At 37.9% G+C, this 114,831-nt stretch overlaps 4 protein-coding genes across 4 annotated transcripts; 2 read left to right on the forward strand and 2 right to left on the reverse strand.

The window, feature by feature from the left end:
• The first annotated feature begins 5,448 nt into the window (after positions 1-5,448).
• On the forward strand, positions 5,449-24,829 carry RPF1 (ribosome production factor 1 homolog). The gene is made up of 9 exons (XM_055401484.2): positions 5,449-5,697; positions 7,111-7,167; positions 9,218-9,298; positions 16,743-16,838; positions 17,408-17,561; positions 21,799-21,881; positions 22,535-22,716; positions 22,901-23,027; positions 23,575-24,829. The coding sequence occupies exons 1-9, from the start codon at positions 5,470-5,472 to the stop codon at positions 23,614-23,616; spliced, it is 1,050 nt and encodes a 349-aa protein (XP_055257459.2). The 5' UTR covers positions 5,449-5,469; the 3' UTR covers positions 23,617-24,829.
• Positions 24,436-32,156, reverse strand: GNG5 (G protein subunit gamma 5). The gene is made up of 3 exons (XM_088835433.1): positions 31,925-32,156; positions 27,844-27,988; positions 24,436-24,653 (listed from the first exon to the last, which is right to left on the reverse strand). Exons 1-2 carry the CDS (start codon positions 32,003-32,005, stop codon positions 27,863-27,865), a joined length of 207 nt encoding a protein of 68 aa, XP_088691559.1. The 5' UTR covers positions 32,006-32,156; the 3' UTR covers positions 24,436-24,653; positions 27,844-27,862.
• Positions 32,157-32,224: 68 nt separating this feature from the next.
• SPATA1 (spermatogenesis associated 1) lies at positions 32,225-90,428 on the forward strand. Its single transcript, XM_088835434.1, is given in 14 exon segments — positions 32,225-32,356; positions 34,756-34,806; positions 37,065-37,243; positions 43,274-43,380; positions 45,797-45,914; positions 54,603-54,656; positions 54,747-54,975; positions 65,969-66,083; positions 66,840-66,900; positions 76,783-76,894; positions 83,879-84,057; positions 87,473-87,571; positions 89,878-89,936; positions 89,938-90,428. Coding segments are annotated over 12 exon segments (1,197 nt in total). The 5' UTR covers positions 32,225-32,356; positions 34,756-34,806; positions 37,065-37,207; the 3' UTR covers positions 89,966-90,428.
• Positions 90,429-91,094: 666 nt separating this feature from the next.
• Positions 91,095-103,603, reverse strand: CTBS (chitobiase). The gene is made up of 7 exons (XM_055401483.2): positions 103,378-103,603; positions 102,347-102,485; positions 101,651-101,859; positions 98,642-98,813; positions 96,249-96,346; positions 95,738-95,884; positions 91,095-91,874 (listed from the first exon to the last, which is right to left on the reverse strand). The coding sequence occupies exons 1-7, from the start codon at positions 103,552-103,554 to the stop codon at positions 91,683-91,685; spliced, it is 1,134 nt and encodes a 377-aa protein (XP_055257458.1). The 5' UTR covers positions 103,555-103,603; the 3' UTR covers positions 91,095-91,682.
• Between the last annotated feature and the right edge of the window lie 11,228 nt (positions 103,604-114,831).

Raw genomic sequence — 114,831 nt, forward strand, 5'->3', positions numbered from 1 at the left:
ATAAATACATATATTAAAAAAGCCAGAGGATCTGGCATTTAGTTTAGTTCAGTCGCTCAGTCGTGTCTCTTTGCGACCCCATGAATCACAGCATGCCAGCCCTCCCTGTCCATCACCAACTCCCAGAGTTCACTCAAACTCATGTCCATTGAGTCGGTGATGCCATCCAGCCATCTCATTCTCTGTCGTCCCCTTCTCCTCCCGCCCTCAATCCTTCCCAGCATCAGAGTCTTTTCCAGTGAGTCAACTCGTCGCATGAGGTGGCCAAAGTATTACAGTTTCAGCTTTAGCATCAGTCCTTCCAATGAACACCCAGGATTGATCTCCTTTAGAGTGGACTGGTTGGATCTCCTTGCAGTCCAAGGGACTCTCAAGACTCTTCTCCAGCACCACAGTTCAAAAGCATCAATTCTTTGGTGATCAGCTTTCTTCACAGTCCAACTCTCACATCCATACATGACCACTGGAAAAACCACAGCCTTGACTAGACGGACATTAAGTATGACTTAATAAATATTTGCTGAATGAATGAATCAACAGAATACTAAATACTTAGATATACGAAAGTCATGCAAGGCTGATTTTTAAATTATATTTATGCTTGCTTCATAGTCAGAAATATCATCCAGAGGCACTTGAATACCTTACAAAAATATAAATAAAAGCTTTTGTGATGAACTCAAACAAGAAATCACTTTAGGAGATATTTTAGTGAAACTGTATTTTTATTGTGGTGTTACTTTTCCTGGTAAGGATCAGAAATGTGTATCAACATTTCTGATGTGGTGGAACTACATGCACTCTGCAAATATTAGCAGGCAGAAAAAAGAAAAAAAAAAAAACGCTGTTTATGCAAACAGCCCACCCTAATGCTAAGGATGAGACTACTCAGAAAATAAAGTGAAGACTGTCCTTACATCCAACACCATCATGGCAAGCTTAGTGTCTACCGAAAAAACGTTAAAAGTCTCAAGGAAATTATGACAATCTATAAAGACTTACTTCTGGAAGAAAACTGTTGGTTTCCTAATATATTTCTGGTTTCTGGAAAGGCCAGGATATGCATTATGTCTAGTTCATAGTGAGGAGTACACAGAGATGACAGTATTTACCATACAATTAATCTCCAGGTTTCCAGTATTTGAGAAGTTCTCGTATTTAATCATTCTAATTTAGTTTTGGGTAGGAGTGTGTGTGGCTCTAGTATCGCCTCACAAAATTGTATTCATTCTACTCATTGACTTTTTTAACTTCTTTCAAAGGAGAGCTGACATTCTGAGAGTTGGATTGACACTGTGAATCCTTGTAATAACTTCTCTACCATCTTCATTACTCACTAAGACAATTTAAGGTATACAATAAACAAAAAAGAGGCTTCTCAAACTTCTATGAGATAAATAATTCAACTGCCAAAAACAGGTTTTGGATACCAGGGAAATATTCACAGATGAGACACTAGCTCTGTAATAGTTCTATTGTCCTGTTAAAAGAAAATCTGGAGAGCTTTACCTGATATAAGCATTTTATTGAGCAAGAAACACTGCTCAAAAACAGGGCAATTTTGAGCTGAAACGTGGTTAGAAGCTCAGCATGCAGCAGTGACAGCTGAGTTTAAAAAGCATGAATGAGGGAGCACATTTGTGTGTGTGTGTGTGTGTTGTATGTGTGACTGGTTACTAGAAACTTAGTCTTTTTATGGCAGCAGGATTGTGTAAGCTTAACTGTCTATAGCAATTAGCTGGGAAGCTATAAGGTCATACTGACCTGAAAAAAGCTGTTTTAGTTTTAGGTCAGTCAGACTTTGGGCAAATGGACAGTTTAAAAGTTTTAGTTATATGAGTGTTTGGTCTAAAAGTATATTCAAAATGAGGCCTCTATTTTGGTTTTTCTTTAACCATTAACAAAAACTGAATGGCATAATTCAAGCTCAGAGAGCATTGATTACTATGTGTTTCTTAAAGAGTTATAGATCATTGTAAACAAAAATTTTTATCCCTAAACCTGGTATTTCTTTTTCCTCATTCAGTGGACTAATATTTTGTACTTTTGGAATGGTTTCTGTTATGTAAAGAGTTTAAGTCATATTGTAAACACAGATCAAATTTTCTCAGCAGAATCTTAGGGTATATTTGTTTGGATCACTGAACTCATCTGGTGTTAATGTGTTGTATTCCAGGGTATTCTGGAATATCATGTATATTTGTATTCTCAAATATCAAGTAAAAAAGTTATTAACTATCAAAATTAAATGTGTTATTTTAAAATAATGTATACTCTATTAGGAGTAGGCCCTGCAAATAATAAACAATAAAGCAGTTACTGAAAAGAAGTGCATGGAAGAAATGGACCTCAAACTAAGGAGCACTCTACATCGAACACTGCTGCTGCTAAGTCACTTCAGTCGTGTCCGACTCTGTGTGACCCCATAGACGGAAGCCCACCAGACTCCCCCGTCCCTGGGATTCTCCAGGCAAGAACACCGGAGTGGGTTGCCATTTCCTTCTCCAATGTGTGAAAGTGGAAAGTGAAAAGTGAAAGTGAAGTCGCTCAGTCGTGTCCGACCCTTAGCGACCCCACGGACTGCAGCCTACCAGGCTCCTCCATCCATGGGATTTTCTAGGCAATAGTACTGGAGTGGCTTGCCATCGAACACTACTGAATACTTACACTAGAGTTGTTTTATCTTCTTCCAAACTGTAAGCTACTCGAGGGCAAGCATGATGTCTTTTTTCCTCAACAATGTTTAGTTTAGCCTCTAGATCTAGAAGTAATAACTAGTTAGCATTTATTGCATGTGTATATTTCTTTAGTGTATGTTATCCGAAGAAACTATGTGGTCATATTAGCCCAGTTAACAGATGAAGAAAAGAGAGATTATTTATTTAATTGAGATTTTATAGCATCTAGGTGACTGAATCAAAATCTAAACACATATCTGAACACAGAGCCCACTGTTTCCATCACACTTGCTCTCCCTATTCATTTGAGTAGTATTAAACATACTTTTGCTGAATTGGTCAACACTTTAGTGATTTCTACCAGATAAGAATTTTATTCTGATCACAGAAATCATTTTATTCAACTCATACAACTATCATTACCAACAAGGAAGGAAGGCAACAGGCAATGAAGGAAGCCTCTATAAACAGCTCTTGGTCTCATTTGTATGGCACCTCTAAATAAATATGACAGTTATCCATTTCAGGATTATTTTATTTTTACAAGGAAAGAATGTACTATATGTAGAGAGACAGAAAATATTAAGACTAGGAGAGACTTCCAAAATATTTCAGTCTGTTTTTTAGATAAAGGTCGGTCTGTCTCCTCCTGCTGCCCCCCCCACCTCAATTACAATTTGATTTTCTTCTTTAAATAAGCCAAGTAATAGTTTTATGACTGTTTGAAGCCAAACCCATAGGCTAGTGACTTTTTAGCTCCACACTATGTCTTCCTTTTTATTGTATTGTATAATTCAAATCCGGTTTTGGATCTAAACAGGCAAGTTTTGTTTTCTAATCACAATTCTAGACTTGTAGCTCGGTAGAAGGTTTTGATGGGGCTTGTATTCTAAAATACAGTTTTGATATCTTTAATATCCTGTTTAAAAGAACTTGAAAAGGTGAAAATGAAGCATGGAAACCAAAATATTAGACTATCAGAACACCCAATGTCAATATTGAAATATATAACTTGAAATTAAGGTAATTTCTGGAAAATCAACTGCTGACAGTAAACCAAAAAGAATTGTTTGGCGGTCATTTTCCTAAAATTAGAATGAGGAATATAGCAAAATTTAATCACTGGGAAAACATTTTCGCTTTCATGACACTCTAGTCTCTTGACTTTCCCTTCTCATTCTTCTTTACTAGGTCCTCCTTTTCTTTCCAGCTCTTCATGTGATACTGCTTCAGGGTTCAGTCCATCATTCTCTTCTCTATTTCAGTTCTTTATCTACACTCACTATAATAGTTTGAATTACTATCCATTAGCTGATGACTCCCAAGTTCTGATCTCCAGCCCATACCTCTCTCTCCAACCTTCCAGTCATTCAGTCAAAAATCTTGGAGTCATCTGTGACTCTTCTCTTTCTCTTATGCCTTTCATTCAACTGTCAGGCATTCTGCCTGCCCAAACAATCTGTTCACTTCTTACCATCTTCACTAGTACCACTGGTTCAAGACATTCATTTCTCCCCTCCTGTCACTTTCCCTCCCCTACAGTCTACTCTCAGAAGAGTCTGAGTGATGCTTTTAAAGTATGTCATCACACCATTCCTTTACTCAAAATCTTCCAAGAAATCTGCATCTCACATAAAAGCCAAAGTCCTTACAAAATGTTACACCATCTGTCACCCTAACCTCCCACGCCCACTCCTGCCCACCTTTACTCTCCTTTCTCATTGACCTCTGGCTTCAGTGAGGTTTTCTGAACAAGCCATGCTCCCTACTGACTGAAGCCTTGGAGCTGAATGTTCCCTTGGCCTGGACAGCTTTTCTCCTAGATAAAAAGCTTAGCTTTTCTCATATTACCAGCTCTTCCCCCAGATAACAGCACTGTATGCTCCATTTGTTGTTACTGTTCAGTCACTAAGTGGTGTTCCACTCTTAGTGTTCCACTTAGTTCCGATCGCATGGACTGTAACGCACCAGGCCCCTCTGTCCATTTGAATTCTGGGGCAAGAATACTGGAGTGGGTTGCCATTTCCTTCTCCAGGGTATCTTCCGGACTCAGGGATGGAACCCAGGTCTCCTGCATTGCAGGCAGGTTCATTACCCCTAAACCACCAGGGAATCCCATATGCCCTTCAAATCTCTGCTCAATAATTAAGACCACTCTCAGAATCCTATTTAAGAGCTGTAACCCATCCCTTTATCCCCTCATCTTCTTTTATCCTGTTCTATTTTTACAACACCATGCATATTTAATAGCTTACCACAGTAATTATTTGGGAGATCATTTTAGTTTCCAGTAGAATGTAAAGTCTATAAAGATTGTTTTGTACTTAGGCCATAGTGGCTCAGTGGTAAAAAATCCGCCAGGAATGCAAGAGACCCAGGTTCTATCCCTGGGTAGGGAAGATCCCCCGGAGAAGGAAATGGCAATCCACTCCGGTATTCTTGCCTGGAGAATTCCATGGATGGGGGGCCTGGCAGGCTACATACAGTCCATGAGATCGCAAAGAGTCCGATAGGACTGAGCAACTAACACTTAGGTTTGAAGGGCTCTCACATGATTAACAGTCAATAACGGATTTCAGCAACTCATTTCACAGCTCACACGCCAGGGCAAGCTCCGTAAACTCTCCCCAAGCCTAAATTTCAGCACCTCCTTAAACTGATAAAAGTCAGCAAACATACACTTTCCTTTAAGAACTTCCCGACCCCGGAAATAAAAGCTTAAGGACGGGGAGGGGGGCGGGAAGAGGAAGCTACTTCCGTTTCCGTACAGGCCACAAGGAGCAAAAATACTATGGCGAAGGCCGGAGCTAAGAGCGGCGGCAGCGGAAAGAAAGGCCTGAAACGCAAAGCCTCTACTGAAGAAGCTCAGGAGACTGCAGTAGGTGACGATGGGCCGACGGAAAGTGGGGTCCAATCCCCAAAGACGGCTGCCTTTCCTCCAGGATTCAGCATTTCGGAAATTAAGAACAAACAGCGGCGACACTTAATGTTCACGCGGTGGAAACAGCAACAGCGGAAGGTATGAGGCGGCGGAGTCGCCAGGGCGCGTGCGCGGTGTTGCTCTAGAGCCAGTGCGGTGAGGCGGGCTGGATGATGCGCATGCGTGGTCACCCCTGCGCGGGTCGCAGACGGCGCTTATTCATCCGGAAGGGGTAGGGGCCAAGCAACCCTTCCCTGGTTCCTGCACCCTCATCTTTACCAGACTCGGCTCAGCTTTACGTTTGAGCAGCAAGGATTGCTTTCCTTATCAGCTATGTTGTCCTCGGTTGCGAAAGAAAGCAAGAAGTCTTGCTCTCCTAGTAGTAAAAATTACTTTCCGGCCCGGCTCCTCTGCCCCCGCCCCCCCCCCCCCGCCGGATTTAGAAGGCAAAAATCTTCGTCTTCGATTTACCCCGTCAACCTAACGTTGGTTAATGCATAAAATCTGCAGTACAGGCAGTACAAACATCCAAAATGATCCTTCTCTGATTGCTGTAGCCGCTCTTAACGAAGTTACACTGTAAAGTCTCTAGAAGTTGGATTTACTCTTTCCCGCGTGGTCCTTAAACCAGTCTAGGAGGTAAACACGTAGAAAGAGATAAAGCCCAAAGTCACGGTGTTCATTTGTGGTTAAATTACGCTTGGAAGCAAGTTGCTTATTGCATATCGCGAAAATTCATACACAATATTCTTTTTACTTGCCTGCTGCCTCTTGCTAGACTTGTTAAGGCCGTGCACAGTGTCTTATTTGTCGTAGGTGACAAAGTGCTATTGGAGTACCTGGAAGGGACAAAAAACCCATTTGGGTGCGCACTTATGGGGAAAGGGTGTCCTAGATTTCTTGGGTCTGTAATTTCTAATGGGAGACCTGGTAGATAGAGGATCAACAGGCACTAGGGAAAAGAAAATTTTTATTTTATATTGTGTGTCAAGCATCCTGTTCAGAAGTCCCCAGAAGTTACAGGTTTACAGTACATCCTGCAGATTCTGAATAATAAAAGCATATTTTGATTATAAAATGTTTGAATAACTAGTAATGAATTTATTGTAAACAATGTGAAAACTTCATTATCATTATTTTTAGCATTTTTCAAGAGAAGCCACCAGAATAGCCATAGTTTTAAGTTGCAACTTGTTAGGAATGCAAAATAACAAAAGCTTGTTAACATCTTTAGTATACATTTTGCACTCTTACTTTATCTGAGGCTTTAGAGTAAAAGATAAAGCTAATGAAATTTTAAATATTCAAACTTGTCAATTTAGATTATTTTGAGGGAGCAAGATCATCTGGTTTACAATAACTTAGGTGTGAAAATCTAAGTCTGGATGTTTATTTTAATACAGTTCTAAGACTGGTCAGTTTAAATATTCATAGCATTAGTAATTTCATTATGTGTTTGCTATGTAACTAGTAGTTTCTCAATATTGTTCTTTTCTTTTTTAAATCCTTTAGGAAAAGTTGGCAGCTAAGAAAAAACTTAAAAAAGAGAGAGAGGCTCTTGGTGATAAGGTAAATAAAATTTTTAGTCCTCTGCTTTATATCTTGTATTAAGGAATGTTCCCAGATATTTACATTGAATCACTTTATTTTAAAATTTATTATGAAATCTTTTGAATGTTTAAAATGATATAAAAACAATACAGCACACCCCTTTCTATCCTTTACTCAAGAAATTATGCATTAGTAAATAGTGTTCAAGTGTCTTGTGTGATATTTTCTGATTGCTTTCCCCTCCAAAGACAGCCACTCATTGGGACATCCCTGTCAGTCCAGTGGTTAAGATTCCACACTTCCCCTGCAGGAGGCAAGGGTTTGATCCTAGATTGATTAGGGAACTAAGATCCCTTTTGTCTCAAAGCAGGGTCAAAAAAAAAGACAGTTACTCATGAAATTGCTTTTTATTATTCCCATGCACTTTCTTTGTTTCCTTTATTATGTTTGTGTGCAAAAACAGTAAATACAGTAGTAGTGGTATTTTGCATGTTTTCAAAATTTCAAAATGGTGTATATACTTCCAGATTGCTTATTTTACTTAACTTCATGTGTTTGAGAGGCAAAGACACATTATCCCTGACTGGGAATGGAGAAGATCCCCACCTTAAGCCTGTAACTGGAGTTCTTCAGACTTGAAGCAAAGGTGTTTTGTTACGCTAGGCTGAAGAAAGGCATGATAGAGCTACTTCTGTTGCAGTGAGAACTGACACAGAGGATATAAACCTGTGAAGAGTGAGAATGGGGGGTAGGAGGAAGGTGAGACACCTGAGTGGATTGTAGCAAAGAAGAGAGCGTCAAGAAAGGATTTAGCTATTTTTGTGATACTGACAAAAAGTGAAATCTTTCCAAAGAATTATTGACTGCGTCTGCATTATTGCACTGCTAAGTTATTTTCATTTTATTTATAGTTCTAGGTTGCGTTTTATACTTGGAAAATCTTAAAAATGTTCAACTCACCCCTCCTCCCATCTCTTACTGAAGATGGAGTACCAAGTAATAATAAGCGTTTTTGAGGAAGGGAAAAATACAGACTATATACATATACTGTATACAAACTAAATACTACTTTTTCATGAATTCTCTTGAATAGCATTAGATTAAATCACAGAAAATTCCAACATTAAGACTGTTTTTACCTGCAAAATCCTATCAAGCAGTGTTAGTCTCTTTTTAACTCAATAATCAGTTAATTACAGCAAATTAATATGCAGATCACCATTTGAAAATACCATCATTCTTGTTTTTGGATTGATAGATGATCTAGAACTGCCTCTTTTAAAATAATTACTTAAAACTTAATATTCATTTCATAAAATAATAAAAAAAGAATTCCTAAATAGTTTGTTAGGTCATATTCATCTCTGTTAGTGTACATATATTTTAGATTAGTTTTAATCAGTGTATGGTTATGGTTTTGTGTTCTTGCTCCTTAAAATTTCATTTACACAATTTCTTGATCTAAGCTGAGTGTATTTGATTGCTGATGCTAATGGTATTCCATTAAGTTGGCAATGCCATAGTCATTATCTTGTTGGACATTTGCCCTATTTACTGTTCATTTCCACTAACCATAGTGATTATACATATTTCTTTGTATAAACTGCTCCCCTTTTCGTTCCTTATCATAAATTTTCTAAACTAGAATTACTAGTGCAACAGAAAGATACAGATTTGTAGCCTTTGTTAGATATTTCTGAATAGCTTTCTGAAAGTATTCGAACAAAGCTACCTAAATATGTACCTTTGTAATTTTTCTGTTATGTTTGATATTTTTCATCGTTGTGAATAATCATCTTGAATTCCGTTTTCTCTTTCTGCTACTTTTGCCTGGTTTTAAGCCATTTTATCCTGTCAGCAATTCTTCCAGTAAGTGCATGTGTGTGCTCAGAGAATTAAAAAGCCTCTTACTCAATATTGTTACTAGGACTGATGTAGCAGTGGGTTGAATGAGGAACAGATTGAGTTTTTGCATTATTTGCAGGTTTTTGTTATTCTTCCCCAAGCATAATGCAAAATTATTAATGTGAAACGCTTCCCAGACTTAACATTTTTTTCTTTTATTTAGGCTCCACCAAAGCCTGTACCCAAGACTATTGACAACCAGCGAGTGTATGATGAAACCATAGTAGATCCTAATGATGAGGAGGTAAATGTTAGAAGTCTTAAATAAATTTGGATAATCACATTTGATAAATTATCTGTTCTTATGCCAATGTTTAATTTAAAGTACTAGTTGGTGAAGTTGTATAATGGGTTGATTTAGCTATAATGCTGGCATATTATCTTATTATTTGTTGAAGATTATTTCATAATTGGGTTTTCCAACAATGCTGTAGAAAAAGGCAATAATTATTTATTTTCTTAAAAGGTATTTTATGCTTAGATAAACTTATTTGTCATTTAATCAATAATACTTCCAGTATTTTTTAATGTCATTTGAAAAGCAGTCCTTGTTTTATAAAACATTCAGAAAACAAAGATCATGACATCTGGTCCCATCACTTCATGGGAAATAGATGGAAAAACAGTGGAAACAGAGTCAGACTTTATTTTTGGGGGCTCCAAAATCACTGCAGATGCTGACTTCAGCCATGAAATTAAAAGACGCTTACTCCTTGGAAGGAAAGTTACGACCAACCTTGATAGTATATTAAAAAGCAGAGACATTACTTTGCCAACCAAGGTCCATCTAGTCAAGGCTATGGTTTTTCCCGTGGTTGTGTATGGATGTGAGAGTTGGACTGTGAAGAAAGCTGATCGCCGAAGAATTGATGCTTTTGAACTGTGGTGTTGGAGAAGACTCTTGAGAGTCCCTTGGACTGCAAGGAGATCCAACCAGTCCATTCTAGAGGAGATCAATCCTGGGTGTTCATTGGAAGGACTGATGCTAAAACTGAAACTCCCATACTTTGGCCACCTCATGCGAAGAGTTGACTCACTGGAAAAGACTCTGATGCTGGGAGGGTTTGGGGGCAGGAGGAGAAGGGGATGACAGAGAATGAGATGGCTGGACGGCATCACCGACTCTGTGGACATGAGTTTGAGTGAACTCCGGGAGTTGGTGATGGACAGGGAGGCCTGGCGTGCTGTGATTCATGGGGTCGCAGAGATTTGGACACGACTGAGCAACTGAACTGAACTATAGATTTTTGTAGTATTTGTTAGACATTTTGATAACTAAGGTAATCTGATGCTATTTTTTGTGTGTGTCCATTTAATGCACTTGGTTTCAAGATAATCTTTCACTTTTCCCTTTAGTTTGCAAAGTACAGTGAAAGAGTCAAGGTTTTAAAACACATTCATGTACTTAATTATCAGAAACGGATTTCTCTTATTAGAGTGAGAAAGGAAATCAGTTTCTTTCTTCCACTCTTCCCTCTTTCTCTCTCTTACATAACCAGTTTCCCAGCACCATGTTTGAAGTAGTAGTCTTTGTCATAGTAAATTGTAGTGCTATGTGGTATAGTAGTTGTCCATATGTGCTGAGTCTTTTTTTTTTTTTTTGGGGTAGCTTGTCACTAGATCGGTTCTTTAGTTTCTTGATTATTTAGCTTCATGGTAAGTTTTGATAGCTGTGAGGGAAAGATGCCCCTCACCATTCCCATCCTCAAATTCCTCTCTTCAAGAGTGTTACCTTCCTGGATCTTTCATCTTCCATATAAAAGTATGAATCATACTAAATAAGATCAGTGTCAGAATCTGGGTAGTATTGAGTTGGCCAAAAAGTTCATGTGGGTTTTTCTGTGCCATCTTACAGAATGTTTTACAGAACGAACTTCTTGGCCAACCCTATATGTGTGTGTGTACATATATCCACCATATATATATAGAGAGAGTATATATGTAGGTAGGTAGGTAGTGAAGTGGCTCAGTTGTGTCCAACTCTTTGAGACCTCATGGACTGTAGCCTACCAGGCTCCATCCATGGGATTTTCCTGGCAAGTGTCACTGGAGAGGGTTGCCATTTCCTTCTCCAGGGGATTTCCCCAATCCAGGGATTGAACCCACATCTCCCACATTGCAGGCAGATGCTTTACCATCTGAGCCACCAGGGGAAGGCTTAGTATATATGTATGTATGTATATATATGTTGGTTCAGTTCAGTTCAGTCACTCAGTCATGTCCGACTCTTTGCGACCCCATGGACTGCAGCATGCCAGGCCTCTCTATCCATCACAAACTCCCGGAGTTTACTCAACTCATGTCCATTAAGTCTGATGCCATCCAACCATCTCATCCTTTGTTGTTCCCTTCTCCTCCCTCCTTCAGTCTTTCCCAGCATCAGGGTCTTTTCAGATGAGTCAGTTCTTCACATCGAGTGACCAAAGTATTGGAGTTTCAGCTTCAGCATCAGTCCTTCCAATGAATATTCAGGACTGATTTCCTTTGGATGGACTGGTTGAATCTCCTTTCTGTCCAAGGGACTCTCCAGAATCTTCTCCAACACCACAGTTCAAAAGTATCAATTCTTAAGTGTTCAGCTTTCCTTATAGTCCAACTCTCAGATCCATACATGACTACTGGAAAAACCATAGCTTTGACTAGACGGACCTTTGTTGGCAGTACTGTAATGTCTCTGCTTTTTAATATGCTATCTAGGTTGGTCATAGCTTTTCTTCCAAGGAGCAAGTGTCTTTTAATTTCATGGCTGCGGTCACCATCTACAGTGATTTTGGAGCCCAAGAAAATAGTCTCTCACTGTTTCCGTCTTTTCCCCATCTATTTGCCATGAAGTGATGGGACCAGATGCCATGGTCTTACCTTTCTGAATGTTGAGTTTTAAGCCAGCTTTTTCACTCTCCTCTTTGACTTTCATCAAGAGGCTCTTTAGTTCTTTTTCGCTTTCTGCCATAAGGGTGGTGTCATCTGCATATCTAAGGTTATTGATATTTCTCCCAGCAATCTTGATTCCAGCTTGTGCTTCATCCAGCCCAGCGTTTCTCATGATGTACTCTGCATATAAGTTAAATAAGCAGGGTGACAATATACAGCCTTGACATACTCCTTTTCCTATTTGGAACTAGTCTGTTGTTCCACATCCAGTTCTAACTGTTGCTTCTTAACCTGCATACAGGTTTCTCAAGAGGCAGATCAGGTGGTCTGGTATTCCCATCTCTTTAAGAATTTTCCACAGTTTGTTGTGATGTACAGTCAAAGGCTTTGGTGTAGTCAATAAAGCAGAAGTAGATGTTTTTCTGGAACTCTCTTGCATTTTAGATGATCCAGTGGATGTTGGCAGTTTGAGCTCTAGTTCCTCTGCCTTTTCTAAATCCATCTTGAACATCTGGAAGTTCATGGTTCATGGACTGTTGAAGCCTGGTTTGGAGAATTTTGAGCATCACTTTGCTAGCGTATGAGATTAGTGCAATTGTGAGGTAGTCTGAGCATTTTTTGGCATTGCCTTTCTTTGGGATTGGAATGAAAACTGACCTTTTCCAGTCCTGTGGCCACTGCTGAGTTTTTCAGATTTGCTGACATATTGAGTGCAGCACTTTGACAGCATCATCTTTTAGGATATGAAATACCTCAACTGGAATTCCATCACCTCTAGTAGTTTTGTTCATAGTGATGCTTCTTAATGCCCACTTGACTATGCATTCCAGGATGTCTGGCTCTAGGTGAGTGATGATACCACTGTGATTATCTGGGTCCTGAAGATCTTTTTTGTATAGTTCTTGTGTGTGTTCTTGCCACCTCTTCTTAATATCTTCTTCATCTGTTAGGTCCATACCATTTCTGTTCTTTATTGTGCCCATCATGGCATGAAATGTTCCCTTGGTATCTCTAATTTTGCTTCACTGGGCCTTTAAATATTGAAAATGTATTTCAGTGTATATCATTGTTTTCTTCATACAAGTTATACACATAAATCTTGTTAGAACTATCCTGGGCATCTTACATTTTCTTCTTGTTGGTATAAATCACATCTCTCTGAAAACTATTTGATTTGCTGATTTACAAAAATGAGATTGATTTTTGAATCATGACCTTTTAATCAGTAGAATTCGCTTCTATAATTTTTCTGAATGTTTTCATTTCATGTTTAGATAATCATTTCTGCAAATATGTTTTTGTTTCTTTCAAACCATTTACATTTTCTTTTGTGCTTACTAGAACTTCACCATAATGTCAAATAAATTTAAAAAGCAGTATTATCCTCTGTGCCATGTTACTAATTTTAAAGAATACTTCCAGTGTATCATGATTAATGTATGTGTCATTAATGGTAGATTTTCCTTATGAGTTATGGGAATTCCATTTTTTTTTTGCTGCTTTGTTTGCTTAGTGAATGAATTAGAAAGTTAGATGTCTTTCCTGTAAATATTAAGATAATTTATGTACTTTTCTGCAAATATTGTGATGAATATCCAGTTTTCTCCTTAATGCAGTAATTTAATAAATGAAATGGACTATCTAGTGTTAAACCTGTTCTGTTCATGGGGTAAATCCAATTTAGTTAAGGTGTTTTATCTTAAAATACTGTTTTGGTTTGTTAAATGCATTGTTTAGAATATGTTCATGAGTGAGACTGAAGTAATACCCTGTTTTCATTACTAATTTTGTATATTTGAGCTTTTCACCAGAGACATAACCTGTTTTGTTATTCTTTTCAAGTTACTATTTTATTTCTCTATTAAATGCTTTCTAATTAACTTATATCTCCTCTTACATTTATTATTTCTTTTATACTCTGAGTTTATTCTATTTTTGTTTACTTGATTAACTCATTTTCACCTTTGTATGATGAGCAACTATGGCCATAAAATTTACATTTGCTATAGCCCGCAAGTTTGAAGATGGCATTTCTTTCATCATTTACATCTGAGTACCTCTTCTAATGAAAGATGATTTCTTCTTGCTTGCTGTATTTTTTTAGTTCATTAGTTTCCCACCCATCCTTATTTTTTCTTTCTGCTTACCTGGGGTTTTAGTTACTCTTCTTTTTCTAGCTTCCTAAGATGGAAGCTTAGATTATTGATTTTATTTTTTCTAATATAAGCATATAAAACTCTGGTGTTTGCCCAAGCACTGCTTTAACCACCTTCCATACATTTTGGTGTGTTTGTGGTGTTTTCATTTTCATTCTGTTGAAGATATTTTCTAATTTCTCTGATAATTTCTTCTTTGGCTTACAATTTTCAAGAAGTATCTTGTTTAATTTCCAAGTATTTGAGTATTTTGCTGATTTCTGCTGTTGATTTCTAATTCAATTTTATTGTGGTCTGGGACATATTTTGTTCTATTTCAGTCCTTTTCAATTGAATAAATGTCCTAGCATAAGATCTATTCTGGAGAATGATTTATCACAATCTGCTTGTAGTAAATACTGACACAATTCTGGTGAAATACAGCAAGTTTGCACCAGGATGGCTTTGTGACCTCCACTCTTACTCATGCTGTTAATTGTCAGCACATGTTATGTATCTGTCTATGTTATAAACCCAGTGTTATAATTACTGCTTTAAACATCCTCATGTCAAAAAAAAAGTTTACACACAAAACACACCCACAAAGTCCTTTATGTTTACCTTCATCATTACCTGTTTATAGTCCTCTTCTTTCCTGCCTCTGGATCATCTAGTATTATTCTCTTTCAGCTTGCAGGATTTTCTTAAGCCTTTATTTTTGTAGTAGGTCTGAGATCTAATTATCTCAGTTTTTGTCTTTTTAAAAGCATTTATTTTGCCTTTATTTTTTAAAAAATTTTATGGGACATAGAATCCTTGGTTGACCTGTTTTCTTCTTTGAACTTTTTCCATTGAATTTTGACCTTCATTGTTTCTTTTGAGAAAGCAGTCATTACATTTTTCCCCTGCACATGATTTATTAAAGTTTTCTGGTTTTTTGGCTTTTATCAGTTTGACACTGGTGTGTTTAGGTATTCTTTTTTTTTAATTCTACTTAATGTTTGCTGAGTTTGGACCTGTCAGTTAAGTTTTTAATCCATTATTTCTTGAAATATTTTTTTTCTGCCCTCTTCTCTCCTTGAGGGACTTCCTAACACTGTTGAAATGGTTAACATCCTAAAAATTTCTGCAGCTTTGCTTTTTTTGTTATGATTGTGTTCTCCATCCTTCAGATTGGATCGTTAGTAATACGTTTTCAAGATTATTGATTCTTCTGCATCTTAGATCTGTTGTAAAGCCTGTATTTTTCCTTAATTCCTTGGATATATCTGTTACGATGGCTTTGAAACTGTCACTAAATTCACCATCTGGACCCATTCAGTTTTTATTGACTTCTCTTTTCCTAATTATGTATGTATGCTGCTGAGTCACTTCAGTTGTGTCCGACTCTGTGCGACCCCTTAGACGGAAGCCCACCAGGCTCCCCCGTCCCTGGGATTCTCCAGGCAAGAACACTGGAGTGGGTTGCCATTTCCTTCTCCAATGTGTGAAGTGAAAAGTGAAAGTGAAGTCGCTCAGTCATGTCTGACTTGTAGCGACCCCATGGACTGCAGCCTACCAGGCTCCTCCATCCATGGGATTTTCTAGGCAAGAGTACTGGAGTGGCTTGCCATTGCCTTCTCCGAATTATGTATGTATACATCATACTTTTTTATACATCATACTCTTTTCCTAATTATGTATGTATACATCATACTTTTCTGTTTCTTTGTATATCTAATATCTTGGTTGAAAATTGGACACTTAGAAAACGTTGCAGTAACTCTGGATTGTTTTTGTTTTTTTTTCTTACAGGTTATTGATTTTTTTGGTGTTGTTTAGTAACTTGTCTGGACTTAAACGGGAATCTCTCTGACAGTAGCATTACACTACTACTCAGTTTGTGTTATTTTTAACCTTCCTCCCTAGAGATTTTTCCTTGTGTTTGTGTGACTTAATGGTCAGCCAGTGATTTGGGTAGAGGTTGCATCGTGAAACCTTGGCCCCCAAGACATACTTGCCCTCTGCCAGCTGAGGGGTGTGTGGACTGAGGACTGCATTCACAGTTGCAGCCCTCTCTCAAGTCTCCCTGTCTTTCACCTGCACTGCATTCTCAGGCCTCTCATGTGCAGCTTAGCTGTCAGTCAAGGATTTGGGGAGACATTATGTCAGTTCGTCTATGATTTTTTCACTTCCGGAGCTCTCATTTAAATTTTTGGCTGATCCACACCTACCCTGAACTAGGCCTGTAACCTTGGACCGGCAAGTCCGAGTCCAGGTCCACCTGCCCGTCCTCGAATCTGATCTACCACCTCTGGATCCAGGATTGCTGGCTCTCGCCTACCATTAGTCCTGAAGTTGATAAAGTTACTGTTTTCATCATCCAGGTTGATATGGGAAATGCTCTAGGCAAGATTCTTGATGTCCTTGCCCACAAATGGATCTATTTTTCAAGAATGAATGCATCTCAATTTCTTGAAATTATTTTGACGGGTTTTTTTTTTTTTCCCAGTTTTATATTAGTTTTCTTCAGCTAGAAAATTATCCAACCTCTTCATGTTGCCATTAACCTGACCCTCCTGGGCCCTCTTTAAATCATGAGTCAGCTAGATACCCAGTGTTATAGAATCTTACTAGAATTGCTTGTAAAATGCTGGCCCAGTAGAGTGTTTGATGTAAAGTTACCTCTCTTTCTGTTTTCAGGTTGCTTATGATGAAGCTACAGATGAATTTGCTTCTTACTTCAATAGACAAACTTCTCCCAAGATTCTCATCACTACATCAGATAGACCTCATGGGGTAAACATATACTATAGTTCTTGAATTCTTAATTTTCTTACATAGGTTATTTAAAATAACTTTGTTCAGAAGAGTTAAATTTTTAGTAATTGCCTTAGGTAACACCTGTAAATAAGCTAAATAAAATGTTTTGGTGATGTGATATAGGTTCACCAAGTGTGATTCTTCATGATAGGCTTTCTCAGCCTCAGCACTGTTTAAACGTTTGGGGCTGGATTTTTTTATTATTCAGATTGTCCTGTTCATTATAGGATGTTTAGCAGCATCTCTGGCCTCTATCCACTAGAAACCCATAGCAGCCAAGTTCTACCACTACCATCAGTCATGACCACCAAAAATGTTTCCAGGTATTTCCAAACATCCCTTGATGACAAAATTGTCCCTAGTTGAGAATGACTGCTTTAGGTCGATCAGCCTTTGATGGAGGATGAAACTGTTTGGATTTCATTCTTCCCTGGCCTTGCTCTCTGTTAATAACAGTATGATGGTTACTTCTTTCTGTATAAATATATGCCACTTAGATTTTTATTCTTTTTCATTTTTGAGGGTTTTGTTATTTTGTTTTATAGAGAACAGTACGGCTCTGTGAACAGCTCTCTACAGTTATACCAAATTCGCATGTTTATTACAGAAGAGGCCTGGCTCTGAAAAAAATTATTCCACAGTGCATCTCAAGAGATTTCACAGACCTGATTGTTATTAATGAAGATCGTAAAATGCCAAGTATCCTTTGTTCTTTTTAAGGAGTTTTCTTGTCTTCCCTTCACCCCCTTTTAAGGTACATTCAAAAAAGAAAATGTTTCCTGTAACTTTTAGAACAAAATTTTTTCAACCAGAGAATTATATATCTCTATTCAAGACTCCAAACTGATTTTTCCTTTTCACTTTGCAAGCATTTGTTAAGCACATGCTATAAGCAAGACATTATTTGTTAGTAAAAAATAAACAAGAGAAAGTCAGCTTCAGGGAATTCATAATCTAATAGGATAAAATAGATACGTAAACAAAGAAAAATATTGTGTAGATAATACGATTACAGAGGGAAATACAGGATACAGCACAAACTTTGGTAAAAATCTGTCCTGGGGACATTAGGGAAGACGTGCTTGACAGAAAAAGATGCCTAAACCCTGTCTAGGTGGATATGGGTGAATGAGGTAGGGCAGAGGAAGAATACCTATTGCAAAAATATAACCGTCTGGAAAGATAGAGGCATGAGGGTGCTCTCCCAGTTCAGGATCTGCAACTATTTTGATATGGCTAGATTTTGTGTTGCCAGAAGTGGTGTCACAAGATTGCATTTTTGAAGTAGGTTTCTGGGCCCAAATTATGTATCAACTAGTGTTTCAGATACCAAGAATAATCTGTCTTTTTACTATGAGTCTCAGATCCAAGGTGAATGTGTTACCTCAACCCTAGGTATTTCTTCCTATTTTGAGATAAGAGATCATCTAAAGGATGCCTAGATTTGTTTTTGTCATTGATGTTGTTTTACTTACTCATTGCCTGTGAAGTCAGTAACTTTAAAGATGGCCAACTGAATGTCAAAATTATTAAAGTTACTAAGGAAGATGACTGAATGGTATCACCGACTCGATGGACATGAGTTTGCGTAAACTCCGGGAGTTGGTGATGGACAGGGAGGCCTGGCGTGCTTCAATTCATGGGGTCGCAAAGAGTCGGACATGATTAAGCTGCTGAACTGAACTGATAAACAATGGGGATACTACTTCCGTGCTGCCAGGATAACATTTTTAAAAATCAGTGAACACTGTAAACCAAAATAATGGTTTACAAGCTGTTTTTTTTCCATCTAAATAACTTTTGTGGCATTTATTGTTTTCAGTATAAGTTAATTAAAGACATCCACTTGCTCAGTCATGTCCAACTCTTTGCAACACCACGGACTGTAGCCCATCAGGCTTCTCTGTCCATGGGATCTCAGGCAAGAATACTGGAGTGGGTAGCCATTTCCTTTATCCCCTTGCACCAGTTGCTTTTCAGAGACTTTTAAGACTAAACTAGCTTTGTATTGTTAGTCATTTTATAATTTGGCTGGATTGTGAGTTTAGAAAAAAAGTCTCTTGAATACTTAATCTATTCCAGAAGAGATCTGCTTTGAAGATAGTAATCCCTGCCTTTTTTTTTAAACGGAGAAGGCAATGGCAAGCCACTCCAGTACTCTTGCCTAGAAAATCCCATGGATGGAGGAGCCTGGTAGGCTGCAGTCCGTGGGGTCGCTAAAGGTCGGACACGACTGAGCGACTTCACTTTCACACGTTGGAGAAGGAAATGGCAACCCACTCCAGTGTTCTTGCCTGGAGAATCCCAGGGACGGGGGAGCCTGGTGGGCTTCCGTCTATGGGGTCACACAGAGTCGGACACGACTGAAGTGACTTAGCAGCAGCAGCAGCAGCCTTTTTAAAACATGTAGTTCCCACCCCCGGTGCCCCCCCTCCCCCTCACAGTGAGGTTTCAAGACCTTTCTTTGTTCCTCTGGGTCAGTACTTCCTCACTTTCGCTTTTTTCCTCTTCCTTATTTCTAAATGGAAATTTGATGTAGGGTAAGTGTGCTCTTGGCAGCTTATATAGGGTGTTTTACATTCCTGGCCTTTGAGTTGGTCCTAACAAAGTAACTTTCACATCAGTGGTAACAAAATGCCTCTGTATATTTCTGACTGCAAATTACCAGCTAACTCTAGGACTCAGGTGTAATCCCACCCCAGTTTAGATATGCCATATAGCACTTGAATAAATCTACCTGATCCTTCTCAAACTCTTCGTCGCTAAAATCATTACTAAAAATCGGGATGAGTCCTATGTGGCATGGTTTGTGTTAGAGATTAGCAATAACATAAGTAGCGCCTTTTGTACAGTGCAGGAATTTAGGAATTGATAACATTTGGATTTTGTAGTTTCTTTTGACACAAATCACAATTTAGTGGAAATTTCTAGAAAAGATTCAAGCTTTGATTTAGGTTAAGTGACTTCTACTTCTCTTAATCCCCTTAAGATTTTGATTTTTTTTTTTTTGTAGTGCAAATGATACAGAAATACTTTTGGCTGTACCTCATGAGTATAGCCAAACCTTGAAGAGAAGGAAAGAATTCAGACTTTTACTGATAATCTGCTGTGTAGTAGGCATAGTATCTGTCAGAAGTAGATCTTAGAGTTAATGGATTCATTGGGAAGAAAGGCATTTGCATAACTATAACTCAAATGACAAGTGCTATAGTAACAGTGAGAGCTGAGAATATTTAGAGCTTAATTTTGACTGTAAAAAGAGATGCCATTTGAAGCAGGCCTCAATGGATGAGTAAAATATTGTAGATACTTGAAATAGCATAAGCAAAAAGCACATGATAGGATTAATGTTTATGGTGTATTAGAGAGGCTGTCAGTGTCTACCAGCTATGAAATAAGATGTAGCCAGGAAGTTATTAATAAAAGGGTAGTGCAGAGCCACAGTATGAGTGCTATGCTGATGTTTTTAATCTACAGATGCGTCTGTGGTGAGAGTAGTTTGAAACTACCTACAGCTGGCAAAACTCTCAAGGCATCTAGTTTTTCACTTAGCACATAAGAAGCTATGAGAAACTACAAATACAATGGCACAGTCGAGTCCCATAGCTTATTACAGAACCAAGGCCTAAATCCAACTTGATTAGTCTATATTAGGAGACAGATGTACTTAAAGTGATGAAAGAAGAGTCAGACCAAGCAGGATACTGTTTTCCTAATCTGGGTGGAAAAATCTCAAGGACCTCAAATAAGACAATAACACCTGGGGTAAAAGAGGCAGCTATAGAAGTGAGGAATTTATGAAGGTAAAAGCAATAAACAGGATCTGGTGCTGGGACAGGAGGAAGTTTAAGATGATAACCACCATAGTTTCTAATTTAATAGATGAATGGGAGAATGTTGATGTCTTTTAAAGATGGCAACATCTGTTTTATAAAACTTATATTGTGTGCAGATACTTAAAAGTCTAGTTCTGACCTCCTTTTAAGGTTAAGTATTTGAAAGAATCAAGTTGTGCTACAAAGACTTGAGCTGCATTCCAAACTTTTAAAGCCCTTGGGCGGCTAGCCTTGATTGTAGGTAGTTGTCTTATATTTCATTTGTAATTTAGAGTGTATAGCCTAATTCTGTTTGTGGTAGGGCCAGTAAGTGGTTAATTAATTGGTTGGTTTTAAACTGTAGTACAGTAATCCCAAGAATTAAGACCTTGTCTCTTGAGAACACTAATAACCTTGATTTCCAGAAGACAGTTTGAGTATCTGGTCTTACGGGATGATATTCAAAACTGCATATCCTGGCCTTACAAATGTATGAAATGTATATACAGACATATGAAAGTGTGCTTTTGAGAGTTATAAAGCATCTTAACATGGAGGTAACTTTATATTCCATTTGTGGTGCTGCAGTTATGCTAGAATCTTATCCTTATTCTTGTATTAGAGTAGTGGATTTTAGCTCTTTCGCTTACTTCAGTGTAATGCTTAACACAATCTGTCTTTCTGAAAGATTCAGGTTGATTTATATCTTTTGAGTTTTGGGTATGGTGTGAAAATCAAGTCAGAGGAATACATGCACCCACCTATTCACCTAATAGGTGAATTACCTACAGATTTTAGGAGCCTTCGGGCATACACAGGACTAGTTATTTAAACAACTTCGACTGAGCGACTGAACTGAACTGAACTGAAGGTTTAGATTGGGCTTCCCTGGTTGCTCAGAGGTAAAGAATCTGCCCTCAGTGTGGGAGACCCAGGTTTGATGCCTGGGTCGGAAAGATCCCCTGGAGAAAGAAACGACACCCCACTCAAGTACTCTCACCTGGAAAAATCCCATGGATGGAGGAGCCTGGTAGGCTGCCGTCCATGGGGTCACGAACAGTTGGACACGACTGAGCGACTTCTGATTCCAGAGTTCAGTGTGTCCTTAGCTTTGTGAACAGATGGACTAATTCTGAGTCACCTGCCCAATGGCCCAACTGCTCACTTTAAAATGAGCAGTGTTCGTCTGCGTAAAGAAATTAAGGTGAGTTTTATGCATTCCTTGACTGGCACTGGTCTCCTCACACTATCTGGTTAGTAAATGCTATAACCTATAGTTATAGACTGATTGAATTTGGGGATGGGGCTGGTTGGTCTTGTGATGCTGTATGGTGAGTGGGGGCTTCTCTCCAGTTGTGGTGCAGTGGCTTCTCTCCTTGTGGAGCATGGGCTCTAGGCACACAGGCTTCAGTAGTTGTGACTCAAGGGCTCTAGAACACAGGCTTTGTAATCGCGCGTGGGCTTAGCCACTCCAGGGCTTCCCTGGTGGCTCAGAGGTTAAAGCATCTGCCTCTAATGCGGGAGACCCAGATTTGATCCCTGGGTTGGGAAGATCCCCTGGAGAAGGAAATGGTAACCCACTCCAGTATTCTATCCTGGAGAATCCCATGGACAGAGAAGCCTGGTAGGCTACAGTCCACGGGGTCGCAAGGGGTCGGACACGACTGGGCGACTTCACTCACTTTAGCCAATCAGCCACTCCATGGCAGGTGGGATCTTCCCAGATCAGAGAGGCTATCTGTAGTAATTTGTCATTAAGATAACTAAAATGTTTCAATGTCATGTAAATTCTAAAACCAGAAACTGCAATGAGATGTATTTTTGCCACTTTGTTGTGATTTTTCATCATTTTTCTAGAGAAGAGGCAAAGACCCAACAGAACACATACCAGAAATAATTTTGAACAATTTTACAACACGACTGGGTCATTCTATTGGACGTATGTTTGCATCTCTCTTCCCCCATAATCCTCAGTTTATTGGAAGGCAGGTTGCCACATTCCACAATCAACGGGATTATATCTTCTTCAGATTTCACAGGTGAGGAAAGTACTTTTTAACTCCTTGGACTTTGACTTCAATTATGAAACACATTTTCTACATAAACCTGTTTCCCAATGTATTCTGACAAATACTGTAGATGAGAAATTAAAACTGACATATTAAAGAAGTAATGGTTGGGTTCATTCAGACTGATTTCCTTAACTCTTTTTTTTTCTTTAAGATACATATTCAAGAGCGAAAAGAAAGTGGGAATTCAGGAACTTGGACCACGGTTTACCTTAAAATTAAGATCTCTTCAGAAAGGAACCTTTGATTCTAAATATGGAGAATATGAATGGGTCCATAAGGTATGTGCTTACTCTATGAAAAGCCATTTAGGCAAGTTTAGAAAGGATGGAATGAGAATAAAACCATGCACGTTAAGCTTTGAGTGTTTATACCTTAAGTTATGCTTGTGCATTTATTCCCATGAGTTAGAACTAATCTCTGCTACAGCATTCTGGTCTAGAGATTAATCTTGGTTCACCTGAAACATCCCTAAAGATCGGTGGTTTGAAAGTGGACCAGCAGCATCACCTGAGAACTTGTTACAAAGGCAAACTGTTAGGCCACAGACCTGCTCAACCACTAGTTTAGGGAGTGGGCCAGCAGTCTGTTTATAAACCTGTGTTATAATGATTCTGCTGCATGCTTGAGAATTATTGCTACAGAGAAGTTTGGAGATCATTTTAAATCATAAATGAAAATAATACTTTAAAATACATAAGCGTGACTTTAAAATTATATATATATACACACAGACACAGACCTGAAGACTTAAATTCAGTCTCAGAGACAAACCAAGAGTGTTTTGCACTATTACCTACAGAATGTTAACTTTTTTTTTTCCCCCAGCCCCGGGAAATGGATACAAGTAGAAGAAAATTCCATTTATAAAGGACTGAGAGGATAGTATGCAACTGTGCTGAACAGGCCTGTCTGGAGTTTATGAAACAAGACTTTTCAAAATGGCAGTTACTGATTTCATAAACCTTCTTTCAAATCTGAACAAAGTATCAAGCGCCATGAATTGCCACTATTTATATAACTAAGGTCATTTTGTTAAGAGTTTGTAAGTTTCCTAAAATCTAATTGTCTTACTAACATTCCCATTTGTACTTTCATGGAACATGTGGGCTGCTGAGAAATAACAGTGCTTGGTAGATACTGTGTAAACTACTGGTTTTCTATCAGACTTATAGTCATAGTTTCAATTCTGTTTCCTGAAAACACATATTTTGGGCCAGGTTTCTAAGATGTTTTAACATTTCTTTAAGCCTTTGAAGAATTGTAAAAAGTTTAAAGCAAGATGGTTTCCTAAGGACTTAGAGCAAAAGTTGCACATTATTGATGCTTACTTTTTTGGCTCCTTTTTCCTTAGTACTTCTTTACCTCATTACATTGTACAATAGTGCTCCATTCAGGAATTAACTCTGGCTCTGAAATTTTTCTCACGTCTTAAAATGGAATTATGTCTAGTCTTGACTATCCTTATTAGGAGAGCCACCTAATATGAAGTAATACCCAACAAAGGAGTTTATTAAAAAGTTAACCATGTAAATAACTCATGAATAGAAACTAGTATCAGCAGTTTTCTCCTGACACTAAAAAAATAACTTTGCAATCTTTAATTCTCTAGTAATCTTGTAAATACATGGCATAAAGTTATGAAAGATGAGTTGTTATAAGTGTTCAAGACAGATTAATACATAAAACTTTTATACTAAGTATTTTATTATATGCTGCCATCAGTGTATATAAAATAATTACCCTTGTGAAACAGAAAATTATGAATATTCAGAGAGGTAGACATTAAGGACTGACAAAAGTAGAAGTTTGTATAGTATGGCACGTTACAAAGAGGCTTTTGTACAGGCTTCAAATTTAGCTTTCCTTTGAATATTCACTGGTTTATGAAAAGTGGTTGGGAAAACCTGAAATGGAAAAAGGGAAAAAGTGAATTAGGGTAAAGTATCGTAAGAACAATAGCTTTTTTTTTATGGGTAGCAGTACATCTTACAGTACATCACTTTTAGGGTATTTCTTTGAATGTCAACTTATACAGTGCTTTCAATTAAACTAACCCTGTTTTGTTATTTTTTTAAAGACATCCCAGTTGGTTTTTTTTTTGGGGGGGGGTAGGGGAAGCGGTGGATAGGAAATGAGAAACTGGATAGAAAATGCCTGAATGAAAGGACCTGAAGAGTAACTTGCCCATACATTTTAAAAAACACACTCTGGGGATTCTAAGTTTTAAAAAGGTTAATATAAAAATCTCTTAGGATGGGAGATATGTGAACACCTCTAGAAACCGAGCAACAACTGAGACCAGCAAGATGCAGCCACTTCTATTTACCCATGCACATCTATGCACAAAGGAAAACATCCACACAGATACTGACTAGAGTAGTGTTTTACTAGCAAAGAACTGCAAACAGCCTAAATGCAACTCAACAGGACAATGAATAAACTAAGGTTTATAAACATGATGGAATATAATACAATTAAAATGACTAAACAATCTATGGATTAACACAAATCTCAAAAATAATGCACTAATAGTTATTCCTTAAAAATAACTGCTGGGTTTTAGAACTATAAAACAATAAATACATGGGCATAACAATGCCAGAGTAAGTTATTTATATAGAAAGGTAGAAAAAGTATCTTTTATTTCTTTATAAAAATTAACAAGGTTGGGAATTCCCTTGTGGTCCAATAGTTAGAACTCTGGTCTTTCACTACCAAGGGACCAGGTTCACTCCCTGGCTGGGGAACTAAGATCCCATAAGCTGCACAGCTCAGAACTAACAAGGTAAACCATTTAATTCAAGATAATTGGTTTTTTATACTGATTTAAAATTTTCTGTTACTTCATTACAAAAAGTTTTACAAAAAGCATAAACAGAATCTGTGGTGAAAATGTTTAGCCTCGAGTTTTGCAAATTACAAAACTGAGACAGGCAGGAAATAGTAGCAAACAATCTGTGATCTCTTTGGCAGGGGCTCAGCCAAAAATACTCTTAAGCTCCAGATAGAACAGCAAAGTTTAATTTGGCAATATTTTCAAGGTTATTAAATTTTAAATGTCATTCCTTACTGAATAACTTTACTTCCAGAAGTTTATTTTAAAGAAATGGGTAGAGTATACTTATAGGTACCAAGATGTTCATCTCAGTGTAACCTCAAATTTGGTAACCTCAATATTGGATGAAGTATAATTTAAGTTATAGTACAACCACAGAAAAATCTCATTTACAAAAACTATTAAATGAGAGCACCAAAGCCTAAGCACCAGACCACCAGGGAATTTACAAAGACTATTAAATGAAACAAGAAAATTCAACTTCAAAAAAACAAAACTGCATACTATAAGCATTTTTCAATGATTTTTTTTGTCTTTAAAGGAAACATCTGTTAACAGTGGTTATTTCTAAGTGTGCAAATCATGGTAACTTCTATTTTAATACTTTGGACTATTTGTTGCTAAAATATCCATGCTTTAAATTACATATATATTTTTAAAAGTTACAAGTGTAAAGGCATAAATACAGATTTAAATATAGATGTTTTGCATCCACGCCACTCAGTGTGCCAAGGACCACCAACATCAGTATAATATCCCAGACCTATTGTTTTAGAATCTCTATTTTAACAAAGTGATTTGTAGCTACATTGATGTTTAAGAAGAAATGCTTTTACATCCAAATACTTTTCCTAGCCAAAAGTGCTTCAAATCATAATATTCATAAACCTGTGGGTTTTATTATACTGCCAGGTTTAACAGCCATTATTTTACTTTAAAATCTGGATTCTTATCCCAACCAGAGCCAAGTTAATTAGGCACTGATCTGTATTCTATGAAACTATGAACAGCCAGTTAAGAAGCCACACTTAGCAGTATTTTAAATGAAAATAAACTTATGAAGAAAATATGGAATTTCTCAAAATTGCCAGAAGCAAAAAACTTTTTAACTATTAAAGATGAAGGTGCTTGAATGTTGAAAAGAATTACTTCCTTAAACTCAAAGGTGGTTTTTTCCCTCTGTGTTTGGAAAACCTTAACCAATTCAACCTATCATGTTATTTACTAGAGACATGTTGTTACTTATACAGACTTCCTGGACACTCCCAAGTCTACTAAATTTAATTAGGGAGGGCACAACTATGTAACATGGTATTTTAGGAAGCAGCTTCCTGCACTGTGAGGAGTCAGAATATTTGCAGAGGGTGTGTAACATATACAGAGTTGTCTTTATAAAGAGTAAATGCTCTGACTAAAGTCCTATGGCTTCATGAAGGCAGTACCGTTAGATTCCATTTTCAATTATCCACACATCATGCTGTCTGGCCAGATTACATTTTCAATTATCCACACATCATGTTGTCTGGCCACCTCTCTTGTGGATTAACATTATATATTTTTGCACACATTGACATCTGTTCTGCAAGGTACTGGTTAACATAGTAGTATGCTTTAAACCCACCCAAATTTTAGTTTCTTAATCCTCTGAAAACCAACCCACTGTCTCCCACCATACACTGATATACTTCATTTCCCTCATGTTATCTTTACCTAAAAAGAATGAAGTTAAAACCTTTTGTCTCCAGCTCCTAATGCCTGCACTATGTCAGCTTTTACAGCTATCTCCTCAATTTGCACTCACTACTTCAATTCTTTCCTATGCTAGTCTAATAGATCATAATTAATCCAAATCCATTGATAGTACTTTAAAAGTCACCCCCACGAACACAGCAGATTTCTTTAAATGTCTAAGTATTTTCTAGGTACAAAGAAATTAGTATTTGGGGACACCAAAGTACACCATTAGGCAATACTATAAAAGGTAACATGGCTTGTCACAATAGTGAATTTTCTAGTAACCCCTATATCCTCTTTATGGTTATTAAATCCTCTACTTAACCCTCTGGTAAAACAGAAACAACTAGTCTTCGTGATTACTAAATCAGCCAATTTCATCAATCTTCACAAAACAAAAAAGACTAGAAAATCCAAGTGCAAAACAAAAGTATGGTAAGACCTTGCTCAACTTATAAAATGCTACAAAGAAACTTGACTAGTTATCCCTACTAATTTTGTTGTTTTAATTTAAGGAAGCTTACCTTGTCAAGATTCCTCTTACTACAAAAAGGAACAGACTTTCTGGGGCCTGAAGGGATTTGTACTTGAAGATACTCCAGTCAGCAGAGGGTCATGTTGAGCATTCTGCAGACAGAATTGTTTCAAATCTGCAGCTGCCTGGGAAACCTGTATATAACAAGTGGTGGGGGAAAGGGGTGGGAGGTGATGACAATGTTTTAATGAAAATTTTCTCAAATCTTTAATAAAAATATCTGCCAATAAACACTTAACTCCAAAAATATATACACTAATTGAAGGTCAACAGTCGTCGTTGTTTAGTGGCTAAACTGTGTCTGACTAAATCATGTCTGACCTTTGCGACCCCATCAACTGTGGCCCACCAGGCTCCTCTGTCCATGTCCAGGCAAGAATACTGGACTGGGTTGTCATTTCCTTCTCCAAGGGATCTTCCCGACCCAGGGATCAAACCTGCATTTCCTGCTTGGCAGATGGATTCTTTGCCACTGAGCCACCAGGAAGCTCATCAACAGTCATATACTGTCAACATATACATGTTTGATATACAGTGAAAACACTCCACGTAAATAAAACAAGCACGAACAGTACAATTCCGTTATCTGCAAAGCATAGCACATCTTGCTAGTTTACTAATAAACAGGATGTTCTAGTGTAACCATGAAGGTACTCAACATTTTTTTTTATTAAAAGCAGTACACAGGATATTATAGGGTGAAGATAAATTAAGATGCTAATAAACTATCACTCTGTCTTGAAAGCAGTACACTGAGAAAATGCTGTGTCTTGGTATTATATACTATCAGCTGTTCTATGTTACAAAATTGGACAATGACAGTTTCTGCTCAGTGACATGTGACTGAAAGGCTGATTATTAGCAAACTTCAGTTTAAGAACTTTACTGAGCAGCCTGCCTTTAAGAAACTGCCTTAAATGTGACTTAATAATTTTCATATATATACAAAGTCATTCAAACAGGACTTACAAAACTTCTGTGGTTTCACAGTTAAAACAACTTTAAACCAACTTCAACATCTACTATTTTTATGTATTCTGTTAAGGCATGGTGCAGGACACCAAAACAATAAACTGAATATGAATAGTTCTGATATATAACATGAATGACTAAAGGATGCCTCATATATAGTATCCTAACTCCTGAATTGTGGTTTAGGAAGATGGGGAAGGCAATCATTTATTTTATTTTGTTTTAACCATCCATAAGAAGGATAAGAACAGGTGTCCAATCTGGCTGGGTAATATTAGCCTCTGAAAGGGAGCTAAGGGCATCACAAGTGCTCTCTATACAAAGAATTTCTGCAGATGACAGCTTCTGATAAATGGATCCATCACCATGAGATGAATCTAAACTCTTCTTGGAATGTACTGATATGTTTGGTTTATACACCAGTCCAGGAAAAAGAGTTTCATGAATTTATTTAGCAACTGTGTAAGTAGTTTTGGGTTCCAAGTACTACAAGAAATGGGCACCCTGCTCCCGCTCAAGGGTGTAGCTACAGTAGGGGAAGGGTGGTGTCATTTTTCACTATCTCATAACATGGTTTTATTCATTCACATTAACCAGCAGTAAAGAATCTACTGCGCTTCTCCTGTGGCTCAGCGGTAAAGAACCAGCATGTCAATGCAGGAGGTATATAAGAGATGTGGGTTTGATCCCTGAATCTGAAAAGATCCCCTGGAGAAGGGCATGGCAACCCACTCAGTATTCTCGCTGGGAAAATCCCATGGACAGAGGAACCTTGCGGGCTATAGTCCATAGGGTCACAAAGAGTTGTGACTTTATGCTCAGGACATGGCTGAGCATATACATGAAAAAAAATCTGTTAATTTTCTGCCGAAAATGTAGGCAGACTCCAACTTAAACTCCCTTTCACAAACTTCTCATCACCTCTATGTGCCAAATATAATTCTAGGCCCTGAGAATATGTAAGGACAACCAGGTCCCTGTTACAGAGCTAACAGCTCAGATGAAAAGAGACAAGATGATCTGCAGAAAAAGAAAAGTTTGTTAGATCAGGACCTGTGGCAAAGTGTTTTCAAGGAGGTGACATTTAAATTGAGATCTCAGTGACAAGATATCCAGCCAAGGAACCATCATTGAGAAAATAACCAGTGAGAATTCCAATCAATGGGGAGAGTGGAGACAAAGGCTTAAAACTCAAAGAAGCTGCTAGCCCCTAAGGCACTATAATAATAACCATCAGAGAGGCTGAAACCCTATAATCCTGGCATAATTATCAGTGCCCTCTTTTACTCTCAAAAGTGCCCTGGGTTGGGAAGCAAGTGTATGGTCACCAACACTGGGGGCGTTTGTCAAGCATCTGTGATAATTTCTATCAACTACTCAAACAAAGGCTTTTAAAAAATAAACTCCTACTAAAAATGTCACTACAAAAGCATCTAGCAAAGTCATGGGTAAAACAGAAGCACAAAATGAAATCTAACTCACCACGTTTTGCAACATGTCCAAAGAAAAGCTCATGTAAATTTCCCCCAAGGTGAGGTGCTTTCCTCCATGCTACACGCAGCCCTGGCGTTTAGACTTGAGATTTCTATAACCAAACCCTGGTGATGGCTTTAATGATTCCGACCAAAACCCTCTTTAGTACTGGAGGAAGGCACCCCGCTGGAGAGTTACTGCAGGGGCTAGGGTGTTTAAGGTAAAGCCCTCAGAGTACACTCACTTTCTTTGGAGACTGGAACTAAATACCCCTACTTAACACTTCTGCTTTCAATCAGCCTTTTTTTTGCCCCCCTTCCCATTTTTTTTCTTTTCTGGGCCACTCCAACGAAGGCACACCTGAATAATAACAATGATTTCAGAGTTAAATCCAGGCAAGGCTAACCATAAATCACTGGGATGAGGTAAGAATCTGGAAATTAGAGAAATGGATTCAACACAGCAGTGGGGTTTATAGCACTTTGAGGACAGGAAGGGAGGGGAATCCCATCCCAAGACTGATGGGAATTTCCCTTCCCTCCTGAGATGACCACAACTGGGTAAACTAGGTTCCTGGCATTTCTACATAAGGAAATAGGTAAAGGGAGAGCGTCTTAAAACACAAAACACTTCAGGGGGAAGTAAAAACTAATGTGATGAGTAAACTATCAAATCATCTTGGAAACTGGCTGTTTCTTTCAACAGAGTGCATGGTTTATATTCTTCCCTGTTTCTTTTCTAATTACAGTGTTTCACATGTAAACTGAGTGCACCAGAAAGAAACCAATCCACGCAGGATTTAAAAAATCAAGAAACTTGGAATAGCACTTAATGTCAGCTTGTCATACCAACACACACACACTACTTTTTCCCCAAAGTAAACACCCCAGGACAAGGTCAATGCTAACCAGACGCCAAAATAAATAACACTGGTCCACCCTAACTACTTTCTCGAGTATGCAGATCAGGAGACATGCCCAAGGTCAGATCACAGCAAAGTGCAAAACAGATATGAAATGCACGCTTTGTCCAAGGTTGCGCAGGGCACCAGTGGTAATCTTAAGACACAGTAAACGTTTCCAAAACAGGCTTCTTTAACCTACAATTAAAGTTAGGCAAGAATGCGTTTTCAAGTGTGTGTTCGGTGAGTAAGTGGAGCGGGAAGTAAGCCTCAACTACTAAAGGGAGTGGATTTGGGAAAGTTCTGACACGAAAAAATACTTCTGAATCAAAAGGCGGATAAAACTCCGTCCGGTGACAAACGGGGGAAACGGTCGCGAGGGCCGGGAAGGGCGCGGGCGGAGGCGCAGCTCTTGGGGAGCCCAGACGCGGAGTCACCGCCGGGCGAGGGAGAGACACAGGGACGAGGGCCGCAATGCGGAAAGCGGCTGTTCAACCCGGGGCCAGCCCGCCTTGGACCGTCCTGGGGCGTAAGGGTGCACTGACCGGCCCCCCAAACCACAGCGCCGACCCGTGCCGCTCCTCCTCCAAGGCTGGCCGAGATCGCGGCCGCCGAGCCGGCGTCCTGCCCGGGGGCGAGTCGCGGCCGCCGCGTCAGCTGGCCCGCAGCGTCCCCCGCCGCCTCCCCGCCTTCCCCTCCCCCGCGGCCGCCCGCCCCCGCTCACCTTCACCCGATTGAGCCCGGCCTCCAGCCGGAGCTGCTGAACCACTTTTTTCATAGCCGCGACGCTGGAGGAACCAGACATGGCGCACTCGAAAGGATGGCAGGTCCGCGGGCCGTCGGCAGCTCTGCGGCGGGTCCGCTGGGCCAGTCGGCGGGGCTGGGGGGTGAGGCTCGGAACTTTGTCTCTTAAGTTTCCGGTCCTCTACCCAGTGGCCCCACCCTCAATGCGCATGCGCGCTCTCCTCCGCCCGCCGTTTCGGCTCCACACCCGAAGGGAGCGCGAACCTCGCAGGGTGAGAAGAGAGTTGGGAGCGGGAAGGGGCGGAGCGGACGGTGGGCGCGGCCGCTGCGGGAGGCCGACTGGAACGGACGCCCCTCCTCTCCGCCCTCCCTCTCCCGAGAGGCAGAGTTAGGAGAGGTAAGGAAAGAGACGGTAAGTATGCTGCGAGACCCGAAAGGGACTCCGAAGAGGGTCGGTGAGGGAAGTCAGTTGTTGAGAGACTTTGTAGCAGTCATGGTGGCGGGACGACGAGGCGGTGCCAGTGTTCCTGGCGGAGTTGGCGGCAGTCATGAGGGAAAGGAGAGCCCCACTGAGGCGTAGGAGCTACAAGTATGGGCTTGAGTCGCTGGCACCTTGTCTCCTTAGGGATGCGTCCCTAAATGACCCGTTTTTGTCCAACGGGCGGCCCTTCCGCAGATTTGTCTTTCTGAATGATATTTTATATGTAAAGAGTATGACAAGTATCTCAATAAATGTCTCTTTTCCCTGTTTCCCAGTACTATTTCAAATTATTTGACTTTTGTGCCTTGTTAACTAATCTCATTCATACTTTATAGGTTTTTACAATTAAATATATTGACTCAAAGAAGGTTTCATTTTCACAGTCAGTCAGTTCAGTTCAGCCAGTCAGTCAGTTCAGTCGCTCAGTCGTGTCCGACTCTTTTCGACCCCATGAATCGCAGCACGCCAGGCCTCCCTGTCCATCACCAACTCCCGGAGTTCACTCAAACTCACCTCCATCGAGTCGGTGATGCCATCCAGCCATCTCATTCTCTGTCGTCCCCTTCTCCTCCTGCCCCCAATCCCTCCCAGCATCAGAAGAGTTGACTCACTGGAAAAGACTCTGATTTTCACAGTAGTTACAGAATACACTTCTAAATTCTGAAGAACCATGAAATGTCAATGCCAGAAGGGATTTCAGGGAATATGTAGTCCAATCCTTTCTTCTTAGTTTTTATCTAGTGTCTATCTAATAAAGAACTTAATTCAGTATAGGAGAGAAAAAAAAAGTTCATTTTAAGTTCATTACCATCTGAAGTGATTACCGATAAATTCAGCTTATGAGTCACCAGTCTCTCCTGAACAAGCTATGTTTGAATTTCCACAATTTAAAGCATTGTTGTAAAATCAGTTTGATAAACCGAGAGAATCCTTATAATAATGTGTGACAAGAAAGCACAACCAAGAAATCTGTCAAACCCAAAGTTCACTAGGTACTCTTTCCTACTGAGGCCCATTATGACCTTGGGATCCTTTTCAGTAATTTACTGTTGTGCACCCAAAACCTGTTGATGGGATTTAATATGTAAGATAAAGCAAATTTTCCATTCCTGGTGGGGGTGGGGATGGATCATAAAGCAAAAGGATGCAATAAATGAAAGATTAGTATTATCATTTCGTTATCCACTGTCTTTTTTTAGCTGGATTGCCATTATTTTGTTCATTAGCTAATTAATAATAGGTAAATAATTTGAAAACCCCAGAGACTATGTTAGGAGTTACTATGTGAACTGTGATTTGGTTAAGATCAACTGCAAATTCTAAGCATACCTAATGAAGCCTTTGATAGAAAACATTTACTCAAGTTGCTTCAAGCAATGAAGAGATAATTGTAAAGATCAACAGAGTAGTGGAGTAGTGGAGACAGTTATACCATAGATATTAAAAAAAAAAAAGAACGAACTGTTGAACTGATAGATCAAACTGGGAGCAGATCAAGCTCGGGACCTCAAAGGCAAAAAAAAATTTGACTCGTCTCTAGAGCTTAGCTATAAACATGAATCACCTATGTATCTCTTCACTGGCATCTCACTACCAGTTCAATTACTCATTGTCTCTAGACTTGATCTCTTTTTCTATTGTGCTTTACAAATAATTACAGCTTTCTCATAACATCGGCTTGCCTCATGAATATGATACTACGTTAGGACTTCCCTTTCTACATTCTTTTTGCTTCAGTATCTACTAACTATATACTTGAATCTTGAGCTCTTCTCCCAGTTCTAATTCCTAAAGGGTTCATTTCATATCAGGTCACTTTTTATCTGGCAGCCAAGATTTGTCTTTAGTATTTATCCAGTCGGAAATGACAGAGGAAATTGTAGCTCAACGCATGACTTGCTTGCAGTTCCTTTAGAAGGGATATTATAGTGGGGCAGTTTACCTTAGGGTAATATTCATAGTAAAGCAGTTCTTGATTGCTCTGTCTTGAGTTCAATTAATCAAAAGTTAGTTCTGAATTAAAATATCAAATTTTTAATGCATCCACTAAAAAAAAATTAAAGTTCTAGTCTCACAGTTGACCTACTAGTGTGCTGTATTTATTATAGATTATTACCATTAATTCTTAACTGATAAATTGCCACATGTGTGTGTATATAATTTAGTCACTAAGTTGTGTCCCACTCGTTTGCAATCCTATAGACTGTAACCTGCCAGGTTCCTCTGTCCATGCGATTTCCCAGGAAAGAATACTGGAGTACTGGGTTGCCATTTCCTTCTCAGGGGATCTTCCCAACCCAGAGATTGAACCTGTGTCTCCTGCATTGCAGGTGGATTCTTTCTTGCTGAGCCACAGGGGAAGCCTCATACACCTATAAACGGTATGGACCTAACAGAAGCAGAAGATACTAAGAAAAGGTGGCAACAATACACAGAAGGACCATACAAAAAAGATCTTAATGACCCAGATAACCATGATGGTGTGATCACTTACCGAGAGCCAGACATCTTGGAATGTGAAGTTAAGTGGACCTTAGGAAGCATCACTACAAACAAAGTTTGTGAAGGTGATGGAATTCCAGCTGAGTTATTTCAAATCCTAAAAGATGATACTGTGAAGCACTCAATATGCCAGCAAATTTGGAAAATTCAACAATTGCCACAGGACTGGAAATGGTCAGTTTTCATTCTAATCCCAAAGAAAGGCAATGCCAAAGAATGTTCAAACTACCACACAGTTGCACTCATCTCACACACTAGCAAAGTAATGCTCAAAGTGCTAAATGCTACAAGCTAAGCTTCAACAGTATGTGAACTGTGAAATTCCAGATGTTCAAACTGGATTTAGAAAAGGCAGAGGAACCAGAGATCAAATTGCCAACATCTGTTGGATCATCGAAAAAGCAAGAGTTCCAGAAAAACATCTGCTTTATTGACTACACCAAAACCTTTGGCTGTGTGGGTCACAACAAAGTGTGGAAAATTCTTAAAGAGATGACAATACCAGACCACTACCTGCCTCCTGAGAAATCTATGTGCAGGTCAAGAAGCAACAGTTACAACCATACATGGAGCAACAGACTGGTTCCATATTGGGAAAGGAATACGCCAAGTAACCCACTCCAGTATTCTTGCGTGGAGAATCCCATGGACAGAGAAGCCTGGTAGGCTACAGTCCACGGGGTCGCAAAGAGTCAGACACGACTGAGCGACGGAACGGAACGTATATTGCCACCCTGCTTATTTAACTTATATGCAGAGTGAAAATGAAAGTGAAAGTCGTTCAGTTGTGTCCGACTCTTTTTGTGACCCCATGGACTATGCAGTTCATGGAATTCTCCAGGCTAGAATACTGGAATGGGTAGCCTTTTCCTTCTCCAAGGGATCTTCCCAATCCAGGGATCAAACCCAGGTCTCCTGCACTGTAGGCGAATTCTTTACTAGCTGAGCTACAAGGGAAGCCCTTATATGCAGAGTACATCATTGGAAATGCTAGGCTGATGAAGCGAAAGCTGGAGTCAAGATTGCCCAGAGAAATATTAATAACCTCAGATATGCAAATGTCACCACCCTTATGGCAGAAAGTGAAGAGGAATTAAATAGCCTATTGATGAAAGAGGAGAGTGAAAAAGCTGGCTTTAAAAAAAAACACTGAGATTATGGCATCCGCTCCCATCACTTCATGGCAAATAGATGGGGAAACAATGGAAACAGTGACAGACTTTATACTGGTGGGCTCCAAAATCGTTGCAGATAGTGACTGCAGCCATGAAATTAAAAGACACTTGCTCCTTGGAAGAAAAGCTATGACAAACCTAGACAGAATATTAAAAAGCAGAGACATTACTTTGCTGACAGAGGTCCATATAGTCAAAGCTTTGGTTTTTCTAGTAGTCATGTATGGATGTGAGAGTTGGACCATGAAGAAAGCTGAGGACCAAAGAATTTATGCTTTTGAACTGTGGTGTTAGAGAAGACTCTTCAGAGTCCCTTGGACTGAAAGGAGATCAAACCAGTCAATCCTCAAGGAAATCAGTCCTAACATTCATTGAAAGAACTGATGCTGAAGCTGAAACTCCAGTTCTTTGGCAAAGAACTTTGGCAAAGAACTGACTCATTAGAAAAGACCCTGATGCTAGGAAAGATTGAAGGCAGGAGAAGGGGATGACAGAGGATGAGATGATTAGATGTCATCACGGACTCAATGGACATGAGTTTGAGAAAGCTCTGGGAGTTGGTGTTGGACATCGAAGCCTAGTGTGCTGTAATCCATGGGGTTGCAGAATCAGACATGACTGAGCGACTGAACAGCAGCAGCCATTTTTATAGTTTTAGTCCTTCTACTTCCAAAAGTGTATTTCTACTTTATGTAAAAAGCTATATATATTTAACCTTAATTTTTGACCAAGAGAAAATGAATTATTTAGTAAGAAGAGTTTTAGTCACAAGTCTACTGTATTAATAATTTACCACTTAGTTGTATGGGATATATGATTTTCTTTGCATTTACCAGCCCTAATTATCAGTAGTATATCATTTTAAATTATTATTATAAGATTGCATACTTATCTAAGTTTTCATTTTGACTCTATTTTAAAGCCTTTTGTTTTTTTCTGTTTACTTTTGGAATGAATCAAAGACCAGAAATGAGTGGAATGCTATAACATAAGCAAGCCAAACCAAAAATCTGTTATAACCTTTATTAAATACTAAATGAAGAAAAGATAAAAAGAACCCTACAAAGTTCCAACTGATAATTACCCTATTCAGACATTGGTGAATATGTCCCTCAATCCAAGTCGACCTTCTTCATCAGAGGTAAGAGAATCTTTTTGTACTAAAATATAAGAAACACCTACCTACCATTGGTTTTAAAAAGTTTTGATAAAGCAAACGTGGATTATATAAAGTATTAGATACTAACTCCACTGTGAACCCAATTGTCTGTATCCCATTATTTGATTATAGATCTTGTATCTCTAAGGACCCCAATTATACTGGTACCTCCAGGGCATTGAGCCTATAATCTTTTTTTGTTTGTTTCTCTTCTCAGGCCTGTCTGGCTATCTTAAATATCATGGAGCATTCTTGATCACTCTCTTGCACATAATTTTGACTCGTTTCCCCCTCTCATTTCATTGTACTCCTTGACAAAGCAAAAACCCTGGTTAATCTTCATCTGTTCCTCATGTACACCTACACTGGCACATGGCTGGAGAAAAATTACCAGCATAAGGACTGAGAATTCACTTTAAATTAATGAGCATGAATCTCGAGTGGACCTTTTTGCTAGAAGGCAACAAGACTACCTCCCACATATTCTCTGTTCCACTATTTTAGACAACTGTTTCCTACATTCTCAAACCCCAGTACCTTCTTCCCATTTTTTTCTTTAAATTAGCTCCAAACAAGTTTTCACTCCTCTACTCTGCCAAAACCGACTGCCCTGTTCGCCTTTACATTACTAAAGCTGTGGTTTAATTCTTATCCCGCATACGCTTGATCTGTATATGCACAGTAGTTGACACCATGATCACTCTCTTCCTTGACATAATTCCTTGTTATTCATTCTCAGTCGTCTTTTAAACAATATTTATAAATTTGGCTGCATCGGGTCTTAGTTGCAGCACTTGGGATCTGTAGTTTAGGCATGCAGGATCTTCAGTTGCAGCATATGGGATCTATTTCCCTGACTACAGATCGAACCTGGGCCCCCTGCATTGGTAGAACAGAGTCTTAGCCACCAGACTACCAAGGAAGTCCCTTGTTCTGTCTTCTCTTTTAGGTGTTTTTCTTCTTCCTGATCTCTTGATACTGGGAAACTTCAGGGGTCAGCTCTTTGTTCTCTTCTCTGTTTGCACTCATTGCGATCTTATCCAATCTAGTACTTTTAAATACCAACATTATGCTACGTATTCACAAATTTATATCCCCATCCCAACCCTCTTTCCCAAACTCCAGACTGATGTTGTCCGACTGCCTACTTGAAATCTCCACTTGGATGACCAATAGACAACAGAAACTCAACATGTTTGAAACTGAACTATACTTCTCCCCGCAACCCAAACCTGTACTAACCATGACCTTACTCATTTCAGTTTATGGCAAATCCATCCTTTTAATATCCAAACACCTTGGATTCATACTTAATGCCTCACTCAAACTTCACTTCTTGGATGCTCAGTTCAGTTCAATCACTCAGTCGTGTCTGACTCTTTGAGACCCCATGGACTGCAGCACGCCAGGCCTCCCTGTCCATCACCAACTCCCAGAGTTTACTCAGACTCATGTCCATTGAGTTGATGATGCCATCCAACCATCTTATCCTCTGTCATCCCCTTCTCCTCCCGCCTTCAATTTTTCCCAGCATCAGGGTCTTTTCAAATGAGTCAGCTTTTCGCATCAGGTGGCCAAAATATTGCAGTTTCATCTTCAACATCAGTCCTTCCAATGAATATTCAGGACTGATTTCCTTAGGATGGACTGGTTGGATCTCCTTGCAGTCCAAAGGACTCTGTAGAGTCTTCTCCAACACCACAGTTCAGCTTTGATTAGACAGACTCTTGTTGGTAAAGTAATGTCTGTGCTTTTTAATATGCTGTCTAGTTTGGTTGTAGCTTTTCTTCCAAGGAGCAAGTGTCTTTTAATTTCATGGCTGCTGTTACCATCTGCAATGATTTTGGAGCCCCCCAAAATAAAGTCTGTCACTGTTTCCATTGTTTCCCCTTCTATTTGCCATGAAGTGATGGGACCAGATGCCATGATCTTAGTTTTCTGAATGTTGAGTTTTAAGCCAACTTTTTCACTCTCCTCTTTGACTTTCATCAAGAGGCTCTTTAGTTCTTCTTTGCTTTCTGCCATAAGAGTGGTGTCATCTGTATATCTGAGATTATTGATATTTCTCCCAGCAGTCTTGATCCCAGCTTGTGCTTCATCAAGCCCAGCATTTCTCATGATGTACTCTGCATATAAGTTAAATAACCAGGGTGACAATATTCAGCCTTGACATACTCCTTTCCCGATTTGGAACCAGTCTGTTGTTCCAGGTTCAGTTCTAACTGTTGCTTCTTGACCTGCATACAGACTTCTCAAGTGGCAAGTCAGGTGGTCTGGTATTCCTATCTCTTTAAGAATTTTCCACAGTTTGTTGTGATCCACACAGTCAAAGGCTTTGGCATAGTCAATAAAGCAGAAGTAGATGTTTTTCTGGAACTCTCTTGCTTTTTCGATGATCCAGCGAATGTTGACAATTTGATCTCTGGTTCCTCTGCCTTTTCTAAATCCAGCTTGAACATCTGGAAGTTCACGGTTCACGTACTGTTGAAGACTGGCTTGGAGAACTTTGAGCATTACTTTGCTAGCGTGTGAGATGAATTTAATCCGAAAGAAAATAGCTGAATCACTTTGCTGTACACCTGAAACTAACACAAAATTATAAATCAACTGTACTTCAATTAAAATTTAAAAGATATGACAACCAAATACATATGTTATCCTTGATTGGATTCTAGATTGAAAGAACATTCTGAGGACAGTTGAACAATGGGGAAATTTGAATATGGACTAGATATCAGTTGACATTAAAGAATTGTTTTCTTAGATGTGTATTTGGATTATTCCATTTAAAACTGAAAATTACTCCCTCTTTTCACTTTTTTTTTGCCCTGCTCTACTTATTCTCTTTGACCAGGTATGCTCACTTTCTAATCACTTTTCTGTATTACTTACCAGTATTTTATATTTAATGTTTATTGTCTGTGTCCCACACAAGGCTGAGACTAGTCTGAGGCAAAGGAGTCAGTTGTCTTTGGTGCAAAACTTAAGAGGCACCCCCAAAATTAAATAATTAAAATAAATAATAAAAGATTTCTAAAATGAAAAATTAATGGAAAAACCAATGATGAACAAGATATCAACATTTTAAATAGAAACAGGATCCAATAATGCTATGCCTAACCTGGAGAATCCCAGGGACGGGGGAGCCTGGTGGGCTGCCGTCTATGGGGTCACACGGAGTCGGACACGACTGAAGTGATTAAGCAGCAGCAGCAGCAACCATTTTGAAGCCAGAGGCAAAAGGCAAAATATATATCCCTCTGTATATCTTTTAATGTATTTTTACTTTATGTATTTATCATGGAATAGTCAATTTTATTTTCACTTATTTTTAAAAATTTTTAGTCATAGTTGATTTACAATATAGTGTAAATTTAAGATGGGCTTCCCAGGTGGCTCAGTGTTAAAGAATCTACCTGCCAGTGCAGGAGATGCAGATTTGATCCCTGGGTCAAGAAGAACCCCTGGAGTAGGAAATGGGAAACCACTCCAGTATTCTTGCCTGGGAAATTTTGTGGACAGAGAAACCTGATAGGCCACACATTCCATGGGGTCCCAAAGAGTCGGACATGACTGAGCGACTAAGCACTCCACAGGTAAGGTTTAGGTATGAATGTGAAAGTCATTCAGCCGTGTCTAACTCTTTTCAACCCCATGTACTATACAGTCCATGGAATTCTCCAGGCCAGAATACTGGAATGGTTAGCCGTTCCTTTCTCCAGGGGATCTTCTGAACCCAGGGATGGAACTTAGGTCTCCCGCATTGCAGGCTTATTCCTTACCCTCTGAGTCATCAGGGAAGCCATAGCACAGCAATTCAGTTATACGTGTGTGTATATATATATTCTTTTTCAGATTCTTTTCCCTTATAAGTTATTACATAATATTCAGTACAGTTTCCTGTGCTATTTAATGTATTTTTAAATAGTTAATAGTTTTAATGAGAATATTATTGATGAGTTTACTTCCATTAAAGCCAGGAAAGTAAAATTACAATAAAGTTTTAATACAGGCTTGCAAAATTTTCAAATATGTTGTTCTGAAAAAAGTTAGCCATTAAGAAATGTATTTTTTAAAAAGCCTGTATATAGCAGTTTGCTTTTTTTTTCTACTCAGACTCTAATAGTACCATTCTATCTTTAAATTTATGATTTTTTGTTCATCATGAATTTTTTGCATTGATTGGATCTTTAGATATTATTTACCTTGATGATTGAGGCTTTGATGCCACTTTAAATTTTGTGCCTGAGGTGAGTGCTTCACTTGCCTCATCCTTCTTGTCCTGATACCTCATTAGAATATCAGCTGCATGCAGGCATGGATCTTTGCTTTACTCACTATATGCTCATAGTGCCTAGAACAGTACTTCCACATAGTAAGTATGTTTGTTGAATGAGTAAATAAATTCAAACTCTCCATAAATTAATTTACTTCACAAAATGTTTCAAAGGCCAGGAAATGTTTTATTATTATAATTACTTTATATTGCCTCCTCATTCAATTATGGAATGAAAGTATATACAAACACTTTGAATTATAATTCTTGAATTGTTATAAAAATATTGAAGTAATTACTTGGTTTATGAAAGTAAAATGGAGTAAAATGTTTATTTCAAGAAATATTTTTCTCCTGTAAAATATTGATATAGTCATATAAATGATAAGGCCATATTTACTTCAGATTTCTGAAAGCTTTATAAATATTTATTATTATAGCTTTAATATTTACTATTGTAGTATTAGTACATGGTATAGCTTTTAGCTATTAACAGGATAGTATAGCCAGAGAGTAATCTTTAAAATGCCCTGATATTCAAAATACAGCATATAGGAAACTTCACTATTCAATCTATGCAGACATCTTAAACTGTTAGTTAATATTCTGACATCAAAATATACAGATAATATGCTTGGTCTATAAAATAACTTGAGCAAATTACTCATTCAAAGAGCCATTTTCATTTCCTATAAGAGTTAGTAATGTTAATGTAAAGTCATATTTACTTCAAAGTTAAAAAACATTTTTTTCAGATACATTATACTGTAGTGTATACTCATTTAAATGCTTTGACTTTTAATATGGATGAGTAGCAAACTTTCCAGAGAAGGCAATGGCACCCCACGCCAGTACTGTTGCCTGGAAAATCCCATGGAGGAGCCTGGTGGGCTGCAGTCCATGGGGTCGCTAAGAGTCGGACACGACTGAGCGACTTCACTTTCACTTTTCACTTTCGTGCATTGGGGAAGAAAATGGCAACCCACTCCAGTGTTCTTGCCTGGAGAATCCCAGGGGCGGGGGAGCCTGGTGGGCTGCCGTCTGTGGGGTCGCACAGAGTCAGACACGACTGAAGCAACTTAGCAGCATCAGCAAACTTTCACTGAAGTAAAAGTCTTTATTTGCTATAACTGTTTTGTAGGAATCTAAATATTCTTCTCAGTGGATGAATTCTAACTGAGGTCATAAAACATTAATAGAAAAGATGATAGTACATATAAGCACAGACAACATATAAACACAGACAATTTAAGCTTACAGACCTGCCCTATGTGGAAACAAACATTCCTTTTCCATCACTGGTGAGGAATAGGTTCTTCCTCAAATTCTGGTATATATATATATGTAAAGAATAAGGATTCCACAAAGTGACACAAATTGAACTGTGTAGGTATGGGTCAGGGAAAGGGGCATTGGTTGGTAATTGGAAATCTGATCTTGGCAATGTAGTATCCTCACTGCAAACCAGAAATGTTTTTTGTGTTATATATATGTTAAGGAAATCTAGCACCACATCTAGGACATTGTTTCCAAGGGAAAATGTGCTCCAGTGCCAAGTAGCCAACTTAGCGTATTTCAGGCTCTTCGTTTTGTTTTTTTGTATGTGTTTGTTCAGAAGGATACATATATACCTTGTTTATTTCAATGATGTTTATTAAACTCAAATTCTAGAGGACATTAATTGATTTTTCTCACTTAAAAATGATTTTAACTGACTTTATTCTCAATTTATTCAGTTGGTGGAACTTCATGTCTTTTATGTCCCTGAAGGATCATGGAATTATAAGTTAAATACCATTTCAATAGAAGTTGTTAACAAATTCATTTCAGCTGGATTTATAAGGCAAGTATTTTGTAGTCACATTACAATGTGTCTGAAAAAGCGATCTTTTTTTTTCTTCAGAGAAAAATGCTTTGTGGAAAATCAAAAATTGTAAGTGAAAAATATCTTGTTCCTGTGATGGATCCAGTCCCTGCCTTAATGAATACTATCAATAAATAGTACTATGTAACTGTTAAAAAGTGCCATAGGAACAGATGTCACTTAGCCGTAGCACTGCCACCTAGAAAACAGAGTATAACTAACCTGTATAGTGACCAGGCTATACACAAAGAGAATTAAGACCGTATTTACCTGAAATTAGAAAACTACTGAAGAGCTGTGAACAGTGGTTAAACCAGTATATGTATAGTGACTTTTTCACTGAACTATTTAAAAATAGAAACACGATATATATATACATATATCATATATATGGGCTTCCCAGGTGGCGCTAGTGGTAAAGAACCCGCCTGCCAATGCAGGAGATGTAAGGCATCGGGTTTGATTACTCGGTTGGGAAGATTCCCTGGAGGAGGGCAGGACAACCCACTCCAGTATTCATGCCTGGAGAATCGCATGGATAGAGGAACCTGATGGGCCGTTGTCCACTGGGATGTAAAGAGTTGGACAGGACTGAAGCAACTGAGCACGTACATAGCATATATATATTTTCACATTCACAGAAACACACATGATAGTATGTATTCTAACTGCCTGTTGTTATTTCTCTTGAGGACACCTCAGTCTTCCTAATCTTCCCCATCATTTTTTTCAAGCACACGAACTTCCTTTCTGTTCTGGAACACATTAGACATAGTCCTACCTCAGAACTCTTGTACTTGCTGTTTCTTTTGTCTGAAATGCTCTCTGTGCCTTTACATATGCTATCTCATCTCCTTCATTCATGTCTTTTCTCCAGTATTACTTTTTTGTTTATATTTTCTCTCATCAGAATACTCATCCTTACCTGTTTTATGGTTCTCTAGTACTGGGCTTCCCTGGTAGCTCAGCGATAAAGAATCTGCCTGCCAATGCAGGAGACGTGGGTTCGATCTCTGCGTTGGAAAGATTCCCTAGAGAAGTAAATGGCAACCCACTCTAGTGTTCTTGCCTAGAGAATCCCATGGACAGAGGAGCCTGGCAGACTACAGTCCATGCTGTCACAAAGAATCAGATAGGACTGAGCGACTAAACAACAAGAACAACAAATAGTACTTAGGCAACCCACTCCAGTGTTCTTGCCTGGAGAATCCCAGGGATGGGGGAGCCTGGTGGGCTGCCGTCTGTGGGGTCGCACAGAGTCGGACACAACTGAAGCAACTTAGCAGCAGCAGCAGTGTCTTATGAATTAAATTTTTTTCTTATTTACTTTGTTGATTTTTCACTTCCACCATTAGATTGTAAGGTCTATAAGGGAAAAAATATTTGTTTTGTTGATTGCCTTATTCTCAACCCTACAACAATGTCTGACACAAAGAGGAGCTCAATATATATTTGTTAATTGAATGAGTTAATTATATAATATTCCCCTAAAAGTCTAGAAAAATAAGAACTCAGAACAAGAGCTTTAAATTTTAGATGTTGAGGAATGAAGTGTTCCCAATAAGCAAAAATGTATAGTCTGATGACATTCAATCATGAAAAAAATGTTTTAAGCACTAGCTAACACAGATTCAGAAGAAGGCAATGGCAAGCCACTCCAGTACTCTTGCCTAGAAAATCCCATGGATGGAGGAGCCTGGTAGGTTGCAGTCCGTGGGGTCGCTAAGGGTTGGACACGACTGAGCGACTTCACTTTCACTTTTCACTTTCACACACTGGAGAAGGAAATGGCAACCCACTCCAGTGTTGCCTGGAGAATCCCAGGGACGGGGGACCCTGGTGGGCTTCTGTCTATGGGGTCACACAGAGTTGGACACGACTGAAGTGATGCAGCAGCAGCAGCAACACGGATTCATGGGGTCACAAAGAGTCAGACACGACTGAACGACTGAACTGAACACTGTCAAAACTTCCAAAACAAATATCTGTGGCTAAACTCTTCTTTAAGATACATATAACATTATATAAATATCATTGCAAGGTTTTATTTTAGTAAAAAATCTGAAGGTAGATGAGAAAAGTGAAACTGAAGGTAGATAAGAAAAGAAAAGAAGTCCTTTTTACTACAGAAAGGACTTTTATAAACTGTACATTTGGAAAATTTAAAATTTTAATGATTTTATTGATTAAGTGACTTTTAACCATTTTGTAAAAAAATATTTACAGCCTTCAAGTCTACAAAGTTCCAAGCAATGTAGAAACACAATATATTAAGTTATATATGATATATTAAATTAGTATTTGGACTTGAGATGAATGACTAAAGCTACTGAATCTTTATTATAGCTGAAACCTATTTTATTTTACATTATAAGGCAATGTCATGATATTTCAGAGTATCTCCTCACCTAACTTTACAAGACCTGAGGGAGCGTCTCAGTGAGTTCCTTGATGAAGAAGCTGTTGCAGAAAAATTTTTATTTCTCAAATGCATTGGAAATAATCTAGCTGTAGTAAGTTTTCTTAATTTTTCTTTTTGATTAAAGAAAAGCACACCTTAACAAATTTTCTTTCTTAGATGCTTATTAACTCCTTAATATACTATGCATTATGTAATCTCAATCATAACAAAATGGAAATATCATTTAGCACACAGGTCATCAAGAAAAGATGGGCCTTTCTGGTATATTATTGTGCACTACAATATGGGGGGATTTGGTGTGTAAATTTCCTTGGGGAGAAAAGAAAGACATTTTAAAATGTGATCATATATTTTTAAATTTAATAGCATTTAAAAGCTTTTTAAATGAGCACTTGTGGGGGAAAAAAAAGATTCTCATTTGTTAGGCCACAACTAGCCTTGTTTGATGTAGAATGACTCTAATATACTGTAATCAATGGGGCAGGAATCAGCTGTTCTCAATTGAACACTCCTATTTGTAGCTTCAGTGGCAGGATTTTCTAAATAGAGTTTTCCTAGCTGAAATCTCCGGAGAAGGCAATGGCAAGCCACTCCAGTACTATTGCCTAGAAAATCCCATGGATGGAGGAGCCTGGTAGGCTGCAGTCCGTGGGTTCGCTAAGGGTCGGACACGACTGAGCGACTTCACTTTCACTTTTCACTTTCACACATTGGAGAAGGAAATGGCAACCCGCTCCAGTGTTCTTGCCTGGAGAATCCCAGGGACTGGGGAGCCTGGTGGGCTTCCATCTATGGGGTCGCACAGAGTCGCACACGACTGAAGTGACTTAGCAGCAGCTGAAATCTCAGTCCAGCAAACCAATAGATCTCAAAGTTTCTGGTTTCTCGTATTTATATAAGGTTTATTTCTCTAATCAAGATTTTCCCTATTTAAACTCTAAGTGGGAAAGAATCCCTTAGAAGAAATGGAGTAGGCCTCACAGTCAACAAAAGAGTCAGGAATGAAGTACTTGGGTGCAATCTCAAAAACAAAAGAATGATCTCTTTTCGTTTTCAAGGAAAACCATTCAATATCACAGCAATCCAAGTCTATACCCCAACCACTAATGCTGAAGGAGCTGAAGTTGGATGGTTCAATGATGACCTACAAAACCTTATTGAACTAACACCCAAAAAAAGAGGTCTCTTTCATCATAGGCAACTGGAGTGAAAAAGTAGGAAGTCAAGAGGTATGTAGAGTAACAAGCAAGTTTGGCTTTGGAGTACAAAATGAAGCAGCGCAAAGGCTGACAGAGTTTTGCCAAGAGAACACACTGATCATAGCAAACACCCTCTTCCAACAGCACATGAGATGATACTACACATGGACATCCCTAGACAGTCAACACCAAAATCAGATTGATTATGTTCTTTGCAGCCAAAGATGGAGAAGCTCTATACAGTCAGCAAAAACAAGACCAGGAGCTATGGCTCAGATCATGAACTCCTTGTTACCAAATTCAGACTGAAATTGAAGAAAGTAGGGAAAACCACTAGACCATTCAGTTATGCCCTAAATCAAATCCCTTATGATTATACAGTGGAAGTGAGAAATGGATTAAAGGAATTAGATCTGATAGAATGCCTGAAGAACTATGGACAGAAGTTTGTAACATTGTAAGAAGGTGGTGATCAGAACCATCCCCAAGAAAAAGAAGTACAAAAAGGTAAGGGTTGTCTGAGGAGGCCTTAAAAATAGCTGAGAAAAGAAGAGAAGGGAAAGCAAAGGATAAAAGGAAAGATATACCCATCTGAATGCAGAGTTCCAAAGAATAGCAAGGAGAGATAAGAAAGCCCTCCTAAGTGATCAGTGCAAAAATATAGAGGAAAACAATAGGATGGGAAAGACTAGAGCTCTCTTCAAGAAAATTAGAGATACCAAGGGAAAATTTCATGCAAAGATGGGCACAATAAAGGACAGAAATGGTATGGGCCTAACAGAAGCAGAAGATATTAAAACGAGGTGGCAAATATACAAAATAACTATACAAAAAAAGATCTTAATGATGCAGATAACCATAATGGTGTGATCACTCACCCAGCGCCAGACATCCTGGAATGTGAAGTCAAGTGGGCCTTAAGAAGCATTACTATGAACAAAGTTAATGGAGGTGATGGAATTTCAGCTGAGTTATTTCAAATCCTAAAAGATGATGCTGTGAAAGTGCTGCACTCAATATACCAGCAAATATGGAAAATTCAGCACTGGCTACATGACTGGAAAAGGTCAGTTTTCATTCCAATCCCAAAGAAAGGCAATGTCAAAGAATGTTAAAACTGCCACACAGTTGCACTTATCTCACATATTAGCAAAGTAATGCTCAAAATGCTCCAAGCTAGGCTTCAACAGTAGGTGAACCAAGAACTTCCAGATGTTCAAGATGGATTTAGAAAAGACAAAGGAACCTGAGATCAAATTGCCAACATACATTGGATAATAGAAAAAGCAAGAGAATTCCAGAAAAACATCTACTTCTGTTTGACTGACTACACTAAAGCCTTTGACTGTGTGGATCACAACAAAGTGTGGAAAATTCTTAAAGACAAGGGAATACCAGACCACCTGACCTGCCTCCTGAGAAATCTGTGTGCAGGTCAAGATGCAACAGTTAGAACCAAACCTCGAAAAACAGACTGGTTCCAAATTGGGAAAGGAGTACATCAAGGCTGTATGTTGTCACCCTGCTTATTTAACTTATATGCTAAGTACTTCATGTGAAATGCAGGGCTGGATGAAGCACAAGTGGGAATCAAGATTGCCTGGAGAAATAGAAATAATCTCAGATACACATATAATACCACCCTTATAGCTGAAAGCAAAGAGGAATTAAAGACCCTCTTGATGAAGGTGAAAGAGGAGAGTGAAAAAGCGGCTTAAAACTCAGCATTCAAAAAATGAAGATCATGGCATCCAGTCCATCACTTCATATCAAGTAGATGGGGAAACAAGAGAAACAGTGATGGACTTTATTTTCTTGGACTCCAAAATCACTGCAGCTGGTGACTGTAGCCATGAAATTAAAAGATGCTTGTTCCTTGGAAGAAAAGTTGTGACCAATCTAGACAGCATATTTAAAAGCAGAGACATTACTTTGCCAACAAAGGTCCATCTGGTCAAAGCTATGGTTTTTCTAGTAGTCATGTATGGATGTGAGAGTTGGACCATAAAGAAAGCTGAGCACTGAAGAATTGATGCTTTTGAACTGTGGTGCTGGAGAAGATTCTTGAGAGTCCCTTAGACCGCAAAGAGATCAAACCAGTCAATCCTAAAGGAAATCAGTCCTGAATATTCATTGGAAGGACTGATGATGAAGTTTAAGCTCCAATACTTTGGCCATTTGTTATGAAGAACTGACTCTAGAAAAGACTCTAATGCTGGGAAAGATTGAAGGCAGTAGGAGAAGGGGATGACAGAGGATGAGATGGTTGGGTGGCATCACCAACGTGATGGACATGAGTTTGAACAAGCTCCAGGAGTTGGTAATGGACATGGAAGCCTAGTGTGCTGCAGTCTATGAGGTCTCAAAGAGTTGGACACAACTAAATGACTGAACTGAACTGAAACTGATTCAGTTTATTCCTATTCTACTCTAGTTTAAACATATCATTATTATGTATTTGCTTATGTGGTTATTTGTTTAACGTCTAATTCTGCCTAGACTGTAGCTCCCTGTGAGCAAAGGCCTTGTTTTATTCACTATTAGAATCCCAGGGAAGGGGAGCCTGGTGGGCTTCCGTCTATGGGGTCACACAGAGTTGGACACGACTGAAGTGACTTAGCAGCAGCAGCAGCAGCAACAAGGCTTTTAGCACTAAGAGGCATTTAAATGTTTATTGAAAAAATTAAACAATGAATGATAATGGAAAAAAATAAACACCCCCCCCATAGTAGTACTGTAGAAGAATTTGCTATTGTAATTCTTGGGCTTATCGACTAGATTTGAACATTTTTTCATAGAGTTCTGTTCCATACACAGAATATTAATTTACCGAGCATTAACTTAGTTTCCCTTAATCTCAGAAGAAAAAGAATTACTCCCATAAATTTTTGTTCTTTTTCATGATATGTAAAATTACTAAATATCAACCACAGTAAAGTGATCTGACAGTAATTAAAATCAAGCTCTAAAATGTTTTTAATAATGTATTGTTTTCCACAAATAGTTATTGATGTTTTTCTATGTACAAAATGAGAGAAAAAAAAGAACTGGACATAGATTTTTCCCTTAAAGAATATTCAATGTAGTGGTGAAGATAAAATATACATATAATTAAAACAGCATATTCTGTATATTTCGATGATCCAATGGATGTTGACAATTTGATCTCTGGTTCCTATGCCTTTTCTAAATCCAGCTTGAACATCTGGAAGTTCACAGTTTATGTACTATTGAGGCCTGGCTTGGAGAATTCTGAGCATTATTTTGCTAGTGTCTGATATAGCATATTAAAAAGCAGAGACATTACTTTGCCAACAAAAATCCATCTAGTCAAGGCTATGGTTTTTCCAGTCATCACATATGGATGTGAGAGTTGGACTGTGAAGAAAGCTGAGCGCCGAAGAATTGATGCTTTTGAACTGTGGTGTTGGAGAAGACTCTTGAGAGTCCCTTGGACTTCAAGGAGATCCAACCAGTCCATTCTAAAGGAGATCAGTCCTGGGTGTTCTTTGGAAGGACTGATGCTAAAGCTGAAACTGCAGTACTTTGGCCACTTCATGCAAAGAGTTGACTCACTGGAAAAGACTCTGATGCTGGGAGGGATTGGGGGCAGGAGGAGAAGGGAACGACAGAGAATGAGATGGCTGGATGGCATTACCTCCTCGATGGATGTGAGTTTGAGTGAACTCCAGGAGTTGGTGATGGACAGGGAGGCCTGGCGTGCTGTGATTCATGGGGTCGCAAAGAGTTGGACACAACTGAGTGACTGAACTGAACTGAGATGAATGCAATTGTGAGGTAGTTTGAGCATTCTCTGGCATTTCCTTTCTTTGGGATTGGAATGAAACTGACCTTTCCTAGTCCTGTGGCCACTGCTGAGTTTTCCACATTTGATGGCATATTGAGTGCAGCACTTTCACAACATCATCTTTTAGGTTTTGAAATAACTCAACTGGAGTTCCATCACCTCCACTAGCTTTGTTCATAGTGATGCTTCCTAAAGCCCACTTGACTTTGCATTCCAGAATGTCTGGCTCTAGATGAGTGATCACACCATCGTGATTACCTGGGTTGTGAAGATCTTTTTTGTATAGTTCTTCTGTGTATTCTTGCCACCTCTTCTTAATACCTTCTGCTTCTGTCAGGTCCATACCATTTCTGTCCTTTATTGTGCCCATCTTTGCATGAAATGTTCCCTTGGTGTCTCTAATTTTCTTGAAGAGCTCTCTAGTCTTTCCCATTCTGTTGTTTTCCTCTATTTGCGTTGATTACTGAGGACAACTTTCTTATCTCTCCTTGCTCTTCTTTGGAACTCTGCATTCAGATGAGTATATCTTTTCTCCTTTGCCTTAACTTCTCTTCTTTTCTCAGCTGTTTGTAAGACCTCCTCAGACAACCATTTTGCCTTTTTACATTTCTTTTTCTTGGGGATGGTCTTGATCCCTGCCTCCATTATAATGTCACGAACCTCTGTCCGTAGATCTTCAGGCTCTCTATCAGATCTAATCCCTTGAATCTATTTCTCACTTCCACTGTATAGTCCTAAGGGATTTGATTTAGGTCATACATGAATGGTCTAGTGGTTTTCCCTACTTTCTCCAATTTCAGTCTGAATTTGGCAATAAGGAGTTCATGATCTGAGCCACAGTCAGCTCCTGGTCTTGTTTTCGCTAACTGTATATAGCTTCTCCATCTTTGGCTGCAAAGAATATAATCAGTCTGATTTCGGTATTGACCATCTGGTGATGTCCATGTGTAGAGTCTTCTCTTGTGTTGTTGTTAGAGGGTGTTTGTTATGACCAGTGTGTTCTCTTGGCAAAACTAGAAGCAAGAGAGTTCCAGAAAAACATCTACTTCTGCTTTATTGACTATGCCAAAGCCTTTGACTGTATAGATCACAACAAACTGTAGAAAATTCTTAAAGAGATGGGAATACCAGACCACCTGACTTGCCCCTTGAGAAATCTGTATGCGGGTGGAAGCAACAGTTAGAACTGAACATGGAACAACAGACTGGTTCCAAATAGGGAAAGGAGTATGTCAAGGCTGTATATTGTCACCCTGTTTATTTAACTTACATGCAGAGTACATCATGAGAAATGTTGGGCTGGATGAAGCACAAGCTGAAATCACATGCTGGGAGAAATATCAATAACCTCAGATATACAGATGACACCACCCTTATGGCTGAAAGCAAAGTGGCACTGAAGAGCCTCTTGATGAAAGTGAAAGAGGAGAGTAAAAAAGTTTGCATAAACTCAATACTCAGAAAACAAAGATCATGGCATCTGGTCCCATCACTTCGTGGCAAATAGATGGGGAAACAGTGGAAACAGTTACAAACTTTATTTTTGGTGGGGGGGCCTCCAAAATCATTGCAAATGGTGACGGCAGCCATGAAATTAAAAGACACATGCTCCTTGGAAGAAAAGTTATGACCTACCTAGATAGCATATTAAAAAGCAGAGACGTTACTTTGCCAACAAAGGTCTGTCTAGTCAAAGCTATGGTTTTTCCAGTAGTCATGTATGGAAATGAGAGTTGGACCATGAAGAAAGCTGAGTGCCAAAGAATTGATGCTTTTGAACTGCAGTGTTGGAGATGATTCTTGAGAGTCTCTTGGACTGCAAGGAGTTTAAACCGTCCATCCTAAAGGAAAAAAGAAAGAAAAAGAAAGTGAAGTCGCTCAGTCGTGTCCGACTCTTTGCGACCCCATGGACTGTAGCCCACCAGGATCCTCTGTCCATGGAATTCTGCAGGCAAGAATACTGGAGTGGGTTGCCATTTCCTTCTCCAGGGGATCATCCTAACCCAAGATAGAACCTGGGTCTTTCCCACATTGCAGGCAGCCACCATGGAAGCCCCAAATCAGTCCTGAATATTCATTGGAAAGACTGATGCTGAAGCTGACACTCCAATACTTTGGTCACCTGATGCAAAGTGACTCATGTGAAAAGACCCTGATGCTGGGAAAGATTGAAGGTGGGAACAGAAGGGGACAACAGAGGATGAGATGGTTGGATGGCATCACCAACTCAATGGACATGAGTTTGAGTAAACTCTGGGAGTTGGTGATGGACAGGGAGGTCTGGCGTGCTGCAGTTCATGGGGTCACAAAGAGTGGGACACGACTGAGCGACTGAACTGAACTGAACTGATTCTCTATATTTAGAAGAAAAAAAGACTCCTTCCAGAAAAAGAAGAGGTAAAAAGGAGGACTTTAGGAAAGAAGTGATCATCAGTTTGGATTTTGACAGATAAATATTTGATCTTGCAAAAATGTTGGGTGGGACAAGCTTTCTGAGTAGAGAAAGCAGAATCAGCACAGAAGTGGCAAAGCAGGCAACAACAGAAAAGTGAGTGGTTCAGTTTTTACTGGAGCATTGACTGTGTGAAAGGGAATAGTAGACAATTGTAAACATAGGTTGTTGAACGTCTTGAAAGCCAGATTAATGAATTTGGATTTTTTTTTTCTGAAACTTTGTAGTTTTTGAGCAGAAAATAACATGATGAAAGCCTTACGAGATCAGACACAGGAATTGTAACCAGGAGTCTTACAGTGGCTAGGCAAGAAATAAGAAGAGTCTCAGAAACAGGCTGGCTCTCAGATTTCATCTACTACTATTTTCTTCTTGGTTCTACATTTTAGCCACAAAAATCATCCTTTGGTCCTCACATGAAGCCAAACTCACATCTATTTCATCATCTTTGTACCTGCCTGGAAATCACTTCCCCCGATTTTCAAAGAGATTGCTTCTTTTTTTCATAATTCAGTTCTCAGCTCAATTATCGTCTTTATATATATATATATATATATATTTTAACAAAGGTCTTCCCAGACCACCTAATTTTCAGATATTCTTTCTCTGAATTACTCTCTATTATGTTACTGCATTTTATTTTCATAAATCACATATCACTACTTTAAATCATGTTTATTTTAACATCTGCTCTCCAAGTAGAATATAAGCTACATGAGAGCAAGGACTTCACGTTGTTTACCATCATATCCCTACCCTATATCACACTACCTGACACATAGTATGCCCTCCATAATTGTTGAATAAATAAACAAGTAACAAATTAACTCTGTGGGTCTAAGATTTAGGAAGCAAAGTTTACAAAGTTGGATTCTGGAACTAGATTACCTGGTTTTGCATCCCAACTTGGAAGCTTCCTATTGCTAAAATCTTAGGCAAGATACTTAACCTCTCTTCGCCTCATTCTCATCTGTGAACTACAGACAATATGCATGCCTATCACATGGAACTGTGAGGATTAACTGAGCTTTATGTGTAAGTGTAAAGCATTTAGAATAGGGCCTGGCACATAGTAAGTCCATCCAAGTGAGAGCCATAATTACTGTTGTTAAATAACATAGAGTTTCTGTTATGTTTAGTACACTGAATAGAATTAGGATATATTCTACCTTTTCTAGAATCTAGCTTAGTTACCAGCTTTAGGACCAACTGTTTGATATGATTTTTATATCACAGATATATGCCTTCTGCAAAAAAGTGAGGTTAAAAGTAACTGGAAAATGCTACAAAAGCTTTAATTATTTTTTCATTTGTTTGTAGGTGAAGACAAAGCAAGAATCAGAATTGAAACTCAAATCATTTGTTCCTCCATATGTGTGTAATTTGACATTTTAAATTTATGCTAATTTTTTAACATTGCTTTTTAAAGTTTAAACTAATTTTTAAATTTCCTGTATATTTTAGGCTCTTCAACCAGAATTATATTTGCTTCCTATAATGGATCATTTAGGAAATATTTATTCAGCATCAGCAGTAGTTTCTTTAGATAAACAGCAGACTAATAATGGTGTTGCTGAGCCTGATGGAATAATACACAGACCACTTGGTGTAACTCCGTCAAAGGAAGAACCTGGAACAGATCCCAGTTTTTTAGAAAATGCTTTGAAAGAACTTGACAAGAATCAGGAAGAAGGTGATTTCAACTGGAATGAAGTTGTTGTAGTACATTTTAATAGTCAAGTCTGGGCAAACTCTGGGTAAATCTAGCCTTACAAATACATGCAATATAATAGGAAAGCTCCAATTCAATTTGAGGATTTTTAAAAATAATTGTACAAGTTGGGAGAAAAAAAAAGACTAATCTAAATACTATGCTAAAATAAAAATAAAATACAACACAAAGTCTACCACCTTTATTAATAGTTTCAGATAAAGTTAAGGCTAAAGGAGAAGAGAAGGGAAGTGATTGTTACATAACACCTTATTGTTATAAGTTCAGAAGTATCTTATCCAGGCAAACAGTATCAGGCCAAAGCAAAATAACTTTAATATTGGGAGACATTTGTATTTCAAAGACTAAATTTTTTGTATGATTACACATACCAACTTACTGGCAATTTAGTTCTCAAAAAGTAGTAGGTTTTTAAAAAGTCAAAATTAAACTTATAAACATATAAATTAAGCTGGTACTACACTCTAAGAATCTATTGAAATAAGTCAGTTGAATTCTTTTTAGCTGGCTGCATACAGCAAATAAATTGTGATGGAAAACCAAATATACTAAAAATTTATGAATTAAATGAATCCCTCCTCAATTAATGACAACACTCTTTATAGCTACAAAATACACTTATTCTTAATTAGTTGCATTTTTCATCGTAAATTATAACAATTATTGCATTCTGCATTCTAAGTTTATACTATGCCTAGTGATATTCCAAACTTAGCCCCTTCATGTGTGTGTGTGTGTGTGTGAGTGTGTGTGTGTGTGTGTGAGTGTGTGTGTGTGTGTGTGTGTGCCCCTTCATGTGTGTGTGTGTGTGTGTGCGCGCACGCGCTTAACCTTAGGTGCATTTAATATGGGTTTCCCGAGTGGCACAGTGATAAAGAATCGCCTGCCTATTCAGGAAACACAAGCAACACGGGTTCTATCCCTGGATTGGGAAGGCCCCTGGAGAAGGAAATGGCAACCCACTCTAATATTCTTGCCTGGAAAATCCCATGGACAGAGGAGCCTGAGGCTACAGTCCATGGAGTCTCAAAAGAATCAGAAACAACTGAGCATACACACATTTAATGTGATCAGTGAGAGTCTTTACCTTATGTTTTTTATCTAGGTATATCCCTGCAGTTTATATATGGCTTTCCAGTCATGGTATCAATTAGAAGTTGAATGAAAAAACACCTGGGAAAAAAGTTAATTGTGGAATTCCAGTAGTCCTGAAAAGTACAAGATCAAGTAACTAATGAAGTAGGCAATTACCCTACATAAAGTTATGAGTAGTATCATATTTTATACCCTAGGCTACTAGTCAAGTCCCTGAACTATGCTACTTGCACTAAACCCCAGAAAAGTATTTGATTGAGAATATTTAATCTTATGAATTTTATGTAATTTTAATTTTTAAATAGTATTAATTTCTTGGTGCTTCACATCAAAAAAATTATAATTTAACTGAGAGCCTAATGTATGCTCATTTTAAACAGTTCTAGAAACATCAATAACTATTAAGAAGAAAACAATGATTAACAATAGTTTCACCATCCAGAGATAGCTGTTGTAAAGTGAAAGTGAAAATTGCTCAGTCGTGTCTGACTCTTTGCAACCCCATGGACTATATAGTCCATGGAATTCTCCAAGCCAGAATACTGCAGTGGGTAGCCTTTCCCTTCTTCAGGGGATCTTCCCACCCAGGGATCGAACCCAGGTCTCCCACACTGCAGGCAGATTCATTACCAACTAAGCCAAAAGGGAAGGCCATAGCTATTAGTATCTGTTAGTATTTCAGTGTATATTCTTCCAATTTTTTTTAGTTCATATAAATATTTTTTTAACTTTTGAAAAATGAGGAAACATACAAACTCTTAAATCCTCTTTTAGAAAATGTCACAGACTTTTCATGCCAATAAATATAGTTCTATATCATAGAATTCTCTTGTGGTATATTTGTTTATATAACCTTGATTTAATATTCTTGCTATTATGAATGGTGCTATAAGCAACATTTTTCTAAACAATGCATTTATTCTAAATTCTAAATTTATGCATTCTAAATACATGCATTTATCCTATTATCTTCTTAGAAGTTTAATGGCTGTTTCTCAGGGAATGTGTTTTGTTTGTTTATTATTCTTATGTTCATCTGCTTTATTTTTTAGATTCTGTGTATAAATGATAACATAGTATTTGTCTTTCTCTGACTGGCATATTTCACTGTGCTTAAAAGAGCTTTCCAACCTTGTGTGCCTTTTTCTGGTCACTTCTTCTTCCTTCCCCAATAAAAAGAGTACTCTGATTTTTTTTTTAATTATATATTTTTTGCAGTGCTGAGTCTTTGTTGCTGTGTGCGAGCTTTCTCTAGTTGCAGTTAGCAGGGGTTACTCTCTAGTCACAGCGCACGGTCTTCTTTTTATGGTGGCTTCTCTTGTTGCAGAGCACTGGCTCTAGGGTGTGTAGGCTTCAGTAGTTGTGGTGGCCAGTAGATGCCTTGTGGAATGTGAATCTTCCCAGACTAGGGATCAAGCCCATGTCCTCTGCATTGGCTGGTGGATTCCAAACCAGTGACCACCAGGGAAGTCCTACTTGATTTTTTGAGATAATTATTTTCTTACTTTTTTTATAGTTTTATTACAACCTCAATGTGTATTCCTTAATAATAATTTAGTTTTGTCTCTTGAATTTTACTTAGAATCATATTGAAACCATTTTATTTGGAACTTTTTTCTTTTACTTGACATTATAACTGAAAGATTCAACAATGTTGTCATGTATAACACTATTTCATTTCTTTTTACTGTTGTATAATATTTTATTGTATGATCATATCATGATTTATTTACCTATTCTGCTGACAGACAATTGGTTTCCAATTTGGGGCTATTACAGATATGCTATTTTGTACATTCTTGTACTGCTGCTGCTGCTAAATCGCTGCAGTCATGTCAGACTCTGTGCAACCCCGTAGACAGCAGCCCACCAGGCTCCCCCGTCCCTGAGATTCTCCAGGCGAGAACGCTGGAGTGGGTTGCCATTTCCTTCTCCAATGCGTGAAAGTGAAAAGTGAAAGTGAAGTTGCTCAGTTGTGTCCGACTCTTTGCAACCCCATGGACTGCAGCCTACCAGACTCCTCCATCCATGGGATTTTCTAGGCAAGAGTACTGGAGTGGCTTGCCATTGTCTTCTCCACATTCTTGTACATGAGTCCTAAATGCATATGTGCAAAAGGATCTCAAAAAAGTATACCTAGAATTAGCATTGTATGTACATGTTCAACTTTACTAAATAATTTCCATGTGTTTTCCAAAGTGACTGTACCCAACAACAATATCTAAAAGTTCCCGTTGAACCGTAATCTTGCTGTCAGATTACATTCTGGATAATGTGTTCACCTCTTTCTTCCAAATCTACCTGACCAGTCCTCTTTTTAGCTATGTCTAATCTGCTATTAAACCCTAACACTGAATTTTTAATTCCAAATATTCTATTTCTCTTTTCTAGTCATTCTCTTTGCTTAAACATTTCTTCATATGTTTCATGGCCATTTGAATTTGTCTTCATTCAGGTGTTTTGCCTATTTTATGTTCCCTTAAATATTGACTCATTTTGTTGTTGTTCAGTCAGTCGCTCAGTCATATCTGACTCTCTGCAGCTCCATGGACTGCAGCACACCAGGCCTCTCTGTCCTTCACCATCGCCCACAGCCTGCTCAAACTCATGTCCATTAAGTCAGTGATGACATCCAACCATCTCATCCTCTGTCATCCCCTTTTCCTGCCTTCAGTCGTTCCCTGCATCGGGGTCTTTTCTAATGAGCCAGTTCTTCGCATCAGGTGACCGAAGTATTGACGTTTCAGCTTCAGCGTCCGTCCTTCCAATGAATATTCAGAACTGATCTCCTTTAGGATTGACTGGTTTGATCTCCTTGCAGTCTAAGGGACTCTCAAGAGTCTTCTCCAACACCACAGTTCAAAAGCATCAATTCTTTGGCACTCAGCTTCCTTTATGGTCGAACTGACATCCATACATGACTACTGGAAAAACCATAGCTTTGACTAGATGGACCTTTGTTGGCAAAGTAATGTCTCTGCTTTTTAATATGCTGTCTAGATTGGTCATAGCTTTTCTTCCAAGGAGCAAGCGTCTTTTAATTTTGTGGTTTCAGTCACCATCTGCAGTGATGGATCCCGAAAAAATAAAAGTCTGACACTGTTTCCGTTGTTTCCCCATCTATTTGCTGTGAAGTGATGGGACCAGATACCATGATCTTAGTTTTTATAATGTTGAGTTTTAAGCCAACTTTTTCACTCTCCTCTTTCACTTTCATCAAGAGACTTTTTAGTTCCTCTTTGCTTTCTGCCATAAGGATGGTGTCATCTTCATATCTGAGGTTATTGATATTTTTCCCGGCAATCTTGGTTCCAGCTTTTGCTTCATCCAGCCCAGTATTTCTCATGATGTACTTTGCATGTAAGTTATATAAGCAGGGTGACAATATGTACAGATATTTTTCCAGCATTTATATGTGTGTGTGTGTGTGTATGCATGTGTGTATATTTCTATATAATTCACTCTAGATTTTAGTTTGTGGCTTGTCTTTTTATTCTCTTTAGATTCTTTTGAGGAAAGGAATTCTTAAATTTTGTCAGCATGTTTTAAGAATTATAGAGATGAGTGTTGACATTTTCAGCTGTTTTGTTTTATGCATTTTGAAGCTCTGTTATGAGATGTATGCACAATTTAAGATTATTATCAAAAAAATCAATTATTGAAAAAAATTGACTTCTTGTTATTATGTAATGTTTCTCTTTATCTCTGGTAAAGTTCTTCAATTTGAAATTCACTTAGTCTGATATTAATATAATCATTCTAGCTTTCTTTTGATTAGTTTTTTGATGGTATATCTTTTTCTATTTCACTTTTATCTGACTTTGTATTCAAAATAGGTTTCCTATAAACAACATATGTTTCTATCTTACTTTTCAATCCAGTTTGACCATCTATGCCTTTTATTAATATTAGACGTATTTAGACCATGTACATTTAATGTCATTACTGATGTGGTTGGTTTTAAATGTACCATTTTATTATTTATTTTCTATTTGTCTCATCTGTTTTCTGTTTTTTCCTTGGCTTTTTTTTTGATTGAGTAGTTCTTTTATGATTCAGTTTTATCTCCACCATAGGCTCATTAGTTATTCCTCATTTTAAAAAGCATTTAATGGTGACTGTAGATTGATGGTCAGAAAACACCTTTTTAAAAAAAATTTATTTAAATCGATGCCCTATGGCTTAATTTTTTTATAAATAAACTTTTACTTAAACACAGCCATGCCTTCTCATTTACATATTGTCAATGACTGTTTTTGCACTACAGTGATAGAGTTGAGTAGCTATGACAAAGACCATGGTCTCAGTTCAGTTCAGTTCAGTTCAGTTCAGTCGCTTAGTCGTGTCTGACTCTTAGCGACCCCATGAACCACAGCACACCAGGCCTCCCTGTCCATCACCAGCTCCCGGAGTTCACTCAAACTCATGTCCATCGAGTCGGTGATGCCATCCAGCCATCTCATTCTCTGTCGTCCCCGTCTCCTCCTACCCCCAATCGCTCCCAGCATCAGAGTCTTTTCCAGTGAGTCAACTCGTTGCATGAGGTGGCCAAAGTATTGGAGCTTAAGCTTTAGCATAAGCCCTTCCAATGAACACCCAGGATTGATCTCCTCTAGAATGGACTGGTTGGATCTCCTTGCAGTCCAAGGGACTCTCAAGAGTCTTCTCCAGCACCACAGTTCAAAAGCATCAATTCTTCGGCGATCAGCTTTCTTCACAGTCCAACTCTTACATCCATACATGACCACGGGAAAAACCATAGCCTTGACTAGACGGACCTTGGTTGGCAAAGTAATGTCTCTGCTTTTTAATATGCTATCTAGGCTGGTCATAACTTTCCTTCCAAGGAGTAAGCGTCTTTTAATTTCATGGCTGCAATCAGCATCTGCAGTGATTTTGGAGACCAAAAAAACAAAGTCTGACACTGTTTCCACTGTTTCCCCATCTATTTCCCAAGAAGTGATGGGACCAGATGCCATGATCTTTGTTTTCTGAATGTTGAGCTTCAAGCCAACCTTTTCACTCTCCTCTTTCACTTTCATCAACAGGCCTTTGAGTTCCTCTTCACTTTCTGCCATAATGGTGGTGTCATCTGCATATCTGAGGTTATTGATATTTCTCCCAGCAATCTTGATTCCAGCCTGTGCTTCTTCCAGCCCAGCGTTCCTCATGATATACTCTGCATATAAGTTAAATAAGCAGGGGGACAATATACAACCTTGACATACTCCTTTTCCTATTTGGAACCCGTCTGTTGTTCCATGTCCAGTTCTAACTGTTGCTTCCTGACCTGCATACAGGTTTCTCAAGAGGCAGGTCAGGTGGTCTGGGATTCCCATCTCTTTCAGAATTTTCCACAGTTTATTGTGATCCACACAGTCAAAGGCCTTGGCATAGTCAATAAAGCAGAAATAGATGTTTTTCTGGAACTCTCTTGCTTTCTCCATAATCCAGCGGATGTTGGCAATTTGATCTCTAGTGCCTCTGCCTTTTCTAAAACCTGCCTGAACATCTGGAAGTTCACGATTCACATATTGCTGAAGCCTAGCTTGGAGAATTTTGATCATGACTTTACTAGCGTGTGAGATGAGTGCAGTTGTGCGGTAGTTTGAGCATTCTTTGGCATTGCCTTTCTTTGGGATTGGAATGAAGACTGACCTTTTCCAGTCCTGTGGCCACTGCTGAGTTTTCCAAATTTGCTGGCATATTGAGTGCAGCACTTTCACAGCATCATCTTTCAGAATTTGGAATAGCTCAATTGGAATTCCATCACCTCCACTAGCTTTGTTTGTAGTGATGCTCTCTAAGGCCCACTTGACTTCACATTCCAAGATGTCTGGTTCCAGGTGAGTGATCACGCCATCGTGATTATCTTCGTCGTGAAGATCTTTTTTGTACAGTTCTACTAGACTGAAATATTTGCTGTCTGTATCTTTAAGAAGTGTCTCCAGCTCTACCAGAAAACTACTAGAGCTAATCAATGATTACAGTAACGTTGCAGGATATAAAATCAACACACAGAAATCCCTTGCATTCCTATACACTAATAATGAGAAAATAGAGAAATTAAGGAAACTATTCCATTCACTGTTGCAACGAAAAGAATTAAATACTTAGGAATATATCTACCTAAGGAAACAAAAGACTTGTACATAGAAAACTATAGAACACTACTGAAATCAATCAAAGAGGACACTAATAGATGGAGAAATATACCATGTTCATGGATTGGAAGAATAAATATTGTAAAAATGAGTATACTACCCAAAATAATTTATACATTCAATGCAATCCCTATCAAGCTACCAAAGATATTTTTCACAGAACTAGAACAAATAATCTCACAATTTGTATGGAAATACAAAAAACCTCGAATAGCCAAAGCAATCTTGAGGAAGAAAAATGGAACTGGGGGAATTAACCTGCCGGACTTCAGGCTCTACTACAAAGCCACAGTCATCAAGACAGTATGGTACTGGCATAAAGACAGAAATATAGATCAATGGAACAAAATAGAAAGCCCAGAGATAAATCCACGCATCTATGGTCACCTCATCTTTGACAAAGGAGGCAAGAATATAAAATGGAGAAAAGACAGTCTCTTTAACAAGTGGTGCTGGGAAAACTGGTCAGCCACTTGTAAAAGAATGAAACTAGAACACTTCCTAACACCATACACCAAAATAAACTCAAAATGGATTAGAGAGCTAAATGTAAGACTAGAAACTATAAAACTCTTAGAGGAGAACGTAGGCAAAACACTCTCCGACATAAATCACAGCAGGATCCTCCATGACCCACCTCCCAGAATATTGGAAATAAAAGCAAAAATAAACAAATGGGACCTAATTAAAATCAAAAGCTTCTGCACAGCAAAGGAAACTATAAGTAAGGTGAAAAGACAGCCTTCAGAATGGGAGAAAATAATAGCAAATGAAGCAACTGATAAAGGATTAATCTCCAAATTATACAAGCAGCTCCTGCAGCTCAATTCCAGAAAAATAAACGACCCAATCAAAAAATGGGCCAAAGAACTAAACATAAATTTCTCCAAAGAAGACATAAAGATGGCTAACAAACACATGAAAAAATGCTCAACATCCCTCATAATCAGAGAGATTCAAATCAAAACCACAATGAGATACCATTTCACACCAATCAGAATGGCTGCTATCCAAAAGTCTACATGCAATAAATGCTGGAGAGGATGTGGAGAGAAAGGAACCCTCTTACACTGTTGGTGGGAATGCAAACTAGTACAGCCACTATGGAGAACAGTGTGGAGATTCCTCAAAAAATTGGAAATAGAACTGCCATATGATCCAGCAATCGCACTCCTGGGCATACACACCGAGGAAACCAGAATTGAAAGAGACACGTGTACTCCAATGTTCATTGCAGCACTGTTTATAATAGCCAGGACATGGAAGCAACCTAGATGTCCATCTGCAGACGAATGGATAAGAAAGCTTTGGTACATATACACAATGGAGTATTATTCAGCCATTAAAAAGAATACATTTGAATCAGTTCTAATGAGGTGGATGAAACTGGAGCCTATTATACAGAGTGAAGTAAGCCAGAAAGAAAAACACCAATACAGTATACTAACACATATATATGGAATTTAGAAAGATGCAAATGATAACCCTGTATACGAGACAGCAAAAGAGACACAGATGTATAGAACAGTCTTTGGGACTCTATGGGAGAGGGTGAGGGTGGGACGATTTGGGAGAATGACATTGAAACACGTATGTTGTCATATGTGAAATGAATCACTAGTTCAGGGTCAATGCATGTTATAGGATGCTCGGGGCTGGCATGCGGGGATGACCCAGAGGGAGGATAAAGGGAGGAGGGAGGTGGGAGGGGGGTTCAGGAGGGGGAACTTATGTAAACCCGGGGCAAATTCATATCAATGTATGGCAAAACCAACCAATATAATATTGTAAAATAATTTGCCTTCAATAAAAAATAAATTAACTACAAAAAAAAAAAAAGAAAGAAGTGTCTCCAGGATATACATTATATACACCTTTAATTTGAAGTATCCTTTCAATTATATACAACTTCATATATAGTATAAGAACCTTACAGTGATATACTTCTATTCCCTCCCTCAAATCTTTTGTACTATTGTTGTTATACATCTTACCCCTATATATGTTATAAATTCCATAATACATTTTTATTGTTTTTGCTTTTAATGTGTGTTATCTTTTAAAGAAATTAAAAATAAGGGGGAAATGACTTTTTTAAATTTAGGAGATAATTTCTTTCCCCTAACCTAGTAGTAATAAACCAATGCTTTGTATGTTTGTGATCCTGGGCCCAAGATGATCCTGCCAACTTTTGCTTCTATTCTTCCTTTAGGCTTTATCTAAGACTAGGGGTGGGAAGGTTTCCTATACCCTGCTCAGTAATAAAAATTTACAAGGCTGAAATTGGTGGAAGAGGAGTTACCTATTTTTTCCTCTAGGGTATATGGCTTTGCTAGTATTCTTCCTCCAGAGCCAGTGGATTTTTGTCCAATCCCTGTGATGGGAGAGTTTTGTGCTCCTTTCCCATTGGCTTAAGGCTCTTGCTTTTTGTGAGAAAAGAGTGTTAAGAAAGATAGGTTTCTTACTCACACACATTCATATCTATGTGTCACTGATGACTCTTTTGGGTGTCCTGCCTTGCCCTGCCCTGCCCCCAGTCTTTCTTATGAGCGTGTGATACAGGTACATAGAAAGGAGCTAATATGAATATTGACTGCCTTTTGTGTCTGGGGATCCTCAAAATTCCAGACCATCTTGGTAGCCCACATTAGGCTTTAGAATTCCTTAAAATTGTATCTCTTTTGTTTTTTACTTCTTTTTTTTTTTAAGTATTTATTTTTGGCCATGCTAGTATTATTATTGCCTGGAAAATTCCATTAGAGGAGACTGGCAGGCTATATATATAGTCCATGGGGTGGCAAGGAGTTGAACACAACTAAGCAACTGAGTACAGACACACACACTATTATTATTATAGCTTGGTGGCAGGAAAAGGAGGAGGAAGTACCCTGTAGTACAACTGGGGTAGGTAGGGATTTAGCTACAAGATCCTTGTTTACAAAGCTAAAAAGTTTTGCAGGTAATGGGAAGCCATTTGAAGTTTTTAACAGAAATGGTGTAATTGGATTTCAGTTCCAGAGAAACAATATGGGAGACAATATGGATACTAGACTGAGGTGATAAAGACCTGAACTAGGAAATGCTATGGAATGGAAATCAGAACTTGAAGTCTAAAGACTTCTAATGATTGCATACTGTGCGGAAAGTGTTTTATATGCACTGTTGCCATTTTAGAGCTTAGGAAACTGAAGTGAGAAATAACTTACCTGAGGTCACACATGCTGTGATAATGCCCGGATGGGAACACTTATATGTTTGTGTATGTAAAATAACAAATGACACATGCTCTGTATTTATACCCAGTGCTTTCCAGAGGAGGATCCTCAGAATACTGTTTTAAAAGATACTTTTGGCAAAAGCTTTTTAGAGACAGCTAGATTTGAATAAAACCCAACTTACCTCACCTTGTACATATTGTACATAAAAACAGAAATCCTATAATAAGTGTGTGTCTTTATGGGATTTGTGTTCCTGTTAGGATTGCTTTAATCCAATTTTCCCCAAACTGAATTTACCAAAGAATTCTCCTTTTGCATAAACTAAAGGTTTCATGAAATTCAGTTTGGAAATAGTAAAGTTCATGGAGCTATTGAAACATGGATAAGAATATATAGTATGTACATATAAAAATTTATTAGTTTAGTATTTTCTTAATATTCTAAACTTTCTTTGCTATGGATGGATATCAGCATCAGCTGGGGGAAAAGATACTCCAAATGATAATCAGATCGGAAATAATCAAACTGGAAATCCTGAATTACCACGATCACAGGAAGATTCAGATAATGATTATTTTAGCAACAGTAAAAGGTAATTAGTATGAATGATGATTCTATATGTCATAATCTTTAAGAGTGAGATAGCCAGGGTACTGTCTTAGAATCTTTATTTCCCTCCAATATAATAGGGGACAATGTATTGCTTAAATTTATTCTATTGTAATTCTTTTGTAATCAGGGGCAATCTAAATGGCAGAAAAGTTTCTGTCCTCGTTTTTGTTTCCTAGAATTAATTTTTCTGGCTCTTTTACATTCCTGGTTATAGTAAACTAATCATTATGCTTGAGTTTCACATTAGTATAATTTCAGTCAAAATTATAGTACTTAAACCAAAGCTTTGCATATAACCTTTTAAAATTAAGGTAAGGAATTTTATAAATAATTATTCTCAAAATAACTATAAATAAAGTATGTTTATTAAATTTCCAGTTAGTTTACCTTGCTATCAACATTGGACTGTGATTTGAATTTAACGATAATGGACGAGTTTGAGCAAACTCCAGAAGACAGAGGACAGGGAAACCTGGTGCACTGCAGTCCATGGGGTCACAAGGAACCAGACACGACTTAGTGACTGAACAACAACATAATGAAATATTATAACTCATGCTAAATGTATTTTATGTTAATCATTAATGAGTCTGAAAGATAATAGTTTCAAGATGACTTAAAAAAATTTTAATGTTATATTTGTGTTTATAGAATGTTAAACAATTAAAAACATGAAAAGCTAATATTCATGTAATCATTTTAAATATGACTTTCAATTTCATCATTCCCTTTTAAGTCAGTTTCTTTGGAAAAATGAAGATGATAGAGCTAATATCATTAGAAGAGAGGATAATCAGGTATGATTTCTAAATTTTTCTTAAATGTAATATTGTACCATAAATATACTGAAATTGAAATGAAACTGCAGATTAAAATGCCCACGTTTTCTACCTTATACATTAGAGACAGGGGAGATAAACTTCAAGAAAATTCAGGAGCCTGCCAATTCAGTGAAATTTCTGGGAGTTTTATGGTCTGGGAGATATGTTGAGATATGCCCTTTAAAGTAAAAAACCAGGTATTTGAACCTTGCCCCAGCTACCATTGAAAATGAGTCACACGATGGACCTCTTTTGAATTTGGAGATTTTATCGCATTTGGATGTGCGGCTCCAATATTTCCTTTTTTTTTTTATCAAGTAATCTAAAAGACGATCAACTTTAGGCAGAAACAGCTCACAAAGTGATCCAAGAGACACAGCAGGCAGTGCTGCCAGTTGTGTGCTAACATTCATCTAGTCCACTGATACCTGATATGTAATAGGTTGGAATGCTGAATGGAGTCTGAGACAAGTCCTGGTAGAAGAATCACAGCTCAGAGCCTTTGAATTTTGGAGTAAAGCATGGCATCTGCAGCAAATACCTGTTTTGTTGTTGCTAGATATTACTAAAACATGCTATCTTCACACTTAAAAATAAAACTTCCACCTGGTGGGTACTGAATGCTCTTTCACTATGGCCTGAATTTTAATTTCTTAGGTTACCCATACATTTGGTTTGATCCTGTTTATATATTTTATGGGCTCCATTTTGATAACTTTTTTGAAGAACTACCTTTTCAAGTAGTTGAAGTATTTTTCTCTTATTGCAAATCAAGATACTAACTTCTCATTTCTTCTTGTTTACATTTATTTGGTATACCCCATCTTCCTCCTCTACTTTCCCCCCCAACTTTTCTGGATTGCATTGTTTTAGGTACACCTTTATAGACATCATAAAGTTGGGTTTCATTTTGTAAACAGTCTGAAAGTCATTTTCATTTAGTAGATGAGTTATGTCCTTTTATGTTATGATGGGATTGATATGCTGCTGCTGCTGCTAAGTTGCTTCAGTCGTGTCCGACTCTGTGCAACCCCATAGACAGCAGCCCACTAGGCTCCCCCATCCCTGGGATTCTCCAGACAAGAACACTGGAGTGGGTTGCCATTTCCTTCTCCAACGTGTGAAAGTGAAAAGTGAAAGTGAAGTCGCTCAGTCATGTCCGACTAGTAGCAACCCCATGGACTGCAGCCCACCAGGCTTCCCTGTCCATGCGATTTTCTAGGCAAGAGTACTAGAGTGGCTTGGGATTGATATATTCGACCTCAAATTTGTCATTTTACTTTGCTATATTTACTATGTGGCTCATTTGCACCTTCCCCCTTCCTTGTATGTAAGAAGGTTGAATCTTATTCTAGTGTTTACCTTTATACTAATACAGATTTTTGTCAGTATTCCTCGCCCTCCTTTTTCCTTTTTTAAAATTTATGCTTCTTCAAAAATTTGAAATTTTTGATTTGTTACCTCTAAAATTATCCTCTGACTCCTACCTTTACATTCAAGATGATTAAAAAGTCATCCCTCTCTCTTTTCTTCCCTCATATACTTTTAGTTGTATCATTTCTACTTTGTTGAAGAACAGAACATTTATGGGTTGTGCTTCTTATCTTCTCCTCGCCCTTGTTTTAGTCTCAGATCTATAATTAAATACGTTCAACACTTACTGCCAGTTCTTTTGCACAAGATTTTTCAATCATTTCTTGGCTGGGTTAAGCTCCACTTATTTAAAAAAAAAAAGCTCCTACATACAATATTCCGTTACTTCTTCCACATTTAAATCTGTCTAGAGCAGGAATAGACAAACAAGGCTCAAAGCCAGTTTAGTGAAGTATGGGACCTAAAAATATTTTTAAGTTGGAAAAAGAAGAATTATAACAAATACCATTTGTGGCCTATAAAACCTAAATTATTTATTCTGAGGCCTTTTACAGAAGAAGTTTGCTCATCCCTGCTTTGAGCCTTGATACTTGAGGGATAGCTTGATTGCCTGTAACATCCTCAGCTTATGAACTTTTTCCTTGAGTTTATTTAAATGTTCCCCTATTGATGTCTTATTTTATTTGTTACCATTAAGAAGTGTGATGCCAAATTGATTTTATTTTCCTTGTAAATTGATTTTATTTTCCTTGTAAATTGATTTGTGTATTTTCTTCTGGAAGGCCAGAGTATTCCTTTAATGTGTAGTAGTTTTATCCAGCTATACTTCAGTTGAGCTTTCTAGGTGTGGTTTTTATGAGTACCCAGTGGGTCATTTTAGGGCTTCCCTGGTGGCTCAGCTGGTAAGGAATTCGCCTGCAATGTGGGAGACCTGGGTTAGATCCCTGGGTTGGGAAGATCCTCTGAAAAAGGGAACAGCTACCCACTCCAGTATTCTAGTCTGGAGAATTCCACGAACAGGGGAATCCAGTCCCTGGGGTTGCAAAGAGTTGGTCATGACTGAGCAACTTTCACTAGTGGGCCCTTTCAGTATGAAAATCAAGACTTCTTTTATTTCAACAAATTATAGTTCTAGAAAACAATATAAATAGCAGATCCATTCCATGTTTTTTTTCAGGGACACCAATTTGTCTTTATTAGTTCTTCTTTACCTTTTATTTCTGTTACTTTCTCTCTGATCAAGTTTACCATTTCTTTTTTTCAAATTTTTAAAATTAATATATTTATTTTAATTGGAGGCTAATTACTTTACAATATCATAGTGGTTTTTGCCAAACATCAACATAAATCAGCCACGGGCGCACATGTGTTCCCTATCCAGAACCCTCCCACCTTCCTCCCCACCCCATCCCCCAGGGTGCACCAGCCCCCTGTCTCATACATCAAACCTGGACCGGCAATCTGCTTCATATACGATAATATACACGTTTCAACGCAACCCTCTCAAATCATCCCACCCTTGCCTTCTCCCACAGAGTCCAAAAGACTGTTCTTTACATCTGTGTCTCTTTTGCCATCTCACATATAGGGTCATCATTATCATCTTTCTAAATTCCATATATATGCATTAGTGTACTGTATTGGTGCTTTTCTTTCTGACTTACTTCACTCTGTATAATAGGCTCCAGTTTCATCCACCTCATTAGAACTGATTCAAATGCATTCTTTTTAATGGCTGAGTAATATTCCATTGTGTATATGTACCACGACTTTCTTATACATTCGTCTGCCATTGGACATCTAGGTTGCTTCCAAGTCCTGGCTATTGTAAACAGTGCTGCAGTGAACATTGGGGTACACGTGTCTCTTTCAATTCTGGTTTCCTCAGTGTGTATGCCCAGAAGTGGGATTGCTGAGTCATATGGCAGTTCTATTTCCAGTTTTTTAAGGAATCTCCACACTGTTCTCCATAGTGGCTGTACTAGGTTGCATTCCCACCAACAGTGTAAGAGGGTTCCTTTTTCTCCGTACCCTCTCCAGCATTTATTGTTTGTAGACTTTTTGATGATGGCCATTCTGACTAGCATGAGATGGTACCTTATTGTAGTTTTGATTTGCATTTCTCTGATAATGAATGATGTTGAGCATCTTTTCATGTGTTTGTTAGCCATCTGTATGTCTTCCTTGAGGAAATGTCTGTTTAGTTCTTTGGCCCATTTTTTGATTGGGTCGTTTATTTTTCTGGAATTGAGCTGCAGGAGCTGCTTGTATATTTTCGATGTTAATTCTTTGTCTGTTGTTTCATTTGCTATTATTTTCTCCAATTCTGAAGGCTGTCTTTTCACCTTGCTTATAGTTTCCTTCATTGTGCAAACGCTTTTAAGTCTAATTAGGTCCCATTGTTTATTTTTGCTTTTATTTCCATTACTCTGGGAGTTGGGTCATAGAGGATCCTGCTGTGACTTATGTCAGAGAGTGTTTTGCCTATGTTTCCTCTAGGAGTTTTATTGTTTCTGGTTTTACATTTAGGTGTTTAATCTACTTTGAGTTTATTTTTGTGTATGGTGTTAAAAGTGTTCTAGTTTCATTCTTTTACAAGTGGTTGTAACAGCACCACTGTTAAAGAGATTGTCTTTTTTCCATTGTATATTCTTGCCTCCTTTGTCAAAGATAAGGTGTCTATAGGTGCATGGATTTATCTCTGGGCTTTTTATTTTGTTTCATTGATCTATATTTTTGTCTTTGTACCAATACCATACTGTCTTGATGACTGTAACTTTGTAGTATCATCTGAAGCCAGGCAGGTTGATTCCTCCAGTTCCATTCTTCTTTCTCAAGGTTGCTTTGGCTATTCTAGGTTTTTGGTATTTCCATACAAATTGTGAAATTATTTGTTCTAGTTCTCTGAAAAATACCATTGATAGCTTGATAGGGAGTGCATTAAATCTATAGATTGCTTTTGGTAGTATACTCATTTTCACTATATTGATTCTTCCGATCCATGAACATGGTATATTTCTCCATCTATTTGTGTCATCTTTGATTTATTTCATCAGTGTTTTATAGTTTTCTATATATAGGTCTTTTGCTTCTTTAGGTAGATATATTCCTAAGTATTTTATTTTCACTGCAATGGTGAATGGAATTGTTTCTTAATTTCTCTTTCTGTTTTCTCATTGTTAGTGTATAGGAATGCAAGGGATTTCTGTGTGTTAATTTTATAACCTGAAACTTTACTATATTCATTGATTACCTCTAGTAATATTTAAGAGTGTTTTGGGTTTTCTTTGTAGAGGATCATGTCATCTGCAAACAGTAAGAGTTTTAACTTCTTTTCCAATCTAGATTCCTTTTATTCTTTTTCTTCTCTGATTGCTGTGGCTAAAACTTCCAAAGCCATGTTGAATAGTAGTGGTGAGAATGGGCACCCTTGTCTTGTTCCTGACTTTAGGGGAAATGTTTTCAATTTTTCACCATTGAGGATAATGTTTGCTATGGGTTTATCATATATAGCTTTTATTATGGTGAGGTATGTTCCTTCTATTCCTGCTTTCTGGAGGGTTTTTAACATAAATGGATGTTGAATTTTGTCAAAGGCTTTCTCTGCATCTATTGAGATAATCACATGGTTTTTATCTTTCAATTTGTTAACGTGGTTATCACATTGATTGATTTGCAGATGATATTGAAGAATCCTTGCATCCCTGGAATAAAGCCCACTTGGTCATGATGTATGATCTTTTTAATATGTTGTTGGATTCTGTTTGCTAGAGTTTTGTTAAGGATTTTTGCATCTATGTTCATCAGTGATATTGGCCTGTAGTTTTCTTTTTTTGAGGGGGGTGCATCTTTGTCTAGTTTTGGTATCAGGGTGATGGTGGCCTCATAGAATGAATTTGGAAGTTTACCTTCCTCTGCAATTTTCTGGAAGAGTTTGAGTAGGATAGGTGTTAGTTCTTTAAATTTTTGGTAGAATTCAGCTGTGAAGTTGTCTGGTCCTGGGCTTTTGTTTGCTGGAAGATTTCTGATTACAGTTTCAATTTCCATGCTTGTGATGGGTCTGTTAAGATTTTCTATTTCTTCCTGGTTCAGTTTTGGAAAGTTATACTTTTCTAATTCTTCCAAGTTGTCCATTTTATTGTCATATAGTTGCTGATAGTAGTCTCTTATGATCCTTTGTATTTCTGTGTTGTCTGTTGTGATTTCTCCATTTTCATTTCTAATTTTGCTGATATGATTCTTCTCCCTTTTTTTCTTGATGAGTCTGGCTAATAGTTTGTCTATCATATTTATCTTCTCAAGGAATCAACTTTTAGCTTTGTTGAATTTTGCTATGGTCCCCTTTGTTTCTTTTTCATTTATTTCTGCCTAATTGTTATTATTTCTTTCCTACTAACCCCGGGGCTCTTCATTTCTTCTTTTTCTAGTTGCTTTAGGTATCAGTTCAGTTCAGTTCAGTTCAGTCGCTCAGTCATGTCCGACTCTCCGCGACCGCATGAATCACAGCACGCCAGGCCTCCCTGTCCATCACCAACTCCTGGAGTTCACTCAAACTCATGTCCATTGAGTCGGTGATGCCATCCAGCCATCTCATTCTCGGTCGTCCCCTTCTCCTCCCACCCCCAACCTTTCCTAGCATCAGAGTCTTTTCCAGTGAGTCAACTGGTCGCATGAGGTGGCCAAAGTATTGGAGTTTCAGCTTTAGCATCAGTCCTTCCAATGAACACCCAGGATTGATCTCCTTTAGAATGGACTGGTTGGATCTCCTTGAAGTCCAAGGGACTCTCAAGAGTCTTCTCCAACACCACAGTTCATAGAGTTAGGTTATTTATTTGACTTTTCTCTTGTTTCTTGAGGTAAGCTTGTACTGCTAAGAACCTTCCCCTCAGCACTGCTTTTACTGAGTCCCATAGGTTTTGGGTTGTTGTGTTTTCATTTTCATTCATTTCTATGCATATTTTTATTTCTTCTGTGATTTGTTGGTTATTCAGAAGCATGTTGTTTAGCCTCCATATGTTTGTATTTTTAATAGTTTTTTTTTCCTGTAGTTGACATCTAATCTTACCGGATTGTGATCAGAAAAGATGCTTGAGATGACTTCAATTTTTTTGAATTTACCAAGGCTAGATTTATGGTTCAGGATGTGATCTATCCTGGAGAAGGTTCCATGTGCACTTGAGAAAAAGGTGAAATTTATTGTTTTGGGGTGAAATGTCCTAAAGATATCAATTAGCTCTAACTGGTCCATTGTATTATTTAAAGTTTGTATTTCCTTGCTAATTTTCTGTTTAGTTGATCTATCCATAGGTGTGAGTGGAGTATTTAAAGTCTCCCACTATTATTATGTTACTGTTAATTTCCCCTTTCACACTTGTTAGCATTTGCCTTACATATTGCTGTGCTCTTATGCTGGGTGCATATGTATTTATAATTGTTATATCATCTTCTAGATCAAAGGCTTGACCTTTGATCATTATGTAGTATCCTTCTTTGTCTCTTTTCATGGCCTTTATGTCAAAGTCTATTTTATCTGATATGAGTATTGCTACTCCTGCTTTCTTTTGGTCTCCATTTGCGTGAAATATCTTTTTCCAGCCCTCCACTTTCAGGCTGTATGTGTCCCTTGTTTTGAGGTGGGTCTCTTGTAGACAGCATATATGGGGGTCTTGTTTTTGTATCCATTCAGCCAGTCTTTGTCTTTTGGTTGGGGCATTCAACCCATTTACATTTAAGGTAATTATTGATAAGTATGATCCCGTGCCATTTACTTTGTTGTTTTAGATTTGAGTTTATACACCTTTTCTGTGTTTCCTGTCTTGAGAAGATCCTTTTGCATTTGTTGAAGAGCTGGTTTGGTGGTGCTGAATTCTCTCAACTTTTGCTTGTCTGTAAAGCTTTTGATTTTTCCTTCATATTTGAATGAGATCCTTGCTGGGTACAATAATCTGGGTTGTAGGTTTCTCTCTTTCATCACTTTAAGTATGTCCTGCCAGTCCCTTCTGGCCTGAAGAGTTTTTATTGAAAGATCACCTTTCAATCCCCTTGTGTGTTATTTGTTGTTTTTCCCATGCTGCTTTTAATATTTGTTCTTTGTGTTTGATCTTCGTTAATTTGATTAATATGTGTTTTGGGGTGTTTCATCTTGGGTTTATCCTGTTTGGGACTCTCTGGGTTTCTCGGACTTGGGTGGCTATTTCCTTCCCCATTTTAGGGAATTTTTCAACTATTATCTCCTCAAGTATTTTCTCATGACCTTTCTTTTTGTCTTCTTCTGGGACTCCTATGATTCGAATGTTGGGGCATTTGACATTGTCCCAGAGGTCTCTGAGGTTGTCCTCATTTCTTTTAATTCTTTTTTCTTTTTTCCTCTCTGCTTCATTTATTTCCACCATTCTATCTTCCACCTCACTTATCCTATCTTCTGCCTCAGTTTTTCTACTGTTGGTTCCCTCCAGAGTGTTTTTGATCTCAGTTTATTGCATTATTCATTATTGATTAACTCCTTTTTATTTCTTCTAGGTGAAGTTTACCATTTATTTCTGTTTAATTTTCTTTGCTCCTTTTATTTCTATTCTCTATTATGCTTACTATATTTTTTTGGTCATATCTGTTCCTGTTCGAATACCTGTTATTCTGAGACAGTTTGTTTTTTTCTTTAATTTCTTTCTTCAATTTGGTCAATTTCCATTTTATATCTTCCTGGGTTTTTGTTTTTCCATTTTTATTCTGAATGTCTAAATTTGTGATTTATGGTGTTCGTTAATACCTAAAATGCTTTGAATTAATTTAGTACAATCTATGTTGGGATATTGTTAATTTTTCCTGCCTCTTGACTGCTGGTTTTGTTTTGTTTTAGTTCTCAATTTTAAGGTTTTTCAAAAAGTAACTCAGCATGGAAGTTAGATTATTTTATAGATGTTGTCTTTGCTTATTTGTTTTGGATTTTTCTGAATCAGTAGCAGGTGTTCTTACAGAGGAACAGGGAGTAGTGTTCTGGTGGTTTAGTTTAGCTTATAGATTAGGAGTGCCCTCTTCTGTTGTTATAATAAAATGCAGCTGTTTATTTTTAAATAAATGGGGCATTTGAGGGAAATGGTCTTTTTCCTTTGTTTACATTCTTACTGATTTAATTCAGCAGAGCTCTTAACTAACTTGACCACCTTTCTTTCTCTTACTAACTTGCTTAACAGAACATCTCTTGCTTCTGAAGCATTTTCCTCTCACCTAGTAACTATGTTTTCCCATAATTACCACCTCTCGTCCTCTACATTTTAAAAGCCCTTTTCTTTCAGATTCCTCATAGAAAGAGCTCTGATTTACCAGTTCATACCCTATCTCTCAATATTTCTCCACCACATGTAGGACCCTCCCCTTTAAGACTGAACTGTGGTTAATGTTCACCGTGTTATCTGTGTATTGTCTCTCTAATACATAGTCCCCATCTCACTCTGCTTAGATGTGAGCTCCTAAGCACACACTGGTGGCCTAGGGTGTTTATTTCTCCACTTACATGTAAATTAAAGTATATGTAAATTAGAGGATTCTGTGTCCTAGTTACACTGCAGTCATAAGTTATGGGTGATTATATTTGCTTTCTTTTTATAGCAGTTGAGAGCATGTGTGGAGAGATTCTAATTTAGGTGGTTGCCATTATCCTGTGGGAATCTGACCTTATAAGTTAACAAAATAAAATAAAATGCAATAAACTAGAAAAAATAATAAAACAAAGTAGGGATAAGGGTTTCTTAATGAGTTTGAGTGAACTCCGGGAGTTGGTGATGGACAGGGAGGCCTGGCGTGCTGTGATTCATGGGGTCGCAAAGACTGAGCGACTGAACTGAACTGAACTAAATGAAGATAAAAGTAGAAACTAATAAGTTACAGAAGTAAACAGCCTATTAGAATTGAAAAGAGTTCAAGATCTATAAAGTGGTAGTGGCAGAAACATCAACATTGGTAAGGCTTGAGGTAGTTTATCACAGAAAAGGTAGAAACACAAAAATTAGGTGAGATGAAGGCAATGTAACACAAATACAGAGGTGATAAAATTTATGAGAATATAATGTATGCTAAAATTTGAAAATGTGCTAGGATGTCCAATTTCTAAGCAAATATAAATGGTCAAAATTGGCTCAAGAAGAAAAAATTTAATAGCCATCTGAGAAACATTTAAAAGTTGTCATAGTAAATTATTAAAATCAGAAATCTTGGAAGGAAATCATGCTTAGAAAGGAATATAGATTCTTTTTTTTTCCTTTCGTGTAAATTTTTAGTTTGAAGCTCCTATGGTATAATGGCCAAGTAATAGTGGAATGGGGAAAATAGAGCACTGGAGAGGATCTATAGTTACAAAGACAGATTTTGGAGTTCATCACCTTATAAGTAAAAAAATTCGTTACTGCTGGCATTATCAGATGCTTACAAATAGGTGAAAAATAATGTGTCACCCTACCAGATCTTACTGATTTTCATGTTTGCTTACAGCTAGGTAAAACAGAGTACAACCCCCTACCAGATCTTATTGATTTTCCTTCACTTCCTTGTCAACCTGCTCCTTCTCCAGGAATAACTGATATATCTTTATCCCAGATTGAGAGTAAGTATGATGATACTATAAGTACAGATGATTTTATGAGGTAAAGTTAAATAATGTTAATGAGGACTTAATTGTTTAATGTGTACAGAGTTTTAGTTTGGAAAGATAAAGTTTTGGAGATGAAGGGGTGGTGATGCTTACAAAATATTATGAACACACACAGTGCCATTAAACTGTACATTTAAATATGATTAAAATGGTAAATTATGTATATTTTACCACAAAAAGTTAAATTATTTTAAAGTATATGATTGTTATTGTTGATTACTGCATATGTGTCACTAGTATTATGTCTACTTAAAAATATATATATTCTAAAATATACATTTTTCTATGTAAGATTTAAGTACAATAACTTTGGACCCAAGATAAATTTACGTAAAGAATTAAATCAAGAGATATAACTACACAAGCTTTACCTAGTTTCTATACATATATATAAGTGCAAAAGAAACATACTGTATTGTTTACATATATATATAAATCTCCTATAAATACTGAAATGACTCCTCAGTGTTTTCCACAGTGGCAAATCACTATACTACAAGTAGAAAAACAGAGTTTGGGGTAAAATTTATACTTGCTGTTTTAAGCATTTTTTTAGTTTTATATTCTATATTTTAGGACTTGACCCATCTTTTAGCTTTTAGGTATTTATGAGTATAGCTTATAATCTATTAGGGGAGAAGATTATTGAACAAATGAAACAAGTAAAGGAAGAAAGAAGATATCTGGGAAGAATTAGAGAAGATCTAATGAAAAAAGCTGAAAGGCTATTGGAACAAGGCAAATTAAAGCGCTGTCATGGTAAAATTTATTACATATCTTTTATCACTATAAAGGAAACTCAAGGTTTACAGAATTTATGCCTGTAAATTCTGTGCCTGTGATTGATTTTACAGAATAAATCACAAAATGATATTTACTGTTTTACTGTTATAGTTTAAATGGTACACTATTGATATAGATTCACTATAGGAAAGATGAAATCATTGTTTGACTATTATACACTAAATGCAACATGCTTTTTATTAAAATTCAATTATTTTTTATTTTATTTTTTTATTGAAGGATAATTGCTTTACTGAACATTGTTGTTTTCTGTCAGATCACAACATGAATCAGCCATAGGTATACATATATCATTTCCCTTTTGAACCTCCCTCCCATCTCCCTCCCCATCCCACCCCTGTAGGTTGAGAGCCCCTACTTGAGTTTCCTGAGCCCATCCTGGAATCCAAAGTCAAGTGGACCTTAAAAAGTATCACTCGAAACAATGCTAGTGGAGGAGGTGATGGAATTCCAGCTAAGCTATTTCAAATCCTAAAAGATGAGGCTATGAAAGTGCTGCACTCAATATGCAAGCAAATTGGGAAAACTCAGAGTGGCCACAGGACTGGAAAAGGTCAGTTTTCATTCCAATCCCAAAGAAAGGCAGTGCCAACAAATGTTCCAACTACCACACAATTGCACTCATCTTGCACACTAGCAAAGTAATGCTGAAAATTCTCCAAGCTAAGCTTCAACAGTACGTGAACCAAGAACTTCCGATGTTCAAGCTGGATTTAGAAAAGGCAGAGAAACCAGAGATCAAATTGCCAACATCCATTGGGTCATAGAAAAGGCAAGAGAGTTCCAGAAAAACATCTATTTCTGCTTCATTGACTGTGGAAAAGCCTTTGACTGTGTGGATCACAACAAAGTGTGGAAAATTCTTAAAGAGATGGGAATACCAGACCACCTGACTTGCCTCCTGAGAAATCTGTGTTCAAGTCAAGAAGCAACAGTTAGAACCATACATGGAACAATGGACTGGTTCCAAATTTGGAAAGGAGTACATCAAGGCTGTATATTGACAGCCTGCTTATTTAACTTACATGCAGAGTATATCATGCAAAATGCCTGGATGGATGAAGCACAAGCTGGAATCAAGATTGCAGGGAGAAATATCGATAATATTATATATGCAGATGATACCACCCTTATGGCAGAAAGCAAAGAGGAATAAATAGCCTCTTGATGAAAGTGAAAAAGAGTAAAAAAAACTGGCTTAAAACTCAACATTCAGAAAACTAAGATCATGGCACCCAGTCCCATCACTTCATGGCAAATAGATGGGGAAACAATGGAAACAGTGACAGACTATTTTAGGGGGCTCCAAAATCACTGTAGATGATGACTGCAACCATGAAATTAAAAGATGCTTGCTCCTTGGAAGAAAAGCTGTGTCCAATCTAGATAGCATATTAAAAAGCAGAGACATTACTTTGCCAACAAAGGTCCATCTAGTCAAAGTTATGGTTTTTTTCAGTAGTCATGTATGGATGTGAAAGTTGGACTATAAAGAAAGCTGAGCACCGAAGAATTGATGCTTTTGAACTGTAGTGTTGGAGAAGACTCTTGACAGTCCCTTGGACTGCAAGGAGATCAAACCAGTCAATGCTAAAGGAAGTCAATCCTGAACATTCATTGGAAGGACTGATGCTAAAGCTGAAGCTCCAATACTTTGGCCACCTGATGGGAAGAACTGACTCATTGGAAAAGACCCTGATGCTGGGAAATATTGAAGGCAGGAGGAGAAGGGGATGACAGAGGATGAGATGGTTGGATGGCATCACCGATTCGATGGACATGAGTTTGAGCAATTTCCAGGAGTTGGTGATAGACAGGGAAGCCTGGCATACTGCAGTCCTTGGGGTGGCAAACATTTGGACATGACTGAGTGACTGAACTGAACTGAAAGGCAGTTAATTCCATATATACGTTTTACCCTTTTTATCTTCTAATACAACCCAAAATGTAAGCCTCTCAAATTATTTAACATCTCTCAAATCATTATCCTATGCTTCCTCCACCCTTTCTCATTTTTTCATTTCTACAAGTTCTAACAACACTGTTTCTAATTATTGCAAGGAAACTTTTTCTTACCTCATTTCTCTCATTCATTCACCCATTCATTCAATTTAGCAAAGCAGACAGAGACACATACCAAAAAAAACTGAGCATCTAGGGGAGACTAAGGGACTCAAAGAAGGCTTTGAGAGTGATATCTAAGCTGAGATTGAATGATTAGTAGGAAATAACCAGGAACTCTGAAGAAAGGAGTAAAAGGAGAAGATAAGATTTAGATGGCAGAGGGAGAAGACAGAAAGCCTGGAGCCAAGAGGAGGCACACTTCAGATTCTAGTATGGTGGGTGGTGGTTTAGCCGCTAAGTCATGTCTGACTCTTGTTACCTCATAAACTGTAGCCTGGCTGGCTCTGCTGTCCATGGGATTGTTCCAGCAAGAATACTGGAGTGGGTTGCCATTTCCTCTCCAGGGGATCTTCCTCACCCAAGGATCAAACGGCAAATTCTTTACTGACTGAGCCATTAGGGAAGCTTAGATTCCAGTACATCTACCACTTTTCCTGGAAGCCTTTCTTGATCTCTTCCATTTAATTTAGGTGTTTTTCATCTGTACTCCCATACATAGAATCTGTCATTCCTTTATCATAGCAGTTATCAGGATGTATCTCTACTGCTTAACTTGATCATCATTCCTCCACTGGACCATAAACACTTTGAGGGCAGGGACAAGATTATGTTGGCTTATTACTGTCTCCCCAGCCGCTAGAACAGTGACTAAGTTCAGCAGGCACTTAATAAACATTTATTTAATACATGACTGTTAAAATGAATAAATAAATGTCAGTTTTTAAAAATAATTGAATTTTTAATGCTCTTGCACTGTTGGTGGGAATATAGATTGATACAGCCACTGTGGAAGACAGTATGGAGATTCCTTAAAAAACTAGGAATAAAACCACCATATGACCCAGCAATCCCACTCCTAGGCATATGCCCTGAGGAAACCAGGGTTGAAAAAGACACATGTATCCCATTGTTCATTGCAGCACTATTTACAATAGCTAGAACACCAAAGCAGCCTTGATGCCCATTGACAGATGAATGGATAAAGAAGTTGTGGTACATATACACAATGGAATATTACTCGGCCATAAAAAGGAACACATTTGAGTCAGTTCTGATGAGGTAGTTGAACCTAGAACCTATTATACAGAGTGAAATGAGTCAGAAAGAGAAAGATAAATATTCTAACATACATGTACAGAATCTATAAAAATGGTTCTGAAGAATTTATTTACAAGGCAGCAATGGAGAAACAGACAGTAAATAGACTTATGGACATGGGGAGAGAGGAGAAGAGGGTGAAATGTATGCAAAGAGAACATGGAAACTTATATTACCATATGTAAAATAGATAACCAATGGGGATTTGCTGTATGGCTCTTGGTGAGTGATCACACCATCATGGTTATCTGGGTCATTAAGATCTTTTTTGTACAGTTCTTCTGTGTATTCTTGCCACCTCTTTTTTAATATCTTCTGCTTCTGTTAGGTCCGTATTGCTTCTGTCCTTTATTATGCCCATCTTTTCATGAAATGTTCCTTTGGTATCTCTAATTTTCTTGAAGAGATCTCTAGTCTTTCCCATTGTATTGTTTTCTTCTATTTCTTTGCATTGATCACTTAGGAAGGCTTTCTTATCTCTCCTTGCTATTCTTTGGAACTCTGCATTCAGATGGATATATCTTTCCTTTTCTCCTTTGCCTTTCCCTTCTATTCTTTTCTCAGCTATTTGTAAGACCTCCTCAGACAACCATTTTGCCTTTCTTTTTCTTGGGGATTGTTTTGATCACTGCCTCCCGTACAGTGTTAACAAACCTCTGTTCATAGTTCTTCAGGTGCTTTGTGTATCAGATCTAATCCCTTGAATCTCTCAGTTTACAGCAAAATTATTGCTCTAGTACTAGATCTGACTGGAGGTTACAGACAATGTCAGGAGGTATTTCTGAATGTTTCACCTCATAATAAAGCGTTACCCCAGAAGAGGTGGCAATGATTTGGTCATGTTATAGTGATAAAGAGCAATTTTATCAGACAGACTTGAGCAATGAATTAGAAATCACAGGACCAGAACTTGATACCAGAATAATCGTTTACTTACACAAGTTATTTCTCCTCTTTGTGCCTCACTCTATCCATTTATAAAATGAGAATTATCACTTACTTTCTATTTCAACAGGAATGTTTCAAGATAAAATGTATCTATCAGTCATCAAATATTTTGATTGAGCCTTCTATGCACCTCAGTTCTCAGCATTGTTTTAAATGCTGAGGATACAGCAGTAAATAAGACAAACATGGCCCTACCCTCAAGGGGTTGCCTCTAATTGGAGGATACAGACAATAAACAAATAGCTACTAGTGGTCTCATCAGCTACTGATGAGAGCTAAAAATTTAATTAAAAGAGTAAAGAGTGGTGGGGCAGGAGAGATGGTTTAGCTAGATTTTTCAAGGAAGGATTCTCTGAGGAGATATCATTAAGCTTTGTATAAACAATGGTAAACATGTGAAGGAGCTTCCCTGATGGCTCAGTGGTTAAGAATGCAGGAGACACAGGTTCGATTCTTGGGTTGCGAAGATCTCCTAGAGAAGGAAATGGCAACCCAACCCCCTCCAGTATCCTTGCCCAGGAAATCCCATGGACAGAGGAGCCTCGTAGCCTACAGTCCATGGGATCGCAAAAAGAGCTGGGCATGACTTGGCAGCTAAACAACAACAAGTGTGTAAAAAGATAGGGGGAAGAGTCCAAACAGGAGGAACACTAAAAGTCAAGATATAGAGATAGAAATAAGCTTTCAGAATTAAGGACCTGAACCAAGACCAGTGTGGCTGGAGTGTGATCAGTAATAAAGAATGCAGAGGAAGAAAATCACAAGGTTAGCAAGGAACAGATAGGCCAGTTCCAGAAGCTGGATTGTGTTACAAGTAATATGGGAAGACATCGAGGATTTTTAACCTTTGGATTTATGTGATTTTGACGGGGACGACAGAGAATAAGATGGCTGGATAGCATCACCGACTCGACGGACATGAGTTTGAGTGAACTCCGGGAGTTGGTGATGGACAGGGAGGCCTGGCGTGCTGTGGTTCATGGGGTCGCTAAGAGTCGGACACGACTGAGCGACTGAACTGAAATGAACTGAAAGATGTTCTAGAAAGATGGAATAGCCTGTAGAGGGGCAAGAATGGAAGCAGAGAGGCCATTAGAAAGATAGTATATCTTTCAAAAGATAATAGTGGATTGCCGAGGAATGCAGCGCTGAAGAAGGGAAAATGTGCGAGACGCACAAAGGATTTTGGGAGTAGTACCAGTAGAACTTGCTGTGGGGTTAGATATCGGGCTGAGATAAATCGTTAAAATCTTGAGTTAAAGTTCCATAGTTTTTTCTTTTTCATTAAATCACCTTATAATATAGAATTTTAAGGTGTTTTCATGATAATCTTAAAAAAGAAAATGCAAGCATATTCTGGTATACTAGCATGCAGTTTGTGTTCCAATTAAGTTTATATTTAGAATCTCATTAGTGTCAAAGTGATTCCTTAAACTGGCAGAGTTTAATTTCTAATTTTCTCAACCAGAAGTCATGTTTAAGAAATTCTGCCCTACAGAAGTTTGGGGATATATTGGCAATAATTTTGATAAATGATGAATTAGAATCAAGTGATTTCACAAAATAAGTCATTTTGGGGCTGAAAAATAAGGAAAATCTGAAAATATATATTTTGCATTTTTGTTTTATATTTTTAATTATATAAATACTGAATTCAAATCAGATTATGGATAAAAGTAATCAAAAATATACACATTTTGTTATAGGCAGTATTTTGAAGAAAGATTTTCTTAAAAAAGTACAAGCTTGAAGAACTTGATTTTGGTTCCTGGATTTAAGAGTATTTTACTATATTTGTAGGCCTTTTATTCAATAAACATTTTGCTCTTAACTCTAATTTCCTTAGCATATGAGAGAGGAATGGTTTGAATTAACTCCAGGGTCCTTTCCAGATTGAAAAGTTTAATCAAACTATAGCATTTGCAGTTTTTTGTTGTTGTTGGTTGTTTTTTTTTTTTTAAGCCTGTGGTATTTGGAAAAAAAAGTGCTTTGAAACAAAGAAAGTTACAGCGTCATTGGAGGAAGCGTTAACAAAACTTCGAGAAGATTTGGAACTTTACTATAAAAAATTGCTCATGCAACTTGAAGCCAGGGAGATCAAGATGAGACCAAAGAATCTTGCAAACATCACAGACTCTAAGGTACTATTAAATATGTTCACATTCTGTTGTGTGTGCATGCTAAGTCACTTCAGTTGTGCCTGACTCTGTGCAACCCTATGGACTGTAGCCTGCCAGGCTCCTCTGTCCACAGAATTCTCCAGGCAAGAATACTGGAGTGGGTTGCCATTCCCTTCTCCCAGAGGTCTTCCCAACCCAGGGATCGAACCCAGGTCTCCTGCATTGCAGGCAGATTCTATACTGTCTGAGCCACCAGGAAAGCCCCTGTGCTGTATATTATATCCCTAGAACTTGTAGATCTTACATCTACAATTTGTAGCTTTTGACCACTGTCACCCATTTCTCCCAACCCACACCTCCCACTTCCGCCAACCACCACTCTACTCTGTTACTATGAGTAAAAGTTTACCATTTTAGGTCAATTTAATGTAAAATCCAAATAGTTTTAAATAAAGTTTTCTCCATATTCAGTTCAGTTCAGTCGCTCAGTCGTGTCCGACTCTCCGCGATCCCATGAATCACAGCACGCCAGGCCTCCATGTCCATCACCAACTCCCAGAGTTCACTCAAACGCGTGTCCATCGAGTTGGTGATGCCATCCAGCCATCTCATTCTCTGTCATCCCCTTCTCCTCCTGCCCCCAATCCCTCCCAGCATCAGTCTTTTCCAGTGAGTCAACTCGGCGCATGAGGTGGCCAAAGTATTGCAGTTTCAGCTTTAGCATCAGTCCTTCCAATGAACACCCAGGACTGATCTCCTTTAGAATGGACTGGTTTTTTAAGCATCATTGAAACTTTTTATTTTACTGTTTTCTCAAGTTCAATAATGATAATATCCTTTTCATGAAAGCAGATTAAATTATTTCTTTGCAGACAGTTACACCTCACAAAGAATAGCAAGGAGAGATAAGAAAGCCTTCCTTAGTGATCAATGCAAAGAAATAAGAGAAAAACAATAGAATGGGAAAGACTAGAGATCTCTTCAAGAAAATTAGAGATACCAAGGGAACAATTCATGCAAAGATTGGCAGGCACAATAAAAGAGAAATGGTATGGACCCAACAGAAGCAGAAGGTATTAAGAAGAGGTGGCAAGAATACACAGAAGAACTATACAAAAAAGACCTTACTGACACAGATAATCACAATGGTGTGATCACTCACCTAGAGCCAGACATCCTGGAGTGAGAAGTCAAGTGGGCCTTAAGAAGCAGAACTACGAACTAGTTCTAGTGGAGGAGGTGATGGAATTCCAGCTGAGCTATTTCAAATCCTAAAAGATGATGCTGTGAAAGTGCTACTCTCAGTATGCCAGCAAATTTGGAAAACTCAGCAGTGACCACAGGACTGGAAAAGGTCAGTTCTCATTCCAATCCCAAAGAAAGGCAATGCCAAAGAATGCTCAAACTACTGCACAGTTGCACTCATCTCACACACTAGCAAAGTAATGCTCAAAATTCTCAAAGCTAGGCTTCAAAAGTATGTGAACTGAGAACTTCCAGGAAATCCAGTTTGAAAATCCAGGTCAAGCTCGATTTAGAAAAGGCAGAAGAACCAGAGATCAAATTGCTAACATCCTGGATCAGAGAAAAAGCAAGAGAGTTCCAGAAAAACATCTATTTCTGCTTTACTGACTATGGCAAAGCCTTTGACTGTGTGGATCACAATGAAGTGGAAAATTTTTAAAGAGATGGGAATACCAGACCACCTTACCTGCCTCCTGAGAAATCTGTATGCAGGTCAATAAGCAAGTTAGAACCAAAGGACTGGTTCCAAATTGAGAAAGGGGTAAAGCAAGGCTGTATACGGTCACCCTGCTTATTTAACTTATATGCAGATGACATGCAAAATGCTGGGCTGGATGAAGCACAAGCTGAAATCAAGATTTCTGGGAGAAATATCAATAACCTCAGATATGCAGATGATACCACCCTTATGGCAGAAAGCAAAGAGAAACTAAAGAGCCTTTTGATGAAGGTGAAAAAAGGAGAGTGAAAAACCTGGCTTAAAACTCAACATTAAGAAAACTAAGTTCATGGCATCCAATCCCATCACTTCATGGCAAATAGATGGGGAAACAATGGAAACAGTGACAGCCTTTATTTTCTTGGGCTCCAAAATCACTGCAGACTGTAACTGCAGCCATGAAATTAAAAAAACACTTGCTCCTTGGAAGAAAAGCTATGACAAACTTATAGAGCATATTTAAAAGCAGAGACATTACTTTGCCAACAAAGTTCTGTTTAATCAGAGATATGGCTTTCCCCTTGTAGCTCAGTTGGTAAAGAATCTACCTGCGATGCAGAATACCTGGGTTCGATTCCTGTGTCAGGAAGATCCCCTGTGGAAGGAAATGGCAACCCCCTCCAGTATTCTTGCCTGGAGAATCCCATGGACAGAGGACCCTGGCAGGCTACAGTCCTTGGGGTCGCAAGACCTTGACATGACTTAGTGACTAAACCATTTCATGGTTTTTCCAGTAGTCATGTATGGATGTGAGAATTGGACCATGAAGAAGGCTGAGCGCTGAAGAATTGATGCTTCTGAACTATTATGTTGGAGAAGATTCTTGAGAGTCCCTTGGACTGCAAGGAGCTCCAACCAGTCCATCCTAAAGGAAATCAATCCTGAATATTCATTGGGAGGACCGATGATGAAGCTGAAGCTCCAGTGCTTTGGCCACCTGATGGGAAGAGCCGACTCATTGGAAAAGACCCTTATGCTGGGAAAGATTGACAGCAGAAGGGGATGACAGAGGACGAGATGGTTGAATGGCATCACCGACTTAACAGACATGAGTTTGAGCAAGCTCCAGGAGATGGTGAAGGACAGGGAAGCTTGGCATGCTACAGCCCACAGGGTCATAAAGAATCAGACACAACTAACAACTGAACAGTGAACAATAACAATTCACAAACTTTTCTGAACAAAAGTAACCAAAAGGTTACTTGTAACCTTTACTTAACTAAAGTAGGTTTTCTCATATTATACAGATTTTCTTATAAAATACAATATTTCATTATTAAATATTTTAATGTGATTCTATTATGATTCCACTGATAAACCATTATGCCAGTTTCTGAAGTCTTGCTAAGTATCTTCAACCTAGTATATTCATCTTATAGTAATAGTTGTTGGATTCTATGGTGCTAATTTAATGGTAAATTTTACAAATACCTATTTATTTTTATAATACATGAAAATGGTAGTACAACATAAAGGAGAGTGGTCCCTAAAGCATAAGAAATTAACAACTCAATAATTTAAACAACTCAACAATTTACTGTAAAGCAACAAGCTTATTTTATGGAATAGGTTATTTTCATGATATGCTCTTTTGATATTTTATATCTTTTTGTTGTTTATATTGACAAAGAATTAAAAAATTTAAAGGTAGATGTTATACTAAACAAAGACATCTTTATTTGTCCTATACAGAATCACCTTATCATCCAGATCACTGAAGTACAACATGCTATTGATCAACTTAAGAGAAAACTGGATACTGACAAAATGAAACTCTTAATAGAAATTAAGGTACTTTGAATTTCCCCTAACAAGATTATAACATTTATCTTGAAATAAACTACTTTGGTGTTTTAACTTTTCTTGTCAATAGTGTAAAGGCAGTAAGGACTGTCTTAAAATTGTTACCTTAACAAAAAAGCATGAATGAAAAAAGTACAATAATAATAATGAAATCCTGTGAAAGATTCCTAACAAGGCCAAAGCAAAATTTAGTAAAATTTCACTAAGAAATAAAGTAAAAGAACCTTGTGAATCAGTATCCCATCCATCCATCATGTGCTCAGTCCTGTCCAACTCTGTGATCCCATGGACTGTAGCTCGCCAGGCTCCTCTGTCCATGGGATTTTCCAGGCAAGGATGCTGGAGTGGGTTGCCATTTCCTTCTCCAATGGATCTTCATGACCCAGGGATCAGACCCATGTCTCCTGTCAGAACCAGGAGACATTGCAGGCAGATTCTTTACCTCTTGAGCCATCATGGAAGCCCGTGAATATTTTGAAAGAAGTAATTTTCATACATTAGCATTATTCATACCTAAGTCTGACAAATCACTGAGCTCTCTGAGCTCCCATTTAATTTTAATGTTTTCTCCTCTCTTGGGTAATTATCTCATTTACTCTGGTTATTTTCATAGATATATATACAGTGTTATATGAGTGTTCTCAATTCACCTCTTTATCAGAAATAGCTTTATGACAGAGAATAATGACCCCTGTCAGGAATCAGCACTGTCCAGTACAACTTTCTGTGTTGGTGGAAATGTTTAAGACCTGCACTGTCTGATAAGGTAGCCACTAGCCACATAAGGATGTTGAACACTTGATATATAGATTGTTGTGTGACTGAGGAATTGAATTTTAGATTTAATTTTAGTTACTTTCAGGTTAAATAGTTAAATGTGGCAAGTGGCTACTCTACTGGACAGCACTGTTCTAGGTTCTTTTCACTAGCAGCATTCTCCAGACTAAACCCTGGCTTAGCACTGAAAAGCTTTAAACTACAGGAAAGGAAAAAGGTAAAGGACAATTTTAAACAAAAAAAGGAGTTATTTGACATTTTTATACAGTAAACACTAAAAAAATAGTTCATTCAGTGAATGAAAACTCATGTGTATTCAGAAAAAGGAGAGAAAAAGGAGAGAAATAAAACTTGTCCACTTAAGCATAGTTGGATGGGTAGAAGACCCACCAAGGCCTTCAATTACAACTTCCTCAATGCCCTTTTCTTCTGGAAAGCATACACATTAGTTCTCACCATTTTTTGTATATTTTAGCCTTATAAATATTACATATAAGTGGTTTGAACCCAAATTAGAATTATAGTGAAAAAACAGGAAAGACATGTAAAAAATAGAACCACGTTTTCAGCTTACAGGCTACAGGTGAAAAAAAATCCTACATTAACCATAGGGACTAACTGTCATATAGCAGACATCATAAGATACATTATAAGAATTTATGTATCTACACATAAGATACAGATCTAAGGAGCAGAAGACCTATTTTGACTGTTGCAACCATATTCAAATAATATAGCACAATCTGCTTCTCAAAGTTCAGTGTTATATCACTTGGAGATCCTGTTAAAACTAGCAGGATCTGATTCAATAGATCTCTGGGGGAAGCCTGAAAATCTTCAGTACTAACAGACTCCCAGGTGATGCTGATGCTGCTGGTCCACAGACAATACTCCGAATGGCACATTCTGGTAGCAGATGGTCTAAGTTTGAAATCTGGCTGTGCCACTTTCTGGTTTTGTACCTTAGCAATTTACTTAATTTCTAGGCATTTCAGTTTCCTTTGTTGTAAAATGAGGAGAAATAACAGTATCTGCTTCAATTAAATTTCTGGAAGAATCTAAGGGGTTAATGCACTTACAAGAGTGCTTACCACACTATTTTATTTCTTAAGTACGTGCTTGGTTTCTAAGGTCAGGAAATTATGTGTTTTTTTTGTAATTTCTTTAGGAGTCAGAGGTTTTTTGCTTTTACCATTTTCTTTACACATTGAGAAGATATTGAAATAAACGAAAGATAAAATTCTTTCTCACACTAGTTTTTTAGAACCATTTATTTTTATCATGTTTATATACTAATAAGTGAAATTATTTGGTAGCATGCCTAGCAATAGATAAGCATGCTTACTCAAAGGGACTTATGAACTATACATTTACCATAGTAATCCAGTGCAAGCAAAGGTACCGAAGGCAAATGAGAGAAGACATGAAAGCCATTTCAAAAACCCTTATTTATATGACAATTATATAATTTTAGAAAAGATGGAAGTTCATTTTTGAAAGACAATTCTTTTTTCTAGATGAGAAAACAAGCAATTTCAGATTTACGCACATTGAAAGCTGAACTGGCACAGAAGAAACTTAATACAACTTTTCAATCTCAATTAGGTATGTTAATTTAAAATTTTATTGGTGAAAGATCCAGTGATTAAGACTCCGCACTTCCACTACAGAGAGTGCAGGTTCAATCTCTGGTCTAGGAACTAAGATCCCACATGCATTGTGGTGTGGCCAAAAAAAATTTTTTTTTACTTACTTGAACCTATTTGTTTAACCATTGTTCTCCTTGTTTCATATAAATTATAAGTTTTACATCTTTTCCCTTTTCTTGTGGCTATTATGCAGTGTTTCAGGAAATATAGGTGTAAAAAAGCAAAATGGTGGTTATTTGGCTATTTTTTAAGGTTTCAAATGTATTACATTTTATTTTAAAGTATTATATTTTATCATTTTCATTTTTAAATAGTCTTAAAATATAATACCTAGTTTGACTGTAAAATGAAAATTTATTTATTTTAATAAATATGAGTCTAACTTGCATTCACAGCTATGACAGAGATTAGTACTGATAATTTAAATCTTTTAAATTTATTTTAAAAATACAAAGACAATAATAATCAGCAAATACTAAGGAAAATGGTTGGTTTTACTTTGCCATAAATAATTATGCAAGTAGGAAATGAATTACTCTCATAACAGAAGACTCAACCATCATTTATCCCAATTTGAAGAGGAGAGAATGCACAGGGAAGGCAGGATTTATGTAAATCCTGAGTTTAAGAGTGTAGATTTTTAATCTAAGAATTTATAGGAATTAATATAAATGCAACACAATATTCTTCTAAATTGGCTTGAGAAAGGAAACACAGAACCCTGTACATTTCTTTGCACAAGATTTCTCTTTTAGGAAGAAAACAACAGTTAAAAAACTAATGTCTTTAGATAATCAAAACACAGATATAGAAATTGAAAAAATTTAACTATGCAAACAAAACTAACCAGGATATATAGATGTCCATCAGTGAAGGAATATTAATCATTTGGAAGGGTAAATGACAATGAACAGAACTGGGTTCAACATCAAGTTTTTTGTAAACATTTCAGATATAACCTCAAAAAAATAATTTAGTTCCTAAATATTAGATATATCTAACCTAGTAATTCAAAAATTACTATTAAGTTATCTTCTTGTATTTTCTAAGTATTTTGATTTTTATATTCATGTTTTCCCCTTTGGAGACTTAAGTGAGTTTCATTCAAGTGACTCAGAGAACATGAGTGTTATAAGGAATCAGGAAGCAGAAAAATTATTTGCATCAATTTGATGAACCTAAAGACACAAAATTGCAGATTTAAAATTTATTGAAAGAAGTATAAAACAGATTCCCAGACTAAATTTTTAAAAATCTATCCCTAAGCAAACAATTTCCATTTCAAATTATACATATTTTAAAAATTGTCACTGATTTGTAAGTATATATTTTAATATCATTTATTATCATTTAAAATTTTAGCATAATAAAATTCTGAAAGCAATTGTTCCCAACGATAGTATTAAACTTCTTACAGGGGAATATTTGACATGGTAAGTTGACTTGCTCCTTACCTTTATGTTGTTGTACACAGGATATACATAGGTATTTTTCAATTTCAAACAATCAAAGCATTTCTTTGTTCTTTATCTGTTTTTGAGAATACTAATAACTAAAATACATAAGAACATGAAAAAAGGTCTAAATTTTTTAATCTCTTCCAGAAACTAGATAGATTTAAACAGATCATTTTTCTAAATCTTCACAGTTTAACAAAAGATGTTCATCTCTGGTCACAGGTTTGGTTTTAAGGCTTTCCACATTTCTTCAGTTTGCTGTTTTGCTATAGCATCTCCAGAGTAGTCAAGGCAGTTTGCATGCCACATGCCAATGCCGAGTAAGCCATGTTTTTGTACATATGATGCCTTTAGAGAAATGCTCTGAGGGTCATCATACCACACTTGATGGAAATGGCCAGCCTGATCCTGTACAAATAAATTAAAATGTAACTTGAAAACAGTCCGCACAATAAGAGGAAAAAGTGTTTCTTAAGTCCAATGATTCAAATAGGATACAATTGAAATAATAAAACTTTCAGGACATGCATAATATAGTCCATCGTTCTATATGTGATACTTTCTAGATATCATTGTCTGTAGCACTTTTACAACAATAGAGAGTACACAAATGAGCCTCCCAATATATCCTATTTAAAATCCTCCTCACACCCTAAGATTCCTTCCTTGCTCTAATTTGGTGATTATCAACCAAGATGTGCTGTTCACATCTGAATCACTTGTGAGGACTTTTGAAAACAAATTCCTAGGACCCACACCACATGAAACCTATTGAATCAAAATCTTCCAGGGCGAGTGCTGTAACATATATTTGTTTCTTTGTGTTATGTTTTAATGTTCCATTAGGTGATTCTGATATATACTCAAGATTAAGGAGGATCACTGCTTTTGCCTTCTAAAAACAACTTATACACTTTTTTTTTGCATTCACTTACAGTTCCTGGGAATATACATAGTTAGAAGCTCAACAGGTGACTTTGTTTATGATGAAACAGATCAAAAGGTAATGGCAATGGATGAAGAAAACATCTCCTTTTCTAGGTCTTACAGAATTGAGTCTAAGCCTGTGGGTCTGGACCCCATGGGTGACTTAGGCACACACCTGATTAAGAACCACAAACTAGAAATTGGTCTTACGCTCACTTTCCACCCTGAAAAGTCCTTTTCCCCACTACCACTTGCCTCTATCTAGCACTAACCACAGTCTCTTTTAGAAGGTATATAAGCTATGGATAAAGGATAAAAGAAAGAGGAAAGGAGCAGAATTAAGCAAAAGGGTAAAGGAAGGGGAAAAGATAGGAAGTAAAAAATAGAACGCTCTGCGATTTAAAATAATTTACTAATTTTTATATACATCTGGGGAACTCTTTAAAGGCAATTCTCAATGAATATCAGTAATATTTTTATTTATGCTAGCACCATGAGAATTAGAATTATCTCCTAAGATGACTGCTTTAAAGGACAGTTTTCACTTGGTAAATGAATAAGCTGCAGATATATAAGTATAGCAGATTCATTACATATAAGTGTATCTCATACTATATCTTATATCCCATTATTTAAAATGTTTAGAACTAGAAAAAGGCATACATGCTCTAGTATCAATTGTGATTCAGTATTAAAAGGCAACTTGCAAACCTTGTCCCTAAATATAGAAAGATTTATTTTTTAGAGGCAGGGCCAAAGACATATTGCCCCGAAGACATACCCCCTTGAATTTTGTCATCATTCTATTGGGTTGGCCAAAAAGTTCGTTTAGCTTTTTTCCATACCAACTTACAAAATCAGAATGAAATTTCTGGCCAACCCAATAGTACTTTGAGTCTTTTTGATGTACTAAAAATTTCAAATACCTCAAACAGTGAAGGATCAAAGGATGAAAAACTGGGTATTTGTAAGTTTGACATATGCCTGGTTAAGGAATATATGCCTCCAAGAATATTGACTGCAAGATGAAGCTGCTATTGCTGAGACAGCATTAGAAAGCCAATGATTCTCTTCAGTTAAAACAGGAACTTGATTTGAGTTGCTATGGAATTTTACAAAGAATGAAGGAGAACAAATTGGTTACAGCTAGATGGTTGTCTGAAGTGCCATTAAATGAATGGTTTTCAAGACTCATCAAGATGTTTCCTCAGTTCTAAAATCTTAAAGAATATGTCTTATTATGCATTAAGGAAAAAAATAAGGAATTACAAAAAAACAGTACATCATAGGGTAAACTATTTATTTTAAAATATGTATTTCTAAACTATATATAATTGGTTAAATTACCAAACTGATGTCCATGAAAAACTGTTCCCCCGCAGGTTTCTAAGAGTGTTGGGAAACAGGGTTCTATGTTAAACAATTAAATGACTTTATGTACTATGCTGCTGCTGCTAAGTCGCTTCAGTCATATCTGACTCTGTGCAGCACAACAGATGGCAGCTCACCAGGCTCCCCCGTCCCTGGGATTCTCCAGGCAAGAACACTGGAATGGGTTGCCATTTCCTTCTCCAATGCATGAAACTGAAAAGTGAAAGTGAAGTCCCTCAGTCGTGTCCAACTCTTAGCGACCCCATGGACTACAGCCTACCAGGCTCCTCCATCCATGGGATTTTCCAGGCAAGAGTATTGGAGTGGGGTGCCATATTCTTCTCCATTATGTACTATAGTATATCTCGAATCCTTGAATATTATGTTATACATTATAAATCTTCAAGAAAGACTTACAGTATATAGTGTTTTCCAGATATATTTGGCTATGGCATGTGTGTGTATTTATGTGTGTGTGCTTTTTTAGTAAATTCTTTTAGAATTTAATTTAACCTTTAAAGTTTTAAATTACACAATTTTGAAGGTTACTTTCCAATATTGGCTATATTCCTTGTGCTGTACAATACATCCTTGAGCCTATCGTATACCCAACAATTTGTTCCTCCCCCTTCCTGACCTCCTATATTGCCCTCTCCCTGCTCTTCCCTCTATTAACCACTCGAGTGTATGTATGCGTGTATGTGTATGTGTGTGTTGTGTGTGTGTCTATGTATTATTAACAGTTCCCAGAACAAAATTCTATAAATACTGTTTGGTAAAGACAGGATCACAATATTCAGTTCAGTTCAGTTGCGCAGTCGTGTCTAACTCTTTGTGACCCCATGAACCGCAGCACACCACGCCTCCCTGTCCATCACCAGTTCCTGGAGTCCACCCAAACCCATGTCCATCGTGTTGGTGATGCCATCCAACCATCTCATCCTCTGTCGTCACCTTCTCCTCCTTAATGAGGAGAAGGATCACAATATACCCGAGGTTAATTAAGAAGTTTATACTTTAGATTCTAGATTCTGAAGTTTAAAAGGCTCTACACTAAAATTTTCTACATAAATGATATACAGGCATGTACATGTACATCAATTATAATTTATTAAGTATGTATATATGTAGTCATTTTTTATAAATGCGTATCAGACTATCAGAAAAATATACATACATTCTTGCTGGAATTAACATTCATCATATCATTTTAGGGTTCCTTTAATAGTTAACATAATCTAAGGCAAATTCAAAGATGGTTTGTATTTTTAAATTTTTGAGGTGTGAAAAGTTTTTATTATGCTAAAGGTAAACTATGGATAATATAACTTTTTTTTAATCCCTTCAGTATGGAAATTCCTGTTTATCAAAAACTACCTAACAGAATTATTAGTCATTTACTCTGTTTTTTCAAGTTTCTGTTTGTAATATTTTTCAGTCTCTAATTTTTAATATTGTTTATAATTTATTTAATATCACAGTTTGAACTGTGGGATAAATTTGGAATGATACAATTTTCCATTATAAAGTGCATGATGATGCGTCTCCTAGTCTGTCTCATTCCTTCCAATATAACAGCCTCATAAGAATCGTGAGGCTGCTTGGAAATGGAGATTTTCAGAGCAAGTAACCTATTTTGGTACAAAGTCCTTTCAAAAGCCACAGACATCATTTACAATTGTCAACTCCTAAGAAAATTGTTTGTGATATACATGTTTTAATTATATCATCTAAAATGACAAGTGGCCCATGCAGAGCAGTTCCACTATTAGTATAACTTGAAATTGCTCACAAGGGAAGTCAAGTTCCTGATTACACAGATTCAAACACAGGTCTACTCATGTAAACAGCAGTCTGTATGTTGTATCCTATAAGAAAACTGATAGAAGAAAATCTTACTATCAAATATGTAATTATGAAAACATGCAATTATGAAAAACTAATAAAGATTTGTAACTTGTGGATAGTCTTACTTTATAGTGATAATAAGGAGACTGCTGCTTTTTATCCCACAGTCTTCCAGAAGTAGAACTATTTACTTGCTTCATAATTGTTTGATAGGCCACTTGATGATGTACAGCATCACTACAAGGGTACTTTGCAGTGGTACAAACATGATCCTATAAATGCAAAAATGTTCATGTTACAGATTGTCAATTAAGCAAATCTTCAGAGTCAAATCCAAAATTATAAAAAACTATCAGACATGAAATATAAACTATAAATAGATAATATGACTATACAAGTTAAAGTTAAATTTTAATATTAAATAGAAATATAGAAACATTCACACACTTGCATGGGATTTAATTATTCATTTAGTCTCAAACTATATTAAAGAAGTCCTCCATAAAGTATATGTATTCTATAGAGAGAAGTTTCTAAACTCTAAATAAAATAAAGTTTATATAGAGGAAACAAACCAAGCTCTAAAAAATATAATAGAAAGAGAAAAAAATTACATAAGAAATGATCTGTTCTTACCACTGATAGATTTTTGCAGGTATAATCATAACCATACCAAGGAATACCCATTACAAGTTTCTTAGGGTTAATTCCAATCTTGATGAAGTCATCATATCCTGATCAAATAGGAACAGAAAAAGCATATTATTTTTCTCTTCATACATCTATTAATGTGTTCATACGAGCTATGTAACCACTCAGAATCCAAGTTTGTAAAAACGTACATTTATGCAAGACACTACAGTGTTTCTCTAATATACTATAAAAGTCATACCTTAAAATCTATAAATTTTGTATCACTTTCTAAGTCATTTGTTTTATAAAATATTTATTTATTTGGCTGCATTGAGTCTTCATTGTGGTATGCAGGATCATTAGTTGTAGCATGTTACAGAATCTTGTTTTTGGCATGCAGCTCTTTTAGTTGAAGCATGCAAATTAATAGAAAACATTCAAAATAATCAAAATCAAATAGAAGCAAAAAATTCACAAAATTTATTTTAAGAACACTGGTACATTTCAGGAAAGCACGTTAATTGTGTCTACTAACTACTAAGGCACAGATTTGATATCCTAGATTTTAAAGCTTTGAAAAAGTTGTATAAGTCAACCTTTCTGGCAGGGGTCTCAAAACTGCTTCTTGAATGCACAAGTGTTTCACATTTTATCAGTATCCTAAAGGAGATCAATCCTGGGTATTCAGTGGAAGGACTGATGTTAAAGCTGAAACTCCAATACTTTGGCCACCTGGTGCGAAGAGCTGATTGATTTGGAAAGACCCTGATGCTGGGAAAGATTGAGGTCAGGAGGAGAAGGGGACGACAGAGGATGAGGTGGTTGGATGGCATCACCAACTCAGTGGACATGGGTTTGGGTAGACTCCAGCAGTTGGTGATGGACAGGGAGGCCTGGCGTGCTGCAGTTCATGGGGTCGCAAAGAGTCAGACACGACTGAGAGACTGAACTGAACTATAAACATGAATTACAGCTACCCTGTCTTACTCGGTAGCAGATAATCTATAGATAGGAAACAGAAAAATGAATAAATCTATGGTCCTATCAATTCCTTTCTTGCCCATGCTGCAAAATATGTTTTCCCACAAGGACATGTTCCAAGATTAGCTAGGATGAGTTGAGTAATTTGCTGTTTTTCACAGTCTTTAAAGTTACCATATATTGTTCAATATCCAAGAGAGGGATGGAGTATGCATCATTTCCCAAACATACTTGATAATGAATCTTTTACTGATATACATAATTATCATCTCTTTCATAAACACAGCTTGCAAACACTGGATTAAATAATTATTTTGTATTATAACACATTTTTTTTCAAATTTTAAATAGGATATGCTTATAATCAAACTAGGCTATTCAGAAAAGTTGTTGTTTAGTCACCAAGTCTGACTCTTTGCGACCCCACTGACTATAGCCCTCCTGGCTCCTCTGTCCATGAGATTTCCCAGGAAAGAATACTGTAGTGGGTTGCCATTCCCTTCTCCAGGGGATCTTCCTGACCCAGGGACTGAACTAGGGTCTCCTGCATTGGCAGGTGGATTCTTTACCACTGAGTCACCTGGGAAACCCATCCAGACAATTAGGACATGATAAAATGAAATCAGTTTCTATGATTTTACCTCTATATGAAAAATAAAGGAATTTTTATTATTTAGTAGTTAAATCAGTGCCAACTATGCCAGAAAATCTCACTTAAGTCCGAAAGTTAACAAGCAATCTTTTATTCAATTGGTTGATGGTATACAAACCAATGCAAACTTCAGAAAGGATAATGCAAAGTCCATGTCATATGAATGACATACCAGAAGTACTCTTAATAGGAATGTAATTGTCAATGTAGCATGGGTACTAAAAGTAAATGCCAAATAAGGTAAAAACCAATCCTATCAATCACGTACAACAGTTACATGATAGCTACCTTTGCTATTAAATTAGTTAACATTGGTTATTTCAACAAAAATATTCTGTCAATTTCTAAATAAGCAAATATCTTCTTTGGGTAACTTTCTGAAAAGAGTTGTGACTTGAAGTTAGAACACCTGCTTGAATCCCAACCACATACTACCTGATAGCCATGTGATCATGAGATCTTTAACACCCTTCATCTCATCTATAATGGAGGGTTAATTTATTATGCCTATCTGACAAGAATTTTAGAAGAAGTAATTGAAAATGTTAAAACTTTTTGTAAAATTTAAAGCTCTGTGATTCATGGGGTCGCGGAGGGTCGGACACGACTGAGCGACTGAACTGAACTGAACTGAACTGATGTTTTAAGAAAGTGTTACAAATGGAAAACATATACAAATGACTTAGAAATACTAAAACATATCTTAATGTTTGAGGTTATAGAATTACTATTACTGATAAATGATCACTTTGTGATTTCTTACCAGTTAGTGTCTGAATATAGGGAGAATTGGCTCCTGCAATACATTGTGAACAGGCCAGACATCGTTCGTCATAAGACATCACAAAAAGAAAGTCACAGGCATCTGCAATTCCGGTATAGTTATAGCACCTTGCAGCTACGCAGTTTGGATCCCAAGGTACATCAAAAGTTACCTGTAGAAAAACCATTTTATGTAACATGATCAAATATGCATATTATGGCAGATGTTTTGTTGATTATATATTCTCTTGCTTCATATTATCCCCCAAAAAGAACCACTTAGGTGTATGAACGTAGAGTTTGACATGTATAGAACGAGAACAATTCTAAGAAATGTATTTTTTGCCTGCGTGGGCTGACACAGACATGTGTTTTGGACAATGTTTTGGGCATATGTATATATATAGATAGATAACGGACATATATTTGGACCTGGACATATTTGGACTTATACAATGACCAGGAGTGGGCACACTGTAGAAGAGGAGTTTTAAACTCAAATGCCTTCAGACTGGCAACTCAACTGATTAAAGAAAATTCATGTAATCACAGTAGGGTATGGTAGGGTCTATAAGCAACTGGAGAGTAAAAACACACTGAAAGAATTCAAATTAAAAAATTCTTTAAAATATTGTGCAAGCTACATAGGTCATCTCTCGGCACAAGCTGACTGGACTGTGTTGGGAGTTTGAGCTCCTGATTTACAACTTTGATACCTGGTAGATTTAGTCCAATATTATAATTAAAGAGTAGTGGTATTTTATGGCTACTAGTATATATTAATCAACTTAAAATGTTATACAAGTCACTTGAAAGGTTGATTTTATGGAAATATTCAAATAAAACTTGAGTGATAAATTATCTTTCATTTTGAATATGAGCCAGTCCTTGGTAAGGATGAGCCTCTTAAGATTTATTGCTTTAATTGAGTATTATATATGCCTGCAAATGTTCTAAAGCTTCATTAAAAGTTTTCTTCTTAATTAGGCTCTCAATAAATATACTGATTAATATTACAAAAAGTTGAGGCATTTTAATTAAATTTTTACACTTTGGCCAATTTATTCTACTTAACTCTTCTTAGGACTTTCTCAAAATTCTCTCTATAACTCTCTCATTATTAACACTAAAGAAAGCTCTGCTTTGTAAGTACACTCTTTCCCCAAATCTCTCCAGCAAAATAGGTTATAAAGTGAAATTTTTACATATTGGACTTCATTTTTTCACTCTCTCCTCTTACAAAATGGAAGTATAATAAGGTGATAGAGAAAGTGACTGCCTCTAAGCAGGTAAATTTTAAATGCGTTTTGCAAGTCCTTGCCTCTCTTCTGAGCAGTCAGAATATTTTCACTGGGTTTCCTGTCATGGTTAATCTAATACATTTTTTAGCAGGTAGTGTTAGTTTATTAGAAAAGAAATCAAAAGACTGATTCTTATCTTGGCTCTCATATAACTAGATTATTTCATTTTAAATATGTGGTCTGTTTTCCAACTATAACAGTGAAAGTGTAGAAAGAATTCTTCAAGAGCCCGTCTACTTCTTTAATTCTGTGAGGAGAAATTCTATAATCCTAAATTATCATTTTTTCCCCAAAATTCATTTCTCCTTCCAGGGGCTCATTTTTTTTGTTTTTTTTCTGCTCACCAGTTTAAGAACTTTGGGGCTTTTTCTGACTCTCTCTCTCTCTCATCCTATAACTAATCTCACATTTCCTTTTGGGTTGCCTCTCACAATTGTTCTGCCCCTTCCTTTTCATTTATCCACTAATTCAATGAACACTTTCTGAGTGTTAGGATTATGCTGCTGTTGCTGCTAAGTCGCTTCAGTCATGTCCAACTCTGTGCAACCCCAGAGACAGAGGCCCACCAGGCTCCGCAGTCCATGGGATTTTCCAGGCAAGAGTACTGGAGTGGGTTGCCATTGCCTTCTCCAATTAGGGTTATGCCATCATCCCTATTCAAACCATAAATTCTAAGTTATTGGATTACTGGATTAGTCCTTATAAGTCCCCTCTAGACAATTTTACATACTACCATAAATAATCTTCCCCAGATACTTTCTACACACTTTACCCATTACATATAGAATCAAATGCATACTCTTCAGTGTGATCCTGGATGTTCAGTGTGACAATCTGGCTCAGCTTGACAACCGTACTTCCCGCTGACTTACCTAATATGAACTTGACATAGTAGCCCAAATTTCTACTTGCCCATGGAAATAGACACTCATACTGCAAAGTCTTTGCTCAATCTCTTCCTCGTTGTTCTTCCACTATAGTTTAATCAGGACTAGCAAATAAGTTCCCACACATTAATTCTACCCTATTAACAAAGCAATCTAGAGAATGAAGGAAAAGTTCCTGAGGCCAAAATTTGTGAGAAGAGTACAGTGACCTGCATACCAGGAATTTGCTATTCTTGATCTAAATTATACTTGTCTGAAAAACTGAATTCCACACTGACAAACCTTCCCTACTTGCATATAGTCACAGAGATATCAATTTTTATGTTGTCTATTATTTTTCTAGTGCTTCTCAAATTCATGTTGACCAAGTACACCAGAATCACCTATCACTCTTGATAAAAATACAGTTCCTAGAATTAGGGTTTGAGTCTCACTGGGCCATGGGTGCTTTGCAAAGTAATTCAGAGTCTATAGAGCAAGTGAGACATTTCTCCAGAACTATCTCTACTCTTAGGCAAAAGCTATTTCTGTCCTGAACTGATGAAAGCAGGGCCTGGCCAACTGAGTCCTTCCTCTGCCTATCTAACCATGCTGCAAGGCAAGCAGGTGGGGCAGTTCCAGTGTTGTAGCCTTATGTGAATAAAGAACAGGTTTGGCACCTTAAAATTTTATAAAACTCTTCTAGTTAAGAATCTCAAAAGTTCCAGAAAATTTTTTAGGATGTGCTGAAACTCTTCCTACTCAGTAAAACTGAGATTCTACCTTAATGAATTTTGAGAGGAAAAACAAGGGGTTTCCAAAAAACAGCAAATGAATTTTCACCTGTGATCCTTCAATTTCACGATGGAAAGAGTCTGTGGTTTCTTTGACTAAAGCAGTTAATGCATAATATTCAGGTGATGAATGAGCAACATCTTGTTCTATGTCTAGATTAATTCCATCCATATATTGTGTTTTGGCCAGCTTAACTTGTTGAGCTATCCAGGATGCTCTGAAAGTAGCATTAATGATATCCTTTACAGATACATCTCCTATGGAAGAAATAAACATCTTTTGTACATACATGCTTTCCACATTTTAATAAAATCTATTTCACAAACCCATTCCAAAGAGATCCAAATGTCTTTAAAACATCTCATAATTTTTGAATACTTAGCCTCAAATTTAAGTTTTCCAAATGAAGAAATAATACATCAAAATCACAGAAAATCATGTCACTGATCTCCTAAATAACCATTATGAATAATTAGTAATATTCTCAGATTAAAAACAGAGATTGTGGACTATGGCTAGCTAAGGGTCATCATGCTAATTAGGACTCAATATTTTGCCCAACACCATATGGTGGTTTAGATGATGTTTTAAAAAATATCACTATCTGAAAAATGAATTAAATAGTAAGCGTAATTTTAGGATGCTAAACATATAAACATGAAAATTTTTGGAAATTCGAGATAGCAGATGATGCAATTAAACTTACCAATTGGCTAGCCACTTCTGGTTAAAACTGTAACTTACCTTTTAACACTACTCTGGCTCCTTTTGCATGAGCATGGCACATAAGTTCAGGGTCATAATTTGAAAAAAGTACCACAGTTGTAATCTGTGACCAGTCATAATATTTCCAAGTTTTATGTCCAACATCAAATACAAAGACCTGCCAAAACAACAGGAATAAGCACCCTCACTTAAACCAGGAAGAATACCATTCTGACCACCCAAAGAAACATTAATTAATCATCGATCATATGCCAGGCACTGGTAGACACAGAGAGTACAAGAGTGAATTAGATATATGGGTCCCAATTAATTGGTGGCAGAGGAAATTAGCAGGGTCTGGAAAGCAGGGAGGTGGTAAGCTAGGAAGAAATAGTGGCAAGTGCCTGGAGATACAGAGAGCCCAAAGTTATGTTCGGCTGACACCTAGAATTTGGAGGAAGACAATAATGAAGAACCAGAGAGAGGTAGGCAGGGTTAAATCATGAAAGGACTTGAAGCCCTTTTGAGAAATTATCTCGAGGGAAAGGGTTTTAAGAAAAGAATATACATATTTTAGGTATGCATTTTAGAAAATTAAAGACCTATTTTTATCCTCCTTCTTGGGCGCCAGGTGTAGAAAAGCAGAGTAAGGAGCACGTTCAGTCTTTCACTGGACTGTGGCAGTGCTGAGATTCTTTCAAATTCATCCTCATCCTCTTGGAAACCAATGGGTCTTGCTACTTAGGGAGTTATTTCCTTACAGGCCTCCTTGTTTGACTGGCGAGAATACCTCAGGAGGGACACAGCAGGCTAATGCAAGGGGCTTGGACTTGGACTCAGACCTGGGTTGGAATACTTAACTGTGAGACCTGGGAAGAGTTACTCAACCTCTCTGAGCCCAAATTTCCTCAAGGAAATCTGTGAACAGAAAGGTCCTCTGCGAGCAGTCAAAGTTGGTTTCGCCCCCCTACCCCCAACACCTTTTTCCGGCTCCGTTCTTCAACTGTAAGCCCTTTTAGGACCCTGTGAGGACCAGACCCGGAGGGTCAGGGGAGAGGGATGCCACTGACCTCGAAGCCGGGGCGGTGGGTGATGGGACGGCACAGCGCTGGGACCTGGCAGGGGCAGTCCGCCCTCGCCCCGTCGGGCAGCGCCAGCAGCAGCGGCAGAAGCAGCGGAGCGAGTCTGGGCGCCCGGCGGGGCAAGGGAACGAGGCGCCGGCTCCCCGCTAGCTGCAGCCGTGCCATACTAGCGGGTCACCAGGCAGCGGTACCTTCGGATTCCCAGCTGGGGCCTGCTTTATGGAGAGGAGCGAGGGGGAGGCGGGGCGGGGCGGGGCGGGGCGGGGCTCCCGGTCTGGGCAGGGCGAGGTGGGGAGGCTGCGGTCTCCAAGCCCTGGGGATCTGGGCTGTCGTTAGGAGGCACTGAAGTTTCCGAGCCTCCCTCCGGTGCCTTGCAGACCAACCTGGCAAACTCCGGGAGATGGTGAGGGACAGGGAGGCCTGGCGTGTTGCAGTCCATGGGGTCGCAAAGAGTCGGACACGACTGAGCGACTGAACAACAACAAGCGCCTCGTGAAGGAAATTAAAAAGCAAGTAGTCTGGGCAGGCTTTAGAAGCAGGAGAGGAGGTTTCTGACTGCCTTCTAACCCTGCCTGGGCTACGTGTTGTCTCAAACACACGAATTCGTATTAACCAGTCAAGCGACCGTGCTTTAGCTAAGAGAGAGAGTGGATCTTCGATTTTCTCAGAGTCCCTGGAGACCTCGTCAGACCCCCTGGTATCTGGAAAATCTTATGACTTAAAAAGGTGGGGGACAAAAACAGCATTGCAAACATTAAAGTAAAACCAGAGCTGTATTTTTTGCTTGTAAACTGATGATGATTTGAGTTTGTAACCTGGGATTATGAGCGGGAGTCCCCAAAACTACAATCTGAAGTCTCATCCATGGGGTGGACCCACTGCCCAGGACTTTTTCCCAATTGGGACTCCAGATTGCTGTTAATAAGGGATTTCCTAGCACTGTTTAATCTGGAAGTTGTTCAGCCCAATTTGGTGATGGATGTACTGTTGTTGTTTTAGTTGCTAGTTTGCTCTTTCCGACACCATGGACTGTACCCCACCAGGCTTCTCTGTCCATGGGATTTCCCAGGGGATGTGCTGTTAATGACTATATATTGAAATTGCATCAAATATCCTTCTATTAAATATGGAAAGTGTTTATTGTGTGTGATGAGTGGTTTCTTTTGTTAATGAATCCTTCAAAACTTACACAGACATAAAACCCTGGCAAAACACACCCCGAGCCCAGGCAGTCCGGGCCTTGGTGCCCAATAGAGCATGGCTCAAGTGTATATCGCCTACCATTTTTGTGCCTCTCTGGCTCTATGTCATAGTTGTATGTATCTTCCTTGTGGGGTCTAAAACTGATGGGAGCCCTCGAAATGGAGACGTAGGGTGCCTTGGAAGGGATGACTGTAGTACCTGGTGAGAATGGCCCAAAGTTTTTAAAGATATGGGTATCTGTTGAATTAAGATGGTGGTTTGAATATGGACTCTAATTTAGCTTCCTTCCATGCTTAAACTCCAGTAAAAACTTGAACCCAAAAGGGTGGGAGATAACAGCAACATTTTGGAAGCTTGAAATCACAAGTAGGAGGCCTAAGTGCCCCAACTCCTGACAGTGCAGAAACCTGAGAAACAACCTAATTCATAGAATCTTCAAAAGTTCTCAGGGAAACAATTTGGGTGTTGTTTCTGGGGCTCCAAAGAGCTCTGGTACCATAGTTCTTTATTCTCAGTGCAGAAAAGAATTCATCGAGAGGCAAAGTGATAGATAAGAAGTGATTTATTAGAATAAGATGCTTGTGATGTTTTCAAGTGGGTGGGCAAGGGGGTGCTACACTCCCAAGAACTTACTGGACTACAGTTTTATAATCAAAGGAAAAGTAGGGAGGAGAAGAATTTCTTTGTCTTTCCTGAGTAGATGTCCTGCTTCCATCAGCTCCTCTTCCAGGTTGAGCAGGGGAGTTTTCTCATCCCTACATAGTCAAGCTAGGTCCCAAATTATCATTTGTGTGTGTGCAGAGAGCATGTGCAGCGATCATTAATTTACTGAGCTCACTGCGCAGGTCACATGCCACCATTGTTTTATTGTTTTGGGGCATGTCTCATGGGTCTATGGCATGGTTTTGTTGCTAAGCAAGACTGCTTGGTTTTGTGGCTAAGCAAACCTGCTCTCTTGAGTAATCATTAACTTAACAAGGGTCTCCCATATTCTTTCTGCTTACAGTCCCCTAGTGGGATTAACTGTTTAATCATCTACTTTGTCCTTTCACTCTGTCCATATCACTGGAACTGAAAGAGGTGCCTCAGAAATTAGAGGTGAAGGGGGGATGGAGGTTAGGATGTCCGAAAATGCAGGGAATTAGGTGAGAGTCACTTGAGAAGCAGTTAGATCTATAGATCCTTTCTCCAGCCTTAGGTCTGGGCAACTGCCCTTCTCCCACCCAGGCTGAAGTTTGGAGGTTTAATTCTCTGGGAGGGTGAATTCTCTGGTAGGTGCTTGGGTGCCACTAACCCTAAGCCTAATCTAAAAGGGATATAACTAACTTTGTGCCTGACCGAAGATATTAGAAATGCCCTGAGATCATCCTTTTGAATTTCAAAGTAAAAAATACCAGTCACCCACTCAGAGCTCCCTGTCTTTTTACTTCTTATCTCTTACTTTTAATCATTGAGAACAAGTCAAACAATTAAATAATATAAAACTAACAACAGAAAAAGGAATATGGAAGAAACAAGCATTGTCTGGAGGATACTATAAAAAGACACCTCTCAGTAATATCCCCAGAAAGGTAAGAGAAGATGAAAACTGCAACAGGATGCTTTTTTTTTTTTAAAGGGGCATAGGAATAGAGTTTGTGGAAATTAGAAAAATTACAGAAATTAGGAAAAAATCAGAATGTCTGAGCAAAGTACAAAAATACTCTTTAAAAAAAAAAAAAGAATATTGAAAAAGTAGTCCAGTTGTGAAGAAATCATCAACTCCAAGAATGAAGGACTGGAGTTTTCAGAAGGGCAAGATGCAGATCCTAAGAGCTTCCATATAGAGAGAAAGTCACAAAGTATCAAGAATCAGAAGCTCATCAGATTATTCAATAGCAACACAAAGCTCAAAGACAGTGAAATATTGCATTTGAAATTCTGAAGGAATATGATTTCTGCTTAAAATTCTGCCAAATTATCAATCAAATGGAAAATTCATGTAACATTTCAAAATATTGACATATCATACATTTCAAATGAAGTATCCTAGGCCCTGCACCCAGAAATTCTGTTTCACTGAGTTTGTATGGAGGTCATGAATGTGAATTTTGAAACAACAGCCCCATGTGATTATAATGTAGGTTGTGGCATGTAATTTGAGAGTCACTGCCATGATTAGTGATTTCATAGTCTAAAGTAAACCTTTTTGATTTTACATCTCACCCCTATTCAGAAGCCGTCTCCATTTAGTATGGAGACTGTAATAATAAAAAATACTTATTATGGGAATATTTCTTATTATGGGAGTTCACAATTCTGTTTTGGTTTTGAGGATCTGTGAATAACTATGAACTCTCTCTCCAGAAAAGAGCATATACATATTTATGCAAATTATGTGAACCTTTTTCAGTTTATCTGTGAACCACTAGGTTGCTCTCAGGCATAAGGCTCAGAAGTGATTATTCATATTTACATTCCTGGAATGGCATTTGTAATATTTCTTTCCCTGCCACCGTTCACTCAAGCCCATCTTCCAAAACCTCCTCAGTTCAGTTCCTTCCCGTTCTCCTTACACTGCTATCTAGTCACTCTCATTGCTAACTCTTTATGTGAAAATATTTCATTTCCCTGAACCAAACTCAAGAGGGATTTCATATGAGTCATATCACTTGATACCAAGGACAGAAAACTCGACCTGAACACAAAGTAGGAATTTATTATGTCAAGGAACTAAATGTTTCTGGGGAGATCTTTAGGACCTAGAGATGTTAATCATATCAATAGTTCTCAGTCTCATTCTCCATTTCTTGGCTCTGCTTTTCTCTGAGTTTGTTCTGTTATCAGGTAGTGCTGGTGGTGGTTTAGTCACTAAGTCGTGTCCAACTCTTACAACACCATGGACTGCATCCCGCCAGGCTCCTCTGTCCATGGGATTCTCCAGGCACTGGAGAATTCTCCAGGTACTGGAGTGGGTTGCCATTTCCTTCTCCATTTATAAGGTAGATTTTCTCCTTATGGTGGAAAGATGGTTTCCAACTCCAGAGGCCTCCTGACATCTCCAGAGCCTCCCCTAACCTTTACAGGCCCCAAGGCAAGAGCAAAGATGGAAATCCACACACATGAAGTCTAATTTCTTTTTCTAGAAATTTTATTTTCCAACAGGAAGTCAAATGAAATGAGGGCAAAATTAAAAGACTAGAATTCTCAATATAGATTTTCCACAGGTCAGGATATCATTTTTTCCCTACAAAATTAAGGACACTAAATTTTAATTCACAAAGTTGCTAGGAGGATACAATCTGACAGTTCATATCAATATCTTTTGGTAGTGTTAGTAAATGCTTGGCATTCTTGTTATTAGTAATACAATATTTTTGCATTCTTATTAGTAACACATCTGTCATAGAATATTGTGGAGTTAACATTCTGAGAAGATCAAATATTCAAATTTTTATGATGTGCTTGGTGAAAAATTAAAGAACACATTGCTTAATGTTGTCCATAATTTTTGACAGGGGGCCTATGCCTTAAATAAACAACTTCCATATCAGAATTCACGTTATCTCAGTTCAGTTCAGTCACTCAGTCAAGTTCGACTCTTTGCAACCCCATGAACTGCAGCACACCAGTCCTCCCTGTCCATCACCAACTTCCGGCGTTTACTCAAACTCATGTCCATTGAGTCGGTGATGCCATCCAACCATCTCATCCTCCGTCGTCCCTTTCTCCTCCCACCTTCAATCTTCCCCAACATCAGGGTCTCTTCCAATGAGTCAGTTCTTCACATCAGGTGGTCAAAGTACTGGAGTTTCAGCTTCAACATCAGTCCTTCCTATGAATATTCAGGACTGATTTCCTTTAGTATTGACTGGTTGGTCTCCAAGGGACCCTCAAGAGTCTTCTCCAACACCACAGTTCAAAAGCATCAATTCTTCAGTGCTCAGCTTTCTTTATAGTCCAACTCTCACATCCATATATGACTACTGGAAAAACCGTAGCTTTGACTGGATGGACCTTTGTTGGCAAAGTAATGTCTCTGCTTTTTAATTTGCTGTCTAGTTTGGTTGTAGCTTTTCTTCCAAGGAGCAAGTGTCTTTTAATTTCATGGCAGCAGTCACCATCTGCAGTGATTTTGAAGCCCCCCAAAATAAAGTCTCTCACTGTTTCCATCGTCTCCCCATCTACTTGCCATGAAGTGATGGGACCAGATGCCATGATCTTAGTTTTCTGAATGTTGAGCTTTAAGCCAACCTTTTCACGCTCCTCTTTGACTTTCATCAGAGGCTCTTTCGTTCTTCACTTTCTGCCATAAGGGTGGTGTTCATCTGCATATCTGAGGTTATTGATATTTCTCCCAGAAATCTTGATTCCAGCTTGTGCTTCATCCAGCCCAGCATTTCTCATGATATACTCTGCATATAAGTTAAATTAGCAGGGTAATAATACACAGCCTTGACAGACTCCTTTCCCTATTTGGAACCAATCTGTTCCATGTCCGGTTCTAACTGCTGCTTCCTGACCTGCATACAGATTTCTCAAGAGGCAGGTCAGGTGGTCTGGTATTCCCACCTCTTTCAGATTTTTCCACAGTTTATTGTGATCCACACAGTCAAAGGCTTTGGCGTAGTCAATAAAGCAGAAGTAGATGTTTTTCTTGTTCAGTTTATTTTGGCACACAGAAGTTTTTGTTTGTTTGTTTTTAACCACAGTAATTGTGGCTCCCAAACTGATCACAAGAGACATCATTTACTCTTGTGTTGTCATAAGGTGAAGATGTATGAAGCCCCAACTTTGTATGTTAGGCTGACTGCAGTTTTGAATAGTATGAAATGACTAAATGTCTCAGTTATTTGACTTGAAAAAAATACAATTCAAATATTGTAAGAATGAGACTCCACAGTGAACCCTCTAAGTAAGGAAAATAGTTTGTGTATTTCTAAATGGAAATCACCTATCATCATACCACATTGATAATCCGACATATAATCTGACTTCCATTATACTACTGAGCTGGAATGTGCTTTAGAGTCAGGTATCTGGGTAAAGAAGTTTAACTCAGTGGCTTGTGCAACAAAAATGCCCAAATCTAGAGCACTGTTGTAATGTTGCTAGAAATAGCTTTCTTGAAATAGCAGATGGGAAGAAAAAAATGGAAAATTTAAAGCCCAAAGTCTTTTGCCTAAGCAGATTTTCTAACGTTTCTGCCCATATCTCATTTAAAAGCCGGATAAAGAAACAGGGGTGGGAATAGAACCACACCATCTGCTTTCACAGGAGGTGCATCCTAGAGTCACACACACACAATTCATTTGGCCTGCATTTTAAAACTTTGGGAAATGCCATATTAGAGAGAAAATCCAGATTTCTGGCTTCTCTTATGAAATGAAACCTTTGGCTACAGTGGGCCTATATTCAACTGGGGGAAAAGCAGGCTGGATTTGAGAATCGGCTTAAATCGTCTCTTTACACATTCCCTATGATTTCCCATTCCTTCCCATACTGAACGTCTTACCTGAGCACTTTGCCTGCCTCATGCCACAGGCATGAGATTCCTGCAGTTTATGAAATGAATGCAACAGGTCTTTTTTTTTTTTTTTAATGGGCAAATCTGTTAAAGGAAGGGGGTGGGGGGAACCAGTGGCTAATTTTGCCTCTTAACAGTCCTAAATCTGCTGTTTTTCAACGATCTCACTCCAACTTACTTTTTCCAAATGCCCTAAAGTATGAAACTAAATGTCAGTATTATTTCAAAGGATGGGCCCTGATGCAGCTCTAGAGCAAGCCAGCCATGTGTGACTTTGGGTGAGCCCATTAAGCGCTCTTGGCCAAGAGTGATGGAAGGTCACTAAACGTACTTAATACCTCTTCTGAATACTTCACAGAGCTGATACACAGCACAGAAATAAAAAATACTCCTAATCATTTATAAAGCGAAAAACGCCCCCTAGCACAAGCTCCTGTTAGAGTGCCACACCTCACTTTTACAAGTTGGGTTCCTGGAATCAATTTCAGCTCCATGCTATCCCACCTCCCACACGAGCCCAAGAGGGTTCTCAGGGGAAAAGCTCTGGAAAACCTGCCAAGAAATGCAGTGAAAATGCCCTTAGCTGAAGGGAGGGGAAGGAAGATGCTGGCAGCATTTTTAAGCCCACAGAATGGTATACCAACTCCTAGATGAAATGACAGTCCCTGCCTCAAAGCCAGGGCAAAATCCTGTTACCAGCCTCCATCCAGCTCCAAGCCAAGACCCCAGAAGCCACGCCTGAACCTTCCCGTCCACCTCAGACCTGGATTCCGGACCTCACCCTCCTCTAAGTCTGAATATTCTAAACTTATAGCCAAGTCAACAAGTTGTTCTCTACCTTGAAAAATGCATTTCAGAGTGACTAAACAAATGTATCTACGTATATGAGAGTGTGTGTGTGTGTGTGTGTGTGCGCGCGTGCATGAAAGGTTTAGTTTTTAATGACTGAATATCAAGAAACTGTTGAGATGATTGCACTTAATTATTATTACAAAGATACTAATGATTTGTTTGGATTTTCTGTTTTTTTATTATTCCATTAAATTTATCTTATCTTTATTTCAGCAGAGTTATGCTGTTATAATCAAGATTTTTCACATAATTTCTGTTCTGTTGAGAATAATAATCTTAAAGATTCAAAAATAAATGTAGTAAGTCATATTCAGAACACATGAAATATACATACATATATACACATATATGCGCACACACACATATATATCCCTGGAGGAGGAGATGGTAACCCACTCCAGTATTCTTGCCTGGATAATTCCATGAACAGAGGAGCCTGGTAGTCTATGGTGCATGCAGTCTCAGAGTCAGACACAAGTGAAGCAATTTAGCACATGTACATACAAATGTGTATATGTAGAGAGAGAGGTTGTGCTAGTGGTAAAGAACCTGCCCTACCATGCAGGAGACACGGATTTGATCCCTTGATCGGGAAAATCCCCTGGAGGAGGTCATGGCAACCCACTCCAGTATTTTTGCCTGGAGAATCCCACAGACAGAGGAACCTAGTGGGCTACCATCCATAAAATCACAAAGAGTAGGACAAGAATAAAGTGACATAGCACGTATGACTCTATTTTTCAGTTCAGTTCAATTCAGTCCCTCAGTCATGTGTGACTCTTTGCGACCCCATGGACTGCAGCACACCAGACCTCCCTATTCATCACCAACTCCTAGAATTTATTCAAACTCATGTCCGTTGAGTCGGTGATGCCATCCAACCGTCTCATCCTCTGTCATCCCCTTCTCCTCTCCCCTTCAATCTTCCCCAGCATCAGGGTCTTTTCAAATGAGTCAGTTCTTCGCATCAGGTGGCCAAAGTATTGGAGCATCAGTCCTTCCGATGAATATTCAGGACAGATTTCCTTTAGGGTAGACTGGTTGGATCTCCTTGCAGTCCAAGGGACCCTCAAGAGTCTTCTCCAACACCACAGTTCGAAAGCATCAGTTCTTTAGTGCTCAGCTTTCTTTATAGTCCAACTCTCACATCCATACATGGCTACTGGAAAAACCATAGTTTTGACTACATGGACATTTGCTGGCAAAGTAATGGCTCTGCTTTTTAATATACTGTCTAGGTTGGTCATAACTTTTCTTCCCAGGAGCAAGCATCTTTTAATTTCAGGGCTGTAGTCACCATCTGCAGTGATTTTGGAGCCCAATAAAACAAAGTCTGTCACAGTTTCCCCACCTATTTGCCATGAAGTGATGGGACTGGATGCCATGATCTTAGTTTTCTGAGTGTTGAGTTTTAAGCCAACTTTTTCACTCTCCTCTTTCACTTTCACTAAGAGATTCTTTAGCTCTTCTTCAAAATTCTCCAAGCTAGGCTTCAACAATACCTGAACCCTGAACTTACAGATGTTCAAACTGGATTTAGAAAAGGCAGAGGAACTAGAGATCAAATTGCCAACATCTGCTGGATCATCAAAGAAGCAAGAGAGTCCAGAAAAACATCTACTTCTGCTTTATTGATTATGCCAAAGCCTTTGATTGTGTAGATCAGAACAAACCGTGGAAAATTCTTAAAACAGATGGGAATACCAGACCACCTGACCTGCCTCTTGAGAAATCTGTATGCAGGTCAGGAAGCAACAGTTAGAACTGGACATGGAACAACAAACTGGTTCCAAATAGGGAAAGAAGTCCATCAAGGCTGTATATTGTCACCCTGCTTATTTAACTTATATGCAGAGCACACCATGAGAAATGCTGGGCTGGATGAAGCACAGGCTGGAATCAAGATTTCTGGGAGAAATATCAATAACTTCAGATATGCAGATGACACCACCCTTATGGCAGAAAGCGAAGAAGAACTAAAGAGCCTATATTTTTAAAAGTAGATTAAAGCCATTGTTAAAATTTTTAATTATTTTTATTTCTAAAGTTTTTATTCTAAAATACTTATTTTATATTTAAAAAAGCAAAATATAAAACATTTAATGAATATAACAGTTCTAGAGCAGGTTTATGTTTGCAGAAAAATTGAGCAGAAAGTACTGAGGTCTGCATAACCTCCTTCCCCTACACATGCATAATCTCCAAATATCAACATCCTATTCCAGAGATACCAGACTGGTACATTTGTTACAGTTACTGAACCTAAGCTACATTAACACATCATTATCACCCAACTTACATTAGGGTTTATTCTTGGTGCTATACATTCTATGGGTTTTGGCAATTATAATGACCCACATCTCCTGCATTGGCAGAGAGATTGTTTACCACTGAGCCACCAGGGGCTTCCCTCAGACTCAGGTTTGATTCCTGGGTCAGGAAGATCCCCTGGAGAAGGAAATGGCAACACACTTCAGTATCCTTGCCTGGGAAATCCCATGGACAGAGGAGCTTGGTGGGGTACTGTTGCCAAAGAGTCAGATGCAGCTTAGTGACTAAACAACAGCAAGTAAAAAATGAAGGAAGTTTAAAGTCAGTGGCCCAATCATCTGAACTTGGAAGTTAGAGCTTCATGTAGAGCATTGCATTTTACTATAGAAACATGATGTGTAAGGATCAATAGTTTCTACCAGATCCTCACCCTTGTGGTCCAGATTTCTTTATATAAGTACCTTATGCTATAAGTATAAGAAGAAAAGAACATTATGAATAATATTTTGTGTCTTAGGGATTTTCCTTTTTAAACATCAACAGGCATACAAATTCTGTTTATGACTATGAAGAAAATAAAATACTACAAAGCTCATAATAACAATTAAAACACTAATTAAAGCATATGAATTTAAATTTATTTCAAATTCCCTGAATGCCAATAAAATTGAAAATCATGCAAATTCCTTTTCCAAAAACAAAGTATTATCAAAAAGATTATCTCAATCCAGCTCTCTCAAAAAAGGACAATGCTCTAGCTAATTAGAAACAAAAATAAATGAATATATGTTTTCTACTTTGCATGGATTTGGAAAGCTTAGTTTGAAATATTATTTCTCAAAGGAAATCAGATTTATTTTCCTCATCTTGAAGTCCCGTTGTGATTCTTGGTACTGTGTAATCATTCTTTCTTTCTTGTGGACTCAAAGCTATCTGGAGTTTGTCTGTTTGTTTCACATTTCCTCTCTTATGTGTTACCAAGCTAATTCAAATCCTCACTCTTAGATCATAGTAATGATCAAGTAAGACAGGGGTGATTCTCAGCCCCATTTTACAGATGATAAAACTAAGACGTATAGATTGACTTGCCCAAAAAACAATTGTAAGAAATAAAGCCAGGGTTCAGTTCCTGGCTCTCTGACCATCTGATTGCAGTAAGCTCTAGTAGCTTCATCATTCTACCTTCAAATTTACCATCTGCAACCTCCATTCCAGGCTTTTCTTCCTTAAATTCACCTAGACTCACCTTTCTAATACTGTAGATTGAAAGAAAAATGCAGAACATAGAGATGTGAATTTAAGTTTTGTTCAGAGTCGTAGTAAGGACAATATCCCAGATGACAATCAATAGTACTGAGAAAATTGCCCCAAAGGCATAGGGGAGAAGCTAGTATATATGTAACTTTTTGGCTTGGGGGGACATACAGTCAAGCTTACGTGGTAAAAGATTCCTGCCAGTCACAAGGAACAGATATCTCAGTTAACGATTTCAGGGTTTTTCCATGTATATATGGGAAAGTGCAAAAAACCTGGGCCTATCAAAATTCTTCCTGAGATATATATCTAATTATGGAAGAGGTCTATCTTGGTTCTTAATTCTTAGGATCAGC

Source organism: Moschus berezovskii, chromosome 4, assembly GCF_049115385.1.
Source record: "Moschus berezovskii isolate FMDL1 chromosome 4, NW_MosBer_1.0, whole genome shotgun sequence".
Classification (NCBI taxonomy): Eukaryota; Metazoa; Chordata; class Mammalia; order Artiodactyla; family Moschidae; genus Moschus; species Moschus berezovskii.

Excerpts from the sequence above, each read along its gene's own strand:
- RPF1 (XM_055401484.2), top strand. The coding sequence starts at position 5,470 with ATGGCGAAGGCCGGAGCTAAGAGCGGCGGCAGCGGAAAGAAAGGCCTG. Across the intron at positions 9,299-16,742 it reads TAGATCCTAATGATGAGGAG|GTTGCTTATGATGAAGCTAC; the intron begins GTAAATGTTAGA and ends TTCTGTTTTCAG. Across the intron at positions 21,882-22,534 it reads GTCTGCGTAAAGAAATTAAG|AGAAGAGGCAAAGACCCAAC; the intron begins GTGAGTTTTATG and ends TCATTTTTCTAG.
- GNG5 (XM_088835433.1), bottom strand. The coding sequence starts at position 32,005 with ATGTCTGGTTCCTCCAGCGTCGCGGCTATGAAAAAAGTGGTTCAGCAG. Across the intron at positions 27,989-31,924 it reads CCGGGCTCAATCGGGTGAAG|GTTTCCCAGGCAGCTGCAGA; the intron begins GTGAGCGGGGGC and ends TGTTATATACAG.
- CTBS (XM_055401483.2), bottom strand. The coding sequence starts at position 103,554 with ATGGCACGGCTGCAGCTAGCGGGGAGCCGGCGCCTCGTTCCCTTGCCC. Across the intron at positions 101,860-102,346 it reads AGCCAGAGTAGTGTTAAAAG|GAGATGTATCTGTAAAGGAT; the intron begins GTAAGTTACAGT and ends TTTCTTCCATAG. Across the intron at positions 98,814-101,650 it reads GTGAAATTGAAGGATCACAG|GTAACTTTTGATGTACCTTG; the intron begins GTGAAAATTCAT and ends GTTTTTCTACAG.